Source organism: Balaenoptera borealis (genome assembly GCF_965194805.1).
Source record: "Balaenoptera borealis genome assembly, contig: HAP1_SCAFFOLD_1426, whole genome shotgun sequence".
In the NCBI taxonomy this organism is placed as follows: domain Eukaryota; kingdom Metazoa; phylum Chordata; class Mammalia; order Artiodactyla; family Balaenopteridae; genus Balaenoptera; species Balaenoptera borealis.
In genome coordinates, this window is record NW_028122797.1 from 1 (window position 1) to 141213 (window position 141213).

The 141213-nt window shown below is 43.3% G+C and overlaps 2 protein-coding genes, 2 long non-coding RNA genes and 1 pseudogene across 10 annotated transcripts; 2 read left to right on the plus strand and 3 right to left on the minus strand.

Moving 5' to 3' along the window:
* The first annotated feature begins 2723 nt into the window (after positions 1-2723).
* LOC309622041 lies at positions 2724-25769 on the plus strand. The gene is made up of 3 exons (XR_014240453.1): positions 2724-2847; positions 15384-15525; positions 25655-25769. It is a non-coding gene; the product is annotated as an uncharacterized lncRNA (long non-coding RNA).
* A 25289-nt stretch (positions 25770-51058) lies between these two features.
* LOC309622038 (uncharacterized protein) lies at positions 51059-102382 on the plus strand. 6 transcript variants are annotated; one of them, XM_082409242.1, is made up of 7 exons: positions 51059-51129; positions 53455-53552; positions 66092-66229; positions 78853-78990; positions 81783-81843; positions 88145-88191; positions 88901-102382. In XM_082409242.1, exons 1-7 carry the CDS (start codon positions 51074-51076, stop codon positions 88966-88968), a joined length of 606 nt encoding a protein of 201 aa, XP_082265368.1. In that variant the 5' UTR covers positions 51059-51073; the 3' UTR covers positions 88969-102382. The 6 variants fall into 6 exon arrangements, 1 of the variants encoding a protein (XP_082265368.1); XR_014240449.1 differs by lacking the exons at positions 51059-51129; positions 53455-53552; positions 66092-66229; positions 78853-78990 and adding exons at positions 80870-81602; positions 82973-83314; positions 87814-87987; XR_014240448.1 differs by lacking the exons at positions 51059-51129; positions 53455-53552; positions 66092-66229; positions 78853-78990 and adding exons at positions 80683-80771; positions 87814-87987.
* On the minus strand, positions 68325-78250 carry LOC309622037 (uncharacterized protein C2orf78-like; the record flags this gene model as incomplete). The annotated part of the gene is made up of 4 exons (XM_082409241.1): positions 68325-70277; positions 71557-72306; positions 75196-75331; positions 78236-78250. The coding sequence occupies 4 exons, from the start codon at positions 78248-78250 to the stop codon at positions 68359-68361; spliced, it is 2820 nt and encodes a 939-aa protein (XP_082265367.1). The 3' UTR covers positions 68325-68358.
* LOC309622039 (RING finger protein 11 pseudogene) lies at positions 83325-85847 on the minus strand (annotated as a pseudogene). Its single transcript has one exon. The product of its transcript is annotated as an RING finger protein 11 pseudogene (transcript).
* Positions 102383-126767: 24385 nt separating the features above from the next.
* On the minus strand, positions 126768-140595 carry LOC309622040. The gene is made up of 2 exons (XR_014240452.1): positions 139918-140595; positions 126768-127057 (listed from the first exon to the last, which is right to left on the minus strand). It is a non-coding gene; the product is annotated as an uncharacterized lncRNA (long non-coding RNA).
* Positions 140596-141213: the final 618 nt, after the last annotated feature.

Genomic DNA, 141213 nt, shown 5'->3' on the forward strand with positions numbered 1-141213 from the left:
CAACTTCCAGCAGCAGGAGTCTTCTTTTCAGTGCTTGATGCTTCACGAAATAGACTCTGCCCGTTGGCAGCAAATACCAGAGAGCTAGGAGACAGAGCTGGTTGCAGACCTTTCCTCTTCCAGCCTTTGGTTGCAATTGTTTGGCCCATAATTTGCTAGCTCTAGTTCCTTGGGCCACACAGGTATCCTGCCATCTCCAGCTCTTGTTATATGTGAGAGACATTCTGAACACTGTCCCTTTTTCTTTGCACAGAAGTATATACAGTGTGGCAGCTACTGTAATCTCCTCCGCCTTGCAAACAGCCACTCTAGAATCTTGGACCTCTAGGACTCTCTGTCTTGCATGCTTGGGGGCAAGGCCAAGCAAAATGAAGAGGAGAATAATTAGAGAAAGAGGAGGACGTTGGTGGAGAATTGGGAGCAGGTAAGGTGAAAGGGCACAGGAGAAAAGAGATGCATGTAGACTTTTTGGTTTCTGTGGGAAACAGGTTGACACACTTGGGCCTCATTTGGTATTAACAGAACAGAGAGTTAAAGATCTAAGTAGCTAGATAGTGTGCAGCAACTGCCATGAAGTCTGTACACTGAAGAGAACAGTCTCACATCTAGTTTTCATTTTGTTTTATGTCATAGTACCTTATTTATAGCATTCACTGGTGTGTTTGTAGAATACAGATGTTTTCAAATGCTCTGGTTTTGTCTACATGGTTATCTCCTTGTCCTGTTTGTAAGGAATCCAACATTGTAAGACATATTGCATGTTTTTCTCTTGACGATTGTTGACCTTGAAGCGTCATGAACTGACTTGAGCTGTTGGATTCTGTGGAGAAACGTTCAAAAGGGTCTGTGAAAAAGGCACTGTGGTGAGTCGCATTATGCACCCGAGCGTAAGGAGCAAGATATCTGCCACCAGCCCAGCTTGGCCTGGATTGCCTCTGTTTTAGTTCCCCTGGTTAGTGCTTTTCTCCCTAACCACTCTTGTGACTGTGATAATGTGAGTAAGGGCGGAGTTGCTAACGATCTATGTGTGAGGTAAGCTGGTTTGAGGGAGGAAATCTATGGACCTAGTCATTTTCCTTGGTGGTAAGCTTTCAGGGGTGCAGAGATTGATCTTCCTGGGGCCTTTTCTGGTCCCAGGAAGATATCGCATAGATGGGACCTCCCAAGACACACATTGAATCTTTAGGCCTGTTTTTCCTATTATGAGGTACGAGTTTCTTCACTGATGGGGATGATGCTTATCTGAGAAGAAATTGTGAAAGGTGGTGTAGTGTAGAGGTGTGGCTTAAGCTTTTAAGTTTTCCTCCAGGTTTTTCCCCTAAGCTTCCTACTTCGGACGGCCTACTTACATGATACTAGTAGGTGATGTCCGGCTAACAACTTCCTAAATATACCTGCAAGCCAGATCAGTGTCTCTTTTCTCTGTATTCCCATGGAAATCAAGAGTCCCGCCGAATTTTCCATCGAAACAGTTGATTTGTGTTGTCTCTAGGAATTCTAAAGGGCGTACCGTTGCTTCCTAACCGGTGTCATTTGGGAGATCCGCCTCTGTACGTTCAAATGATTAATTTTGAGACTTTGCTCATGTGTGCAGTAAACCCTTGAATTCCCTAAGACCTTCCTTTCCTCCATCTCCTACCCCATTAAGCCCGCTTCAGTTCATCTCCTGAATTTCTTTGGAATCTGTCAGCCAGCTCTTCCTCAACTTCCTAATACTGAACTTGCCTGTCTGTTGCGATTAGGTCCTAACTAGTGTCCATATATCTTGTTTCCTTCCAATCCACTCTTCACACAAGAAACCTTCAAAGCAAGTTGGAACGTTGCTCATAAACATCGCTCACAAGCATTGTTTTGAGAATAGAAAACACACTGTTGGCCTTTAAGACTCTGCGTGGTCTAGAATCCTCTCTGCTTCTCTAGCCCCATCTTGTGCCACTTTTGCCCTCACTTTCTATGCTTCAGATACACTGAATTAACCTTAGTTCTCACTCATCTGACAGAAGTCAGTTCAGATACTATTTTTCACTGTGATTCCTAGCATTAAGGAATTTGATTATCAGGTTTTGTATGAGGACTATTTCATCAGGGGTACAGAAGTTCTGGCCATCTCTGGTTTTGGATATCCCTTATTTGTTGAGACCTTTGCGTTGTTTGGTTGCCTTTTGTCTGTTTTCCAGATGGGAAAACAGGAACAAGGGAAGTATAGGTTATTACTAGGTGGGGTTGAACAAGTGGAGCAGCAAACTGCAAAGCAGAAAGAAGAGGGACGTACTATAGAGGGATATGACTTCCATTCTCAAGGCGCCTGCATCCTGTGCAGGGAGACAGCCTAACATAAAATGTGCCTAACAACAAATATATTGACTTCTTACTAAAAATCTCCAGTTCATAGAACCGAGGGGTTTGTACCTTCTCCTTTAAAAGTGATAGTCCTGGGACTTCCCCGGTGGTCCCGTGGTGAAGACTCTGCGCTTCCAATGCAGCAGGCGTGGGTTCAATCCCTGGTTGGGGAGCTAAGATCCCACATGCTGCGCAGCCAAAGAAATTTTTTTCGAACGTTATACTCCTGTATTGTTGGCTTTAGTGGTTTAGATTTTGTTTTACTGTTAAGAAGATTTCAGTTTATTTACCGGGAACAAACAACACATAATGTAAGAATAGTTTCCCAGAAACGATTTCCATCATTCTCTTCCTCCCTTTCTCCCGCAGACTGGTGTTTCACCTTGACAAGTTCTCTGTCATTCCATAGGAAAGCTGTCTGGCTTGGAGGTTGCAATCCCAGGGAATTTTTCATCAGCGGGGAAGTCTCCATCACTACAGAGGAATCAAGGGAGAAGTCAGTCCCTGGTAAGTGAGATGCTCCCCCTAAACACCAACACAGCAGTCGTGTACCTTTCAAGGGGTTCAGGGGCAAGATGGGCAAGGCATTTCTACTAACTCTTCTTAAGGATCACGGACAGTGCCCTATGCTACGAGGTAAGCGGTGACTGCTGTAGTTCTTACTGGTGATCCTTTCCTGTCACTGATTCTCGGCTTTCTTTGTATTTCATAGGACTGTTGTCAGTCCAATACAAAATGAGTCTTATTTTTAAAAACCTGAAATGTTTTACAGAGCCTAGCATTCTCATATAGGGTCCTTTCCATTCTCCCCACTTTCCCGAGAGGCCAAGAACACGTCACACCATGAACTAGGAGAGGGGGTAGAGCCCTTTCTGATGAAATACATCAACAAAGACAGAGTCTTAGCCTGCTTGCTCTCTGGACAGGATCTCGGACCACAAGGTCTTCAATCCTGGTATAAATGAAGGAAGTGAGGACAGTTCAACTGGCACTCTCATAACAAGAGTTCTGAAACACCTTCCAAAGAGACTATAGCAGTAGATGAGGGAAGGGAGTGCTACAGTGTGGCAGTACAGGGGGAACGATCGGCTACAGCAGTGAAAAGTGTGGTACCGATCGGTGTGCTCTCGGGGTTCTTGTACATGTAGCATAGATGACCTCTACAGTGGCCCTCCCACCTTCCCACCTGCATTAGGTGTTCTTTTTTTTTGTAATTTATGTTTATGTATTTATTTACTGTTTGAACTTATTTATTCTACGTATTTATTTTTTTGGCCGCACTGGGTCTCTCATTGCTGTGCACGGGCTTTCTCGAGTTGGCGGCTAGCGGGGGCTACTCTCGGTTGCGGTGTGCGGGCATCTCATCGCGGTGGCTTCTCTTGTTGCGGAGCATGGGCTGTAGGCACGTGGGCTTCGGTAGTTGAGGCTCACGGGCTCTAGAATGCAGGCTCCGTCGTCGTGGCACATGCGCTTAGTTGCTGCACGGCATGTGGGATCTTCGCAGACCAGGGCTCGAACCCGTGTCCCCTGCATTGGCAGGCGCCACCAGGGAAGCCCTAGGTGTTCTCATATAGAGTCTAAAAACAGAGAGCACTGAGAGAAGGTAGTGGTTATTAAAGGCTCAGGATCTAAATTCTACCTGTCTCTACACCCCTTCCCAGCTGTCGATTTGACCCCATTTTTGAATGCTGACCTCATTGTTCAACTTTTCTCTGCCGTCTATATACTCACCTTGAAAACTTGTTTCTGTGATGCGTTGAGCAGACACAGGGTGGCAGATTGCAGAGGTGGAAGCTGGTGGTCGGATATTTGTGGGCTGAATCTCCTTCAGTCCCATTCCCATTTCTGGTTGCACAGAGGCCCTACTTCCTGTGTATGACGCCGAGCCGTAGGATTGCGGGCAGGAGCCAAGTTCTCCATACAGTAAAGACCCCAGTGTGCCTTGGTTACAGTAATATACCTGGCTTCCTTCCTGGCAGGGAAGTGACAGGCGGCTATGCCCCTGATTTGTTCGTGGGCCTCCTGATCCAGCAGTTCCCTTGGCTCTGCCCCTGTCGTCAGCTGCCCCTAGGATAACTCTGAGCCCTAGCCACTTCTCTGGTAGATTTCCCTATTCCCCCACTACAGTCACACCTGAATAAGGCAACTCAGACCTTTCAGAGATGTGTCCTGAACCTCTTGTTTTCTGAAATACCTATCTGGTGGTTGTGAGACTTAAGGCCAGCGTCCCCGAGAGACTTTTTCTATTTCTCCTAGTAAACCTAGACTCATCTTCTGTCACCTTCAACTCTACTCCAATTGTGTTCTTTCAACCCAGACCTCTGACCCTGCTTTTTACTTCTGCCGTTTCATCCTCGCTCCTGCTTCCTTTCCTAAATCCATACGTCTCTTTTGGCCTTCCTAGCCCTGGGCCAAGTTCCTTCCTCTTTGCTCAGTTTTTACCCCTTTCCTTCATTCTCCCATCCAACTTTCAGTCCTTCCTTTCTCACGCCCCAGTTAGCAGCATCTGAAAATTCGAAAGGTTTGTTACTCGTCTATTAATTGTATTCCATTTACTTATTCAGTTCTATACCTGTCTTACCTGTGTATGGAAGAACAGCTGGTAGCCAAGGTGGCACCAAGAATCCTAGCAGCTCTCACTTGACGTATCCGTAGTAGTCGGCAATTTCCATTTCGTTTTCCCTCTCGGTGAAAAATTGCAGCTTGCCCGAAGAGGTGTATCTGGCAGCATTCTCCCGTTGTTGTTGAGCCCGCCTCTTCATGGCCTCTCGCTCTGGCCTCTGCTCTTGTTCGATGGGCTTTGACATGACTGGCTCAGGCACGTTGGGTTCCCTCCATGGAACTCGTTGCTTGCTGAAGTCTTGGAGTAGAAATTGGGTTTGGAGCTTGGGTGGGGACTGGCGCTTATTCACAGCAGGGGGAACAGGCTCCCGCTGGAGAGGAGCGCCAGATGAAGTTTTGGAGGGTGCAGGCCTAGGAGCAGCAGACTGAGGGACACGAGGCTGGGTATGGTTGGTCCAAGCCGGTTGGGTTGGGTTGGTCACAGTTGGCTGAGCTGGTTTGGCGGGGCCTGGCAAAGAGGCAGGAGCTGGCTGGGATGAATTGACTGCAGCAGGTTGAGCTGAGTCAGTAGAACCAGGCTGGGCACGGTAAGCCCCAGCAGGCCGATGTGAGGCCAGAGACTGTGGCCTCCGAGGAGCGGGTCGAGCTTGAGGCTTGTCCCAGGCAGAAAAAGGCAGAGGTATCAACTTGACCTTCCCAGGAGGAGGCCGCTCATACTGGGCTGGAGATGGACACTCTGTTTCAGCACTGCTGTCTGGTTTCTGGGCTTGGACTTGCGTTTTCTCAGGACCCTTCCCCTCACGTGGGGTATGCCGCCATGGCTGGATAGCTGGGGGTGGCTGGGGGTCTTTGGGGTTGCTTGACTTTCCCAAGAGCCGACAGGAAGAGAGCCCAGTTTTCGTCTCATTCTTCTTCCCCAGCGCATGAAGAACCTTCACAGACTCCAGCATGCGCACGCCAAGGGAGGTTCGAGGCTTTTGAAAGCTCTGTTGGAGAAGCTCAGTTTGGTGTTCCTTTCGCTTCGTGTGGGGGATTGCTGGCTTCTCTTCTGCCTTGACTTTGTTCCCTGACTGCTTGTTCTCTTCAGCCTTGTTTCTCCCTCTGGTCCTTTTGGTCTTTTCCTGCCCGTGGCTCTTAGTTTTGCTGATCTTTCTGGATGCAGCTTTCTGAGGTTTGCCTTGAGAGTGCTTGGCCGTGTTCACAGGAGCCCTGTCACTGACTGCAGCGTGGCATATAACCACTTCTCCCCCTAACAGGCACTCTGGATTCTTTGGCTGGATTTTGGCCTTGGGAGCGCCACTGATAGGCTCAGAGGCTTTCTGTTTGTTCTTCCTGGGTTGATCAGAGGGAACCTTTATGACACTTGGCTTTTCCTGCACCTGATTCACCTTAATGGCTCTGGTGTCTTTAGCTTTGATCACGTTGGGACCTTGGGATTGATCAAGATCTTTCAAAGGATTAAAGAGCTGGGGAAGGTGAATATCCTCCGCCAGTGTAGTAATGTCTGCAAGACCACTGCTAGGTTCAATCCCATTTTCAAGTGTCCCTAGGTCCTGACGACTCCGGCTGTTCTCTCCCAGATCAGCATTTTCAGAACCAGGCTGCTCCTCTTGGCTGAGGGGATCGGTGCAGGCCAGCGGCTGGTGAATATCAGGGATTCCTAAAGGGAGTAGTGGAGGATCTTGGTTCTCTGTTGGGATCTGGTAGGCATCCAGAGGCTTTGAAAGCTTGGTTTTGATATCATCCACGTGCTTACTCTCTATTTGTCCCTGGCTTGGAGCTGGAGGCAGGGCCAGGAGACGCCTGGCACTCTGGACTGGAGCTGTCACTGAAATGTCCCCAAGTTCAGATGGTGGGTTACTCTCAAGTATGTGGCTGTTTCTGCTACTGCAGGACTTGGGGAGTTCTTGACTTTGTGTCACACAAAACGTCTGGCTTGGAGGTTGCAATCCCAGGGAATTTTTCATCACCAGGGGGGAGGTCTCCATCCCTACAAAGGGATCAAGGGAGAAGTCAGTCCCTGGTAAGTGAGATGCTCCCCCTAAACACCAACACAGCAGTCGTGTACCTTTCAAGGGGTTCAGGGGCAAGATGGGCAAGGCATTTCTACTAACTCTTCTTAAGGATCACGGACAGTGCCCTATGCTACGAGGTAAGCGGTGACTGTTGTAATTCTTACTGGTGAGCCTTTCCTGTCGCTGATTCTCGGCTCGCTTTGTATTTCATAGGACTGTTATAAGTCCAATACAAAATGAGTCTTATTTTTAAAAACCTGAAATGTTTTACAAAGCCTAGCATTCTCATATAGGGTCCTTTCCATTCTCCCCACTTTCCCGAGAGGCCAAGAACACGTCACACCATGAACTAGGAGAGGGGGTAGAGCCCTTGCTGATGAAATACATCAACAAAGACAGAGTCTTAGCCTGCTTGCTCTCTGGACAGGATCTCGGACCACAAGGTCTTCAATCCTGGTATAAATGAAGGAAGTGAGGACAGTTCAACTGGCACTCTCATAACAAGAGTTCTGAAACACCTTCCGAAGAGACTATAGCAGTAGATGAGGGAAGGGAGTGCTACAGTGTGGCAGTACAGGGGGAACGATCGGCTACAGCAGTGAAAAGTGTGGTACCGATTGGTGTGCTCTCGGGGTTCTTGTACATGTAGCATAGATGACCTCTACAGTGGCCCTCCCACCGTCCCACCTGCATTAGGTGTTCTTTTTTTTTGTAATTTATGTTTATGTATTTATTTACTGTTTGAACTTATTTATTCTACGTATTTATTTTTTTGGCTGCACTGGGTCTCTCATTGCTGTGCACGGGCTTTCTCTAGTTGGCGGCTAGCGGGGGCTACTCTTGGTTGCGGTGTGCGGGCTTCTCATCGCGGTGGCTTCTCTTGTTGCGGAGCATGGGCTGTAGGCACGTGGGCTTCGGTAGTTGAGGCTCACGGGCTCTAGAATGCAGGCTCCGTCGTTGTGGCACATGCGCTTAGTTGCTGCACGGCATGTGGGATCTTCGCAGACCAGGGCTCGAACCCGTGTCCCCCGCATTGCATTGGCAGGCGGATTCTTAACCACGGCGCCACCAGGGAAGCCCTAGGTGTTCTCATAGAGAGTCTAAAAACAGAGGGCACTGAGCGAAGGTAGTGGTTATTAAAGGCTCAGGATCTAAATTCTACCTGCCTCTACACCCCTTCCCAGCTGTCGATTTGACCCCATTTTTGAATGCCGACCTCATTCTTCAACTTTCTCTGGCGTTTGTTATACTCACCTTGAAAACTTGTTTCTGTGATGCGTTGAGCAGACACAGGGTGGCAGACTGCAGAGGTGGAAGCTGGTGGTCGGATATTTGTGGGCTGAATCTCCTTCAGTCCCATTCCCATTTCTGGTTGCCCAGAGGCCCGACTTCCTGTGTATGACGCCGAGCCGTAGGATTGCGGGCAGGAGCCAAGTTCTCCATACAGTAAAGACCCCAGTGTGCCTTGGTTATAGTAATATACCTGGCTCCCTTCCTGGCAGGGAAGTGGCAGGCGGCTCTGCCCCTGATTTGGAATCTGAGATGGTGTTCCCTGAGCAAGGCTGGCAGAAAGCGATGGATGTAGAGGGACCATGTTCTTGGCGTCTGAAGTTTTATCATCCTGGGCTGCCAGAAACATGGAGGAGGCAGCTGTGTGGCGGTCAGTGAGTGCCAGAGTAAAGTCTCCGAGTGAAGAAGAATTCTTTTCAGTGCTTGCTGTGATGTCCCACTCAAGAACACCTGGATAGGAAGCAGCTGAAGTGGAGATCTGGCTGTGGTCAGTAACTCCAGATAACATAGTCGTGCTAGAATGTTGGTAAAGGTAGGCACTACCCATGAGTGTCTGGAAAGGGGTACCAGTAGCCGATGCCGCACTGACGGCAGGGGCAGAGACTCTGGAGAAGTTGCAGACACTTCGTGTTAGGGAAGTTGCATTGCTCACCACAGGAGGAGAATGCTGCAGAGAATTTAGAGTTCCAAGTAGAGATGGATGTTGGAAATTTTCTGTAAGAACAAGAGGGTCATGAAAAACTCAGGGAGGTTGAGAAATTCTCACTACGTTTGAGGAACGGCATCATCTGAAGGTTCTTGCTATCAGGACACCTCTACTATCACTACTTCCTGAGAAACCCAAAATCAGACAGTTGATGATGGCTGTAAGGACTGAGCAGTTTTCCACTCTTCTCTATTAACTGCCTGTGCTCCCATCTTGGGCACAGACGGGCAGAAGAGCCAAGTGGTGTGGTTCAGAGATTGTTCTCTAGGCTGGAAGCAACCTTCTCCCTGCCCTGTCTTTCCCTTCAGCCTGCACTCGTATTGACTTCTATGCTATTTCCTAGACTGGAAGCATTTTAGAACTAGGAGGCCCTTAGAGAACTTCGATGTTCTCAGTCTCATTTCGTGAGTAAGGAAACTGAGGCTCAGAGAGGTCGGGTTGACTTGTTCAAGTTCTCTCATTATGTTAGTATCATTACCAGGTTTCAGAACCTAAGTATCCTGACTTCCTTGCCAGGACTCCACTCTGAGCATGATACTGCCAGAAAGCAGGAGAAATAGAACTTATAATATAGGCATTTTTTTTGTCCATTAGAAAACAGTACGGCTATTACCATTGTCGTCTTCAGTGTCTCCCTTTGCTTGTGCAGTTCCCACGCTATTACCTAGAGGTGACGTACAGCTCAGTCCAACTGGTGAATTGAAAGAGTCATTTTTGCCCTCTTCAAGCCTGGTTTCTCATCCTACCTCAAAATGATTACCCGAAAGTGGATTTCTTAAGTGCTTTTGGAAAGGGAAAAGTTATCTGATTACTTCAGATTACTCACCTATAAAGTGGTTATAACACCACCACCAATAATAATAGCAGTAATAATTAATAGATGAATAAGCTGATCTGTTGCGTATGATTTATATGGAGGAAGATACAATAAGTTCTAGAAAGACAAAGAAAAATCATGACAAGCATATTACGTTAACGAAAAAGAAATCCATAGATATTAATGAAAACTGGGGTATGTGGCAAGTATCGAAGCCTAATGAATTTACTAACAAATGGCATTCTGTACCATCCATGCAATATTATGAAAGTGAATTTTGCCCACTCTAGTTTAGTGAATACTATTAACCAGAAAACACGATGGAGGTGATAGAGGTGAATGAATTCCTAGCCAATGCATACAGACAGAGAAGGTATGTCAGTAAAAAATGCATAACAAGCAACAGAATGCAATAAATGTGCATGTATAGGTAGCCACAACACATATAGACAAGTATTTCAATGAAAACCGGTACGAAGCAGACAGCAAAATAATAAGTGTAAAAGAGTTTCATTATTGTGCTCCTTCATATTTTTACCCAGCAAGTAAGAGGTATTAAGCCTAGGAGAAATATATATTTCAATGAATATAGCTTATATAATAAGCAGAAAGGAAGCTTAAAATGTATCAGGAAGGTTTTTGGATTTATCCTAGAACTTAGATTAGAATCATCTTCAGCATCCAAGAAGATGGCATCCCAAAACCTCAAAAAACCATCATGCCTAGAATCCAATTAAAAAAGATTTTCAAATGTAAGAAAATCCACAGGACTCCACAATATGGTTTTCGATAAACGTGGATGTTTGTTTGTTTTGTTTCTTTGGCCGCGCCGCGTGGCCCTGGCCGTGAAAGCACCGAGTCCTAAGCACTGGACCGCCAGGGAATTCCCTAAGTGGGGGGAATTAGAGATGTGGGGCTTGACTTTTTCTTCTTCTTCTTCGGTAGCTAAGATCTGCAAGCGAACGATGGCTGTTGATCAATGTGCTCTCTGTGTTAGGAAGGAAATAACTGTAAAAATGAAAAGCAGCCTTGCCTTAGAACCTACATATCACACCAAGGAAAATAGTCCTTCTGATTCAATTTAGAAGATATCACTTAAAATGTTGAATTGGTGAAATGTCTACCTAGTTTAAAAATTAGAAAGAATAAAACACTGAAAAGCAGCCCCCTAGATAACCACTGTGGTTGCTTGTTTATAGGAGGCATCATTTCTAAAACGTATTTCTAAAATGTTTATATTCAAAACTGTCAAGTGGCCAACTGTATTCAGAGAGGCAATAAAAGAAAGAAAACGGAGTATGACTTTTCTGATAAGCTGCCTTTCCCGGTGATCCCCTGTTCTGGCCTTACTTTCCTTCTTAGTCTGTTAATGTAAGGGTTTGCTACCATCAACTTGGTTTTGCCCTGCTCTGAGCAGGTTTCCCTCTGTGCTGTTTCTGCTTTAATTGAAAATCTTTGGTTCCCATCAGCATTCCATTGCAAACTCCGTTTTTCTTGAGAGCTCCTCTATGCTTTCCCTCTTCATTCTTACATTTTCTCCCATCTCTTGGTGCCTGTTGGCCTGTGCTAATGAAAACCATCCTAAACTTCCTTACGCTCGACTCTGTGCCTCCCTGTAGAGCCCAGTACTCTCCATCCTCTCTCCCTATTCTCTCTTTTCAACTAGTCGAAATCCTAGTGGAGGGAGACCATTAGAGATGAAACATCTTGGTATATATTGCTAGTTTTCTATGTCCCCTGGCTTTTCTATGTTTCTGTTGAAACACTCTTGAGAAGTGTCTGATTTCGTTTTCTACATGGGTACCCTTTAAGGCTCAATACTGGAAAAGAAGGGGATCAGAGTGATCAACCCAACGTGGTATCCTAACGTAACAGTTAAGGAAAGCAACAGGCTTTGTGAGACAGCCAGTGATTTGTCCAAAGTCACACAGATAGTAAACGTCAAAGTCAAAAGTGAAATTAGGTCTCCAGACGTGTAGTTCAATACTTTCCCTCATTATTCCATGCTATTTTGAATCTCCTACTCAATTTAGGGGCAAAAGAAATCGAACGCAAAACTTTCCAAAGTTTCTTTTCTTACCTGACATGGTCAGAGAAGAGGAAGCATCCACTGCAGGTACAAGGGATGAGGAGACAACACTAGAGGATGTCTGAGTGGCTGCAGCTGAACGGCGCACGTGTCCAGTACAGAGGTCACTGGTTACTGGTCCAAACAGCTCCACGGAAACCCCAAGGCTCTACCAAGTGGTAGTAGGTTTGGTAGGAGAGTGATGTCACAAAGCAGGCAGTTGAAAGGTATGAGAGAGCCAATAGGGAGGTCCGATCCCCAACAGGAAGGCGGGCTTGGGTGAAGAGAGTGTAGGAGAGCTAAAACAACACCTGAGTTTCTGAGCTCTGGGGAGGAAATCCTAGAAGACAGATTTACCTCCCCCAGGCTCTTCCATTAGGGAAATCATTGCCACATTTCTTACAGACGTTCATTAATACACTGAACTAAGAGTTACTTATATTCTACAGAGTATTCTATTTTATGTATCATATACTTAGAGCTATATAGATCTTATTTAATTAATAATCCTTAGGAAGGAAAGAGCCATCTAGTTTGAACTATTACAGTTGTTCTGAAATCAGATGTGTCTAATGAGTGAACTGATAGCAGCTTTTAAGGAGCCAAAGTAGGGATTAAGAAGCTCTCTTTGTAACTTGGTTCAAGAGTAGGGTGAAGTTTGTTGAGTGTACCTTGTGGAGAATGTTGTGGTCCAAGGCTCTTCTCTTTTAGTTTCTTCTCCTTGACTCCTACCTTCCTTGGGCTGGGCTAGGCTGGGGGCCAGGTTGGACGTGCGACTTAACATTTCTCTTCCGCTTTCTCTTTTTTTTTTTTTCTTCCATTATGGGCATTGCTTCGAGGACAAGCCTTGATCTTGCATTGGACGTTACTTCCTGTCAACTTCCAGCAGCAGGAGTCTTCTTTTCAGTGCTTGATGCTTCACGAAATAGACTCTGCCCGTTGGCAGCAAATACCAGAGAGCTAGGAGACAGAGCTGGTTGCAGACCTTTCCTCTTCCAGCCTTTGGTTGCAATTGTTTGGCCCATAATTTGCTAGCTCTAGTTCCTTGGGCCACACAGGTATCCTGCCATCTCCAGCTCTTGTTATATGTGAGAGACATTCTGAACACTGTCCCTTTTTCTTTGCACAGAAGTATATACAGTGTGGCAGCTACTGTAATCTCCTCCGCCTTGCAAACAGCCACTCTAGAATCTTGGACCTCTAGGACTCTCTGTCTTGCATGCTTGGGGGCAAGGCCAAGCAAAATGAAGAGGAGAATAATTAGAGAAAGAGGAGGACGTTGGTGGAGAATTGGGAGCAGGTAAGGTGAAAGGGCACAGGAGAAAAGAGATGCATGTAGACTTTTTGGTTTCTGTGGGAAACAGGTTGACACACTTGGGCCTCATTTGGTATTAACAGAACAGAGAGTTAAAGATCTAAGTAGCTAGATAGTGTGCAGCAACTGCCATGAAGTCTGTACACTGAAGAGAACAGTCTCACATCTAGTTTTCATTTTGTTTTATGTCATAGTACCTTATTTGTAGCATTCACTGGTGTGTTTGTAGAATACAGATGTTTTCAAATGCTCTGGTTTTGTCTACATGGTTATCTCCTTGTCCTGTTTGTAAGGAATCCAACATTGTAAGACATATTGCATGTTTTTCTCTTGACGATTGTTGACCTTGAAGCGTCATGAACTGACTTGAGCTGTTGGATTCTGTGGAGAAACGTTCAAAAGGGTCTGTGAAAAAGGCACTGTGGTGAGTCGCATTATGCACCCGAGCGTAAGGAGCAAGATATCTGCCACCAGCCCAGCTTGGCCTGGATTGCCTCTGTTTTAGTTCCCCTGGTTAGTGCTTTTCTCCCTAACCACTCTTGTGACTGTGATAATGTGAGTAAGGGCGGAGTTGCTAATGATCTATGTGTGAGGTAAGCTGGTTTGAGGGAGGAAATCTATGGACCTAGTCATTTTCCTTGGTGGTAAGCTTTCAGGGGTGCAGAGATTGATCTTCCTGGGGCCTTTTCTGGTCCCAGGAAGATATCGCATAGATGGGACCTCCCAAGACACACATTGAATCTTTAGGCCTGTTTTTCCTATTATGAGGTACGAGTTTCTTCACTGATGGGGATGATGCTTATCTGAGAAGAAATTGTGAAAGGTGGTGTAGTGTAGAGGTGTGGCTTAAGCTTTTAAGTTTTCCTCCAGGTTTTTCCCCTAAGCTTCCTACTTCGGACGGCCTACTTACATGATACTAGTAGGTGATGTCCGGCTAACAACTTCCTAAATATACCTGCAAGCCAGATCAGTGTCTCTTTTCTCTGTATTCCCATGGAAATCAAGAGTCCCGCCGAATTTTCCATCGAAACAGTTGATTTGTGTTGTCTCTAGGAATTCTAAAGGGCGTACCGTTGCTTCCTAACCGGTGTCATTTGGGAGATCCGCCTCTGTACGTTCAAATGATTAATTTTGAGACTTTGCTCATGTGTGCAGTAAACCCTTGAATTCCCTAAGACCTTCCTTTCCTCCATCTCCTACCCCATTAAGCCCGCTTCAGTTCATCTCCTGAATTTCTTTGGAATCTGTCAGCCAGCTCTTCCTCAACTTCCTAATACTGAACTTGCCTGTCTGTTGCGATTAGGTCCTAACTAGTGTCCATATATCTTGTTTCCTTCCAATCCACTCTTCACACAAGAAACCTTCAAAGCAAGTTGGAACGTTGCTCATAAACATCGCTCACAAGCATTGTTTTGAGAATAGAAAACACACTGTTGGCCTTTAAGACTCTGCGTGGTCTAGAATCCTCTCTGCTTCTCTAGTCCCATCTTGTGCCACTTTTGCCCTCACTTTCTATGCTTCAGATACACTGAATTAACCTTAGTTCTCACTCATCTGACAGAAGTCAGTTCAGATACTATTTTTCACTGTGATTCCTAGCATTAAGGAATTTGATTATCAGGTTTTGTATGAGGACTATTTCATCAGGGGTACAGAAGTTCTGGCCATCTCTGGTTTTGGATATCCCTTATTTGTTGAGACCTTTGCGTTGTTTGGTTGCCTTTTGTCTGTTTTCCAGATGGGAAAACAGGAACAAGGGAAGTATAGGTTATTACTAGGTGGGGTTGAGCAAGTGGAGCAGCAAACTGCAAAGCAGAAAGAAGAGGGACGTACTATAGAGGGATATGACTTCCATTCTCAAGGCGCCTGCATCCTGTGCAGGGAGACAGCCTAACATAAAATGTGCCTAACAACAAATATATTGACTTCTTACTAAAAATCTCCAGTTCATAGAACCGAGGGGTTTGTACCTTCTCCTTTAAAAGTGATAGTCCTGGGACTTCCCCGGTGGTCCCGTGGTGAAGACTCTGCGCTTCCAATGCAGCAGGCGTGGGTTCAATCCCTGGTTGGGGAGCTAAGATCCCACATGCTGCGCAGCCAAAGAAATTTTTTTCGAACGTTATACTCCTGTATTGTTGGCTTTAGTGGTTTAGATTTTGTTGTACTGTTAAGAAGATTTCAGTTTATTTACCGGGAACAAACAACACATAATGTAAAAATAGTTTCCCAGAAACGATTTCCATCATTCTCTTCCTCCCTTTCTCCCGCAGACTGGTGTTTCACCTTGACAAGTTCTCTGTCATTCCATAGGAAAGCTGTCTGGCTTGGAGGTTGCAATCCCAGGGAATTTTTCATCAGCGGGGAAGTCTCCATCACTACAGAGGAATCAAGGGAGAAGTCAGTCCCTGGTAAGTGAGATGCTCCCCCTAAACACCAACACAGCAGTCGTGTACCTTTCAAGGGGTTCAGGGGCAAGATGGGCAAGGCATTTCTACTAACTCTTCTTAAGGATCACGGACAGTGCCCTATGCTACGAGGTAAGCGGTGACTGCTGTAGTTCTTACTGGTGATCCTTTCCTGTCACTGATTCTCGGCTTTCTTTGTATTTCATAGGACTGTTGTCAGTCCAATACAAAATGAGTCTTATTTTTAAAAACCTGAAATGTTTTACAGAGCCTAGCATTCTCATATAGGGTCCTTTCCATTCTCCCCACTTTCCCGAGAGGCCAAGAACACTTCACACCATGAACTAGGAGAGGGGGTAGAGCCCTTTCTGATGAAATACATCAACAAAGACAGAGCCTTAGCCTGCTTGCTCTCTGGACAGGATCTCGGACCACAAGGTCTTCAATCCTGGTATAAATGAAGGAAGTGAGGACAGTTCAACTGGCACTCTCATAACAAGAGTTCTGAAACACCTTCCAAAGAGACTATAGCAGTAGACGAGGGAAGGGAGTGCTACAGTGTGGCAGTACAGGGGGAATGATCGGCTACAGCAGTGAAAAGTGTGGTACCGATCGGTGTGCTCTCGGGGTTCTTGTACATGTAGCATAGATGACCTCTACGGTGGCCCTCCCACCTTCCCACCTGCATTAGGTGTTCTTTTTTTTTGTAATTTATGTTTATGTATTTATTTACTGTTTGAACTTATTTATTCTACGTATTTATTTTTTTGGCCGCACTGGGTCTCTCATTGCTGTGCACGGGCTTTCTCTAGTTGGCGGCTAGCGGGGGCTACTCTCGGTTGCGGTGTGCGGGCATCTCATCACGGTGGCTTCTCTTGTTGCGGAGCATGGGCTGTAGGCACGTGGGCTTCGGTAGTTGAGGCTCACGGGCTCTAGAATGCAGGCTCCGTCGTTGTGGCACATGCGCTTAGTTGCTGCACGGCATGTGGGATCTTCGCAGACCAGGGCTCGAACCCGTGTCCCCTGCATTGGCAGGCGCCACCAGGGAAGCCCTAGGTGTTCTCATATAGAGTCTAAAAACAGAGAGCACTGAGAGAAGGTAGTGGTTATTAAAGGCTCAGGATCTAAATTCTACCTGTCTCTACACCCCTTCCCAGCTGTCGATTTGACCCCATTTTTGAATGCTGACCTCATTGTTCAACTTTTCTCTGCCGTCTGTATACTCACCTTGAAAACTTGTTTCTGTGATGCGTTGAGCAGACACAGGGTGGCAGACTGCAGAGGTGGAAGCTGGTGGTCGGATATTTGTGGGCTGAATCTCCTTCAGTCCCATTCCCATTTCTGGTTGCCCAGAGGCCCTACTTCCTGTGTGTGACGCCGAGCCGTAGGATTGCGGGCAGGAGCCAAGTTCTCCATACAGTAAAGACCCCAGTGTGCCTTGGTTACAGTAATATACCTGGCTTCCTTCCTGGCAGGGAAGTGACAGGCGGCTATGCCCCTGCTTTGTTCGTGGGCCTCCTGATCCAGCAGTTCCCTTGGCTCTGCCCCTGTCGTCAGCTGCCCCTAGGATAACTCTGAGCCCTAGCCACTTCTCTGGTAGATTTCCCTATTCCCCCACTACAGTCACACCTGAATAAGGCAACTCAGACCTTTCAGAGATGTGTCCTGAACCTCTTGTTTTCTGAAATACCTATCTGGTGGTTGTGAGACTTAAGGCCAGCGTCCCCGAGAGACTTTTTCTATTTCTCCTAGTAAACCTAGACTCATCTTCTGTCACCTTCAACTCTACTCCAATTGTGTTCTTTCAACCCAGACCTCTGACCCTGCTTTTTACTTCTGCCATTTCATCCTCGCTCCTGCTTCCTTTCCTAAATTCATACGTCTCTTTTGGCCTTCCTAGCCCTGGGCCAAGTTCCTTCCTCTTTGCTCAGTTTTTACCCCTTTCCTTCATTCTCCCATCCAACTTTCAGTCCTTCCTTTCTCACGCCCCAGTTAGCAGCATCTGAAAATTCGAAAGGTTTGTTACTCGTCTATTAATTGTATTCCATTTACTTATTCAGTTCTATACCTGTCTTACCTGTGTATGGAAGAACAGCTGGTAGCCAAGGTGGCACCAAGAATCCTAGCAGCTCTCACTTGACGTATCCGTAGTAGTCGGCAATTTCCATTTCGTTTTCCCTCTCGGTGAAAAATTGCAGCTTGCCCGAAGAGGTGTATCTGGCAGCATTCTCCCGTTGTTGTTGAGCCCGCCTCTTCATGGCCTCTCGCTCTGGCCTCTGCTCTTGTTCGATGGGCTTTGACATGACTGGCTCAGGCACGTTGGGTTCCCTCCATGGAACTCGTTGCTTGCTGAAGTCTTGGAGTAGAAATTGGGTTTGGAGCTTGGGTGGGGACTGGCGCTTATTCACAGCAGGGGGAACAGGCTCCCGCTGGAGAGGAGCGCCAGATGAAGTTTTGGAGGGTGCAGGCCTAGGAGCAGCAGACTGAGGGACACGAGGCTGGGTATGGTTGGTCCAAGCCGGTTGGGTTGGGTTGGTCACAGTTGGCTGAGCTGGTTTGGCGGGGCCTGGCAAAGAGGCAGGAGCTGGCTGGTGGGATGAATTGGCTGCAGCAGGTTGAGCTGAGTCAGTAGAACCAGGCTGGGCACGGTAAGCCCCAGCAGGCCGATGTGAGGCCAGAGACTGTGGCCTCCGAGGAGCGGGTCGAGCTTGAGGCTTGTCCCAGGCAGAAAAAGGCAGAGGTATCAACTTGACCTTCCCAGGAGGAGGCCGCTCATACTGGGCTGGAGACGGACACTCTGTTTCAGCACTGCTGTCTGGTTTCTGGGCTTGGACTTGCGTTTTCTCAGGACCCTTCCCCTCACGTGGGGTATGCCGCCATGGCTGGATAGCTGGGGGTGGCTGGGGGTCTTTGGGGTTGCTTGACTTTCCCAAGAGCCGACAGGAAGAGAGCCCAGTTTTCGTCTCATTCTTCTTCCCCAGCGCATGAAGAACCTTCACAGACTCCAGCATGCGCACGCCAAGGGAGGTTCGAGGCTTTTGAAAGCTCTGTTGGAGAAGCTCAGTTTGGTGTTCCTTTCGCTTCGTGTGGGGGATTGCTGGCTTCTCTTCTGCCTTGACTTTGTTCCCTGACTGCTTGTTCTCTTCAGCCTTGTTTCTCCCTCTGGTCCTTTTGGTTTTTTCCTGCCCGTGGCTCTTAGTTTTGCTGATCTTTCTGGATGCAGCTTTCTGAGGTTTGCCTTGAGAGTGCTTGGCCGTGTTCACAGGAGCCCTGTCACTGACTGCAGCGTGGCATATAACCACTTCTCCCCCTAACAGGCACTCTGGATTCTTTGGCTGGATTTTGGCCTTGGGAGCGCCACTGATAGGCTCAGAGGCTTTCTGTTTGTTCTTCCTGGGTTGATCAGAGGGAACCTTTATGACACTTGGCTTTTCCTGCACCTGATTCACCTTAATGGCTCTGGTGTCTTTAGCTTTGATCACGTTGGGACCTTGGGATTGATCAAGATCTTTCAAAGGATTAAAGAGCTGGGGAAGGTGAATATCCTCCGCCAGTGTAGTAATGTCTGCAAGACCACTGCTAGGTTCAATCCCATTTTCAAGTGTCCCTAGGTCCTGACGACTCCGGCTGTTCTCTCCCAGATCAGCATTTTCAGAACCAGGCTGCTCCTCTTGGCTGAGGGGATCGGTGCAGGCCAGCGGCTGGTGAATATCAGGGATTCCTAAAGGGAGTAGTGGAGGATCTTGGTTCTCTGTTGGGATCTGGTAGGCATCCAGAGGCTTTGAAAGCTTGGTTTTGATATCATCCACGTGCTTACTCTCTATTTGTCCCTGGCTTGGAGCTGGAGGCAGGGCCAGGAGACGCCTGGCACTCTGGACTGGAGCTGTCACTGAAATGTCCCCAAGTTCAGATGGTGGGTTACTCTCAAGTATGTGGCTGTTTCTGCTACTGCAGGACTTGGGGAGTTCTTGACTTTGTGTCACACAAAACGTCTGGCTTGGAGGTTGCAATCCCAGGGAATTTTTCATCACCAGGGGGGAGGTCTCCATCCCTACAAAGGGATCAAGGGAGAAGTCAGTCCCTGGTAAGTGAGATGCTCCCCCTAAACACCAACACAGCAGTCGTGTACCTTTCAAGGGGTTCAGGGGCAAGATGGGCAAGGCATTTCTACTAACTCTTCTTAAGGATCACGGACAGTGCCCTATGCTACGAGGTAAGCGGTGACTGTTGTAATTCTTACTGGTGAGCCTTTCCTGTCGCTGATTCTCGGCTCGCTTTGTATTTCATAGGACTGTTATAAGTCCAATACAAAATGAGTCTTATTTTTAAAAACCTGAAATGTTTTACAAAGCCTAGCATTCTCATATAGGGTCCTTTCCATTCTCCCCACTTTCCCGAGAGGCCAAGAACACGTCACACCATGAACTAGGAGAGGGGGTAGAGCCCTTGCTGATGAAATACATCAACAAAGACAGAGTCTTAGCCTGCTTGCTCTCTGGACAGGATCTCGGACCACAAGGTCTTCAATCCTGGTATAAATGAAGGAAGTGAGGACAGTTCAACTGGCACTCTCATAACAAGAGTTCTGAAACACCTTCCGAAGAGACTATAGCAGTAGATGAGGGAAGGGAGTGCTACAGTGTGGCAGTACAGGGGGAACGATCGGCTACAGCAGTGAAAAGTGTGGTACCGATTGGTGTGCTCTCGGGGTTCTTGTACATGTAGCATAGATGACCTCTACAGTGGCCCTCCCACCGTCCCACCTGCATTAGGTGTTCTTTTTTTTTGTAATTTATGTTTATGTATTTATTTACTGTTTGAACTTATTTATTCTACGTATTTATTTTTTTGGCTGCACTGGGTCTCTCATTGCTGTGCACGGGCTTTCTCTAGTTGGCGGCTAGCGGGGGCTACTCTCGGTTGCGGTGTGCGGGCTTCTCATCGCGGTGGCTTCTCTTGTTGCGGAGCATGGGCTGTAGGCACGTGGGCTTCGGTAGTTGAGGCTCACGGGCTCTAGAATGCAGGCTCCGTCGTTGTGGCACATGCGCTTAGTTGCTGCACGGCATGTGGGATCTTCGCAGACCAGGGCTCGAACCCGTGTCCCCCGCATTGCATTGGCAGGCGGATTCTTAACCACGGCGCCACCAGGGAAGCCCTAGGTGTTCTCATAGAGAGTCTAAAAACAGAGGGCACTGAGCGAAGGTAGTGGTTATTAAAGGCTCAGGATCTAAATTCTACCTGCCTCTACACCCCTTCCCAGCTGTCGATTTGACCCCATTTTTGAATGCCGACCTCATTCTTCAACTTTCTCTGGCGTTTGTTATACTCACCTTGAAAACTTGTTTCTGTGATGCGTTGAGCAGACACAGGGTGGCAGACTGCAGAGGTGGAAGCTGGTGGTCGGATATTTGTGGGCTGAATCTCCTTCAGTCCCATTCCCATTTCTGGTTGCCCAGAGGCCCGACTTCCTGTGTATGACGCCGAGCCGTAGGATTGCGGGCAGGAGCCAAGTTCTCCATACAGTAAAGACCCCAGTGTGCCTTGGTTATAGTAATATACCTGGCTCCCTTCCTGGCAGGGAAGTGGCAGGCGGCTCTGCCCCTGATTTGGAATCTGAGATGGTGTTCCCTGAGCAAGGCTGGCAGAAAGCGATGGATGTAGAGGGACCATGTTCTTGGCGTCTGAAGTTTTATCATCCTGGGCTGCCAGAAACATGGAGGAGGCAGCTGTGTGGCGGTCAGTGAGTGCCAGAGTAAAGTCTCCGAGTGAAGAAGAATTCTTTTCAGTGCTTGCTGTGATGTCCCACTCAAGAACACCTGGATAGGAAGCAGCTGAAGTGGAGATCTGGCTGTGGTCAGTAACTCCAGATAACATAGTCGTGCTAGAATGTTGGTAAAGGTAGGCACTACCCATGAGTGTCTGGAAAGGGGTACCAGTAGCCGATGCCGCACTGACGGCAGGGGCAGAGACTCTGGAGAAGTTGCAGACACTTCGTGTTAGGGAAGTTGCATTGCTCACCACAGGAGGAGAATGCTGCAGAGAATTTAGAGTTCCAAGTAGAGATGGATGTTGGAAATTTTCTGTAAGAACAAGAGGGTCATGAAAAACTCAGGGAGGTTGAGAAATTCTCACTACGTTTGAGGAACGGCATCATCTGAAGGTTCTTGCTATCAGGACACCTCTACTATCACTACTTCCTGAGAAACCCAAAATCAGACAGTTGATGATGGCTGTAAGGACTGAGCAGTTTTCCACTCTTCTCTATTAACTGCCTGTGCTCCCATCTTGGGCACAGACGGGCAGAAGAGCCAAGTGGTGTGGTTCAGAGATTGTTCTCTAGGCTGGAAGCAACCTTCTCCCTGCCCTGTCTTTCCCTTCGGCCTGCACTCGTATTGACTTCTATGCTATTTCCTAGACTGGAAGCATTTTAGAACTAGGAGGCCCTTAGAGAACTTCGATGTTCTCAGTCTCATTTCGTGAGTAAGGAAACTGAGGCTCAGAGAGGTCGGGTTGACTTGTTCAAGTTCTCTCATTATGTTAGTATCATTACCAGGTTTCAGAACCTAAGTATCCTGACTTCCTTGCCAGGACTCCACTCTGAGCATGATACTGCCAGAAAGCAGGAGAAATAGAACTTATAATATAGGCATTTTTTTTGTCCATTAGAAAACAGTACGGCTATTACCATTGTCGTCTTCAGTGTCTCCCTTTGCTTGTGCAGTTCCCACGCTATTACCTAGAGGTGACGTACAGCTCAGTCCAACTGGTGAATTGAAAGAGTCATTTTTGCCCTCTTCAAGCCTGGTTTCTCATCCTACCTCAAAATGATTACCCGAAAGTGGATTTCTTAAGTGCTTTTGGAAAGGGAAAAGTTATCTGATTACTTCAGATTACTCACCTATAAAGTGGTTATAACACCACCACCAATAATAATAGCAGTAATAATTAATAGATGAATAAGCTGATCTGTTGCGTATGATTTATATGGAGGAAGATACAATAAGTTCTAGAAAGACAAAGAAAAATCATGACAAGCATATTACGTTAACGAAAAAGAAATCCATAGATATTAATGAAAACTGGGGTATGTGGCAAGTATCAAAGCCTAATGAATTTACTGACAAATGGCATTCTGTACCATCCATGCAATATTATGAAAGTGAATTTTGCCCACTCTATTTTAGTGAATACTATTAACCAGAAAACACGATGGAGGTGATAGAGGTGAATGAATTCCTAGCCAATGCATACAGACAGAGAAGGTATGTCAGTAAAAAATGCATAACAAGCAACAGAATGCAATAAATGTGCATGTATAGGTAGCCACAACACATATAGACAAGTATTTCAATGAAAACCGGTACGAAGCAGACAGCAAAATAATAAGTGTAAAAGAGTTTCATTATTGTGCTCCTTCATATTTTTACCCAGCAAGTAAGAGGTATTAAGCCTAGGAGAAATATATATTTCAATGAATATAGCTTATATAATAAGCAGAAAGGAAGCTTAAAATGTATCAGGAAGGTTTTTGGATTTATCCTAGAACTTAGATTAGAATCATCTTCAGCATCCAGGAAGATGGCATCCCAAAACCTCAAAAAACCATCATGCCTAGAATCCAATTAAAAAAGATTTTCAAATGTAAGAAAATCCACAGGACTCCACAATATGGTTTTCGATAAACGTGGATGTTTGTTTGTTTTGTTTCTTTGGCCGCGCCGCGTGGCCCTGGCCGTGAAAGCACCGAGTCCTAAGCACTGGACCGCCAGGGAATTCCCTAAGTGGGGGGAATTAGAGATGTGGGGCTTGACTTTTTCTTCTTCTTCTTCGGTAGCTAAGATCTACAAGCGAACGATGGCTGTTGATCAATGTGCTCTCTGTGTTAGGAAGGAAATAACTGTAAAAATGAAAAGCAGCCTTGCCTTAGAACCTACATATCACACCAAGGAAAATAGTCCTTCTGATTCAATTTAGAAGATATCACTTAAAATGTTGAATTGGTGAAATGTCTACCTAGTTTAAAAATTAGAAAGAATAAAACACTGAAAAGCAGCCCCCTAGATAACCACTGTGGTTGCTTGTTTATAGGAGGCATCATTTCTAAAACGTATTTCTAAAATGTTTATATTCAAAACTGTCAAGTGGCCAACTGTATTCAGAGAGGCAATAAAAGAAAGAAAACGGAGTATGACTTTTCTGATAAGCTGCCTTTCCCGGTGATCCCCTGTTCTGGCCTTACTTTCCTTCTTAGTCTGTTAATGTAAGGGTTTGCTACCATCAACTTGGTTTTGCCCTGCTCTGAGCAGGTTTCCCTCTGTGCTGTTTCTGCTTTAATTGAAAATCTTTGGTTCCCATCAGCATTCCATTGCAAACTCCGTTTTTCTTGAGAGCTCCTCTATGCTTTCCCTCTTCATTCTTACATTTTCTCCCATCTCTTGGTGCCTGTTGGCCTGTGCTAATGAAAACCATCCTAAACTTCCTTACGCTCGACTCTGTGCCTCCCTGTAGAGCCCAGTACTCTCCATCCTCTCTCCCTATTCTCTCTTTTCAACTAGTCGAAATCCTAGTGGAGGGAGACCATTAGAGATGAAACATCTTGGTATATATTGCTAGTTTTCTATGTCCCCTGGCTTTTCTATGTTTCTGTTGAAACACTCTTGAGAAGTGTCTGATTTCGTTTTCTACATGGGTACCCTTTAAGGCTCAATACTGGAAAAGAAGGGGATCAGAGTGATCAACCCAATGTGGTATCCTAACGTAACAGTTAAGGAAAGCAACAGGCTTTGTGAGACAGCCAGTGATTTGTCCAAAGTCACACAGATAGTAAACGTCAAAGTCAAAAGTGAAATTAGGTCTCCAGACGTGTAGTTCAATACTTTCCCTCATTATTCCATGCTATTTTGAATCTCCTACTCAATTTAGGGGCAAAAGAAATCGAACGCAAAACTTTCCAAAGTTTCTTTTCTTACCTGACATGGTCAGAGAAGAGGAAGCATCCACTGCAGGTACAAGGGATGAGGAGACAACACTAGAGGATGTCTGAGTGGCTGCAGCTGAACGGCGCACGTGTCCAGTACAGAGGTCACTGGTTACTGGTCCAAACAGCTCCACGGAAACCCCAAGGCTCTACCAAGTGGTAGTAGGTTTGGTAGGAGAGTGATGTCACAAAGCAGGCAGTTGAAAGGTATGAGAGAGCCAATAGGGAGGTCCGATCCCCAACAGGAAGGCGGGCTTGGGTGAAGAGAGTGTAGGAGAGCTAAAACAACACCTGAGTTTCTGAGCTCTGGGGAGGAAATCCTAGAAGACAGATTTACCTCCCCCAGGCTCTTCCATTAGGGAAATCATTGCCACATTTCTTACAGACGTTCATTAATACACTGAACTAAGAGTTACTTATATTCTACAGAGTATTCTATTTTATGTATCATATACTTAGAGCTATATAGATCTTATTTAATTAATAATCCTTAGGAAGGAAAGAGCCATCTAGTTTGAACTATTACAGTTGTTCTGAAATCAGATGTGTCTAATGAGTGAACTGATAGCAGCTTTTAAGGAGCCAAAGTAGGGATTAAGAAGCTCTCTTTGTAACTTGGTTCAAGAGTAGGGTGAAGTTTGTTGAGTGTACCTTGTGGAGAATGTTGTGGTCCAAGGCTCTTCTCTTTTAGTTTCTTCTCCTTGACTCCTACCTTCCTTGGGCTGGGCTAGGCTGGGGGCCAGGTTGGACGTGCGACTTAACATTTCTCTTCCGCTTTCTCTTTTTTTTTTTTTCTTCCATTATGGGCATTGCTTCGAGGACAAGCCTTGATCTTGCATTGGACGTTACTTCCTGTCAACTTCCAGCAGCAGGAGTCTTCTTTTCAGTGCTTGATGCTTCACGAAATAGACTCTGCCCGTTGGCAGCAAATACCAGAGAGCTAGGAGACAGAGCTGGTTGCAGACCTTTCCTCTTCCAGCCTTTGGTTGCAATTGTTTGGCCCATAATTTGCTAGCTCTAGTTCCTTGGGCCACACAGGTATCCTGCCATCTCCAGCTCTTGTTATATGTGAGAGACATTCTGAACACTGTCCCTTTTTCTTTGCACAGAAGTATATACAGTGTGGCAGCTACTGTAATCTCCTCCGCCTTGCAAACAGCCACTCTAGAATCTTGGACCTCTAGGACTCTCTGTCTTGCATGCTTGGGGGCAAGGCCAAGCAAAATGAAGAGGAGAATAATTAGAGAAAGAGGAGGACGTTGGTGGAGAATTGGGAGCAGGTAAGGTGAAAGGGCACAGGAGAAAAGAGATGCATGTAGACTTTTTGGTTTCTGTGGGAAACAGGTTGACACACTTGGGCCTCATTTGGTATTAACAGAACAGAGAGTTAAAGATCTAAGTAGCTAGATAGTGTGCAGCAACTGCCATGAAGTCTGTACACTGAAGAGAACAGTCTCACATCTAGTTTTCATTTTGTTTTATGTCATAGTACCTTATTTGTAGCATTCACTGGTGTGTTTGTAGAATACAGATGTTTTCAAATGCTCTGGTTTTGTCTACATGGTTATCTCCTTGTCCTGTTTGTAAGGAATCCAACATTGTAAGACATATTGCATGTTTTTCTCTTGACGATTGTTGACCTTGAAGCGTCATGAACTGACTTGAGCTGTTGGATTCTGTGGAGAAACGTTCAAAAGGGTCTGTGAAAAAGGCACTGTGGTGAGTCGCATTATGCACCCGAGCGTAAGGAGCAAGATATCTGCCACCAGCCCAGCTTGGCCTGGATTGCCTCTGTTTTAGTTCCCCTGGTTAGTGCTTTTCTCCCTAACCACTCTTGTGACTGTGATAATGTGAGTAAGGGCGGAGTTGCTAATGATCTATGTGTGAGGTAAGCTGGTTTGAGGGAGGAAATCTATGGACCTAGTCATTTTCCTTGGTGGTAAGCTTTCAGGGGTGCAGAGATTGATCTTCCTGGGGCCTTTTCTGGTCCCAGGAAGATATCGCATAGATGGGACCTCCCAAGACACACATTGAATCTTTAGGCCTGTTTTTCCTATTATGAGGTACGAGTTTCTTCACTGATGGGGATGATGCTTATCTGAGAAGAAATTGTGAAAGGTGGTGTAGTGTAGAGGTGTGGCTTAAGCTTTTAAGTTTTCCTCCAGGTTTTTCCCCTAAGCTTCCTACTTCGGACGGCCTACTTACATGATACTAGTAGGTGATGTCCGGCTAACAACTTCCTAAATATACCTGCAAGCCAGATCAGTGTCTCTTTTCTCTGTATTCCCATGGAAATCAAGAGTCCCGCCGAATTTTCCATCGAAACAGTTGATTTGTGTTGTCTCTAGGAATTCTAAAGGGCGTACCGTTGCTTCCTAACCGGTGTCATTTGGGAGATCCGCCTCTGTACGTTCAAATGATTAATTTTGAGACTTTGCTCATGTGTGCAGTAAACCCTTGAATTCCCTAAGACCTTCCTTTCCTCCATCTCCTACCCCATTAAGCCCGCTTCAGTTCATCTCCTGAATTTCTTTGGAATCTGTCAGCCAGCTCTTCCTCAACTTCCTAATACTGAACTTGCCTGTCTGTTGCGATTAGGTCCTAACTAGTGTCCATATATCTTGTTTCCTTCCAATCCACTCTTCACACAAGAAACCTTCAAAGCAAGTTGGAACGTTGCTCATAAACATCGCTCACAAGCATTGTTTTGAGAATAGAAAACACACTGTTGGCCTTTAAGACTCTGCGTGGTCTAGAATCCTCTCTGCTTCTCTAGTCCCATCTTGTGCCACTTTTGCCCTCACTTTCTATGCTTCAGATACACTGAATTAACCTTAGTTCTCACTCATCTGACAGAAGTCAGTTCAGATACTATTTTTCACTGTGATTCCTAGCATTAAGGAATTTGATTATCAGGTTTTGTATGAGGACTATTTCATCAGGGGTACAGAAGTTCTGGCCATCTCTGGTTTTGGATATCCCTTATTTGTTGAGACCTTTGCGTTGTTTGGTTGCCTTTTGTCTGTTTTCCAGATGGGAAAACAGGAACAAGGGAAGTATAGGTTATTACTAGGTGGGGTTGAGCAAGTGGAGCAGCAAACTGCAAAGCAGAAAGAAGAGGGACGTACTATAGAGGGATATGACTTCCATTCTCAAGGCGCCTGCATCCTGTGCAGGGAGACAGCCTAACATAAAATGTGCCTAACAACAAATATATTGACTTCTTACTAAAAATCTCCAGTTCATAGAACCGAGGGGTTTGTACCTTCTCCTTTAAAAGTGATAGTCCTGGGACTTCCCCGGTGGTCCCGTGGTGAAGACTCTGCGCTTCCAATGCAGCAGGCGTGGGTTCAATCCCTGGTTGGGGAGCTAAGATCCCACATGCTGCGCAGCCAAAGAAATTTTTTTCGAACGTTATACTCCTGTATTGTTGGCTTTAGTGGTTTAGATTTTGTTGTACTGTTAAGAAGATTTCAGTTTATTTACCGGGAACAAACAACACATAATGTAAGAATAGTTTCCCAGAAACGATTTCCATCATTCTCTTCCTCCCTTTCTCCCGCAGACTGGTGTTTCACCTTGACAAGTTCTCTGTCATTCCATAGGAAAGCTGTCTGGCTTGGAGGTTGCAATCCCAGGGAATTTTTCATCAGCGGGGAAGTCTCCATCACTACAGAGGAATCAAGGGAGAAGTCAGTCCCTGGTAAGTGAGATGCTCCCCCTAAACACCAACACAGCAGTCGTGTACCTTTCAAGGGGTTCAGGGGCAAGATGGGCAAGGCATTTCTACTAACTCTTCTTAAGGATCACGGACAGTGCCCTATGCTACGAGGTAAGCGGTGACTGCTGTAGTTCTTACTGGTGATCCTTTCCTGTCACTGATTCTCGGCTTTCTTTGTATTTCATAGGACTGTTGTCAGTCCAATACAAAATGAGTCTTATTTTTAAAAACCTGAAATGTTTTACAGAGCCTAGCATTCTCATATAGGGTCCTTTCCATTCTCCCCACTTTCCCGAGAGGCCAAGAACACTTCACACCATGAACTAGGAGAGGGGGTAGAGCCCTTTCTGATGAAATACATCAACAAAGACAGAGCCTTAGCCTGCTTGCTCTCTGGACAGGATCTCGGACCACAAGGTCTTCAATCCTGGTATAAATGAAGGAAGTGAGGACAGTTCAACTGGCACTCTCATAACAAGAGTTCTGAAACACCTTCCAAAGAGACTATAGCAGTAGACGAGGGAAGGGAGTGCTACAGTGTGGCAGTACAGGGGGAATGATCGGCTACAGCAGTGAAAAGTGTGGTACCGATCGGTGTGCTCTCGGGGTTCTTGTACATGTAGCATAGATGACCTCTACGGTGGCCCTCCCACCTTCCCACCTGCATTAGGTGTTCTTTTTTTTTGTAATTTATGTTTATGTATTTATTTACTGTTTGAACTTATTTATTCTACGTATTTATTTTTTTGGCCGCACTGGGTCTCTCATTGCTGTGCACGGGCTTTCTCTAGTTGGCGGCTAGCGGGGGCTACTCTCGGTTGCGGTGTGCGGGCATCTCATCGCGGTGGCTTCTCTTGTTGCGGAGCATGGGCTGTAGGCACGTGGGCTTCGGTAGTTGAGGCTCACGGGCTCTAGAATGCAGGCTCCGTCGTTGTGGCACATGCGCTTAGTTGCTGCACGGCATGTGGGATCTTCGCAGACCAGGGCTCGAACCCGTGTCCCCTGCATTGGCAGGCGCCACCAGGGAAGCCCTAGGTGTTCTCATATAGAGTCTAAAAACAGAGAGCACTGAGAGAAGGTAGTGGTTATTAAAGGCTCAGGATCTAAATTCTACCTGTCTCTACACCCCTTCCCAGCTGTCGATTTGACCCCATTTTTGAATGCTGACCTCATTGTTCAACTTTTCTCTGCCGTCTGTATACTCACCTTGAAAACTTGTTTCTGTGATGCGTTGAGCAGACACAGGGTGGCAGACTGCAGAGGTGGAAGCTGGTGGTCGGATATTTGTGGGCTGAATCTCCTTCAGTCCCATTCCCATTTCTGGTTGCCCAGAGGCCCTACTTCCTGTGTGTGACGCCGAGCCGTAGGATTGCGGGCAGGAGCCAAGTTCTCCATACAGTAAAGACCCCAGTGTGCCTTGGTTACAGTAATATACCTGGCTTCCTTCCTGGCAGGGAAGTGACAGGCGGCTATGCCCCTGCTTTGTTCGTGGGCCTCCTGATCCAGCAGTTCCCTTGGCTCTGCCCCTGTCGTCAGCTGCCCCTAGGATAACTCTGAGCCCTAGCCACTTCTCTGGTAGATTTCCCTATTCCCCCACTACAGTCACACCTGAATAAGGCAACTCAGACCTTTCAGAGATGTGTCCTGAACCTCTTGTTTTCTGAAATACCTATCTGGTGGTTGTGAGACTTAAGGCCAGCGTCCCCGAGAGACTTTTTCTATTTCTCCTAGTAAACCTAGACTCATCTTCTGTCACCTTCAACTCTACTCCAATTGTGTTCTTTCAACCCAGACCTCTGACCCTGCTTTTTACTTCTGCCATTTCATCCTCGCTCCTGCTTCCTTTCCTAAATCCATACGTCTCTTTTGGCCTTCCTAGCCCTGGGCCAAGTTCCTTCCTCTTTGCTCAGTTTTTACCCCTTTCCTTCATTCTCCCATCCAACTTTCAGTCCTTCCTTTCTCACGCCCCAGTTAGCAGCATCTGAAAATTCGAAAGGTTTGTTACTCGTCTATTAATTGTATTCCATTTACTTATTCAGTTCTATACCTGTCTTACCTGTGTATGGAAGAACAGCTGGTAGCCAAGGTGGCACCAAGAATCCTAGCAGCTCTCACTTGACGTATCCGTAGTAGTCGGCAATTTCCATTTCGTTTTCCCTCTCGGTGAAAAATTGCAGCTTGCCCGAAGAGGTGTATCTGGCAGCATTCTCCCGTTGTTGTTGAGCCCGCCTCTTCATGGCCTCTCGCTCTGGCCTCTGCTCTTGTTCGATGGGCTTTGACATGACTGGCTCAGGCACGTTGGGTTCCCTCCATGGAACTCGTTGCTTGCTGAAGTCTTGGAGTAGAAATTGGGTTTGGAGCTTGGGTGGGGACTGGCGCTTATTCACAGCAGGGGGAACAGGCTCCCGCTGGAGAGGAGCGCCAGATGAAGTTTTGGAGGGTGCAGGCCTAGGAGCAGCAGACTGAGGGACACGAGGCTGGGTATGGTTGGTCCAAGCCGGTTGGGTTGGGTTGGTCACAGTTGGCTGAGCTGGTTTGGCGGGGCCTGGCAAAGAGGCAGGAGCTGGCTGGTGGGATGAATTGGCTGCAGCAGGTTGAGCTGAGTCAGTAGAACCAGGCTGGGCACGGTAAGCCCCAGCAGGCCGATGTGAGGCCAGAGACTGTGGCCTCCGAGGAGCGGGTCGAGCTTGAGGCTTGTCCCAGGCAGAAAAAGGCAGAGGTATCAACTTGACCTTCCCAGGAGGAGGCCGCTCATACTGGGCTGGAGACGGACACTCTGTTTCAGCACTGCTGTCTGGTTTCTGGGCTTGGACTTGCGTTTTCTCAGGACCCTTCCCCTCACGTGGGGTATGCCGCCATGGCTGGATAGCTGGGGGTGGCTGGGGGTCTTTGGGGTTGCTTGACTTTCCCAAGAGCCGACAGGAAGAGAGCCCAGTTTTCGTCTCATTCTTCTTCCCCAGCGCATGAAGAACCTTCACAGACTCCAGCATGCGCACGCCAAGGGAGGTTCGAGGCTTTTGAAAGCTCTGTTGGAGAAGCTCAGTTTGGTGTTCCTTTCGCTTCGTGTGGGGGATTGCTGGCTTCTCTTCTGCCTTGACTTTGTTCCCTGACTGCTTGTTCTCCTCAGCCTTGTTTCTCCCTCTGGTCCTTTTGGTCTTTTCCTGCCCGTGGCTCTTAGTTTTGCTGATCTTTCTGGATGCAGCTTTCTGAGGTTTGCCTTGAGAGTGCTTGGCCGTGTTCACAGGAGCCCTGTCACTGACTGCAGCGTGGCATATAACCACTTCTCCCCCTAACGGGCACTCTGGATTCTTTGGCTGGATTTTGGCCTTGGGAGCGCCACTGATAGGCTCAGAGGCTTTCTGTTTGTTCTTCCTGGGTTGATCAGAGGGAACCTTTATGACACTTGGCTTTTCCTGCACCTGATTCACCTTAATGGCTCTGGTGTCTTTAGCTTTGATCACGTTGGGACCTTGGGATTGATCAAGATCTTTCAAAGGATTAAAGAGCTGGGGAAGGTGAATATCCTCCGCCAGTGTAGTAATGTCTGCAAGACCACTGCTAGGTTCAATCCCATTTTCAAGTGTCCCTAGGTCCTGACGACTCCGGCTGTTCTCTCCCAGATCAGCATTTTCAGAACCAGGCTGCTCCTCTTGGCTGAGGGGATCGGTGCAGGCCAGCGGCTGGTGAATATCAGGGATTCCTAAAGGGAGTAGTGGAGGATCTTGGTTCTCTGTTGGGATCTGGTAGGCATCCAGAGGCTTTGAAAGCTTGGTTTTGATATCATCCACGTGCTTACTCTCTATTTGTCCCTGGCTTGGAGCTGGAGGCAGGGCCAGGAGACGCCTGGCACTCTGGACTGGAGCTGTCACTGAAATGTCCCCAAGTTCAGATGGTGGGTTACTCTCAAGTATGTGGCTGTTTCTGCTACTGCAGGACTTGGGGAGTTCTTGACTTTGTGTCACACAAAACGTCTGGCTTGGAGGTTGCAATCCCAGGGAATTTTTCATCACCAGGGGGGAGGTCTCCATCCCTACAAAGGGATCAAGGGAGAAGTCAGTCCCTGGTAAGTGAGATGCTCCCCCTAAACACCAACACAGCAGTCGTGTACCTTTCAAGGGGTTCAGGGGCAAGATGGGCAAGGCATTTCTACTAACTCTTCTTAAGGATCACGGACGGTGCCCTATGCTACGAGGTAAGCGGTGACTGTTGTAATTCTTACTGGTGAGCCTTTCCTGTCGCTGATTCTCGGCTCGCTTTGTATTTCATAGGACTGTTATAAGTCCAATACAAAATGAGTCTTATTTTTAAAAACCTGAAATGTTTTACAAAGCCTAGCATTCTCATATAGGGTCCTTTCCATTCTCCCCACTTTCCCGAGAGGCCAAGAACACGTCACACCATGAACTAGGAGAGGGGGTAGAGCCCTTGCTGATGAAATACATCAACAAAGACAGAGTCTTAGCCTGCTTGCTCTCTGGACAGGATCTCGGACCACAAGGTCTTCAATCCTGGTATAAATGAAGGAAGTGAGGACAGTTCAACTGGCACTCTCATAACAAGAGTTCTGAAACACCTTCCGAAGAGACTATAGCAGTAGATGAGGGAAGGGAGTGCTACAGTGTGGCAGTACAGGGGGAACGATCGGCTACAGCAGTGAAAAGTGTGGTACCGATTGGTGTGCTCTCGGGGTTCTTGTACATGTAGCATAGATGACCTCTACAGTGGCCCTCCCACCGTCCCACCTGCATTAGGTGTTCTTTTTTTTTGTAATTTATGTTTATGTATTTATTTACTGTTTGAACTTATTTATTCTACGTATTTATTTTTTTGGCTGCACTGGGTCTCTCATTGCTGTGCACGGGCTTTCTCTAGTTGGCGGCTAGCGGGGGCTACTCTCGGTTGCGGTGTGCGGGCTTCTCATCGCGGTGGCTTCTCTTGTTGCGGAGCATGGGCTGTAGGCACGTGGGCTTCGGTAGTTGAGGCTCACGGGCTCTAGAATGCAGGCTCCGTCGTTGTGGCACATGCGCTTAGTTGCTGCACGGCATGTGGGATCTTCGCAGACCAGGGCTCGAACCCGTGTCCCCCGCATTGCATTGGCAGGCGGATTCTTAACCACGGCGCCACCAGGGAAGCCCTAGGTGTTCTCATAGAGAGTCTAAAAACAGAGGGCACTGAGCGAAGGTAGTGGTTATTAAAGGCTCAGGATCTAAATTCTACCTGCCTCTACACCCCTTCCCAGCTGTCGATTTGACCCCATTTTTGAATGCCGACCTCATTCTTCAACTTTCTCTGGCGTTTGTTATACTCACCTTGAAAACTTGTTTCTGTGATGCGTTGAGCAGACACAGGGTGGCAGACTGCAGAGGTGGAAGCTGGTGGTCGGATATTTGTGGGCTGAATCTCCTTCAGTCCCATTCCCATTTCTGGTTGCCCAGAGGCCCGACTTCCTGTGTATGACGCCGAGCCGTAGGATTGCGGGCAGGAGCCAAGTTCTCCATACAGTAAAGACCCCAGTGTGCCTTGGTTATAGTAATATACCTGGCTCCCTTCCTGGCAGGGAAGTGGCAGGCGGCTCTGCCCCTGATTTGGAATCTGAGATGGTGTTCCCTGAGCAAGGCTGGCAGAAAGCGATGGATGTAGAGGGACCATGTTCTTGGCGTCTGAAGTTTTATCATCCTGGGCTGCCAGAAACATGGAGGAGGCAGCTGTGTGGCGGTCAGTGAGTGCCAGAGTAAAGTCTCCGAGTGAAGAAGAATTCTTTTCAGTGCTTGCTGTGATGTCCCACTCAAGAACACCTGGATAGGAAGCAGCTGAAGTGGAGATCTGGCTGTGGTCAGTAACTCCAGATAACATAGTCGTGCTAGAATGTTGGTAAAGGTAGGCACTACCCATGAGTGTCTGGAAAGGGGTACCAGTAGCCGATGCCGCACTGACGGCAGGGGCAGAGACTCTGGAGAAGTTGCAGACACTTCGTGTTAGGGAAGTTGCATTGCTCACCACAGGAGGAGAATGCTGCAGAGAATTTAGAGTTCCAAGTAGAGATGGATGTTGGAAATTTTCTGTAAGAACAAGAGGGTCATGAAAAACTCAGGGAGGTTGAGAAATTCTCACTACGTTTGAGGAACGGCATCATCTGAAGGTTCTTGCTATCAGGACACCTCTACTATCACTACTTCCTGAGAAACCCAAAATCAGACAGTTGATGATGGCTGTAAGGACTGAGCAGTTTTCCACTCTTCTCTATTAACTGCCTGTGCTCCCATCTTGGGCACAGACGGGCAGAAGAGCCAAGTGGTGTGGTTCAGAGATTGTTCTCTAGGCTGGAAGCAACCTTCTCCCTGCCCTGTCTTTCCCTTCGGCCTGCACTCGTATTGACTTCTATGCTATTTCCTAGACTGGAAGCATTTTAGAACTAGGAGGCCCTTAGAGAACTTCGATGTTCTCAGTCTCATTTCGTGAGTAAGGAAACTGAGGCTCAGAGAGGTCGGGTTGACTTGTTCAAGTTCTCTCATTATGTTAGTATCATTACCAGGTTTCAGAACCTAAGTATCCTGACTTCCTTGCCAGGACTCCACTCTGAGCATGATACTGCCAGAAAGCAGGAGAAATAGAACTTATAATATAGGCATTTTTTTTGTCCATTAGAAAACAGTACGGCTATTACCATTGTCGTCTTCAGTGTCTCCCTTTGCTTGTGCAGTTCCCACGCTATTACCTAGAGGTGACGTACAGCTCAGTCCAACTGGTGAATTGAAAGAGTCATTTTTGCCCTCTTCAAGCCTGGTTTCTCATCCTACCTCAAAATGATTACCCGAAAGTGGATTTCTTAAGTGCTTTTGGAAAGGGAAAAGTTATCTGATTACTTCAGATTACTCACCTATAAAGTGGTTATAACACCACCACCAATAATAATAGCAGTAATAATTAATAGATGAATAAGCTGATCTGTTGCGTATGATTTATATGGAGGAAGATACAATAAGTTCTAGAAAGACAAAGAAAAATCATGACAAGCATATTACGTTAACGAAAAAGAAATCCATAGATATTAATGAAAACTGGGGTATGTGGCAAGTATCAAAGCCTAATGAATTTACTGACAAATGGCATTCTGTACCATCCATGCAATATTATGAAAGTGAATTTTGCCCACTCTATTTTAGTGAATACTATTAACCAGAAAACACGATGGAGGTGATAGAGGTGAATGAATTCCTAGCCAATGCATACAGACAGAGAAGGTATGTCAGTAAAAAATGCATAACAAGCAACAGAATGCAATAAATGTGCATGTATAGGTAGCCACAACACATATAGACAAGTATTTCAATGAAAACCGGTACGAAGCAGACAGCAAAATAATAAGTGTAAAAGAGTTTCATTATTGTGCTCCTTCATATTTTTACCCAGCAAGTAAGAGGTATTAAGCCTAGGAGAAATATATATTTCAATGAATATAGCTTATATAATAAGCAGAAAGGAAGCTTAAAATGTATCAGGAAGGTTTTTGGATTTATCCTAGAACTTAGATTAGAATCATCTTCAGCATCCAGGAAGATGGCATCCCAAAACCTCAAAAAACCATCATGCCTAGAATCCAATTAAAAAAGATTTTCAAATGTAAGAAAATCCACAGGACTCCACAATATGGTTTTCGATAAACGTGGATGTTTGTTTGTTTTGTTTCTTTGGCCGCGCCGCGTGGCCCTGGCCGTGAAAGCACCGAGTCCTAAGCACTGGACCGCCAGGGAATTCCCTAAGTGGGGGGAATTAGAGATGTGGGGCTTGACTTTTTCTTCTTCTTCTTCGGTAGCTAAGATCTACAAGCGAACGATGGCTGTTGATCAATGTGCTCTCTGTGTTAGGAAGGAAATAACTGTAAAAATGAAAAGCAGCCTTGCCTTAGAACCTACATATCACACCAAGGAAAATAGTCCTTCTGATTCAATTTAGAAGATATCACTTAAAATGTTGAATTGGTGAAATGTCTACCTAGTTTAAAAATTAGAAAGAATAAAACACTGAAAAGCAGCCCCCTAGATAACCACTGTGGTTGCTTGTTTATAGGAGGCATCATTTCTAAAACGTATTTCTAAAATGTTTATATTCAAAACTGTCAAGTGGCCAACTGTATTCAGAGAGGCAATAAAAGAAAGAAAACGGAGTATGACTTTTCTGATAAGCTGCCTTTCCCGGTGATCCCCTGTTCTGGCCTTACTTTCCTTCTTAGTCTGTTAATGTAAGGGTTTGCTACCATCAACTTGGTTTTGCCCTGCTCTGAGCAGGTTTCCCTCTGTGCTGTTTCTGCTTTAATTGAAAATCTTTGGTTCCCATCAGCATTCCATTGCAAACTCCGTTTTTCTTGAGAGCTCCTCTATGCTTTCCCTCTTCATTCTTACATTTTCTCCCATCTCTTGGTGCCTGTTGGCCTGTGCTAATGAAAACCATCCTAAACTTCCTTACGCTCGACTCTGTGCCTCCCTGTAGAGCCCAGTACTCTCCATCCTCTCTCCCTATTCTCTCTTTTCAACTAGTCGAAATCCTAGTGGAGGGAGACCATTAGAGATGAAACATCTTGGTATATATTGCTAGTTTTCTATGTCCCCTGGCTTTTCTATGTTTCTGTTGAAACACTCTTGAGAAGTGTCTGATTTCGTTTTCTACATGGGTACCCTTTAAGGCTCAATACTGGAAAAGAAGGGGATCAGAGTGATCAACCCAATGTGGTATCCTAACGTAACAGTTAAGGAAAGCAACAGGCTTTGTGAGACAGCCAGTGATTTGTCCAAAGTCACACAGATAGTAAACGTCAAAGTCAAAAGTGAAATTAGGTCTCCAGACTTGTAGTTCAATACTTTCCCTCATTATTCCATGCTATTTTGAATCTCCTACTCAATTTAGGGGCAAAAGAAATCGAACGCAAAACTTTCCAAAGTTTCTTTTCTTACCTGACATGGTCAGAGAAGAGGAAGCATCCACTGCAGGTACAAGGGATGAGGAGACAACACTAGAGGATGTCTGAGTGGCTGCAGCTGAACGGCGCACGTGTCCAGTACAGAGGTCACTGGTTACTGGTCCAAACAGCTCCACGGAAACCCCAAGGCTCTACCAAGTGGTAGTAGGTTTGGTAGGAGAGTGATGTCACAAAGCAGGCAGTTGAAAGGTATGAGAGAGCCAATAGGGAGGTCCGATCCCCAACAGGAAGGCGGGCTTGGGTGAAGAGAGTGTAGGAGAGCTAAAACAACACCTGAGTTTCTGAGCTCTGGGGAGGAAATCCTAGAAGACAGATTTACCTCCCCCAGGCTCTTCCATTAGGGAAATCATTGCCACATTTCTTACAGACGTTCATTAATACACTGAACTAAGAGTTACTTATATTCTACAGAGTATTCTATTTTATGTATCATATACTTAGAGCTATATAGATCTTATTTAATTAATAATCCTTAGGAAGGAAAGAGCCATCTAGTTTGAACTATTACAGTTGTTCTGAAATCAGATGTGTCTAATGAGTGAACTGATAGCAGCTTTTAAGGAGCCAAAGTAGGGATTAAGAAGCTCTCTTTGTAACTTGGTTCAAGAGTAGGGTGAAGTTTGTTGAGTGTACCTTGTGGAGAATGTTGTGGTCCAAGGCTCTTCTCTTTTAGTTTCTTCTCCTTGACTCCTACCTTCCTTGGGCTGGGCTAGGCTGGGGGCCAGGTTGGACGTGCGACTTAACATTTCTCTTCCGCTTTCTCTTTTTTTTTTTTTCTTCCATTATGGGCATTGCTTCGAGGACAAGCCTTGATCTTGCATTGGACGTTACTTCCTGTCAACTTCCAGCAGCAGGAGTCTTCTTTTCAGTGCTTGATGCTTCACGAAATAGACTCTGCCCGTTGGCAGCAAATACCAGAGAGCTAGGAGACAGAGCTGGTTGCAGACCTTTCCTCTTCCAGCCTTTGGTTGCAATTGTTTGGCCCATAATTTGCTAGCTCTAGTTCCTTGGGCCACACAGGTATCCTGCCATCTCCAGCTCTTGTTATATGTGAGAGACATTCTGAACACTGTCCCTTTTTCTTTGCACAGAAGTATATACAGTGTGGCAGCTACTGTAATCTCCTCCGCCTTGCAAACAGCCACTCTAGAATCTTGGACCTCTAGGACTCTCTGTCTTGCATGCTTGGGGGCAAGGCCAAGCAAAATGAAGAGGAGAATAATTAGAGAAAGAGGAGGACGTTGGTGGAGAATTGGGAGCAGGTAAGGTGAAAGGGCACAGGAGAAAAGAGATGCATGTAGACTTTTTGGTTTCTGTGGGAAACAGGTTGACACACTTGGGCCTCATTTGGTATTAACAGAACAGAGAGTTAAAGATCTAAGTAGCTAGATAGTGTGCAGCAACTGCCATGAAGTCTGTACACTGAAGAGAACAGTCTCACATCTAGTTTTCATTTTGTTTTATGTCATAGTACCTTATTTGTAGCATTCACTGGTGTGTTTGTAGAATACAGATGTTTTCAAATGCTCTGGTTTTGTCTACATGGTTATCTCCTTGTCCTGTTTGTAAGGAATCCAACATTGTAAGACATATTGCATGTTTTTCTCTTGACGATTGTTGACCTTGAAGCGTCATGAACTGACTTGAGCTGTTGGATTCTGTGGAGAAACGTTCAAAAGGGTCTGTGAAAAAGGCACTGTGGTGAGTCGCATTATGCACCCGAGCGTAAGGAGCAAGATATCTGCCACCAGCCCAGCTTGGCCTGGATTGCCTCTGTTTTAGTTCCCCTGGTTAGTGCTTTTCTCCCTAACCACTCTTGTGACTGTGATAATGTGAGTAAGGGCGGAGTTGCTAATGATCTATGTGTGAGGTAAGCTGGTTTGAGGGAGGAAATCTATGGACCTAGTCATTTTCCTTGGTGGTAAGCTTTCAGGGGTGCAGAGATTGATCTTCCTGGGGCCTTTTCTGGTCCCAGGAAGATATCGCATAGATGGGACCTCCCAAGACACACATTGAATCTTTAGGCCTGTTTTTCCTATTATGAGGTACGAGTTTCTTCACTGATGGGGATGATGCTTATCTGAGAAGAAATTGTGAAAGGTGGTGTAGTGTAGAGGTGTGGCTTAAGCTTTTAAGTTTTCCTCCAGGTTTTTCCCCTAAGCTTCCTACTTCGGACGGCCTACTTACATGATACTAGTAGGTGATGTCCGGCTAACAACTTCCTAAATATACCTGCAAGCCAGATCAGTGTCTCTTTTCTCTGTATTCCCATGGAAATCAAGAGTCCCGCCGAATTTTCCATCGAAACAGTTGATTTGTGTTGTCTCTAGGAATTCTAAAGGGCGTACCGTTGCTTCCTAACCGGTGTCATTTGGGAGATCCGCCTCTGTACGTTCAAATGATTAATTTTGAGACTTTGCTCATGTGTGCAGTAAACCCTTGAATTCCCTAAGACCTTCCTTTCCTCCATCTCCTACCCCATTAAGCCCGCTTCAGTTCATCTCCTGAATTTCTTTGGAATCTGTCAGCCAGCTCTTCCTCAACTTCCTAATACTGAACTTGCCTGTCTGTTGCGATTAGGTCCTAACTAGTGTCCATATATCTTGTTTCCTTCCAATCCACTCTTCACACAAGAAACCTTCAAAGCAAGTTGGAACGTTGCTCATAAACATCGCTCACAAGCATTGTTTTGAGAATAGAAAACACACTGTTGGCCTTTAAGACTCTGCGTGGTCTAGAATCCTCTCTGCTTCTCTAGTCCCATCTTGTGCCACTTTTGCCCTCACTTTCTATGCTTCAGATACACTGAATTAACCTTAGTTCTCACTCATCTGACAGAAGTCAGTTCAGATACTATTTTTCACTGTGATTCCTAGCATTAAGGAATTTGATTATCAGGTTTTGTATGAGGACTATTTCATCAGGGGTACAGAAGTTCTGGCCATCTCTGGTTTTGGATATCCCTTATTTGTTGAGACCTTTGCGTTGTTTGGTTGCCTTTTGTCTGTTTTCCAGATGGGAAAACAGGAACAAGGGAAGTATAGGTTATTACTAGGTGGGGTTGAGCAAGTGGAGCAGCAAACTGCAAAGCAGAAAGAAGAGGGACGTACTATAGAGGGATATGACTTCCATTCTCAAGGCGCCTGCATCCTGTGCAGGGAGACAGCCTAACATAAAATGTGCCTAACAACAAATATATTGACTTCTTACTAAAAATCTCCAGTTCATAGAACCGAGGGGTTTGTACCTTCTCCTTTAAAAGTGATAGTCCTGGGACTTCCCCGGTGGTCCCGTGGTGAAGACTCTGCGCTTCCAATGCAGCAGGCGTGGGTTCAATCCCTGGTTGGGGAGCTAAGATCCCACATGCTGCGCAGCCAAAGAAATTTTTTTCGAACGTTATACTCCTGTATTGTTGGCTTTAGTGGTTTAGATTTTGTTGTACTGTTAAGAAGATTTCAGTTTATTTACCGGGAACAAACAACACATAATGTAAGAATAGTTTCCCAGAAACGATTTCCATCATTCTCTTCCTCCCTTTCTCCCGCAGACTGGTGTTTCACCTTGACAAGTTCTCTGTCATTCCATAGGAAAGCTGTCTGGCTTGGAGGTTGCAATCCCAGGGAATTTTTCATCAGCGGGGAAGTCTCCATCACTACAGAGGAATCAAGGGAGAAGTCAGTCCCTGGTAAGTGAGATGCTCCCCCTAAACACCAACACAGCAGTCGTGTACCTTTCAAGGGGTTCAGGGGCAAGATGGGCAAGGCATTTCTACTAACTCTTCTTAAGGATCACGGACAGTGCCCTATGCTACGAGGTAAGCGGTGACTGCTGTAGTTCTTACTGGTGATCCTTTCCTGTCACTGATTCTCGGCTTTCTTTGTATTTCATAGGACTGTTGTCAGTCCAATACAAAATGAGTCTTATTTTTAAAAACCTGAAATGTTTTACAGAGCCTAGCATTCTCATATAGGGTCCTTTCCATTCTCCCCACTTTCCCGAGAGGCCAAGAACACTTCACACCATGAACTAGGAGAGGGGGTAGAGCCCTTTCTGATGAAATACATCAACAAAGACAGAGCCTTAGCCTGCTTGCTCTCTGGACAGGATCTCGGACCACAAGGTCTTCAATCCTGGTATAAATGAAGGAAGTGAGGACAGTTCAACTGGCACTCTCATAACAAGAGTTCTGAAACACCTTCCAAAGAGACTATAGCAGTAGATGAGGGAAGGGAGTGCTACAGTGTGGCAGTACAGGGGGAATGATCGGCTACAGCAGTGAAAAGTGTGGTACCGATCGGTGTGCTCTCGGGGTTCTTGTACATGTAGCATAGATGACCTCTACGGTGGCCCTCCCACCTTCCCACCTGCATTAGGTGTTCTTTTTTTTTGTAATTTATGTTTATGTATTTATTTACTGTTTGAACTTATTTATTCTACGTATTTATTTTTTTGGCCGCACTGGGTCTCTCATTGCTGTGCACGGGCTTTCTCTAGTTGGCGGCTAGCGGGGGCTACTCTCGGTTGCGGTGTGCGGGCATCTCATCGCGGTGGCTTCTCTTGTTGCGGAGCATGGGCTGTAGGCACGTGGGCTTCGGTAGTTGAGGCTCACGGGCTCTAGAATGCAGGCTCCGTCGTTGTGGCACATGCGCTTAGTTGCTGCACGGCATGTGGGATCTTCGCAGACCAGGGCTCGAACCCGTGTCCCCTGCATTGGCAGGCGCCACCAGGGAAGCCCTAGGTGTTCTCATATAGAGTCTAAAAACAGAGAGCACTGAGAGAAGGTAGTGGTTATTAAAGGCTCAGGATCTAAATTCTACCTGTCTCTACACCCCTTCCCAGCTGTCGATTTGACCCCATTTTTGAATGCTGACCTCATTGTTCAACTTTTCTCTGCCGTCTGTATACTCACCTTGAAAACTTGTTTCTGTGATGCGTTGAGCAGACACAGGGTGGCAGACTGCAGAGGTGGAAGCTGGTGGTCGGATATTTGTGGGCTGAATCTCCTTCAGTCCCATTCCCATTTCTGGTTGCCCAGAGGCCCTACTTCCTGTGTGTGACGCCGAGCCGTAGGATTGCGGGCAGGAGCCAAGTTCTCCATACAGTAAAGACCCCAGTGTGCCTTGGTTACAGTAATATACCTGGCTTCCTTCCTGGCAGGGAAGTGACAGGCGGCTATGCCCCTGCTTTGTTCGTGGGCCTCCTGATCCAGCAGTTCCCTTGGCTCTGCCCCTGTCGTCAGCTGCCCCTAGGATAACTCTGAGCCCTAGCCACTTCTCTGGTAGATTTCCCTATTCCCCCACTACAGTCACACCTGAATAAGGCAACTCAGACCTTTCAGAGATGTGTCCTGAACCTCTTGTTTTCTGAAATACCTATCTGGTGGTTGTGAGACTTAAGGCCAGCGTCCCCGAGAGACTTTTTCTATTTCTCCTAGTAAACCTAGACTCATCTTCTGTCACCTTCAACTCTACTCCAATTGTGTTCTTTCAACCCAGACCTCTGACCCTGCTTTTTACTTCTGCCATTTCATCCTCGCTCCTGCTTCCTTTCCTAAATCCATACGTCTCTTTTGGCCTTCCTAGCCCTGGGCCAAGTTCCTTCCTCTTTGCTCAGTTTTTACCCCTTTCCTTCATTCTCCCATCCAACTTTCAGTCCTTCCTTTCTCACGCCCCAGTTAGCAGCATCTGAAAATTCGAAAGGTTTGTTACTCGTCTATTAATTGTATTCCATTTACTTATTCAGTTCTATACCTGTCTTACCTGTGTATGGAAGAACAGCTGGTAGCCAAGGTGGCACCAAGAATCCTAGCAGCTCTCACTTGACGTATCCGTAGTAGTCGGCAATTTCCATTTCGTTTTCCCTCTCGGTGAAAAATTGCAGCTTGCCCGAAGAGGTGTATCTGGCAGCATTCTCCCGTTGTTGTTGAGCCCGCCTCTTCATGGCCTCTCGCTCTGGCCTCTGCTCTTGTTCGATGGGCTTTGACATGACTGGCTCAGGCACGTTGGGTTCCCTCCATGGAACTCGTTGCTTGCTGAAGTCTTGGAGTAGAAATTGGGTTTGGAGCTTGGGTGGGGACTGGCGCTTATTCACAGCAGGGGGAACAGGCTCCCGCTGGAGAGGAGCGCCAGATGAAGTTTTGGAGGGTGCAGGCCTAGGAGCAGCAGACTGAGGGACACGAGGCTGGGTATGGTTGGTCCAAGCCGGTTGGGTTGGGTTGGTCACAGTTGGCTGAGCTGGTTTGGCGGGGCCTGGCAAAGAGGCAGGAGCTGGCTGGTGGGATGAATTGGCTGCAGCAGGTTGAGCTGAGTCAGTAGAACCAGGCTGGGCACGGTAAGCCCCAGCAGGCCGATGTGAGGCCAGAGACTGTGGCCTCCGAGGAGCGGGTCGAGCTTGAGGCTTGTCCCAGGCAGAAAAAGGCAGAGGTATCAACTTGACCTTCCCAGGAGGAGGCCGCTCATACTGGGCTGGAGACGGACACTCTGTTTCAGCACTGCTGTCTGGTTTCTGGGCTTGGACTTGCGTTTTCTCAGGACCCTTCCCCTCACGTGGGGTATGCCGCCATGGCTGGATAGCTGGGGGTGGCTGGGGGTCTTTGGGGTTGCTTGACTTTCCCAAGAGCCGACAGGAAGAGAGCCCAGTTTTCGTCTCATTCTTCTTCCCCAGCGCATGAAGAACCTTCACAGACTCCAGCATGCGCACGCCAAGGGAGGTTCGAGGCTTTTGAAAGCTCTGTTGGAGAAGCTCAGTTTGGTGTTCCTTTCGCTTCGTGTGGGGGATTGCTGGCTTCTCTTCTGCCTTGACTTTGTTCCCTGACTGCTTGTTCTCCTCAGCCTTGTTTCTCCCTCTGGTCCTTTTGGTCTTTTCCTGCCCGTGGCTCTTAGTTTTGCTGATCTTTCTGGATGCAGCTTTCTGAGGTTTGCCTTGAGAGTGCTTGGCCGTGTTCACAGGAGCCCTGTCACTGACTGCAGCGTGGCATATAACCACTTCTCCCCCTAACGGGCACTCTGGATTCTTTGGCTGGATTTTGGCCTTGGGAGCGCCACTGATAGGCTCAGAGGCTTTCTGTTTGTTCTTCCTGGGTTGATCAGAGGGAACCTTTATGACACTTGGCTTTTCCTGCACCGGATTCACCTTAATGGCTCTGGTGTCTTTAGCTTTGATCACGTTGGGACCTTGGGATTGATCAAGATCTTTCAAAGGATTAAAGAGCTGGGGAAGGTGAATATCCTCCGCCAGTGTAGTAATGTCTGCAAGACCACTGCTAGGTTCAATCCCATTTTCAAGTGTCCCTAGGTCCTGACGACTCCGGCTGTTCTCTCCCAGATCAGCATTTTCAGAACCAGGCTGCTCCTCTTGGCTGAGGGGATCGGTGCAGGCCAGCGGCTGGTGAATATCAGGGATTCCTAAAGGGAGTAGTGGAGGATCTTGGTTCTCTGTTGGGATCTGGTAGGCATCCAGAGGCTTTGAAAGCTTGGTTTTGATATCATCCACGTGCTTACTCTCTATTTGTCCCTGGCTTGGAGCTGGAGGCAGGGCCAGGAGACGCCTGGCACTCTGGACTGGAGCTGTCACTGAAATGTCCCCAAGTTCAGATGGTGGGTTACTCTCAAGTATGTGGCTGTTTCTGCTACTGCAGGACTTGGGGAGTTCTTGACTTTGTGTCACACAAAACGTCTGGCTTGGAGGTTGCAATCCCAGGGAATTTTTCATCACCAGGGGGGAGGTCTCCATCCCTACAAAGGGATCAAGGGAGAAGTCAGTCCCTGGTAAGTGAGATGCTCCCCCTAAACACCAACACAGCAGTCGTGTACCTTTCAAGGGGTTCAGGGGCAAGATGGGCAAGGCATTTCTACTAACTCTTCTTAAGGATCACGGACGGTGCCCTATGCTACGAGGTAAGCGGTGACTGTTGTAATTCTTACTGGTGAGCCTTTCCTGTCGCTGATTCTCGGCTCGCTTTGTATTTCATAGGACTGTTATAAGTCCAATACAAAATGAGTCTTATTTTTAAAAACCTGAAATGTTTTACAAAGCCTAGCATTCTCATATAGGGTCCTTTCCATTCTCCCCACTTTCCCGAGAGGCCAAGAACACGTCACACCATGAACTAGGAGAGGGGGTAGAGCCCTTGCTGATGAAATACATCAACAAAGACAGAGTCTTAGCCTGCTTGCTCTCTGGACAGGATCTCGGACCACAAGGTCTTCAATCCTGGTATAAATGAAGGAAGTGAGGACAGTTCAACTGGCACTCTCATAACAAGAGTTCTGAAACACCTTCCGAAGAGACTATAGCAGTAGATGAGGGAAGGGAGTGCTACAGTGTGGCAGTACAGGGGGAACGATCGGCTACAGCAGTGAAAAGTGTGGTACCGATTGGTGTGCTCTCGGGGTTCTTGTACATGTAGCATAGATGACCTCTACAGTGGCCCTCCCACCGTCCCACCTGCATTAGGTGTTCTTTTTTTTTGTAATTTATGTTTATGTATTTATTTACTGTTTGAACTTATTTATTCTACGTATTTATTTTTTTGGCTGCACTGGGTCTCTCATTGCTGTGCACGGGCTTTCTCTAGTTGGCGGCTAGCGGGGGCTACTCTCGGTTGCGGTGTGCGGGCTTCTCATCGCGGTGGCTTCTCTTGTTGCGGAGCATGGGCTGTAGGCACGTGGGCTTCGGTAGTTGAGGCTCACGGGCTCTAGAATGCAGGCTCCGTCGTTGTGGCACATGCGCTTAGTTGCTGCACGGCATGTGGGATCTTCGCAGACCAGGGCTCGAACCCGTGTCCCCCGCATTGCATTGGCAGGCGGATTCTTAACCACGGCGCCACCAGGGAAGCCCTAGGTGTTCTCATAGAGAGTCTAAAAACAGAGGGCACTGAGCGAAGGTAGTGGTTATTAAAGGCTCAGGATCTAAATTCTACCTGCCTCTACACCCCTTCCCAGCTGTCGATTTGACCCCATTTTTGAATGCCGACCTCATTCTTCAACTTTCTCTGGCGTTTGTTATACTCACCTTGAAAACTTGTTTCTGTGATGCGTTGAGCAGACACAGGGTGGCAGACTGCAGAGGTGGAAGCTGGTGGTCGGATATTTGTGGGCTGAATCTCCTTCAGTCCCATTCCCATTTCTGGTTGCCCAGAGGCCCGACTTCCTGTGTATGACGCCGAGCCGTAGGATTGCGGGCAGGAGCCAAGTTCTCCATACAGTAAAGACCCCAGTGTGCCTTGGTTATAGTAATATACCTGGCTCCCTTCCTGGCAGGGAAGTGGCAGGCGGCTCTGCCCCTGATTTGGAATCTGAGATGGTGTTCCCTGAGCAAGGCTGGCAGAAAGCGATGGATGTAGAGGGACCATGTTCTTGGCGTCTGAAGTTTTATCATCCTGGGCTGCCAGAAACATGGAGGAGGCAGCTGTGTGGCGGTCAGTGAGTGCCAGAGTAAAGTCTCCGAGTGAAGAAGAATTCTTTTCAGTGCTTGCTGTGATGTCCCACTCAAGAACACCTGGATAGGAAGCAGCTGAAGTGGAGATCTGGCTGTGGTCAGTAACTCCAGATAACATAGTCGTGCTAGAATGTTGGTAAAGGTAGGCACTACCCATGAGTGTCTGGAAAGGGGTACCAGTAGCCGATGCCGCACTGACGGCAGGGGCAGAGACTCTGGAGAAGTTGCAGACACTTCGTGTTAGGGAAGTTGCATTGCTCACCACAGGAGGAGAATGCTGCAGAGAATTTAGAGTTCCAAGTAGAGATGGATGTTGGAAATTTTCTGTAAGAACAAGAGGGTCATGAAAAACTCAGGGAGGTTGAGAAATTCTCACTACGTTTGAGGAACGGCATCATCTGAAGGTTCTTGCTATCAGGACACCTCTACTATCACTACTTCCTGAGAAACCCAAAATCAGACAGTTGATGATGGCTGTAAGGACTGAGCAGTTTTCCACTCTTCTCTATTAACTGCCTGTGCTCCCATCTTGGGCACAGACGGGCAGAAGAGCCAAGTGGTGTGGTTCAGAGATTGTTCTCTAGGCTGGAAGCAACCTTCTCCCTGCCCTGTCTTTCCCTTCGGCCTGCACTCGTATTGACTTCTATGCTATTTCCTAGACTGGAAGCATTTTAGAACTAGGAGGCCCTTAGAGAACTTCGATGTTCTCAGTCTCATTTCGTGAGTAAGGAAACTGAGGCTCAGAGAGGTCGGGTTGACTTGTTCAAGTTCTCTCATTATGTTAGTATCATTACCAGGTTTCAGAACCTAAGTATCCTGACTTCCTTGCCAGGACTCCACTCTGAGCATGATACTGCCAGAAAGCAGGAGAAATAGAACTTATAATATAGGCATTTTTTTTGTCCATTAGAAAACAGTACGGCTATTACCATTGTCGTCTTCAGTGTCTCCCTTTGCTTGTGCAGTTCCCACGCTATTACCTAGAGGTGACGTACAGCTCAGTCCAACTGGTGAATTGAAAGAGTCATTTTTGCCCTCTTCAAGCCTGGTTTCTCATCCTACCTCAAAATGATTACCCGAAAGTGGATTTCTTAAGTGCTTTTGGAAAGGGAAAAGTTATCTGATTACTTCAGATTACTCACCTATAAAGTGGTTATAACACCACCACCAATAATAATAGCAGTAATAATTAATAGATGAATAAGCTGATCTGTTGCGTATGATTTATATGGAGGAAGATACAATAAGTTCTAGAAAGACAAAGAAAAATCATGACAAGCATATTACGTTAACGAAAAAGAAATCCATAGATATTAATGAAAACTGGGGTATGTGGCAAGTATCAAAGCCTAATGAATTTACTGACAAATGGCATTCTGTACCATCCATGCAATATTATGAAAGTGAATTTTGCCCACTCTATTTTAGTGAATACTATTAACCAGAAAACACGATGGAGGTGATAGAGGTGAATGAATTCCTAGCCAATGCATACAGACAGAGAAGGTATGTCAGTAAAAAATGCATAACAAGCAACAGAATGCAATAAATGTGCATGTATAGGTAGCCACAACACATATAGACAAGTATTTCAATGAAAACCGGTACGAAGCAGACAGCAAAATAATAAGTGTAAAAGAGTTTCATTATTGTGCTCCTTCATATTTTTACCCAGCAAGTAAGAGGTATTAAGCCTAGGAGAAATATATATTTCAATGAATATAGCTTATATAATAAGCAGAAAGGAAGCTTAAAATGTATCAGGAAGGTTTTTGGATTTATCCTAGAACTTAGATTAGAATCATCTTCAGCATCCAGGAAGATGGCATCCCAAAACCTCAAAAAACCATCATGCCTAGAATCCAATTAAAAAAGATTTTCAAATGTAAGAAAATCCACAGGACTCCACAATATGGTTTTCGATAAACGTGGATGTTTGTTTGTTTTGTTTCTTTGGCCGCGCCGCGTGGCCCTGGCCGTGAAAGCACCGAGTCCTAAGCACTGGACCGCCAGGGAATTCCCTAAGTGGGGGGAATTAGAGATGTGGGGCTTGACTTTTTCTTCTTCTTCTTCGGTAGCTAAGATCTACAAGCGAACGATGGCTGTTGATCAATGTGCTCTCTGTGTTAGGAAGGAAATAACTGTAAAAATGAAAAGCAGCCTTGCCTTAGAACCTACATATCACACCAAGGAAAATAGTCCTTCTGATTCAATTTAGAAGATATCACTTAAAATGTTGAATTGGTGAAATGTCTACCTAGTTTAAAAATTAGAAAGAATAAAACACTGAAAAGCAGCCCCCTAGATAACCACTGTGGTTGCTTGTTTATAGGAGGCATCATTTCTAAAACGTATTTCTAAAATGTTTATATTCAAAACTGTCAAGTGGCCAACTGTATTCAGAGAGGCAATAAAAGAAAGAAAACGGAGTATGACTTTTCTGATAAGCTGCCTTTCCCGGTGATCCCCTGTTCTGGCCTTACTTTCCTTCTTAGTCTGTTAATGTAAGGGTTTGCTACCATCAACTTGGTTTTGCCCTGCTCTGAGCAGGTTTCCCTCTGTGCTGTTTCTGCTTTAATTGAAAATCTTTGGTTCCCATCAGCATTCCATTGCAAACTCCGTTTTTCTTGAGAGCTCCTCTATGCTTTCCCTCTTCATTCTTACATTTTCTCCCATCTCTTGGTGCCTGTTGGCCTGTGCTAATGAAAACCATCCTAAACTTCCTTACGCTCGACTCTGTGCCTCCCTGTAGAGCCCAGTACTCTCCATCCTCTCTCCCTATTCTCTCTTTTCAACTAGTCGAAATCCTAGTGGAGGGAGACCATTAGAGATGAAACATCTTGGTATATATTGCTAGTTTTCTATGTCCCCTGGCTTTTCTATGTTTCTGTTGAAACACTCTTGAGAAGTGTCTGATTTCGTTTTCTACATGGGTACCCTTTAAGGCTCAATACTGGAAAAGAAGGGGATCAGAGTGATCAACCCAATGTGGTATCCTAACGTAACAGTTAAGGAAAGCAACAGGCTTTGTGAGACAGCCAGTGATTTGTCCAAAGTCACACAGATAGTAAACGTCAAAGTCAAAAGTGAAATTAGGTCTCCAGACTTGTAGTTCAATACTTTCCCTCATTATTCCATGCTATTTTGAATCTCCTACTCAATTTAGGGGCAAAAGAAATCGAACGCAAAACTTTCCAAAGTTTCTTTTCTTACCTGACATGGTCAGAGAAGAGGAAGCATCCACTGCAGGTACAAGGGATGAGGAGACAACACTAGAGGATGTCTGAGTGGCTGCAGCTGAACGGCGCACGTGTCCAGTACAGAGGTCACTGGTTACTGGTCCAAACAGCTCCACGGAAACCCCAAGGCTCTACCAAGTGGTAGTAGGTTTGGTAGGAGAGTGATGTCACAAAGCAGGCAGTTGAAAGGTATGAGAGAGCCAATAGGGAGGTCCGATCCCCAACAGGAAGGCGGGCTTGGGTGAAGAGAGTGTAGGAGAGCTAAAACAACACCTGAGTTTCTGAGCTCTGGGGAGGAAATCCTAGAAGACAGATTTACCTCCCCCAGGCTCTTCCATTAGGGAAATCATTGCCACATTTCTTACAGACGTTCATTAATACACTGAACTAAGAGTTACTTATATTCTACAGAGTATTCTATTTTATGTATCATATACTTAGAGCTATATAGATCTTATTTAATTAATAATCCTTAGGAAGGAAAGAGCCATCTAGTTTGAACTATTACAGTTGTTCTGAAATCAGATGTGTCTAATGAGTGAACTGATAGCAGCTTTTAAGGAGCCAAAGTAGGGATTAAGAAGCTCTCTTTGTAACTTGGTTCAAGAGTAGGGTGAAGTTTGTTGAGTGTACCTTGTGGAGAATGTTGTGGTCCAAGGCTCTTCTCTTTTAGTTTCTTCTCCTTGACTCCTACCTTCCTTGGGCTGGGCTAGGCTGGGGGCCAGGTTGGACGTGCGACTTAACATTTCTCTTCCGCTTTCTCTTTTTTTTTTTTTCTTCCATTATGGGCATTGCTTCGAGGACAAGCCTTGATCTTGCATTGGACGTTACTTCCTGTCAACTTCCAGCAGCAGGAGTCTTCTTTTCAGTGCTTGATGCTTCACGAAATAGACTCTGCCCGTTGGCAGCAAATACCAGAGAGCTAGGAGACAGAGCTGGTTGCAGACCTTTCCTCTTCCAGCCTTTGGTTGCAATTGTTTGGCCCATAATTTGCTAGCTCTAGTTCCTTGGGCCACACAGGTATCCTGCCATCTCCAGCTCTTGTTATATGTGAGAGACATTCTGAACACTGTCCCTTTTTCTTTGCACAGAAGTATATACAGTGTGGCAGCTACTGTAATCTCCTCCGCCTTGCAAACAGCCACTCTAGAATCTTGGACCTCTAGGACTCTCTGTCTTGCATGCTTGGGGGCAAGGCCAAGCAAAATGAAGAGGAGAATAATTAGAGAAAGAGGAGGACGTTGGTGGAGAATTGGGAGCAGGTAAGGTGAAAGGGCACAGGAGAAAAGAGATGCATGTAGACTTTTTGGTTTCTGTGGGAAACAGGTTGACACACTTGGGCCTCATTTGGTATTAACAGAACAGAGAGTTAAAGATCTAAGTAGCTAGATAGTGTGCAGCAACTGCCATGAAGTCTGTACACTGAAGAGAACAGTCTCACATCTAGTTTTCATTTTGTTTTATGTCATAGTACCTTATTTGTAGCATTCACTGGTGTGTTTGTAGAATACAGATGTTTTCAAATGCTCTGGTTTTGTCTACATGGTTATCTCCTTGTCCTGTTTGTAAGGAATCCAACATTGTAAGACATATTGCATGTTTTTCTCTTGACGATTGTTGACCTTGAAGCGTCATGAACTGACTTGAGCTGTTGGATTCTGTGGAGAAACGTTCAAAAGGGTCTGTGAAAAAGGCACTGTGGTGAGTCGCATTATGCACCCGAGCGTAAGGAGCAAGATATCTGCCACCAGCCCAGCTTGGCCTGGATTGCCTCTGTTTTAGTTCCCCTGGTTAGTGCTTTTCTCCCTAACCACTCTTGTGACTGTGATAATGTGAGTAAGGGCGGAGTTGCTAATGATCTATGTGTGAGGTAAGCTGGTTTGAGGGAGGAAATCTATGGACCTAGTCATTTTCCTTGGTGGTAAGCTTTCAGGGGTGCAGAGATTGATCTTCCTGGGGCCTTTTCTGGTCCCAGGAAGATATCGCATAGATGGGACCTCCCAAGACACACATTGAATCTTTAGGCCTGTTTTTCCTATTATGAGGTACGAGTTTCTTCACTGATGGGGATGATGCTTATCTGAGAAGAAATTGTGAAAGGTGGTGTAGTGTAGAGGTGTGGCTTAAGCTTTTAAGTTTTCCTCCAGGTTTTTCCCCTAAGCTTCCTACTTCGGACGGCCTACTTACATGATACTAGTAGGTGATGTCCGGCTAACAACTTCCTAAATATACCTGCAAGCCAGATCAGTGTCTCTTTTCTCTGTATTCCCATGGAAATCAAGAGTCCCGCCGAATTTTCCATCGAAACAGTTGATTTGTGTTGTCTCTAGGAATTCTAAAGGGCGTACCGTTGCTTCCTAACCGGTGTCATTTGGGAGATCCGCCTCTGTACGTTCAAATGATTAATTTTGAGACTTTGCTCATGTGTGCAGTAAACCCTTGAATTCCCTAAGACCTTCCTTTCCTCCATCTCCTACCCCATTAAGCCCGCTTCAGTTCATCTCCTGAATTTCTTTGGAATCTGTCAGCCAGCTCTTCCTCAACTTCCTAATACTGAACTTGCCTGTCTGTTGCGATTAGGTCCTAACTAGTGTCCATATATCTTGTTTCCTTCCAATCCACTCTTCACACAAGAAACCTTCAAAGCAAGTTGGAACGTTGCTCATAAACATCGCTCACAAGCATTGTTTTGAGAATAGAAAACACACTGTTGGCCTTTAAGACTCTGCGTGGTCTAGAATCCTCTCTGCTTCTCTAGTCCCATCTTGTGCCACTTTTGCCCTCACTTTCTATGCTTCAGATACACTGAATTAACCTTAGTTCTCACTCATCTGACAGAAGTCAGTTCAGATACTATTTTTCACTGTGATTCCTAGCATTAAGGAATTTGATTATCAGGTTTTGTATGAGGACTATTTCATCAGGGGTACAGAAGTTCTGGCCATCTCTGGTTTTGGATATCCCTTATTTGTTGAGACCTTTGCGTTGTTTGGTTGCCTTTTGTCTGTTTTCCAGATGGGAAAACAGGAACAAGGGAAGTATAGGTTATTACTAGGTGGGGTTGAGCAAGTGGAGCAGCAAACTGCAAAGCAGAAAGAAGAGGGACGTACTATAGAGGGATATGACTTCCATTCTCAAGGCGCCTGCATCCTGTGCAGGGAGACAGCCTAACATAAAATGTGCCTAACAACAAATATATTGACTTCTTACTAAAAATCTCCAGTTCATAGAACCGAGGGGTTTGTACCTTCTCCTTTAAAAGTGATAGTCCTGGGACTTCCCCGGTGGTCCCGTGGTGAAGACTCTGCGCTTCCAATGCAGCAGGCGTGGGTTCAATCCCTGGTTGGGGAGCTAAGATCCCACATGCTGCGCAGCCAAAGAAATTTTTTTCGAACGTTATACTCCTGTATTGTTGGCTTTAGTGGTTTAGATTTTGTTGTACTGTTAAGAAGATTTCAGTTTATTTACCGGGAACAAACAACACATAATGTAAAAATAGTTTCCCAGAAACGATTTCCATCATTCTCTTCCTCCCTTTCTCCCGCAGACTGGTGTTTCACCTTGACAAGTTCTCTGTCATTCCATAGGAAAGCTGTCTGGCTTGGAGGTTGCAATCCCAGGGAATTTTTCATCAGCGGGGAAGTCTCCATCACTACAGAGGAATCAAGGGAGAAGTCAGTCCCTGGTAAGTGAGATGCTCCCCCTAAACACCAACACAGCAGTCGTGTACCTTTCAAGGGGTTCAGGGGCAAGATGGGCAAGGCATTTCTACTAACTCTTCTTAAGGATCACGGACAGTGCCCTATGCTACGAGGTAAGCGGTGACTGCTGTAGTTCTTACTGGTGATCCTTTCCTGTCACTGATTCTCGGCTTTCTTTGTATTTCATAGGACTGTTGTCAGTCCAATACAAAATGAGTCTTATTTTTAAAAACCTGAAATGTTTTACAGAGCCTAGCATTCTCATATAGGGTCCTTTCCATTCTCCCCACTTTCCCGAGAGGCCAAGAACACTTCACACCATGAACTAGGAGAGGGGGTAGAGCCCTTTCTGATGAAATACATCAACAAAGACAGAGCCTTAGCCTGCTTGCTCTCTGGACAGGATCTCGGACCACAAGGTCTTCAATCCTGGTATAAATGAAGGAAGTGAGGACAGTTCAACTGGCACTCTCATAACAAGAGTTCTGAAACACCTTCCAAAGAGACTATAGCAGTAGATGAGGGAAGGGAGTGCTACAGTGTGGCAGTACAGGGGGAATGATCGGCTACAGCAGTGAAAAGTGTGGTACCGATCGGTGTGCTCTCGGGGTTCTTGTACATGTAGCATAGATGACCTCTACGGTGGCCCTCCCACCTTCCCACCTGCATTAGGTGTTCTTTTTTTTTGTAATTTATGTTTATGTATTTATTTACTGTTTGAACTTATTTATTCTACGTATTTATTTTTTTGGCCGCACTGGGTCTCTCATTGCTGTGCACGGGCTTTCTCTAGTTGGCGGCTAGCGGGGGCTACTCTCGGTTGCGGTGTGCGGGCATCTCATCGCGGTGGCTTCTCTTGTTGCGGAGCATGGGCTGTAGGCACGTGGGCTTCGGTAGTTGAGGCTCACGGGCTCTAGAATGCAGGCTCCGTCGTTGTGGCACATGCGCTTAGTTGCTGCACGGCATGTGGGATCTTCGCAGACCAGGGCTCGAACCCGTGTCCCCTGCATTGGCAGGCGCCACCAGGGAAGCCCTAGGTGTTCTCATATAGAGTCTAAAAACAGAGAGCACTGAGAGAAGGTAGTGGTTATTAAAGGCTCAGGATCTAAATTCTACCTGTCTCTACACCCCTTCCCAGCTGTCGATTTGACCCCATTTTTGAATGCTGACCTCATTGTTCAACTTTTCTCTGCCGTCTGTATACTCACCTTGAAAACTTGTTTCTGTGATGCGTTGAGCAGACACAGGGTGGCAGACTGCAGAGGTGGAAGCTGGTGGTCGGATATTTGTGGGCTGAATCTCCTTCAGTCCCATTCCCATTTCTGGTTGCCCAGAGGCCCTACTTCCTGTGTGTGACGCCGAGCCGTAGGATTGCGGGCAGGAGCCAAGTTCTCCATACAGTAAAGACCCCAGTGTGCCTTGGTTACAGTAATATACCTGGCTTCCTTCCTGGCAGGGAAGTGACAGGCGGCTATGCCCCTGCTTTGTTCGTGGGCCTCCTGATCCAGCAGTTCCCTTGGCTCTGCCCCTGTCGTCAGCTGCCCCTAGGATAACTCTGAGCCCTAGCCACTTCTCTGGTAGATTTCCCTATTCCCCCACTACAGTCACACCTGAATAAGGCAACTCAGACCTTTCAGAGATGTGTCCTGAACCTCTTGTTTTCTGAAATACCTATCTGGTGGTTGTGAGACTTAAGGCCAGCGTCCCCGAGAGACTTTTTCTATTTCTCCTAGTAAACCTAGACTCATCTTCTGTCACCTTCAACTCTACTCCAATTGTGTTCTTTCAACCCAGACCTCTGACCCTGCTTTTTACTTCTGCCATTTCATCCTCGCTCCTGCTTCCTTTCCTAAATCCATACGTCTCTTTTGGCCTTCCTAGCCCTGGGCCAAGTTCCTTCCTCTTTGCTCAGTTTTTACCCCTTTCCTTCATTCTCCCATCCAACTTTCAGTCCTTCCTTTCTCACGCCCCAGTTAGCAGCATCTGAAAATTCGAAAGGTTTGTTACTCGTCTATTAATTGTATTCCATTTACTTATTCAGTTCTATACCTGTCTTACCTGTGTATGGAAGAACAGCTGGTAGCCAAGGTGGCACCAAGAATCCTAGCAGCTCTCACTTGACGTATCCGTAGTAGTCGGCAATTTCCATTTCGTTTTCCCTCTCGGTGAAAAATTGCAGCTTGCCCGAAGAGGTGTATCTGGCAGCATTCTCCCGTTGTTGTTGAGCCCGCCTCTTCATGGCCTCTCGCTCTGGCCTCTGCTCTTGTTCGATGGGCTTTGACATGACTGGCTCAGGCACGTTGGGTTCCCTCCATGGAACTCGTTGCTTGCTGAAGTCTTGGAGTAGAAATTGGGTTTGGAGCTTGGGTGGGGACTGGCGCTTATTCACAGCAGGGGGAACAGGCTCCCGCTGGAGAGGAGCGCCAGATGAAGTTTTGGAGGGTGCAGGCCTAGGAGCAGCAGACTGAGGGACACGAGGCTGGGTATGGTTGGTCCAAGCCGGTTGGGTTGGGTTGGTCACAGTTGGCTGAGCTGGTTTGGCGGGGCCTGGCAAAGAGGCAGGAGCTGGCTGGTGGGATGAATTGGCTGCAGCAGGTTGAGCTGAGTCAGTAGAACCAGGCTGGGCACGGTAAGCCCCAGCAGGCCGATGTGAGGCCAGAGACTGTGGCCTCCGAGGAGCGGGTCGAGCTTGAGGCTTGTCCCAGGCAGAAAAAGGCAGAGGTATCAACTTGACCTTCCCAGGAGGAGGCCGCTCATACTGGGCTGGAGACGGACACTCTGTTTCAGCACTGCTGTCTGGTTTCTGGGCTTGGACTTGCGTTTTCTCAGGACCCTTCCCCTCACGTGGGGTATGCCGCCATGGCTGGATAGCTGGGGGTGGCTGGGGGTCTTTGGGGTTGCTTGACTTTCCCAAGAGCCGACAGGAAGAGAGCCCAGTTTTCGTCTCATTCTTCTTCCCCAGCGCATGAAGAACCTTCACAGACTCCAGCATGCGCACGCCAAGGGAGGTTCGAGGCTTTTGAAAGCTCTGTTGGAGAAGCTCAGTTTGGTGTTCCTTTCGCTTCGTGTGGGGGATTGCTGGCTTCTCTTCTGCCTTGACTTTGTTCCCTGACTGCTTGTTCTCCTCAGCCTTGTTTCTCCCTCTGGTCCTTTTGGTCTTTTCCTGCCCGTGGCTCTTAGTTTTGCTGATCTTTCTGGATGCAGCTTTCTGAGGTTTGCCTTGAGAGTGCTTGGCCGTGTTCACAGGAGCCCTGTCACTGACTGCAGCGTGGCATATAACCACTTCTCCCCCTAACGGGCACTCTGGATTCTTTGGCTGGATTTTGGCCTTGGGAGCGCCACTGATAGGCTCAGAGGCTTTCTGTTTGTTCTTCCTGGGTTGATCAGAGGGAACCTTTATGACACTTGGCTTTTCCTGCACCTGATTCACCTTAATGGCTCTGGTGTCTTTAGCTTTGATCACGTTGGGACCTTGGGATTGATCAAGATCTTTCAAAGGATTAAAGAGCTGGGGAAGGTGAATATCCTCCGCCAGTGTAGTAATGTCTGCAAGACCACTGCTAGGTTCAATCCCATTTTCAAGTGTCCCTAGGTCCTGACGACTCCGGCTGTTCTCTCCCAGATCAGCATTTTCAGAACCAGGCTGCTCCTCTTGGCTGAGGGGATCGGTGCAGGCCAGCGGCTGGTGAATATCAGGGATTCCTAAAGGGAGTAGTGGAGGATCTTGGTTCTCTGTTGGGATCTGGTAGGCATCCAGAGGCTTTGAAAGCTTGGTTTTGATATCATCCACGTGCTTACTCTCTATTTGTCCCTGGCTTGGAGCTGGAGGCAGGGCCAGGAGACGCCTGGCACTCTGGACTGGAGCTGTCACTGAAATGTCCCCAAGTTCAGATGGTGGGTTACTCTCAAGTATGTGGCTGTTTCTGCTACTGCAGGACTTGGGGAGTTCTTGACTTTGTGTCACACAAAACGTCTGGCTTGGAGGTTGCAATCCCAGGGAATTTTTCATCACCAGGGGGGAGGTCTCCATCCCTACAAAGGGATCAAGGGAGAAGTCAGTCCCTGGTAAGTGAGATGCTCCCCCTAAACACCAACACAGCAGTCGTGTACCTTTCAAGGGGTTCAGGGGCAAGATGGGCAAGGCATTTCTACTAACTCTTCTTAAGGATCACGGACGGTGCCCTATGCTACGAGGTAAGCGGTGACTGTTGTAATTCTTACTGGTGAGCCTTTCCTGTCGCTGATTCTCGGCTCGCTTTGTATTTCATAGGACTGTTATAAGTCCAATACAAAATGAGTCTTATTTTTAAAAACCTGAAATGTTTTACAAAGCCTAGCATTCTCATATAGGGTCCTTTCCATTCTCCCCACTTTCCCGAGAGGCCAAGAACACGTCACACCATGAACTAGGAGAGGGGGTAGAGCCCTTGCTGATGAAATACATCAACAAAGACAGAGTCTTAGCCTGCTTGCTCTCTGGACAGGATCTCGGACCACAAGGTCTTCAATCCTGGTATAAATGAAGGAAGTGAGGACAGTTCAACTGGCACTCTCATAACAAGAGTTCTGAAACACCTTCCGAAGAGACTATAGCAGTAGATGAGGGAAGGGAGTGCTACAGTGTGGCAGTACAGGGGGAACGATCGGCTACAGCAGTGAAAAGTGTGGTACCGATTGGTGTGCTCTCGGGGTTCTTGTACATGTAGCATAGATGACCTCTACAGTGGCCCTCCCACCGTCCCACCTGCATTAGGTGTTCTTTTTTTTTGTAATTTATGTTTATGTATTTATTTACTGTTTGAACTTATTTATTCTACGTATTTATTTTTTTGGCTGCACTGGGTCTCTCATTGCTGTGCACGGGCTTTCTCTAGTTGGCGGCTAGCGGGGGCTACTCTCGGTTGCGGTGTGCGGGCTTCTCATCGCGGTGGCTTCTCTTGTTGCGGAGCATGGGCTGTAGGCACGTGGGCTTCGGTAGTTGAGGCTCACGGGCTCTAGAATGCAGGCTCCGTCGTTGTGGCACATGCGCTTAGTTGCTGCACGGCATGTGGGATCTTCGCAGACCAGGGCTCGAACCCGTGTCCCCCGCATTGCATTGGCAGGCGGATTCTTAACCACGGCGCCACCAGGGAAGCCCTAGGTGTTCTCATAGAGAGTCTAAAAACAGAGGGCACTGAGCGAAGGTAGTGGTTATTAAAGGCTCAGGATCTAAATTCTACCTGCCTCTACACCCCTTCCCAGCTGTCGATTTGACCCCATTTTTGAATGCCGACCTCATTCTTCAACTTTCTCTGGCGTTTGTTATACTCACCTTGAAAACTTGTTTCTGTGATGCGTTGAGCAGACACAGGGTGGCAGACTGCAGAGGTGGAAGCTGGTGGTCGGATATTTGTGGGCTGAATCTCCTTCAGTCCCATTCCCATTTCTGGTTGCCCAGAGGCCCGACTTCCTGTGTATGACGCCGAGCCGTAGGATTGCGGGCAGGAGCCAAGTTCTCCATACAGTAAAGACCCCAGTGTGCCTTGGTTATAGTAATATACCTGGCTCCCTTCCTGGCAGGGAAGTGGCAGGCGGCTCTGCCCCTGATTTGGAATCTGAGATGGTGTTCCCTGAGCAAGGCTGGCAGAAAGCGATGGATGTAGAGGGACCATGTTCTTGGCGTCTGAAGTTTTATCATCCTGGGCTGCCAGAAACATGGAGGAGGCAGCTGTGTGGCGGTCAGTGAGTGCCAGAGTAAAGTCTCCGAGTGAAGAAGAATTCTTTTCAGTGCTTGCTGTGATGTCCCACTCAAGAACACCTGGATAGGAAGCAGCTGAAGTGGAGATCTGGCTGTGGTCAGTAACTCCAGATAACATAGTCGTGCTAGAATGTTGGTAAAGGTAGGCACTACCCATGAGTGTCTGGAAAGGGGTACCAGTAGCCGATGCCGCACTGACGGCAGGGGCAGAGACTCTGGAGAAGTTGCAGACACTTCGTGTTAGGGAAGTTGCATTGCTCACCACAGGAGGAGAATGCTGCAGAGAATTTAGAGTTCCAAGTAGAGATGGATGTTGGAAATTTTCTGTAAGAACAAGAGGGTCATGAAAAACTCAGGGAGGTTGAGAAATTCTCACTACGTTTGAGGAACGGCATCATCTGAAGGTTCTTGCTATCAGGACACCTCTACTATCACTACTTCCTGAGAAACCCAAAATCAGACAGTTGATGATGGCTGTAAGGACTGAGCAGTTTTCCACTCTTCTCTATTAACTGCCTGTGCTCCCATCTTGGGCACAGACGGGCAGAAGAGCCAAGTGGTGTGGTTCAGAGATTGTTCTCTAGGCTGGAAGCAACCTTCTCCCTGCCCTGTCTTTCCCTTCGGCCTGCACTCGTATTGACTTCTATGCTATTTCCTAGACTGGAAGCATTTTAGAACTAGGAGGCCCTTAGAGAACTTCGATGTTCTCAGTCTCATTTCGTGAGTAAGGAAACTGAGGCTCAGAGAGGTCGGGTTGACTTGTTCAAGTTCTCTCATTATGTTAGTATCATTACCAGGTTTCAGAACCTAAGTATCCTGACTTCCTTGCCAGGACTCCACTCTGAGCATGATACTGCCAGAAAGCAGGAGAAATAGAACTTATAATATAGGCATTTTTTTTGTCCATTAGAAAACAGTACGGCTATTACCATTGTCGTCTTCAGTGTCTCCCTTTGCTTGTGCAGTTCCCACGCTATTACCTAGAGGTGACGTACAGCTCAGTCCAACTGGTGAATTGAAAGAGTCATTTTTGCCCTCTTCAAGCCTGGTTTCTCATCCTACCTCAAAATGATTACCCGAAAGTGGATTTCTTAAGTGCTTTTGGAAAGGGAAAAGTTATCTGATTACTTCAGATTACTCACCTATAAAGTGGTTATAACACCACCACCAATAATAATAGCAGTAATAATTAATAGATGAATAAGCTGATCTGTTGCGTATGATTTATATGGAGGAAGATACAATAAGTTCTAGAAAGACAAAGAAAAATCATGACAAGCATATTACGTTAACGAAAAAGAAATCCATAGATATTAATGAAAACTGGGGTATGTGGCAAGTATCAAAGCCTAATGAATTTACTGACAAATGGCATTCTGTACCATCCATGCAATATTATGAAAGTGAATTTTGCCCACTCTATTTTAGTGAATACTATTAACCAGAAAACACGATGGAGGTGATAGAGGTGAATGAATTCCTAGCCAATGCATACAGACAGAGAAGGTATGTCAGTAAAAAATGCATAACAAGCAACAGAATGCAATAAATGTGCATGTATAGGTAGCCACAACACATATAGACAAGTATTTCAATGAAAACCGGTACGAAGCAGACAGCAAAATAATAAGTGTAAAAGAGTTTCATTATTGTGCTCCTTCATATTTTTACCCAGCAAGTAAGAGGTATTAAGCCTAGGAGAAATATATATTTCAATGAATATAGCTTATATAATAAGCAGAAAGGAAGCTTAAAATGTATCAGGAAGGTTTTTGGATTTATCCTAGAACTTAGATTAGAATCATCTTCAGCATCCAGGAAGATGGCATCCCAAAACCTCAAAAAACCATCATGCCTAGAATCCAATTAAAAAAGATTTTCAAATGTAAGAAAATCCACAGGACTCCACAATATGGTTTTCGATAAACGTGGATGTTTGTTTGTTTTGTTTCTTTGGCCGCGCCGCGTGGCCCTGGCCGTGAAAGCACCGAGTCCTAAGCACTGGACCGCCAGGGAATTCCCTAAGTGGGGGGAATTAGAGATGTGGGGCTTGACTTTTTCTTCTTCTTCTTCGGTAGCTAAGATCTACAAGCGAACGATGGCTGTTGATCAATGTGCTCTCTGTGTTAGGAAGGAAATAACTGTAAAAATGAAAAGCAGCCTTGCCTTAGAACCTACATATCACACCAAGGAAAATAGTCCTTCTGATTCAATTTAGAAGATATCACTTAAAATGTTGAATTGGTGAAATGTCTACCTAGTTTAAAAATTAGAAAGAATAAAACACTGAAAAGCAGCCCCCTAGATAACCACTGTGGTTGCTTGTTTATAGGAGGCATCATTTCTAAAACGTATTTCTAAAATGTTTATATTCAAAACTGTCAAGTGGCCAACTGTATTCAGAGAGGCAATAAAAGAAAGAAAACGGAGTATGACTTTTCTGATAAGCTGCCTTTCCCGGTGATCCCCTGTTCTGGCCTTACTTTCCTTCTTAGTCTGTTAATGTAAGGGTTTGCTACCATCAACTTGGTTTTGCCCTGCTCTGAGCAGGTTTCCCTCTGTGCTGTTTCTGCTTTAATTGAAAATCTTTGGTTCCCATCAGCATTCCATTGCAAACTCCGTTTTTCTTGAGAGCTCCTCTATGCTTTCCCTCTTCATTCTTACATTTTCTCCCATCTCTTGGTGCCTGTTGGCCTGTGCTAATGAAAACCATCCTAAACTTCCTTACGCTCGACTCTGTGCCTCCCTGTAGAGCCCAGTACTCTCCATCCTCTCTCCCTATTCTCTCTTTTCAACTAGTCGAAATCCTAGTGGAGGGAGACCATTAGAGATGAAACATCTTGGTATATATTGCTAGTTTTCTATGTCCCCTGGCTTTTCTATGTTTCTGTTGAAACACTCTTGAGAAGTGTCTGATTTCGTTTTCTACATGGGTACCCTTTAAGGCTCAATACTGGAAAAGAAGGGGATCAGAGTGATCAACCCAATGTGGTATCCTAACGTAACAGTTAAGGAAAGCAACAGGCTTTGTGAGACAGCCAGTGATTTGTCCAAAGTCACACAGATAGTAAACGTCAAAGTCAAAAGTGAAATTAGGTCTCCAGACTTGTAGTTCAATACTTTCCCTCATTATTCCATGCTATTTTGAATCTCCTACTCAATTTAGGGGCAAAAGAAATCGAACGCAAAACTTTCCAAAGTTTCTTTTCTTACCTGACATGGTCAGAGAAGAGGAAGCATCCACTGCAGGTACAAGGGATGAGGAGACAACACTAGAGGATGTCTGAGTGGCTGCAGCTGAACGGCGCACGTGTCCAGTACAGAGGTCACTGGTTACTGGTCCAAACAGCTCCACGGAAACCCCAAGGCTCTACCAAGTGGTAGTAGGTTTGGTAGGAGAGTGATGTCACAAAGCAGGCAGTTGAAAGGTATGAGAGAGCCAATAGGGAGGTCCGATCCCCAACAGGAAGGCGGGCTTGGGTGAAGAGAGTGTAGGAGAGCTAAAACAACACCTGAGTTTCTGAGCTCTGGGGAGGAAATCCTAGAAGACAGATTTACCTCCCCCAGGCTCTTCCATTAGGGAAATCATTGCCACATTTCTTACAGACGTTCATTAATACACTGAACTAAGAGTTACTTATATTCTACAGAGTATTCTATTTTATGTATCATATACTTAGAGCTATATAGATCTTATTTAATTAATAATCCTTAGGAAGGAAAGAGCCATCTAGTTTGAACTATTACAGTTGTTCTGAAATCAGATGTGTCTAATGAGTGAACTGATAGCAGCTTTTAAGGAGCCAAAGTAGGGATTAAGAAGCTCTCTTTGTAACTTGGTTCAAGAGTAGGGTGAAGTTTGTTGAGTGTACCTTGTGGAGAATGTTGTGGTCCAAGGCTCTTCTCTTTTAGTTTCTTCTCCTTGACTCCTACCTTCCTTGGGCTGGGCTAGGCTGGGGGCCAGGTTGGACGTGCGACTTAACATTTCTCTTCCGCTTTCTCTTTTTTTTTTTTTCTTCCATTATGGGCATTGCTTCGAGGACAAGCCTTGATCTTGCATTGGACGTTACTTCCTGTCAACTTCCAGCAGCAGGAGTCTTCTTTTCAGTGCTTGATGCTTCACGAAATAGACTCTGCCCGTTGGCAGCAAATACCAGAGAGCTAGGAGACAGAGCTGGTTGCAGACCTTTCCTCTTCCAGCCTTTGGTTGCAATTGTTTGGCCCATAATTTGCTAGCTCTAGTTCCTTGGGCCACACAGGTATCCTGCCATCTCCAGCTCTTGTTATATGTGAGAGACATTCTGAACACTGTCCCTTTTTCTTTGCACAGAAGTATATACAGTGTGGCAGCTACTGTAATCTCCTCCGCCTTGCAAACAGCCACTCTAGAATCTTGGACCTCTAGGACTCTCTGTCTTGCATGCTTGGGGGCAAGGCCAAGCAAAATGAAGAGGAGAATAATTAGAGAAAGAGGAGGACGTTGGTGGAGAATTGGGAGCAGGTAAGGTGAAAGGGCACAGGAGAAAAGAGATGCATGTAGACTTTTTGGTTTCTGTGGGAAACAGGTTGACACACTTGGGCCTCATTTGGTATTAACAGAACAGAGAGTTAAAGATCTAAGTAGCTAGATAGTGTGCAGCAACTGCCATGAAGTCTGTACACTGAAGAGAACAGTCTCACATCTAGTTTTCATTTTGTTTTATGTCATAGTACCTTATTTGTAGCATTCACTGGTGTGTTTGTAGAATACAGATGTTTTCAAATGCTCTGGTTTTGTCTACATGGTTATCTCCTTGTCCTGTTTGTAAGGAATCCAACATTGTAAGACATATTGCATGTTTTTCTCTTGACGATTGTTGACCTTGAAGCGTCATGAACTGACTTGAGCTGTTGGATTCTGTGGAGAAACGTTCAAAAGGGTCTGTGAAAAAGGCACTGTGGTGAGTCGCATTATGCACCCGAGCGTAAGGAGCAAGATATCTGCCACCAGCCCAGCTTGGCCTGGATTGCCTCTGTTTTAGTTCCCCTGGTTAGTGCTTTTCTCCCTAACCACTCTTGTGACTGTGATAATGTGAGTAAGGGCGGAGTTGCTAATGATCTATGTGTGAGGTAAGCTGGTTTGAGGGAGGAAATCTATGGACCTAGTCATTTTCCTTGGTGGTAAGCTTTCAGGGGTGCAGAGATTGATCTTCCTGGGGCCTTTTCTGGTCCCAGGAAGATATCGCATAGATGGGACCTCCCAAGACACACATTGAATCTTTAGGCCTGTTTTTCCTATTATGAGGTACGAGTTTCTTCACTGATGGGGATGATGCTTATCTGAGAAGAAATTGTGAAAGGTGGTGTAGTGTAGAGGTGTGGCTTAAGCTTTTAAGTTTTCCTCCAGGTTTTTCCCCTAAGCTTCCTACTTCGGACGGCCTACTTACATGATACTAGTAGGTGATGTCCGGCTAACAACTTCCTAAATATACCTGCAAGCCAGATCAGTGTCTCTTTTCTCTGTATTCCCATGGAAATCAAGAGTCCCGCCGAATTTTCCATCGAAACAGTTGATTTGTGTTGTCTCTAGGAATTCTAAAGGGCGTACCGTTGCTTCCTAACCGGTGTCATTTGGGAGATCCGCCTCTGTACGTTCAAATGATTAATTTTGAGACTTTGCTCATGTGTGCAGTAAACCCTTGAATTCCCTAAGACCTTCCTTTCCTCCATCTCCTACCCCATTAAGCCCGCTTCAGTTCATCTCCTGAATTTCTTTGGAATCTGTCAGCCAGCTCTTCCTCAACTTCCTAATACTGAACTTGCCTGTCTGTTGCGATTAGGTCCTAACTAGTGTCCATATATCTTGTTTCCTTCCAATCCACTCTTCACACAAGAAACCTTCAAAGCAAGTTGGAACGTTGCTCATAAACATCGCTCACAAGCATTGTTTTGAGAATAGAAAACACACTGTTGGCCTTTAAGACTCTGCGTGGTCTAGAATCCTCTCTGCTTCTCTAGTCCCATCTTGTGCCACTTTTGCCCTCACTTTCTATGCTTCAGATACACTGAATTAACCTTAGTTCTCACTCATCTGACAGAAGTCAGTTCAGATACTATTTTTCACTGTGATTCCTAGCATTAAGGAATTTGATTATCAGGTTTTGTATGAGGACTATTTCATCAGGGGTACAGAAGTTCTGGCCATCTCTGGTTTTGGATATCCCTTATTTGTTGAGACCTTTGCGTTGTTTGGTTGCCTTTTGTCTGTTTTCCAGATGGGAAAACAGGAACAAGGGAAGTATAGGTTATTACTAGGTGGGGTTGAGCAAGTGGAGCAGCAAACTGCAAAGCAGAAAGAAGAGGGACGTACTATAGAGGGATATGACTTCCATTCTCAAGGCGCCTGCATCCTGTGCAGGGAGACAGCCTAACATAAAATGTGCCTAACAACAAATATATTGACTTCTTACTAAAAATCTCCAGTTCATAGAACCGAGGGGTTTGTACCTTCTCCTTTAAAAGTGATAGTCCTGGGACTTCCCCGGTGGTCCCGTGGTGAAGACTCTGCGCTTCCAATGCAGCAGGCGTGGGTTCAATCCCTGGTTGGGGAGCTAAGATCCCACATGCTGCGCAGCCAAAGAAATTTTTTTCGAACGTTATACTCCTGTATTGTTGGCTTTAGTGGTTTAGATTTTGTTGTACTGTTAAGAAGATTTCAGTTTATTTACCGGGAACAAACAACACATAATGTAAAAATAGTTTCCCAGAAACGATTTCCATCATTCTCTTCCTCCCTTTCTCCCGCAGACTGGTGTTTCACCTTGACAAGTTCTCTGTCATTCCATAGGAAAGCTGTCTGGCTTGGAGGTTGCAATCCCAGGGAATTTTTCATCAGCGGGGAAGTCTCCATCACTACAGAGGAATCAAGGGAGAAGTCAGTCCCTGGTAAGTGAGATGCTCCCCCTAAACACCAACACAGCAGTCGTGTACCTTTCAAGGGGTTCAGGGGCAAGATGGGCAAGGCATTTCTACTAACTCTTCTTAAGGATCACGGACAGTGCCCTATGCTACGAGGTAAGCGGTGACTGCTGTAGTTCTTACTGGTGATCCTTTCCTGTCACTGATTCTCGGCTTTCTTTGTATTTCATAGGACTGTTGTCAGTCCAATACAAAATGAGTCTTATTTTTAAAAACCTGAAATGTTTTACAGAGCCTAGCATTCTCATATAGGGTCCTTTCCATTCTCCCCACTTTCCCGAGAGGCCAAGAACACTTCACACCATGAACTAGGAGAGGGGGTAGAGCCCTTTCTGATGAAATACATCAACAAAGACAGAGCCTTAGCCTGCTTGCTCTCTGGACAGGATCTCGGACCACAAGGTCTTCAATCCTGGTATAAATGAAGGAAGTGAGGACAGTTCAACTGGCACTCTCATAACAAGAGTTCTGAAACACCTTCCAAAGAGACTATAGCAGTAGATGAGGGAAGGGAGTGCTACAGTGTGGCAGTACAGGGGGAATGATCGGCTACAGCAGTGAAAAGTGTGGTACCGATTGGTGTGCTCTCGGGGTTCTTGTACATGTAGCATAGATGACCTCTACGGTGGCCCTCCCACCTTCCCACCTGCATTAGGTGTTCTTTTTTTTTGTAATTTATGTTTATGTATTTATTTACTGTTTGAACTTATTTATTCTACGTATTTATTTTTTTGGCCGCACTGGGTCTCTCATTGCTGTGCACGGGCTTTCTCTAGTTGGCGGCTAGCGGGGGCTACTCTCGGTTGCGGTGTGCGGGCATCTCATCACGGTGGCTTCTCTTGTTGCGGAGCATGGGCTGTAGGCACGTGGGCTTCGGTAGTTGAGGCTCACGGGCTCTAGAATGCAGGCTCCGTCGTTGTGGCACATGCGCTTAGTTGCTGCACGGCATGTGGGATCTTCGCAGACCAGGGCTCGAACCCGTGTCCCCTGCATTGGCAGGCGCCACCAGGGAAGCCCTAGGTGTTCTCATATAGAGTCTAAAAACAGAGAGCACTGAGAGAAGGTAGTGGTTATTAAAGGCTCAGGATCTAAATTCTACCTGTCTCTACACCCCTTCCCAGCTGTCGATTTGACCCCATTTTTGAATGCTGACCTCATTGTTCAACTTTTCTCTGCCGTCTGTATACTCACCTTGAAAACTTGTTTCTGTGATGCGTTGAGCAGACACAGGGTGGCAGACTGCAGAGGTGGAAGCTGGTGGTCGGATATTTGTGGGCTGAATCTCCTTCAGTCCCATTCCCATTTCTGGTTGCCCAGAGGCCCTACTTCCTGTGTGTGACGCCGAGCCGTAGGATTGCGGGCAGGAGCCAAGTTCTCCATACAGTAAAGACCCCAGTGTGCCTTGGTTACAGTAATATACCTGGCTTCCTTCCTGGCAGGGAAGTGACAGGCGGCTATGCCCCTGCTTTGTTCGTGGGCCTCCTGATCCAGCAGTTCCCTTGGCTCTGCCCCTGTCGTCAGCTGCCCCTAGGATAACTCTGAGCCCTAGCCACTTCTCTGGTAGATTTCCCTATTCCCCCACTACAGTCACACCTGAATAAGGCAACTCAGACCTTTCAGAGATGTGTCCTGAACCTCTTGTTTTCTGAAATACCTATCTGGTGGTTGTGAGACTTAAGGCCAGCGTCCCCGAGAGACTTTTTCTATTTCTCCTAGTAAACCTAGACTCATCTTCTGTCACCTTCAACTCTACTCCAATTGTGTTCTTTCAACCCAGACCTCTGACCCTGCTTTTTACTTCTGCCATTTCATCCTCGCTCCTGCTTCCTTTCCTAAATCCATACGTCTCTTTTGGCCTTCCTAGCCCTGGGCCAAGTTCCTTCCTCTTTGCTCAGTTTTTACCCCTTTCCTTCATTCTCCCATCCAACTTTCAGTCCTTCCTTTCTCACGCCCCAGTTAGCAGCATCTGAAAATTCGAAAGGTTTGTTACTCGTCTATTAATTGTATTCCATTTACTTATTCAGTTCTATACCTGTCTTACCTGTGTATGGAAGAACAGCTGGTAGCCAAGGTGGCACCAAGAATCCTAGCAGCTCTCACTTGACGTATCCGTAGTAGTCGGCAATTTCCATTTCGTTTTCCCTCTCGGTGAAAAATTGCAGCTTGCCCGAAGAGGTGTATCTGGCAGCATTCTCCCGTTGTTGTTGAGCCCGCCTCTTCATGGCCTCTCGCTCTGGCCTCTGCTCTTGTTCGATGGGCTTTGACATGACTGGCTCAGGCACGTTGGGTTCCCTCCATGGAACTCGTTGCTTGCTGAAGTCTTGGAGTAGAAATTGGGTTTGGAGCTTGGGTGGGGACTGGCGCTTATTCACAGCAGGGGGAACAGGCTCCCGCTGGAGAGGAGCGCCAGATGAAGTTTTGGAGGGTGCAGGCCTAGGAGCAGCAGACTGAGGGACACGAGGCTGGGTATGGTTGGTCCAAGCCGGTTGGGTTGGGTTGGTCACAGTTGGCTGAGCTGGTTTGGCGGGGCCTGGCAAAGAGGCAGGAGCTGGCTGGTGGGATGAATTGGCTGCAGCAGGTTGAGCTGAGTCAGTAGAACCAGGCTGGGCACGGTAAGCCCCAGCAGGCCGATGTGAGGCCAGAGACTGTGGCCTCCGAGGAGCGGGTCGAGCTTGAGGCTTGTCCCAGGCAGAAAAAGGCAGAGGTATCAACTTGACCTTCCCAGGAGGAGGCCGCTCATACTGGGCTGGAGACGGACACTCTGTTTCAGCACTGCTGTCTGGTTTCTGGGCTTGGACTTGCGTTTTCTCAGGACCCTTCCCCTCACGTGGGGTATGCCGCCATGGCTGGATAGCTGGGGGTGGCTGGGGGTCTTTGGGGTTGCTTGACTTTCCCAAGAGCCGACAGGAAGAGAGCCCAGTTTTCGTCTCATTCTTCTTCCCCAGCGCATGAAGAACCTTCACAGACTCCAGCATGCGCACGCCAAGGGAGGTTCGAGGCTTTTGAAAGCTCTGTTGGAGAAGCTCAGTTTGGTGTTCCTTTCGCTTCGTGTGGGGGATTGCTGGCTTCTCTTCTGCCTTGACTTTGTTCCCTGACTGCTTGTTCTCCTCAGCCTTGTTTCTCCCTCTGGTCCTTTTGGTCTTTTCCTGCCCGTGGCTCTTAGTTTTGCTGATCTTTCTGGATGCAGCTTTCTGAGGTTTGCCTTGAGAGTGCTTGGCCGTGTTCACAGGAGCCCTGTCACTGACTGCAGCGTGGCATATAACCACTTCTCCCCCTAACGGGCACTCTGGATTCTTTGGCTGGATTTTGGCCTTGGGAGCGCCACTGATAGGCTCAGAGGCTTTCTGTTTGTTCTTCCTGGGTTGATCAGAGGGAACCTTTATGACACTTGGCTTTTCCTGCACCTGATTCACCTTAATGGCTCTGGTGTCTTTAGCTTTGATCACGTTGGGACCTTGGGATTGATCAAGATCTTTCAAAGGATTAAAGAGCTGGGGAAGGTGAATATCCTCCGCCAGTGTAGTAATGTCTGCAAGACCACTGCTAGGTTCAATCCCATTTTCAAGTGTCCCTAGGTCCTGACGACTCCGGCTGTTCTCTCCCAGATCAGCATTTTCAGAACCAGGCTGCTCCTCTTGGCTGAGGGGATCGGTGCAGGCCAGCGGCTGGTGAATATCAGGGATTCCTAAAGGGAGTAGTGGAGGATCTTGGTTCTCTGTTGGGATCTGGTAGGCATCCAGAGGCTTTGAAAGCTTGGTTTTGATATCATCCACGTGCTTACTCTCTATTTGTCCCTGGCTTGGAGCTGGAGGCAGGGCCAGGAGACGCCTGGCACTCTGGACTGGAGCTGTCACTGAAATGTCCCCAAGTTCAGATGGTGGGTTACTCTCAAGTATGTGGCTGTTTCTGCTACTGCAGGACTTGGGGAGTTCTTGACTTTGTGTCACACAAAACGTCTGGCTTGGAGGTTGCAATCCCAGGGAATTTTTCATCACCAGGGGGGAGGTCTCCATCCCTACAAAGGGATCAAGGGAGAAGTCAGTCCCTGGTAAGTGAGATGCTCCCCCTAAACACCAACACAGCAGTCGTGTACCTTTCAAGGGGTTCAGGGGCAAGATGGGCAAGGCATTTCTACTAACTCTTCTTAAGGATCACGGACGGTGCCCTATGCTACGAGGTAAGCGGTGACTGTTGTAATTCTTACTGGTGAGCCTTTCCTGTCGCTGATTCTCGGCTCGCTTTGTATTTCATAGGACTGTTATAAGTCCAATACAAAATGAGTCTTATTTTTAAAAACCTGAAATGTTTTACAAAGCCTAGCATTCTCATATAGGGTCCTTTCCATTCTCCCCACTTTCCCGAGAGGCCAAGAACACGTCACACCATGAACTAGGAGAGGGGGTAGAGCCCTTGCTGATGAAATACATCAACAAAGACAGAGTCTTAGCCTGCTTGCTCTCTGGACAGGATCTCGGACCACAAGGTCTTCAATCCTGGTATAAATGAAGGAAGTGAGGACAGTTCAACTGGCACTCTCATAACAAGAGTTCTGAAACACCTTCCGAAGAGACTATAGCAGTAGATGAGGGAAGGGAGTGCTACAGTGTGGCAGTACAGGGGGAACGATCGGCTACAGCAGTGAAAAGTGTGGTACCGATTGGTGTGCTCTCGGGGTTCTTGTACATGTAGCATAGATGACCTCTACAGTGGCCCTCCCACCGTCCCACCTGCATTAGGTGTTCTTTTTTTTTGTAATTTATGTTTATGTATTTATTTACTGTTTGAACTTATTTATTCTACGTATTTATTTTTTTGGCTGCACTGGGTCTCTCATTGCTGTGCACGGGCTTTCTCTAGTTGGCGGCTAGCGGGGGCTACTCTTGGTTGCGGCGTGCGGGCTTCTCATCGCGGTGGCTTCTCTTGTTGCGGAGCATGGGCTGTAGGCACGTGGGCTTCGGTAGTTGAGGCTCACGGGCTCTAGAATGCAGGCTCCGTCGTTGTGGCACATGCGCTTAGTTGCTGCACGGCATGTGGGATCTTCGCAGACCAGGGCTCGAACCCGTGTCCCCCGCATTGCATTGGCAGGCGGATTCTTAACCACGGCGCCACCAGGGAAGCCCTAGGTGTTCTCATAGAGAGTCTAAAAACAGAGGGCACTGAGCGAAGGTAGTGGTTATTAAAGGCTCAGGATCTAAATTCTACCTGCCTCTACACCCCTTCCCAGCTGTCGATTTGACCCCATTTTTGAATGCCGACCTCATTCTTCAACTTTCTCTGGCGTTTGTTATACTCACCTTGAAAACTTGTTTCTGTGATGCGTTGAGCAGACACAGGGTGGCAGACTGCAGAGGTGGAAGCTGGTGGTCGGATATTTGTGGGCTGAATCTCCTTCAGTCCCATTCCCATTTCTGGTTGCCCAGAGGCCCGACTTCCTGTGTATGACGCCGAGCCGTAGGATTGCGGGCAGGAGCCAAGTTCTCCATACAGTAAAGACCCCAGTGTGCCTTGGTTATAGTAATATACCTGGCTCCCTTCCTGGCAGGGAAGTGGCAGGCGGCTCTGCCCCTGATTTGGAATCTGAGATGGTGTTCCCTGAGCAAGGCTGGCAGAAAGCGATGGATGTAGAGGGACCATGTTCTTGGCGTCTGAAGTTTTATCATCCTGGGCTGCCAGAAACATGGAGGAGGCAGCTGTGTGGCGGTCAGTGAGTGCCAGAGTAAAGTCTCCGAGTGAAGAAGAATTCTTTTCAGTGCTTGCTGTGATGTCCCACTCAAGAACACCTGGATAGGAAGCAGCTGAAGTGGAGATCTGGCTGTGGTCAGTAACTCCAGATAACATAGTCGTGCTAGAATGTTGGTAAAGGTAGGCACTACCCATGAGTGTCTGGAAAGGGGTACCAGTAGCCGATGCCGCACTGACGGCAGGGGCAGAGACTCTGGAGAAGTTGCAGACACTTCGTGTTAGGGAAGTTGCATTGCTCACCACAGGAGGAGAATGCTGCAGAGAATTTAGAGTTCCAAGTAGAGATGGATGTTGGAAATTTTCTGTAAGAACAAGAGGGTCATGAAAAACTCAGGGAGGTTGAGAAATTCTCACTACGTTTGAGGAACGGCATCATCTGAAGGTTCTTGCTATCAGGACACCTCTACTATCACTACTTCCTGAGAAACCCAAAATCAGACAGTTGATGATGGCTGTAAGGACTGAGCAGTTTTCCACTCTTCTCTATTCACTGCCTGTGCTCCCATCTTGGGCACAGACGGGCAGAAGAGCCAAGTGGTGTGGTTCAGAGATTGTTCTCTAGGCTGGAAGCAACCTTCTCCCTGCCCTGTCTTTCCCTTCAGCCTGCACTCGTATTGACTTCTATGCTATTTCCTAGACTGGAAGCATTTTAGAACTAGGAGGCCCTTAGAGAACTTCGATGTTCTCAGTCTCATTTCGTGAGTAAGGAAACTGAGGCTCAGAGAGGTCGGGTTGACTTGTTCAAGTTCTCTCATTATGTTAGTATCATTACCAGGTTTCAGAACCTAAGTATCCTGACTTCCTTGCCAGGACTCCACTCTGAGCATGATACTGCCAGAAAGCAGGAGAAATAGAACTTATAATATAGGCATTTTTTTTGTCCATTAGAAAACAGTACGGCTATTACCATTGTCGTCTTCAGTGTCTCCCTTTGCTTGTGCAGTTCCCACGCTATTACCTAGAGGTGACGTACAGCTCAGTCCAACTGGTGAATTGAAAGAGTCATTTTTGCCCTCTTCAAGCCTGGTTTCTCATCCTACCTCAAAATGATTACCCGAAAGTGGATTTCTTAAGTGCTTTTGGAAAGGGAAAAGTTATCTGATTACTTCAGATTACTCACCTATAAAGTGGTTATAACACCACCACCAATAATAATAGCAGTAATAATTAATAGATGAATAAGCTGATCTATTGCGTATGATTTATATGGAGGAAGATACAATAAGTTCTAGAAAGACAAAGAAAAATCATGACAAGCATATTACGTTAACGAAAAAGAAATCCATAGATATTAATGAAAACTGGGGTATGTGGCAAGTATCGAAGCCTAATGAATTTACTGACAAATGGCATTCTGTACCATCCATGCAATATTATGAAAGTGAATTTTGCCCACTCTAGTTTAGTGAATACTATTAACCAGAAAACACGATGGAGGTGATAGAGGTGAATGAATTCCTAGCCAATGCATACAGACAGAGAAGGTATGTCAGTAAAAAATGCATAACAAGCAACAGAATGCAATAAATGTGCATGTATAGGTAGCCACAACACATATAGACAAGTATTTCAATGAAAACCGGTACGAAGCAGACAGCAAAATAATAAGTGTAAAAGAGTTTCATTATTGTGCTCCTTCATATTTTTACCCAGCAAGTAAGAGGTATTAAGCCTAGGAGAAATATATATTTCAATGAATATAGCTTATATAATAAGCAGAAAGGAAGCTTAAAATGTATCAGGAAGGTTTTTGGATTTATCCTAGAACTTAGATTAGAATCATCTTCAGCATCCAAGAAGATGGCATCCCAAAACCTCAAAAAACCATCATGCCTAGAATCCAATTAAAAAAGATTTTCAAATGTAAGAAAATCCACAGGACTCCACAATATGGTTTTCGATAAACGTGGATGTTTGTTTGTTTTGTTTCTTTGGCCGCGCCGCGTGGCCCTGGCCGTGAAAGCACCGAGTCCTAAGCACTGGACCGCCAGGGAATTCCCTAAGTGGGGGGAATTAGAGATGTGGGGCTTGACTTTTTCTTCTTCTTCTTCGGTAGCTAAGCTCTACAAGCGAACGATGGCTGTTGATCAATGTGCTCTCTGTGTTAGGAAGGAAATAACTGTAAAAATGAAAAGCAGCCTTGCCTTAGAACCTACATATCACACCAAGGAAAATAGTCCTTCTGATTCAATTTAGAAGATATCACTTAAAATGTTGAATTGGTGAAATGTCTACCTAGTTTAAAAATTAGAAAGAATAAAACACTGAAAAGCAGCCCCCTAGATAACCACTGTGGTTGCTTGTTTATAGGAGGCATCATTTCTAAAACGTATTTCTAAAATGTTTATATTCAAAACTGTCAAGTGGCCAACTGTATTCAGAGAGGCAATAAAAGAAAGAAAACGGAGTATGACTTTTCTGATAAGCTGCCTTTCCTGGTGATCCCCTGTTCTGGCCTTACTTTCCTTCTTAGTCTGTTAATGTAAGGGTTTGCTACCATCAACTTGGTTTTGCCCTGCTCTGAGCAGGTTTCCCTCTGTGCTGTTTCTGCTTTAATTGAAAATCTTTGGTTCCCATCAGCATTCCATTGCAAACTCCGTTTTTCTTGAGAGCTCCTCTATGCTTTCCCTCTTCATTCTTACATTTTCTCCCATCTCTTGGTGCCTGTTGGCCTGTGCTAATGAAAACCGTCCTAAACTTCCTTACGCTCGACTCTGTGCCTCCCTGTAGAGCCCAGTACTCTCCATCCTCTCTCCCTATTCTCTCTTTTCAACTAGTCGAAATCCTAGTGGAGGGAGACCATTAGAGATGAAACATCTTGGTATATATTGCTAGTTTTCTATGTCCCCTGGCTTTTCTATGTTTCTGTTGAAACACTCTTGAGAAGTGTCTGATTTCGTTTTCTACATGGGTACCCTTTAAGGCTCAATACTGGAAAAGAAGGGGATCAGAGTGATCAACCCAACGTGGTATCCTAACGTAACAGTTAAGGAAAGCAACAGGCTTTGTGAGACAGCCAGTGATTTGTCCAAAGTCACACAGATAGTAAACGTCAAAGTCAAAAGTGAAATTAGGTCTCCAGACGTGTAGTTCAATACTTTCCCTCATTATTCCATGCTATTTTGAATCTCCTACTCAATTTAGGGGCAAAAGAAATCGAACGCAAAACTTTCCAAAGTTTCTTTTCTTACCTGACATGGTCAGAGAAGAGGAAGCATCCACTGCAGGTACAAGGGATGAGGAGACAACACTAGAGGATGTCTGAGTGGCTGCAGCTGAACGGCGCACGTGTCCAGTACAGAGGTCACTGGTTACTGGTCCAAACAGCTCCACGGAAACCCCAAGACTCTACCAAGTGGTAGTAGGTTTGGTAGGAGAGTGATGTCACAAAGCAGGCAGTTGAAAGGTATGAGAGAGCCAATAGGGAGGTCCGATCCCCAACAGGAAGGCGGGCTTGGGTGAAGAGAGTGTAGGAGAGCTAAAACAACACCTGAGTTTCTGAGCTCTGGGGAGGAAATCCTAGAAGACAGATTTACCTCCCCCAGGCTCTTCCATTAGGGAAATCATTGCCACATTTCTTACAGACGTTCATTAATACACTGAACTAAGAGTTACTTATATTCTACAGAGTATTCTATTTTATGTATCATATACTTAGAGCTATATAGATCTTCTTTAATTAATAATCCTTAGGAAGGAAAGAGCCATCTAGTTTGAACTATTACAGTTGTTCTGAAATCATATGTGTCTAATGAGTGAACTGATAGCAGCTTTTAAGGAGCCAAAGTAGGGATTAAGAAGCTCTTTTTGTAACTTGGTTCAAGAGTAGGGTGAAGTTTGTTGAGTGTACCTTGTGGAGAATGTTGTGGTCCAAGGCTCTTCTCTTTTAGTTTCTTCTCCTTGACTCCTACCTTCCTTGGGCTGGGCTAGGCTGGGGGCCAGGTTGGACTTGCGACTTAACGTTTCTCTTCCGCTTTCTCTTTTTTTTTTTTCTTCCATTATGGGCATTGCTTTGAGGACAAGCCTTGATCTTGCATTGGACGTTACTTCCTGTCAACTTCAGCAGCAGGAGTCTTCTTTTCAGTGCTTGATGCTTCACAAAATAGACTCTGCCCGTTGGCAGCAAATACCAGAGAGCTAGGAGACAGAGCTGGTTGCAGACCTTTCCTCTTCCAGCCTTTGGTTGCAATTGTTTGGCCCATAATTTGCTAGCTCTAGTTCCTTGGGCCACACAGGTATCCTGCCATCTCCAGCTCTTGTTATATGTGAGAGACATTCTGAACACTGTCCCTTTTTCTTTGCACAGAAGTATATACAGTGTGGCAGTTACTGTAATCTCCTCCGCCTTGCAAACAGCCACTCTAGAATCTTGGACCTCTAGGACTCTCTGTCTTGCATGCTTGGGTGCAAGGCCAAGCAAAATGAAGAGGAGAATAATTAGAGAAAGAGGAGGACGTTGGTGGAGAATTGGGAGCAGGTAAGGTGAAAGGGCACAGGAGAAAAGAGATGCATGTAGACTTTTTGGTTTCTGTGGGAAACAGGTTGACACACTTGGGCCTCATTTGGTATTAACAGAACAGAGAGTTAAAGATCTAAGTAGCTAGATAGTGTGCAGCAACTGCCATGAAGTCTGTACACTGAAGAGAACAGTCTCACATCTAGTTTTCATTTTGTTTTATGTCATAGTACCTTATTTATAGCATTCACTGGTGTGTTTGTAGAATACAGATGTTTTCAAATGCTCTGGTTTTGTCTACATGGTTATCTCCTTGTCCTGTTTGTAAGGAATCCAACATTGTAAGACATATTGCATGTTTTTCTCTTGACGATTGTTGACCTTGAAGCGTCATGAACTGACTTGAGCTGTTGGATTCTGTGGAGAAACGTTCAAAAGGGTCTGTGAAAAAGGCACTGTGGTGAGTCGCATTATGCACCCGAGCGTAAGGAGCAAGATATCTGCCACCAGCCCAGCTTGGCCTGGATTGCCTCTGTTTTAGTTCCCCTGGTTAGTGCTTTTCTCCCTAACCACTCTTGTGACTGTGATAATGTGAGTAAGGGCTGAGTTGCTAATGATCTATGTGTGAGGTAAGCTGGTTTGAGGGAGGAAATCTATGGACCTAGTCATTTTCCTTGGTGGTAAGCTTTCAGGGGTGCAGAGATTGATCTTCCTGGGGCCTTTTCTGGTCCCAGGAAGATATCGCATAGATGGGACCTCCCAAGACACACATTGAATCTTTAGGCCTGTTTTTCCTATTATGAGGTACGAGTTTCTTCACTGATGGGGATGATGCTTATCTGAGAAGAAATTGTGAAAGGTGGTGTAGTGTAGAGGTGTGGCTTAAGCTTTTAAGTTTTCCTCCAGGTTTTTCCCCTAAGCTTCCTACTTCGGACGGCCTACTTACATGATACTAGTAGGTGATGTCCGGCTAACAACTTCCTAAATACCTGCAAGCCAGATCAGTGTCTCTTTTCTCTGTATTCCCATGGAAATCAAGGGTCCCGCCGAATTTTCCATCGAAACAGTTGATTTGTGTTGTCTCTAGGAATTCTAAAGGGCGTACCGTTGCTTCCTAACCGGTGTCATTTGGGAGATCCACCTCTGTACGTTCAAATGATTAATTTTGAGACTTTGCTCATGTGTGCAGTAAACCCTTGAATTCCCTAAGACCTTCCTTTCCTCCATCTCCTACCCCATTAAGCCCGCTTCAGTTCATCTCCTGAATTTCTTTGGAATCTGTCAGCTCTTCCTCAACATCCTAATACTGAACTTGCCTGTCTGTTGCGATTAGGTCCTAACTAGCGTCCATATATCTTGTTTCCTTTCAATCCATTCTTCACACAAGAGACCTTCAAAGCAAGTTGGAACGTTGCTCATAAACATCGCTCACAAACATTGTTTTGAGAATAGAAAACACACTGTTGGCCTTTAAGACTCTGCGTGGTCTAGAATCCTCTCTGCTTCTCTAGTCCCATCTTTTGCCACTTTTGCCCTCACTTTCTATGCTTCAGATACACTGAATTAACCTTAGTTCTCACTCATCTGACAGAAGTCAGTTCAGATACTATTTTTCACTGTGATTCCTAGCATTAAGGAATTTGATTATCAGGTTTTGTATGAGGACTAAAACTAAACTGGGAAGTGGAAGAATTGAGTTTCAACTGTTTCAGTCAACACGCATGAATTAATGATACCTAAGTATTGAACACCGGGCTAGGTTTCATCAGGGATACAGAAGTTCTGGCCATCTCTGGTTTTGGATATCCCTTATTTGTTGAGACCTTTGCGTTGTTTGGTTGCCTTTTGTCTGTTTTCCAGATGGGAAAACAGGAACAAGGGAAGTATAGGTTATTACTAGGTGGGGTTGAGCAAGTGGAGCAGCAAACTGCAAAGCAGAAAGAAGAGGGACGTACTATAGAGGGATATGATTTCCATCCTCAAGGCGCCTGCATCCTGTGCAGGGAGACAGCCTAACATAAAATGAGCCTAACAACAAATATATTGACTTCTTACTAAAAATCTCCAGTTCATAGAACCGAGGGGTTTGTACCTTCTCCTTTAAAAGTGATAGTCCTGGGACTTCCCCGGTGGTCCCGTGGTGAAGACTCTGCGCTTCCAATGCAGCAGGCGTGGGTTCAATCCCTGGTTGGGGAGCTAAGATCCCACATGCTGCGCAGCCAAAGAAATTTTTTTCAAAAGTTATACTCCTGTATTATTGGCTTTAGTGGTTTAGATTTTGTTGTACTGTTAAGAAGATTTCAGTTTATTTACCGGGAACAAACAACACATAATGTAAAAATAGTTTCCCAGAAACGATTTCCATCATTCTCTTCTTCCCTTTCTCCCGCAGACTGGTGTTTCACCTTGACAAGTTCTCTGTCATTCCATAGGAAAGCTGTCTGGCTTGGAGGTTGCAATCCCAGGGAATTTTTCATCAGCGGGGAAGTCTCCATCACTACAGAGGAATCAAGGGAGAAGTCAGTCCCTGGTAAGTGAGATGCTCCCCCTAAACACCAACACAGCAGTCGTGTACCTTTCAAGGGGTTCAGGGGCAAGATGGGCTAGGCATTTCTACTAACTCTTCTTAAGGATCATGGACAGTGCCCTATGCTACGAGGTAAGCGGTGACTGCTGTAATTCTTACTGGTGATCCTTTCCTGTCACAGATTCTCGGCTTTCTTTGTATTTCATAGGACTGTTGTAAGTCCAATACAAAATGAGTCTTATTTTTAAAAACCTGAAATGTTTTACAGAGCCTAGCATTCTCATATAGGGTCCTTTCCATTCTCCCCACTTTCCCGAGAGGCTAAGAACACTTCACACCATGAAGTAGGAGAGGGGGTAGAGCCCTTTTTGATGAAATACATCAACAAAGACAGAGTCTTAGCCTGCTTGCTCTCTGGACAGGATCTCGGACCACAAGGTCTTCAATCCTGGTATAAATGAAGGAGGTGAGGACAGTTCAACTGGCACTCTCATAACAAGAGTTCTGAAACACCTTCCAAAGAGACTATAGCAGTAGATGAGGGAAGGGAGTGCTACAGTGTGGTAGTACAGGGGGAATGATCGGCTACAGCAGTGAAAAGTGTGGTACCGATTGGTGTGCTCTCGGGGTTCTTGTACATGTAGCATAGATGACCTCTACAGTGGCCCTCCCACCTTCCCACCTGCATTAGGTGTTCTTTTTTTTGTAATTTATGTTTATGTATTTATTTATTGTTTGAACTTACTTATTCTACGTATTTATTTTTTTGGCTGCACTGCGTCTCTCATTGCTGTGCACGGGCTTTCTCTAGTTGGCGGCTAGCGGGGTCTGCTCTTGGTTGTGGTGTGCGGGCTTCTCCTCGCGGTGGCGTCTCTTGTTGCGGAGCATGCGCTCTAGGCGCGTGGGCTTCGGTAGTTGCGGCTCACGGGCTCTAGGATGCAGGGTCAGTCGTTGTGGCACATGGGCTTAGTTGCTCCACGGCATGTGGGATCTTCCCAGACCAGGGCTCGAACCCGTGTCCCCCGCATTGCATTGGCAGGCGGATTCTTAACCACGGCGCCACCAGGGAAGCCCTAGGTGTTCTTACATAGAGTCTAAAAACAGAGAGCACTGAGAGAAGGTAGTGGTTATTAAAGGCTCAGGATCTAAATTCTACCTGTCTCTACACCCCTTCCCAGCTGTCGATTTGACCCCATTTTTGAATGCCGACCTCATTCTTCAACTTTCTCTGCCGTTTGTGTACTCACCTTGAAAACTTGTTTCTGTGATGCGTTGAGCAGACACAGGGTGGCAGATTGCAGAGGTGGAAGCTGGTGGTCGGATATTTGTGGGCTGAATCTCCTTCAGTCCCATTCCCATTTCTGGTTGCACAGAGGCCCTACTTCCTGTGTATGACACAGAGCCATAGGATTGCGGGCAGGAGCCAAGTTCTCCATACAGTAAAGACCCCAGTGTGCCTTGGTTATAGTAATATACCTGGCTTCCTTCCTGGTAGGTAAGTGACAGGCGGCTCTGCCCCTGATTTGGAATCTGAGATGGTGTTCCCTGAGCAAGGCTGGCAGAAAGCGATGGATGTAGAGGGACCATGTTCTTGGCGTCTGAAGTTTTATCATACTGGGCTGCCAGAAACATGGAGGAAGCAGCTGTATGCCGGTCAGTGAGTGCCAGAGTAAAGTCTCCGAGTGAAGAAGAATTCTTTTCAGTGCTTGCTGTGATGTCCCACTCAAGAACACCTGGATAGGAAGCAGCTGAAGTGGAGATCTGGCTGTGGTCCGTAACTCCAGGTAACATAGTCGTGCTAGAATGTTGGTAAAGGTAGGCACTACCCATGAGTGTCTGGAAAGGGGTACCAGTAGCCGATGCCGAACTGACGGCAGGGGCAGAGACTCTGGAGAAGTTGCAGACGCTTCGTGTTAGGGAAGTTGCATTGCTACAACAGATTTTTAAGCAACAGAGCAATCCAGCCAAGTTTATATTTTAGAGAGAGAACATCTTCCATGTGGAGGATCAGTTGAAATAGAAGAGATTGTTAGAATTGTAGGGCGGTAGTATTCCAGGCAGGAGATGACGAATGCCAGACACCACCTAGTCACAGACATAGCTTTTGCAGAGATCAGCTACATGTTGTTGTTTTTTATTTACTCTCTCATATAATTTTTTTTAAGTCCTGGACCACAAAATACTGTGGCATCGTTGGAAAAATCTGAGACTCGATTCTAGTCTTTTTTCTGTTTGCCTGCTCTGCAGCTTGGGCTTACGTTCTCAAGCCTTACTTTTTCATTGTGAAATAAGAACGGTGCTACTTAACCCGAGAACTCCCCAGGCACATAGACCCGTGGCGTGTGAGGAGCAGTGAAGGAGAGAAGGAATGGAAGTGCTTTGGGGACCCCAAGAGCCCTTCAGAAACCGTTTGTTCTTTTTAATATTGAGCATTAAAAGTGAAGGCATTCCATTTGTTTCACTCAAAAACAAATTCTGTTCTTCTGATAGCCTGTTTTTTTTTTCCACTCCCTTTTTCTATAGTCAGATCAGTTCCTGATGGGCATTCTCCAGTCCACACTATTGCATCTGATTGGAGGCTATGCAAAATTTCCCAGAGACAATGAATTTTGACTGTATAGTAGTTAATTCTTTATAGTACGTTCCTGCAAAAACACTCTTTTCTTCAGAGTTTTTCCTTTTCAGGATAGTGGTAGTGTTGTGGTAACTAATAAAGGCTACTCTTCAGAAAATTGTATAACTCGTTTTTAGTGTATCTACTTCGCTTACTTAATTCCATATTCCCTGTTTTCTAGACAGACTTCTTGGTGTCCACTGTACCCATGGTTTCAACAGGACTGGCTACCTCATGTGCAGGTGAGTTGCCAACCCCAAGAGGCAGAGCATGTTTAAATTGTTCTGTTTACAATAGTAATGTAAGCTAATGTAAGCTGAATGCAAAAAATGCAGTCAGAGAAGTGTATGAAGTGGAAGGCAATTTTGCCCCCTACTCAGATGTTACCACCAGTAATAATTTAGCACATATTTTTTCAGACGTAAAAAATGCAGATATAAGCATATACAGTGGTCCCTTGGTATCTGCAGGGGGATTGGTTTTAGGACTCCCCATGGATCCGAAAATCCTCGGATGCTCAAGTCCCGTATGTAAAATGGTGTAGTACAGTCGGGCTTCCATATCTGCAGGTTATGGAACCGTTGGATATACAGAACTGACTGTACCTGTGATTTAATGGTATAGTGTTTTAGACATTCTGGTTTATAATTTAATATATGGAGGACATCTTCGTCTGACAATATTTGGAGACCTCATTCTTATTTATTTATTATTCTTTTTTTTCCTCCAAATTTGCTTTATGTAGTTGGATATAAATAAATGAGCACAAACTTAAGCAAGATACATGTAACAATTTAATAGAACCTGATACTCTTAATTCTTTCAGTGTTTCTCCAACTCATCATGGGGCTCGTAAGAAAAGTAACCAACATGGATACTACTACAGTTGAATGTCAAATCTTTAAGTGCTTAGGACATACTAAATCCTTGTATAATGCACTTATGAGGAACCCTTCAAGAGACTTGTGTTTTGTATGTAGCAAAAAGTGTTAAGAGTCAAATATTCAACTCAGTATAAAATAATAAGAAACACTTCTGATTTGTTAGGTTGAGATTGCTTCTCCTTTTACTAATGAATGATTGTTTTAGCTGTAATATCACTGAGCTGAACAAATATGTCACCTTGGAGTACATAAGGAAAAATAAACACATGCTAAATGGGTAAAACATTACAACTACATCTTTACTAGACCATCTCTACTAACGCTTCAGAAACTTAGAGATTTAGAGTGTTCTTACGTTAATTGCAAGAAAAATAGAAAGAGAGAAATTCCTTCTTTTTTGAGATCACAGCTGTGAAGTCGTGATTATACAAATTCTTCATTTGTGTGCAAAACATGAAACACATTTCTCTTAATTCTCCCTGCTTAGAATTGTCAGTCAACTAGCAGGACTTTCCTTCCAAGAAACAAGAGACTGAGATGTGTTTTATATAACTTCAATAACCTCAGCACTACAGTAAGAAGACATGCAGTATCCTTTTGCTGTGCTTCAAGACAACAGGGAAGGAGGTCACAGGAAAGAAGAAATCAAAATGGTTACAACTGAGAAACTTTTCTCAGTGTAACCATGGTGCCACTTTCATTTTTACATAAGCATGGTGGCATAATTCAAGCTCAATACATCAGAATTCTTAATATTTAAAATTTACCTTGACTTTTAATTATCACCATGTTAACAACCAAAATAATTTGACGAAACTCATAAGAAAGGGTAATGTTAATAAACCCCACTTTACTAGAGTTAGTTTCTGGACACATTAGCTCATTTTTTTTATAGAAGAGGGACAGTGAATCTCAGTTGGCTTACAAGCTAGGAGATCACTTTGAATTCTGCATTTCTTAACTGCAAACAGATATAGCACTTGTAACAGGTTATAACTGGTTTTCAGCTGGTTTTCAAGCACAGAGCCAGCCCCAACAGTAATAGTACACTATTGAAAAAGACCTAAGGCAATGAATTCCATTTCCAGTGGAAAGAAAGAATCGTATGGTCTTGGACAAACAATTCTGATGGTTTACTTAACAGTCACTTAGTAGTTCTTCCTTGCTCATAGAGCTTTATGACTTTTTTGAGGAGTGAAGCATTCAGCTTGAGTGGATAAATCCTTGTTAGGCTAAGACAATCATTATCATATCCCTCTTTGCCATGAATTGTCTTACGAATGGTCATATCAGTCTGTTTTGGCAAATGAGTAATTAAGGGAAGGCTGTTATTGTGCTTATGAGAATGATATTTTTCTCTGAGAAAAGATAAATAGGCATTAGGAAAATGACCATTTGGGCTCTTTTTCTGCTTCCTCCTTGTTTTGTGAGAATATGATATTTGGTTTTACAGCAGCCATCTTGTGACCCTGAGATGATCATATGCCAATAATGACAAATGGTAGATTAGAAAGAACCAGCAAAGACAGAAAACAGCAACATCAATAGTAACAACAATCACAGCAAAAGAACAATGGGACCTTAACTTGTGGAGTTCCTATAAAGTAAAAAATATAAGTGCTCTATGTTTATTCTAAAACAAAAAAAGAACTATGCAAACCAGCTTAAAACTCCTTTTTTTGTGCCAGTGTTCTAAAATGTGGCTTTTCATAAAACCTTGACCCAAATGCCAGCAACTTCAGAAAAGAATTTGGGTAGGGGGAAGAAGAAAGTTATCTCACTTAGGAAAAACAACCACTATCTTTATCCTAATCTTTGGCACACAGTTGAAACATATATAGCTGCTGTAACACTTTACACAATTCCTATGTACTGGAGGAATAACAAGATCTAAATAACAATTATATTTTTCAACACTGGGTGAAGGCTTTACATAAAAATACCATCCTCCTTTTTCCCCCTAAATTTCTAAAATATCACGTGCTTTTCCCCAACATCTGCAGCCGTTCAGGAATTTTTAGGAAACTTTCATGCATGATCTTAATTCCTAATCCCTGGCTCTTTGGGCTCAACCACAAAAGATCAAAACCACCAAAAATGATGGTTCACTTGAAGTCAGGTGAGAGACACTGGCTCAGTTAGTCTCGTAGGACAAAAGCAGTGCTGCATCAACTGTCTCCATGCAGGAGGGGCACGTGAAGGATCTCATCAGCCAGTCATCTGTACAGCCCAGGTGATCTGCATACACAGCAGAAATCAAATTGGGTTCTCATAAACAAAGTGCATCATACAGATCACACACTCCCCGATCTTTTTTTTAAATATTTGTTTTATTTTATTTATTCATTTATTTGGTTGCGCCGGGTCTTAATTGCAGTCGGTGGGCTCCTTAGTTGTGGCATGCAAACTCTTAGTTGCGGCATGCATGTGGGATCTAGTTCCCTGACCGGGGAACGAACCCGGGCCCCCTGCGTTGGGAGTGTGGAGTCTTTAGCCGCTGCACCACCAGGGAAGTCCCCCGGATCCTTTTTTCTGATCCATTTCTTCCAGGGTCATAAACTCCTTCAGGCTGATGCTGTATGAGGCCTATTCTTTGAGCTATCCTAATTTGCTCCTCTCAGCTGAGGTGCTAGGCGAGTCTGACTAGGTGTTGGATGAGAGACCAAAACTGGAACTTGATCCAGATATGGCAGCAGCAGCTCCTGATCCAGCTCCGTCCCCTTGCCAAAGCTAGCCCAGTCGGATTGAGACTTGTGAGGCAGGGAGATGTCATCCGAAGTGGGGGACTTAAGGCAGTTCCCCATCTTCCGGGGCTTGAGTGTGTGATCTGTGTGCTGTTTTGACAGTCTCCCAACCTCATTCTTTTTTTTTTTTTTTTTTTTTTTTTAATTAGTTTATTTATTTATTTATTTTTGAATTTAAAAAATTTATTTATTTTTTATACAGCAGGTTCTTATTAGTTATCTATTTTATACATATTAGTGTATATATGTCAATCCCAATCTCCCAATTCATCTCACCACCACCGACCCCCGCCCTGCCCCGCTTTCCCCCCTTGATGTCCATACGTTTGTTCTCTACATCTGTGTCTCTATTTCTGCCTTGCAAACCGGTTCTTCTGTACCACTTTTCTAGATTCCACATATATGCATTAATATATAATATTTGTTTTTCTCTTTCTGACTGACTTCACTCTGTATGACAGTCTCGAGGTCCATCCACGTCTCTACAAATGACCCAAGTTCGTTCTTTTTTATCGCTGAGTAATATTCCATTGTATATGCGTACCACATCTTCTTTGTCCGTGCACCTGTCGATGGGCGTTTAGGTTGCTTCCGTGACCTAGCTATTGTGACTAGTGCTGCAGTGAACATTGGGGTGCATATGTCTTTTTGAATTATGGTTTTCTCTGGGTATATGCCCAGTAGTGGGATTACTGGGTCATATGGTAATTCTATTTTTAGTTTTTAAGGAACCTGCATACTGTTCTCCATAGTGGCTGTATCAGTTTACATTCCCACCAGCAGTGCAAGAGGGTTCCCTTTCCTCACATCCTCTCCAGCATTTGCTGTTTGTAGATTTTCTGATGATGCCCATTCTAAGCGGTGTGAGGTGATACCTCATTGTAGTTTTGATTTGCATTTCTTTAATAATTAGTGATGTTGAGCAGCTTTTCGTGTGCTTCTTGGCCATCTGTATGTCTTCTTTGGAGAAATGTCTATTTAGGTCTTCTGCCCATTTTTTGATTGGGTTGTTTGTGTTTTTAATAGTGAGCTGCATGACCTATTGATATATTTTGGAGATTAATCCTTTGTTGATCGGTTTATTTTTTTTTTTAAGGCTGCATTGTTCCTTTGCTTACTGATGAACATGTACAAGTCAGAAGTTTTTGATATTATAAAACATCAAAGTAATGAACATTCCTGTGTGAACATCTTTGAATATATATGCTTTGTCTCAGTTAACTTCACTCAGAATGGGACTTCTGCATCAAGGAGTTTATGCCCTTATGCTTTTTGTGGGTGTTGCTACACTGTACCAATGTATGGTTGTTCATGCAGGAAATACGTATTGAGCATCTGTTATGTTTAAGCACTGTGCTGGGTGCTAGCAAAAAGACTTGAGAAATTTTGTGAGTGAGGAGACTTGACCTGCCTGCCCTTTGTGAATTCTAGCAGTCCAGAGAGGGAATAGCTATTCAAGAATCACACTCTGCATGTAGAATTACAACTCTGACAGGTGCCAAGGAGAGGGACATGGTACCATGAGAGCATATTTTAGGGAGGATTTGATCTCATCATGGAGATTAGAGAAGGTTTAGGGATGTTTCAGCTGATATCTGAAGGATGAGTAGGTATTAACCAGATAGGGACGTTGGGGAGAGATTTCTGAGCATAAGGAATAGCAAAAGACCCTCTAAGAGGAAAGCATATGCTGTGTTGGAGGAACTGGCCAGGAAGGTGGGGCCGTTGGGGGAGCATGTCATTATAATGGAGCTGCAAGTGTGGGTAGGAGCTCGATCGTGCAGGCTTATGTTTAAGGTTTCAGACTTGAAGAGTAATAGAAAACCATTGAACTATTTTTGTTGAAGGTGAGTGTGTGGAACATACCCAATTGCATTTTCAACCTATCGTTTTGCTACCGAGTGGAGAATACACTGCAGGGAGAAAGAGTGGAAGCGAGGAAGCAAGTTAGGAGACTTGTGTAGAAATTGGGCATAATGGTGGCTTGGACCAGGGTATGGTGGTCATTTTGGTGGAAAGATGTGGACAGATTCTAGAGGTATGTAGGCAGTATCATTGTCAGCACTGGTGGTGGGTTGAGGATGAGGGTGAGGGAGAAATAGCTGTCAGTGATGGTGATTCCTAAGTTTCTGGCTCCTGTGGTTGGTTAGATAGGGTTTTTTAGATATGATGTTAATATTTGTCCTAATTTGTCTTTTGTTATTTGTTGGTTCTTGATGAATACTCTTGTCATATTAAGTCTCCTGTTTTTAGTGTACAAAGCATTTTGACCGAAACTGACCGTTGTATGTTATCAGATAACTTTTTAACATCTGCCAGTTTGGTCCTGTATTTTATTCTCTTTCATTTATTGATTAAATTGTTGTATTAATGTAAATAACTATATTAATAGATTTTCTAAAGTTGCGTTATCCTTGCATCCTTGGTCCTTGGAATAAAGCCTGTTTTGTTTTTTTTTTTTTTTTTTTTTTGGCTGTGTTGGGTCTTTGTTTCTATGCGAGCGCTTTCCCTAGTTGCGGCAAGCGGGGGCCACTGTTCATCGCGGTGGGCGGGCCTCTCACTATCGCGGCCTCTCTTGTTGCAGAGCACGGGCTCCAGACGCGCAGGCTCAGTAGTTGTGGCTCACGGACCCAGTCGCTCCGGGGCATGTGCGATCTTCCCAGACCAGAGCTCGAATCCGTGTCCCGTGCATTGGCAGGCAGATTCTCAACACTGCGCCACCAGGGAAACTCCGGAATAAAGCCTTTTTGTAGTCATGGTATGTATCATGCTTTAATAATTATTGATTAGATATGCTGATATTTTCTTAGGATTTTTCTATCTGTATTTGTAAAGCACAATTGGACCTTTTTTTGCAAAAACTTGATTTTCTTTCCTTTTTATTTACAAATGACTCGAATTTTGTTGTTTTGTAGATATTTGATTGATGTAGAAGGCATGTGGCCAGATGATGCAATTGAATGTAAGTATAAGGGTTGTCACTACTTTTCCCTTGTTATAAAATTTGAAGGGAGAAATGTAAGGGAATTTCTCAAATTTTGGAAAAATAGAAAAGTCTGTAATTCATTTGTTCTGACATACGATAACCTTTTACCAAAAGTTTATAAAGGGATGTATCTGGAAATAGCAAGATATAATAGCCTGAATAATTAGTCAGTGGATTTCAGCATTTTTTTTTCTTTTTTAAATTTATTTAATTAATTAATTTACTTTTGATATTATATCCACTGCCCCACCAAGGAAGTCCCTTTTTCTTCCTTCCTTCTTTCCTTCCTCCCTTCCTTCCTTCCTTCCTTTAAAGCTCCAAGTCATTTAAAATACATGACTTCTTACTAAAAATCTCCAGTTCATAGAACCAAGGGGTTTATAACTTCTCCTTTAAAAGTGATATTCCTGGGACTTCCCTGGTGGTCCAGTGGTGAAGACTCTGCGCTTCCAATGCAGCAGGCGTGGGTTCAACCCCTGGTTGGGGAGCTAAGATCCCACATGCTGCGCAGCCAAAGAACTTTTTTTCAAAAGTTATATTCCTGTATTATTGACTTTAGTGGTTTAGATTTTTTTTTTAATGTTTAGAGGATTTCAGTTTCTTTACCAGGAACAAACAAAACGTAATGTAAAACTAGTTTTGCAGAAACGATTTCCATCATTCTCTTCTTCCCTTTCTCCTGCAGACTGGTGTTTTATCTTTACAAGTTCTCCGTCATTCCATAAGAAAGCTGCTCGTCTTCTGGTTTCATAAGAGATGGTGAACAGTGGTAAAATATCCAGTTGACCGAAATTTCTAGAGTACACTTCAGGGAGCGAATGATGGGGTGGAATGTTGGGGCAGAGTGAGAGATACAGATTCTGGTGAGACTGAGAGTCATGCACAAAAATTACTGGGCTGTGGTGAAGGGAGAACAAAACTAAATCAGGTTCCTGCTGGTGGACAGGAAGCCAAGATGAAGAAGAATGGTGCGTAGCTGGGCAGTGTAATTAGGCCCCTAAGTGCTGTGTCTCCTGATAGTAATTATGAACAGAAACCAAATAATAGTTACTAATAACATGGAGGTGACCAATCCTTGAGAGCTGAGGCAGAGAGAAGGAAAGATGGCATTATGCCTTGTCTCTGGTGCCTTGAGTTTCCCAGGCTGGTTTGTGACCAATCTTGGGTGAAATCATAACTAAGTCATTTCTGCTAAGGTGATCAGCTTTCGTGGGGTCCTTTCTCTGCACTCTGTCCAATGGTAAAGCCCACTGGTTTATGCCTCCTGGAAAACAGTTATTCCAAAGCAGTATAAGTGAAGCATTGATGAAACAGCCATGAAGAACATGTTTCCACATGGCCTCGCACCACCTTTTCAAAGTGCTGTAAAACTTTTTTCATCCAAAAATCAGTAACAGAAAAGGATTGGGATCAAATCCCGTACAGAGGTAGTGTAAGAAAAAAGAGAATAAGGAGCAGAATAGCATGTCTTCAGACAATAAAATCAAGTTGGAAAAGACAGGTCCACAAAACAGATCAAAACTGTAACCTATTATTTCAAAGTGGGCTAAAAGATGTTAGGAAAAACAATGCGAAAGATGAAAGAACATGGATCGAGGAGGGAATGGGAAGTTATTGTTTAGTGGCTATAGAGTCTCTGTTTGGGATGGTGGAAAAGTTCTGGAAATGGTAAATGCTGATAAATGCCACCTATGGGTGTTTGGTTTTAGTTGATCTTCTTCCATGAAAGGGTTTGGAGAGATTCAGAAGCTATGCTGCTGCCTCCATCTTTCTGATGTCCTGCTCAATCTTTTGACATAATTATTTTGAATTTGCACAGTGGTGATGGTTGCACAGCATTGTGAATGTATTTAATGTCACTGAATTGTATACTTGAAAATGGTTGAAATAATAAATTTTGTTTTATGTATATTTTACCATAATAAAAAAAAGATGAAAGAACAGCATAAACCAGAATTAGGTAAGATGATAGAACTCAAGACAGAATTCAAAATAAAAGAAAAAAGTTTCAGAAATGAGGACTAAATTTAAAATAATACAAGAGTGGGGACTTCCCTGGTTGTCCAGTGGTTAAGAATCCACCTTGCAGTGCAGGGGATGCAGGTTCGGTCCCTGGTTGGGGAACTGAGATCCCACATGCTGCAGGGCAACTAAGCCCGCACGCCGCAACTACTGAGCCCACGTACTCTGGAGCCCACGCGCCACAACTGGAGAGCCCACGAGCCGCAAGGAAGAGCCCACGCACTGCAACAAAGAGCCCACGTGCTGCAACTAATACCCGACACCTCCAAAAATAAATAAGTTAATTAATTAAATAAATTAAATAAAATAATACGAGTGAATGAACATAATGGATAATGCCTTAAGAGAAACAAACAAGAAGAGGAAAAAATTTTTTTAAATCAAAAAGAAGATAAAAAGAATTTTAGAGAAATGGCAAACATAACAGATAGGCAAGAAAGAGTCAGGACAGCTCTGAAAAGAGAAATATAAATACGTATAAGGGGCTTTCCTGGTGGTGCAGTGGTTAAAAATCCTCCTGCCAATGCAGGGGATATGGGTTCGATCCCTGGCCCAGGAAGATCCCACATGCCATGGAGAAGCTAAGCCCGTGAGACACAACTACTGAGCCTGTGTGCCACAACTACTGAAGCCCACGCGCCTAGAGCCCGTGCTCGGCAACACGAGGAGCCACCGCAATGAGAAGCCCGCTTGCCGCAACTAGAGAAAGCCTGCGCACAGCAACAAAGACCCAAAGCAGCCAAAAATAAATAAATAAATACATTAAAATATATATATATATATATATATATATATATACGTATAAGAATCTGTTATACCATAAAAGTGACATTTCAAATCAGTGGGACAGATTAGTCAATAAGTTGTGATACATAAATGTTGGGGTATAAATATTTCTCTGGAAGGATCCACAGCACGGCCAAAGCAGATGTCTCTGAGGAGGGAAATGTGTGGCTGGGGAACGTGGGGAAAAGGGTCACTTTTCATTGAATACCCTTGTGTACCTTTTCTAGTGTTCTGTCATGTGAATCTATTACCTCTGAAGTTTGCCTGAGTTCAAACCCCAGTTCCCCCAATTGCTAGCTCTTAATCTAGGGCAAACTCTTCACACTCTCCAAGCCTCTTAATCTGTGAAGTAAGGTCAGTAACTCAGCCTGGTGCTGCCTGGCACAGAATAAACTCTCAAAAAATGGACATTATTAGTGAAAAAAACCCAAATGCCCATCAGTGGATGAATGGATTTTTTAAATGTGGTGGATATGTGAAATATTATACAGCCATAAAAAGGAATGAAGTACTAACACATGCTACAACATGGACGAACTTGAAAACATTATGCTAAGTGAAAGAAGCCAGAGACAGCGGTCACATTTGTATTATTTCATGAAATGTCCAGAAAAGGCAAAACCATAGCAACAGAAAGCAAATTAATGGTTGCCAGGGCTGAAGGAAGAGGGGATGAAGAGTGCCTGCTGATGCTTAAGGGGGCTTCTTTTTGGGGTGATGAAAACGTAATGGGTTAGATGCCGGTGATGGTTGCATAGGCTTGTGGATGTACTAAATGACACTGAATTTGCAGTTTCAGAAGGTGAATTTTATGGCATGTGAATGACATCTCAAAAAAATAATTTTGAAAATGAAAATTGCCCATTTTCCCATAGTCACTATCCACTGTCTCCATCTCTCCCTTCTCCCCACTGCATTCCTTTTCACGCCCAGCCCTGCCGCTCTCTCCCATCGTCACTCCCTCGAGCTGCCCCACGAGGCCTCCCAGGGAGCCTCTGAACCCCTGGGCGCCTGCGTCCTGTGGCTGTTGGAGCTGCTGCCCAGTGCGCATGCCCCCACCACTCTCACCCGTGAGAGTGGACGCTTCCGTCGGATTTTTTCTCATGCGTTTCAGTAGATGGTGATGTTTACAAAAGGCGGCACGTGCCCTGCCCAATGGAGGAAGCCCCTCAAGTTAATATTTAGGCGCGTGCAGAAGTTTGATCTCGTCCACCAGTAACCTCAGGATGCTGTGCTCTGAAAGCCAGGTTGGCCGCCTACGGGCATCTGCAAATACAGAGGACTTCAGAGGCATTTGGGCCTCAAATTGAGTCCTTGTACCTCCACATGGGATGTGACCTCAGCCCTTTGCTGCACCTCTGTAAGTGAAGTGGCACAGGAATACCGGCCTTGCCTGTCTTTGCCAAGGTTAACTGAAGAGCGCATTCGCTCCCCGCGTGCTTAGGTGTTGAGTACATCGTGATTTACATACCAGGCCCTATTCGTGGGCCTCCTGATGCAGCAGTTCCCTTGGCTCTGCCCCTGTCGTCAGCTGCCCCTAGGATAACTCTGAGCCCTAGCCACTTCTCTGGTAGATTTCCCTATTCCCCCACTATAGTCACACCTGAATAAGGCAACTCAGACCTTTCAGAGATGTGTCCTGAACCTCTTGTTTTCTGAAATACCTATCTGGTGGTTGTGAGACTTAAGGCCAGCGTCCCCGAGAGACTTTTTCTATTTCTCCTAGTAAACCTAGACTCATCTTCTGTCACCTTCAACTCTACTCCAATTGTGTTCTTTCAACCCAGACCTCTGACCCTGCTTTTTACTTCTGCCATTTCATCCTCGCTCCTGCTTCCTTTCCTAATTCCATACGTCTCTTTTGGCCTTCCTAGCCCTGGGCCAAGTTCCTTCCTCTTTGCTCAGTTTTTACCCCTTTCCTTCATTCTCCCATCCAACTTTCAGTCCTTCCTTTCTCACGCCCCAGTTAGCAGCATCTCAAAATTCTTAAGGTTTATTACTCATCTATTAATTGTATTCCATTTACTTATTCAGTTCTATACCTATCTTACCTATGTATGGAAGAACAGCTGGTAGCCAAGGTGGCACCAAGAATCCTAGCAGCTCTCACTTGACGTATCCGTAGTAGACAGCAATTTCCATTTCTTTTTCCCTCTCAGTGAAAAATTGCAGCTTCCCCGAAGAGGTGTATCTGGCAGCATTCTCCCGTTGTTGTTGAGCCCGCCTCTTCATGGCCTCTCGCTCTGGCCTCTGCTCTTGTTCGATGGGCTTTGACATGACTGGCTCAGGCACGTTGGGTTCCCTCCATGGAACTCGTTGCTTGCTGAAGTCTTGGCATAGAAGTTGGGTTTGGAGCTTGGATGGGGACTGGCGCTTAGTCACAGCAGGGGGAACAGGCTTCCCGCTGGAGAGAAGCGCCAGATGAAGTTTTGTAGGGTGCAGGCCTAAGAGCAGCAGACTGAGGGGACACGAGGCTGGGTATGGTTGGTCCAAGCCGGTTGGGTTGGGTTGGTCACAGTTGGCTGAGCTGGTTTGGCGGGACCTGGCAGAGAGGCAGGAACTGGCTGGGATGAATTGACTGCAGCAGGTTGAGCTGAGTCAGTAGAACCAGGCTGGGCACGGTAAGCCCCAGCAGGCCGATGTGAGGCCAGAGACTGTGGCCTCCGAGGAGCGGGTCGAGCTTGAGGCTTGTCCCAGGCAGAAAAAGGCAGAGGTATCAACTTGACCTTCCCAGGAGGAGGCCGCTCATACTGGGATGAGGATAGACACTCTGTTTCAGCACTGCTGACTGGTTTCTGGGCTTCGACTTGAGTTTTCTCAGCACTCTTACCCTCATGTGGGGTATGCCGCCATGGCTGGATGGCTGGGGGTCTTTGGGGTTGCTTGAATTTCCCAAGAGCCGACAGGAAGAGAGCCCAGTTTTCTTATCATCCTTCTTCCCCAGCGCATGAAGAACCTTCACAGACTCCAGCATGCGCATGCCTAGGGAGGTTCGAGGCTTTTTAAAGCTCAGTTTGGTGTTTTTTTCGCTTCGTCTCGGGAATTGTTGGCTTCTCTTCTGCCTTGACTTTGTTCCCTGACTGCTTGTTCTCTTCAGCCTTGTTTCTTCCTCTGGTCCTTTTGGTCTTTTCCTGCCCGTGGCTCTTAGTTTTGCTGATCTTTCTGGATGCAGCTTTCTGAGGTTTGCCTTGAGAGTGCTTGGCCGTGTTCACAGGAGCCCTGTCACTGACTGCAGCGTGGCATGTAACCACTTCTCCCCCTAACAGGCACTCTGGATTCTTTGGCTGGATTTTGGCCTTGGGAGCGCCACTGATAGGCTCAGAGGCTTTCTGTTTGTTCTTCCTGGGTTGATCAGAGGGAACCTTTATGACACTTGGCTTTTCCTGCACCTGATTCACCTTAAAGGCTCTGGCATCTTTGGCTTTGATCCCGTTGGGACCTTGGGATTGATCAAGATCTTTCAAAGAACTAAAGAGCTGGGGAAGGTGAATATCCTCCGCCAGTGTAGTAATGTCTGCAAGACCACTGCTGGATTCGATCCCATTTTCGAGTGTCCCTAGGTCCTCACGACTCAGGCTGTTCTTTCCCAGATCAGCATTTTCAGAACCAGGCTGCTCCTCTTGGCTGAGGGGATCGGTGCAGGCCAGCGGCTGGTGAATATCAGGGATTCCTAAAGGGAGTAGTGGAGGATCTTGGTTTTCTTTTGGGATGTGTTAGGCATCCAGAATCTTTGAAAGCTTGGTTTTAATATCATCCACGTTCTTACTCTCTATTTGTCCCTGGCTTGGAGCTGGAGGCAGGGCCAGGAGACGCCTGGCACTCTGGACTGGAGCTGTCACTGAAATGTCCCCAAGTTCAGATGCTGGGTTACTCTCAAATATGTGACTGTTTCTGCTACTGCAGGACTTGGGGAGTTCTTGAGTTTGTGTCACACAAAATGTCTGGCTTGGAGGTTGCAATCCCAGGGAATTTTTCATCACCAGGGATGTCTCCGTCACTACAAAGGAATCAAGGTAAAAGTCCAGTCCCTGGTAAGTGAGATGCTCCCGCTAAACTCCAACACAGCAATCATGTACCGTTCAAGGTACATGATTGCTGTGTTGGTGTTTAGGGGCAGGATGGGCGAGGCATTTCTAGTAACTCTTCTTAAGGATCATGGACAATGCCCTGTGCTACGAGATAAGCGGTGACTGTTGTAGTTCTTACTGGTGATCATTTCATGTCACTGATTCTTGGCTTTCTTTGTATTTCATAGGATTGTTATAAGTCCAATACAAAATGAGTCTTATTTTTAAAAAACTAAAGTGTTTTACAAAGCCTAGCATTCTCATGTAGAGTCTTTCCAATTCTCCCCACTTTCCTGAGAGGCTAAGAACACTTCACACCATGAACTAGGAGAGGGGGTAGAGCCCTTTCTGATGAAATACATCAACAAAGACAGAGTCTTAGCCTGCTTGCTCTCTGGACAGGATCTCGGACCACAAGGTCTTCAATCCTGGTATAAATGAAGGAAGTGAGGACAGTTCAACTGGCACTCTCATAACAAGAGTTCTGAAACACCTTCCAAAGAGACTGTAGCAGTAGATCAGGGAAGGGAATGCTACAGTGTGGTAGTACAGGGGGAATGATCGGCTACAGCAGTGAAAAATGTGGTACCTATTGGTGTGCTCTCGGGGTTCTTGTACATGTAGCATAGATGACCTTTACAGTGTCCCTCCCACCTTCCCACCTGCATTAGGTGTTCTGTTTTTTTTTTTTAATTTGTTTATTTATTTTTTGAACTTATTTATTTTATGTATTAATTTTTTTGGCTGCACTGGGTCTTCATTGCTGTGCACGGGCTTTCTCTAGTTGCGGCTAGCGGGGGCTACTCTTGGTTGCGGTGTGCGGGTTTCTCATTGCAGTGGCTTCTCTTGTTGCGGAGTATGGGCTCTAGGCGCATGGGCTTCAGTAGTTGTGGCTCCCGGGCTCTAGAATGCAGGCTCAGTAGCTGTGGCACATGCGCTTAGTCGCTCCACTGCATCTGGGATCTTCCCTGACCAGGCCTCGAACCCGTGTCCCCTGCCTTGGCAGGCGGATTCTTAACCACGGCGCCACCAGGGAAGCCCTAGGTGTTCTCATATAGAGTCTAAAAACAGAGAGCACTGAGCGAAGGTAGTGCTTATTAAAGGCTCAGGATCTAAATTCTACCTGTCTGTACACCACTTCCCAGCTGTAGATTTGACCCCATTTTTGAATGCTGACCTCATTCTTCAACTTTCTTGCTGTTTGTGGGGCTTGCACTTTGGCATTTTCTTAAAAGCTAAACATAAACTTACCATATGACCCAGCAATTCCAGTCCTGCGTATATATGCAAAAGAAATGAAAACCTATGTCCACAGAAAAACTTTTACAAAAATGTTCATAGCAGCATGATTCACGTTATCCGGAAAAAAAAAAAAAAAATGAAACAATCCAAATGTCCAACAACTGGCAACTGGATAAACAAAATGTGGTAGAGACATACAATGGAATACTAACCAGCAATAAAAAGGAGTACTGGTACACACTATAACAAGGATGAATCTTGAAAACATCATGCTAAGAAGCTAGATGCAAAGACTAGATATTATATAATTCTATTTACATGAAATGTGCAGAAAAGGAAAAAGGCAGATTGGAGGTTGTCTGGGGCTGGGAATGTGGATTGATTGCAAACAGGTATAAGGGACTTTTCTGGGTAACAGAAGTGTTCTAAAACTGGATTGTGGTGATGATTGCACAGCTCTGTAAATTTACTAAAAATAATTGAATTGTATACTTAAAATGGATGTATTTTATGGTATGTAAATTAAACTTCTATAAAGTGTTTTAAAAATCTCTGTAAAGATATGCCAGAACAAGTCACACTGAGTAGCTCTGGAAAGGAAAGATGGGTGCCTGGGAAACGGGAGAGGGAAGACACTGTATCAAATACTCCTTTCTATATTTTTAATTTTGTACCATGTATTGTCAGTTTAAGAAATGAGAATAAACAAAACAAAAACTTACAAAGAAGAGTGTGGCAATAAAGGTTTAATGGCTTTGGTGAGTTCAATAGGAGTAAAACATATGTTAGGCCATAGAAATGTTCTAGCTTACAGAAAGGAAGATGATAAATCCTCTGTCACCATCTGAAGCACAACATGCTTAGTTCAAAGGGACATGCTTAAAAACAGGATGTCAACAAATAGACCCAGAAGCTGTCAACTTAGGAAAGGGGAGTAGAAAGGATGACCTGTGAGAAACGGTTCAAAGAGTGAAGACCTGAGGGAAAATACTTCAGGGAAGGAAGTGGGGACCTGAGAGGTAGAAGATTAGGTCTCTTTTGTGCCTTCAGAGAGCAGAACTGGAAGCAGAGCCAGGAAATCTAGTACAGGCAGATTTTGGATCTTTTTAAGTTTTAAAACCTTTGCCAGCTGGAGCCTTAGACAAATGGAACAAGTTGCCAATGAGCGGCAAGTGAGTGGTGGAGCTGTTGAAGCAGAGGCTGGAGCACCCTGTGGAGCAGAGGCAGCGGAAGTGTTGACGGTCCCTTCCGAGAACGAGTCTGAGAACCTCTGGCACTTCCAGAGGACATGGTATGCACCGCTGGGTGTAAAGCACACACGTTTACATCTGATTAAATGAGGGAGGAGCCTTGGTGTGTGTGTTTCTGCTTCTAGTTTCAATCTTTCTGATTAAGTTCATTCCTGCCTATAAAACGGTAAACATTTAAAAATAGAAAATAGTCTAAAAATAAATTCTTTCTCAACAAAATGTATCTAGTTAGCCCTCTAGGATGGTGAAAATCAAAAGGACAGACGCCAACAAGTGTTTTCAAGGATGTGGAGAAATGGGAACCTTCATACATTGCTGCTAGGAATGCAAAATGGTAACAATACTTTGCATAACAGTCTGGTAGTTCCCCAAATGGTTAAATATAGAGTTAACTGTATTATCCAGAGTATATCCATTCATCGGCATATGCCCAAAAGAAATGTAAAATACGTCCACACAAAAACTTGTACATGGATGTTCACAGCAGCTTTGTTAATAGTAGCCAAGCAGTGGAAGAAATGCAAATGTCCAGTAACTGATGAATAGATAAGTGAAATATGTGCATTCATACAGTGGAATATGATTTGGCCATAAAAAGGAATGAATACATGCTACAGTGTAGATGAACTCTGAAAATATTAAGTGAAAGAAGCCAGTCACAAAAGATCACATGTTGTATGATTCCATTTACATGAAATGTCCAGAATAATGAAATCTATAGAGACAGAAAGCAGATTAGTAACCACAGCCGGGGCAGGGGCTGGGGCAGGGGTGGGAGATTGGGAGAAATGAGTGACTGCTAATGTACATAGGGTGTTTATGGTAGGTGTTGAAAATGTCTTAAAATTAAACTGGGGTGATGGTTGCACAGCTCGGTGAATACACTGAAACACACTTAACTGTACGCTTTAAATAGGTGACTTTTATGGTATGTTAAGGATCTCAAGAAAGCTATAACAATGTGTTTATTCATGTACGCAAACTAAAATACATGTCGATTATGAAGCCTTATTTGGAGAAAAAAGCTTCTCGGGCTCTCTGTTCTTACATCTTCTGTTACTGAATCAGGGGTACAAGAACAATGGAAGGTGACCAACAGCGTCATTTCCATTTAACAGTGGACAGTCCCAACAAAAATGTGGGCGCTGGGTATTGTACGTTTGGTGCAGTGCTACACACACTACGGCTAGCACTAAGTGCAAACCGTCAGAACCGTGCCGTCACGCTAATTTGACTTCCACAGATTCAATCAATAACCACAATTCACAGGTCTGCACTGTGTGTGACAATTTGTGCTGAGGACCCACCATGGGATAGAACATAGAACTGTTGCTGAATTCATTTACAGATGCCGTCGGTAAACCACAACAATCCACTTTCCTTAGTCCGTGGGAGAGTCTCAGGCATTTCCTCTAATGATCTCATCATCCCTTAGCGCCTGGATGTGAATCAACCCACTCTGTTCTCTGCAACTGGGCTTACGCATAAAGATTGAAGTGACTACAAGTCAACTCACATTATCAGCTACCATGATTTAAGCTTTCTGTTGCAGAGAGTCTTGAAAGGAGATACACACTGGCTGGCTTCTTCTGTTATAATTTCTATTATTGTGAGAGTAAACTCACCTGTTAATGCCTTATTACAACTGGGGAAAAAGTAACTGCCACCATCTCAGAGATGTTTCAGGCTTTTTGTAGTACTTTTTAGTTTAATTAAAATCTAGGTGAAATTCATTCCCGTGTTCATTGATCAGACAAACCATCATAGAGACCCAGGGGGGGAAAAAGAAAAGCTTTTCAATTAAATAATGACTTTTTAGGTGGAAACTGAACTTAGGAAAACATCTCTAATATAGGAAAAAGGCTGTATTTTCTTACATCACCTTATACAGCTATTCTTCATGTATGAAGATTGTTATTGCTGACCTTCTGCCGGCAAGGTGCCTGCTGAAAGATGCTTTTCTTTCAGAAAAATGGGTTTATGCTCATTTATTTATAACCACTAAAGTTTAGGACCAGAGATACACATTGATAAGACAGAGTCAAAATTAGAAATACAGTCGATGGCACCAAAAGACAGTCTTTTCTTGTGAAAAGTTTTTAGATATGCACCGTTCAAACTGGCAACTGGCGTTTCAGTACGAAAACGTACTAGCTCGTCTGCCCCCAAAATAACATTTTGACGTAGATTTAATTCTGAAAGGCAAGATTAGAACTTCTAAAAGCAGGAACTAAGGTGATAACTGTCTAGTAGTCACCATCAGAAAATCAGAACTGGTCAATTACTTCTGCAAGTATGGTAGATGATAACTCTAATATATCCTCCCCCTCAAATCAAAAATGCATTGCGCCTGCAGAATGGTCCTCAGAAAATTTCTTTTCATACATGAATGAGTAAAGATTGCAGAGACATAACGAATCTGAATAATGCCAAAATTCCAAGTATGGCCATGAGACTGTAGAGTTAAAATGTCATGGAAGTACTTGTCATTAGAACCGAGGTCAAGAAACTAACAGGATGGTAAGGTTCCCAGATAGTGGCTGGGTTTGGGGTAGAAAAGAAAGAAAATCAAGAGCTAAAGTCCTCAATTAATATACAGGAAAAACTGGAAGGTTAGCAAATGATCATTAAAATCTTGTAGAGGGTGGTAGAGCTAGATGACTTAAGTCCCAAAGGATTTTCTATCAGGTTTGAAAAATTATGGTCTGGAAGTGACCCTCTCACTCTCTTTGCTTCTCTGCATTCTCTGAAATCTTTCCTCTTAGCTTTAGTATTTGTGAGGATTATGATCACCTTTTTTACATGGATGGCTCTAAAATCTTTATTCCACTCATGACATACTCATGAGGTCATACGTAGCTATGTTTTTAGATAGTTTCACTTGGATGTTTTGATCTAACTTCAACTTTAATCAATAAAACTCCTTCATATTTCAGTCAGAATTAGTTTCCTCTTCCAATCTCTCCATTTTGATAAGGTGTTTGCATAGTATTTTAGTTGCTTTGGGTAGAAATTTCAAAAGAACCACGGCTATTAATTACCAAGTCCAAGTGATGAGAGTCCAGCTTAGTTTCTTCTCATAAATTAATTGATGAATATCACTTTCTTATTTAAAAATCTCTGCTGACAATTAGCTAAACATTTGGCAATAAAATTATATCTAGACACACAAAATAAATTCCATGTGGATTAAGTGTTTAAATGCATTGCCCTCCACCCTAAATAAGTATTAAAAAAAAAAAAAAAAAAAGGAGAATACTTTTTTATAATCTTGTGGTTGGGGACATCTTTCTTAGCATGGAAAAAAGAAATAAAGAAGTTGAGTACACAACAATGCTATTACACTATTAATACAATATCAATAATGCTCAAGAATTAATAAGAAAAATTCTTCAGAGAAAAATGGGCAAAGGATATAAGCAGCTAATTCTCAAAACAAGAAATGTAAAGAGCAATCTCTGAAACCTAATATTTAAAAAATGCAATTTAAAGCAATGAGTTTTTTCACACATTAGATTAGCAAATATTAAAAAGACTGATACTACCCATAGTTGGCAAAGGAATGAAGAAACACGTCCTCTCATACTTTTGGTGGGCACATATATTTGTACAAAATTCCCGGAGGGCACATAGTTAGAGGTGGGGAGGTCTACAGATTACTGACAGTCTTTTAAATTTCTATTATTAATGATCTACTTAGGATTTAAAACTTCTTGGTCAACTCTGTTAATTTATATTTTCTTAGAAAATCACCCATCTAATTTCGGTTTTAAAATATATCAGCCTAGGGCTTCCCTGGTGGCGCAGTGGTTGAGAATCTGCCTGCCAATGCAGGGGACACGGGTTCGAGCCCTGGTCTGGGAGGATCCCACATGCCGCGGAGCAACTAGGCCCGTGAGCCACAACTACTGAGCCTGCGCGTCTGGAGCCTGTGCCCCGCAACAAGAGAGGCCGCGACAGTGAAAACCCCGCGCACCGCGATGAAGAGTGGCCCCCGCTTGCCACAACTAGAGAAAGCCCTCGCGTAGAAACGAAGACCCAACACAGCCAAAAAAATAAAATAAATAAATAAATAAAATCCAGCCATTCATATTAAAAAAAAAAAAAAAGGAAAAAAAAATATATATATCAGCTTAAAGTTGCATACAGTAATCTTTTTAAAAAAAACACTTCTTTGACTGTGGTTATACCCTTCCATACTATTAGTGTTGATCCTTTTCTCATGGTCAGAATAACCAGAGATTTGGTCTATTTTTTTTTTGAAAGAACCAGATCTTGGTTATATCGATCAATTCTGGGGACTGATTTATAGAATGCTTATTTCAATTGTTTCCTAGTTGAGTTTGTTGAACTAAAATATCATTGAAGGCTATACATTTTCCTCTCAATATAGATTTAGTCACATCCCGTAAGTTTTGGATATGTGCTTTTACTGTCATTAATGAAAAAAATTCTATAATCTCAATTTTTAGTTCTCCTGTAGCCCAAAAGCTTAGACTGTTTTAAAATGTTTATTTAAGGAAAAAGTTATAGTTGTTAAATTCCAACCTTATTGTACTGTGGTTAGAGAATATAAGCTTAGTTAGAAATGTTCTACTTTGCGGATTTATCAACATTTTGCCTAAATGTACAGTTAATTTTTGTAAATATTCCGTGGGCATTTGGAACAACTGTGGCTGCTGTGTTTTGGGAATAAAGTTTTCTATAGATACTTTAAATCAAACTTCTTAATATTGCTATTAAAATCTTCCATATCTTTTATCTGTTATATGTCAAAATCTGATAAAAACAATGAAAATATCCCATTCTTGTACTTTTGTCACGTTGTATATTGTAATTATGTCTGGATGAACATATGAATGCACTCTGGTTGAAAGCACAGCAGTAATTTTGGAAGTCTCTGAAAGACTCTTTCTTCCCTTGGAAATTACAGAGTGGAGATAGGGTAGATTCTCAAGACAAGTAACATTTAATTAGAAATGACCCCAAAACGCTACCTTTCCATGGTATAGAAACTTGTATTTCTAATCCGGAAAAACTATAAATTATTGGCAGAAAGGTGGAAGTATAGGAATTTTCATGCATTGCAGGTAGGAATATAGACTGGAAATTAATTTGGTACTAATGTAGAAAATTAAGTATACATATAGCTTATGATCCAAGATTTCCACTTCTGGGTCTGTGCAACAAAGGTAGTCTCACAAGGTCCATAAGGCAATATGGACAAGGATGTGCACTGCTGGTGTTTTGCCTTGTTGGGAATTGACGGCGACCTGGGTGTCCATTACAGGGCAAGTGCATAGGTAGATTGGTAGATGCACTCCATGGAGTACTATGCAGTGATCAGAAACCTGAATTAGACGTATGTATAGCAATGTGATGAATCTTAAAAATACAAGCTTAGTGAAAATAACAAAAGTAATGACATACCTTTTATATACATTGAAAATACATGACAACACAGAATACATATTTTGTAAGAACTCTTGTAAGCCAAAAGATATTTACATAACAAGGCCAGTTCCGACGGGAGGACAGGAATGAGGATGGGATATGGGAATGAAATTTTAAAAAGAGAGGCCATGAACCTAGGAGTATACTTAACTCAACTCTTGGCAGCTGAAGTTAAAAAAATTTTTTTAACTTTATCTTGGCATAGAAACTGCGTACTAATTCTATGCTTTCGCTCTGCTTCTAGAAGGATTTGTTATGACTAGATTGGAGGTTCAAACAGGTACTTTAGGCAGAAACTAGAACACAATGAAAAGCTTGAGAATTCTCTCTTCCAGCTCATAACTAACGTTTTATGTTTGATCAGTCTGGCTGAGGTCACTTTTTAATTAATGTCACAAAGAAATTTTTATGGTTTCATAGTAGAAAAGATGTGCTTCTTGTTTAAAAAAAAACATGAAAAATTTTTTTTAAAAAAAGTATAATCCCATAATCTTAAAATAATCTGCTAATATTTAATTTTGATCCAGTCATATAAATACATGTAAATATTATATCTTGCTTTTTACCTCTTAGCATATAATGAAATGTATCCTTGGGTTCCAAGATACTGCTTTGGACTGTTGTTTCTCTCCATATATGTGTGATTGTGAAGAGTGATACGAAATTAGCCTGTTTTATAAAAATGTAAGAAACACTGGTAAACATTTAATTAAATATTACTAAAGCTCTCATTTTATTCTCTCATGGAGGTCTCTTTGTTTGGTAGTTAGTTTGTGTTGTTCATTTGCCCCACTGCTGAAAACGTGGGCAACTGGAAATAATGAGAGGTCAAAAATACAGAGAAATTATTCATCTTCAGCTTTTTCTCTGTAAACAAAAACTGTTAAATATGGCTTCTTTTGTACTGACAGTAGTAAACTATCCCTTTTCTTTGATCCCAGTATACACCCAGACATTGAGAGAAAAAGATGGGAAAGGGAGGGGGAAAGAAAGAAAAAACAAGAAGGAGAGAGAGAAAGAGCACAGAGACAAACACAGCAAGAACATGAGAGAAGGAGAGGAGAAAAGGAGTAAGCAGAAGAACAAGAGAGCTACACAGCAGAGACAGTGAGACAAGAGACAGCATGGGGTGGGGTGGAGGAGAGCACAAGTGCACAGAATGCGGGTGCACAGAGGCAGAGAGAAAGAACACAGAAGCAGACAGGGTGCAAAGACACTGTAATAAGAGAAAAGCATGAACTATAGAGCCTGGGGACAGCCTGCATAGACACAGCAGAGAGAGGCACAGAAAGAATGAGTCAAAGAAAGAGTAGGTGTAATCAAAGGAAGAAGGGAAGAACAAGCAGGCAGTTGCACTTATTCCCTTATATTCACTCTTAACCCCTCAAATGTACATGTCCTGGGTACACATGTTCAGGGGGAAAAAAGCATTAGCATATCTAAGGAAACCTGGGTTAAAGATAAGATAGGCAGTTCCAAAAAGAAGAAATACGGTCGATCAACACACAAAAGAAACTAAAAACTCCATGTGATTAAAGAAACGTGGATCAGGATAGATACCATATTTCTGGCCAATGTGGCAAGTATTAACAAGGATGCTGTTGGCAGGTATTGACCAAAATATTATTGCACATTACTGGTGAACAAATAATTGAATCAACATTTCAGAAGGACAATTTAGTAGTGTGGCTTAAACATTTTTAATGTGCCTACTTGGTAACCCAGAAATTCCATGTTTAGAAATGTTTCTCAAGGAAATTGAAAAATTCAGAAAGATGTAACAAGACTACCCATCGAAGTGCAGATTATGATAAAGAAAAATTCCAAAAAAACTTAAATATCTGTCATTAGGAACTAACTAAATATTATATTTATACAATGGAACCCATAAAGCTATTAACAATGACTACATAAATCTTTATTTACTGCATAGAAAGATGTCTATGATATACTAAGTGCAGAGCTTCAAAACAATACATATATTGTATTCATACATATACATAGTATGTATTCATACATACGTATTCATACATATACATAGTATGATTTCATTTTTTTGGACTGTTGTTTCTCTCCATATATGAACATGATTTTGAAGACTGGTATGAAATCGGCCTGTTTTATAAAAGTGTAAGAAACACTGGTAAACATTTAATTAAACATTAATAAAGCTCTCATTTTATGCTCTCATGGAGTTCTTCATTTGATATTTAGCTTCATTAGATTGCAGACCTAATAAAATAGATCCAAGATAGGCAGTAGGTATGTGAATCATAAAATATAAACCTGGAAGCTTATCTGTAATGTTAATCACGACTATTTCAGGATGGTGAGAATTATGGGTGATTTCCAAGGTCTTTATATTTTATATATTATCTAAACTCTTTATATTTAGTTACCTTTTTACTTTTATACTCAAAAGTAATAAAATATCTTTTTTGACCAAAGTATTTAGTAATAAAGAGAAGAGAGAGATGTAAAGTGGTAGAAGCATCAACCACAGGCAAGCCCTCCACTCCCCAGTCTATGATAAGGAGAGACATAAGCATGGTTCTAGCTGAGAGGAAGGAGCCTACAGAAAAGGAAGAAATGGAATATAAAAGAGAGAGCGAAAACAAAACTGAGAAAACAGATAATGGATTTTAGAAAATATGACAGCACAGAGACCTTAATGAACCTTTTCTTTCATAACTGAAAGACACAAACAAAAAACATCAAAAAGTAAAAAAATAGGGCTTCTCTGGTGGCACAGCGGTTGAGAATCCGCCTGCCAAGGCAGGGGACATGGGTTCGAGCCCTGGTCAGGGAAGATCCCACATGCCGTGGAGCAACTAAGCCCGTGTGCCACAGCTACTGAGCCCATGTGCCACAACTACTGAAGCCCACATGCCTAGAGTCCGTGCTCCACAACAAGAGAAGCCACCACAATGAGAAGCCTGCGCACCACAACGAAGAGTAACCCCCACTCGCCACAACCAGAGAAAGCCCGTGCACAAAGCCCCAAACGCAGCCAAAATAACTAACTACATAAATAAACAAATTTATTAAAAAAGTAAAAAAATATTCAGAATCTAGGGAACAGACTCAACTCACACCACAAAATCCCAGAAATAATGTCTAAAGAAACAACTGGGAATAAATATAAGGAGCCACCACAAAGCTCTTCCTACACAAAGGACCATACAGCAGAAGGGTAAAAGGTGAGTCAACAATTCAAAATATCCCACTGGTATCTCAGAAAAGGGACTGAGGTAATAAGTGGCCCAGGAGAAAGATAAATGTCCCAATTGGAGACACGTTCCCTGTGAAAAAATAGCTCCTTATGTCCTTGCCAGAATGGTTTACTGTATGCCTACTCTGGCCAGGAAGAAGTCAGAAAAAGGGATGGGAAATAACCTTTTAAGTCTAAATGTCTTAGTTTTATTACTAAGATTTGCTAGAAAAAAATAAGGCCTCAGCCATATCACTGCCCACACGACAATGCTATGAAAGCAGCTGCCAGGTGACTTTACAGTAGTGTAATAGCAAAACCCCAAGGGCATGTCCTATAGAACAAGATACTTTCCTCACCTCCACACTTGATAAGGTGGCCATCAATTTATGAGTTTCAAAACAATGGCAGAGAAAAATGTCACCTACTGTAGCTGTCCAGAGTCCTAGAATCAATTACTATCTTTCTGCCTTTCCCAAACTCTGAGGGGCAAAAGAAATACAAGCCATACACAATGAGCCTTCAAGTTCATGTCCTAGGAAGGGGACTCAAGCAGTATCTTGTAAATAGGTAATAAGGTCATCAAATGTGATCAAATAAATGGTTGTGATCAAATAAATGGCTTCCACAGAACTGTTTTGAGACAAAGGTCATCTGAAAACAAAAGAGAAGGATTTATGAAAATATTCTATAGCATTAAAGTGGAAGAAAGGGGGCTTCTCTGGTGGCGCAGTGGTTAAGAATCCGCCTACCAATGCAGGGGACACGGGTTCGAGCCCTGGTCTGGGAAGGTCCCATATGCCGCGGAGCAAGAAAGCCAGGGTGCCAGAATTACTGAGCCTGTGCTCTAGAGCCTGCGAGCCACAACTACTGAGCTCACGCGCCACAACTACTGAAGCCTGTGTGCCTAGAGCCCGTGCGCCACAACAAGAGGAGCCACGGCAATGAGAAGCTCCCGCACCACAATGAAGAGTAGCCCTCGCTCACCACAACTAGAGAAAGCCTGGGCGCAGCAATGAAGGCCCAATGCAGCCAAAAATAAATAAATAAAATAAATAAATGTATAAAGAAACAAGTGGAAGAAAGGAAGGAAAAAAAGAAGGGAAAGAGAAAGAATTTATTTTGCCAGAAGGTTTACCCATTTTAGTCAATAAAGAATTTGTACTCTCACTCTAGAGAAAATTTAAAAAGAACATGGACTTAATGAAATGGATCCAAGATAAGCTAGGACAATACAGGGAGACTAAAAGGTAGTTGACAAATTAACACACTTCATCCAAAAATTAATGAATGTCTGCCATGTGTTGGAAAACCAAGGACAGGTACCAAAGGAAAAAAACTGACAGAAATGAAGGGAGACATAGACAATTCAATAGTAATAGCTGGAGACTGCAATAGTACACTTTCAAAATGGATAGAAAAACTCGACAGACCAATAAGGAAATAGAAGGCTTGAACAACACTATAATCCAACTAGACCTAAAGACATATACATAATACTCCAACCAACAGAAGCAGAATACACATTCTTCTGAGGGAACATAATAATGTTCTCCAGGAGAGACCATGTGCTAGGCCATAAAACAAGTCACAATATATTTACAAACTATACAAAGTATGTTTTCTGACCACAATGGAATGAAACTAGAAATCAATAAGGAAATTTGGGAAATTCAAAAATATAGAGAAATTAAATGACACACTCTTAACTACCAATGTTCAAAGAAGAAATCACAAGGGCAATTAGAAAATACTTTGAGATGAATGAAAACGAAAGCAAAACATCCCAAAACCTTTGGGATGCAGTGAAGGCAGAGCTTACAGATATTTGTATCTGTAAATGTCCATATTAAAAGAAGAAAGATTTCGAAACTATAACCTCACCTTCAACCTTAAGAAACCAGAAAAAGAAGACCAAATAAAACCCAAAGCAGGCAAAATGAAGGAAATTATATAGATTAGAATGAAAATAAATGAATCAGAGAATCAAAAAAAGAGAAAAATCAAAGAAATCAAAAGTTGGTTCTTGGAAAAGGTCAACAAAAATGGACAAATCTTTAGCTAGAATTCACCAAAAGCAAAAAGGGGAAAACTCAAATCATTTACATTAAGAATGAACCAGGGGATGTTACTACCAATCACACAGAAATTAAAAAGGATCATAAGGGAATATTATGAACAATCACATGTCAACAAATTAGGTAACCCAGATGAAATAGACAAATTCCTAGAAAAACAACCTAGCAAAACTGACTCAAGCAAAAATAGAAAATCTGAACAAACCTATAATAAGGACAGAGGCTGAGTCAGTAATCAGAAAACACCCCCCAAAGAAAAGCCCAGGTCCAAACTGGTGAATTCTAAAAAACATTTAAAGTAGAATTAACAACAACCATTCACAAACTCAAAAAACAACATCATCATCAAAACAAAATGAGAAGAAGGATTACTTCCCAATTCTTTCTATAAGGAGATTATTACCCTGATAAAAAAGGCAAAGATACAGTAAAACTACAGACCAATACCCCTTATGAATATAGAAGGAAAATCCTCAACAAAATACTAGCAAACTGAATCCAGCAACACAGAAGAGGGATTATACATTAAAACCAAGAGGAATTTATCCCAGGAAGGCAAAGTTGGTTCAATATATGATTATCAATCAACGTAACACACCATCTTCATAAAGAAAACATAGGATCATTTCATTATACGTAGAAAAAGCATATGGCAAAACCCAAAACCCTTCCATAATAAAAACACTCAACAAAACAGGAATAGAAGTTCCTCAACCTGATAAACGGCATTTATAAAAAAAACTCACAGCTAACATCATGCTTAATGACCAGAAAGATTTCTCCTTAAAATCAGGAACAAGGGCTTCCCTGGTGGCGCAGTGGTTGAGAATCTGCCTGCTAATGCAGGGGACACGGGTTCGAGCCCTGGTCTGGGAGGATCCCACATGCTGCGGAGCAACTACGCCCGTGAGCCACAACTGCTGAGCCTGCGCGTCCGGAGCCTGTGCTCCGCAACAAGAGAGGCCGCGATAATGAGAGGCCCGCGCACCGTGATGAACAGTGGCCCCCACTTGCCGCAACTGGAGAAAGCCCTCGTACAGAAACGAAGACCCAACACAGCCATAAATAAATAAATAAATAAATAAAATTAAAAAAAAAAAAAAAAAAATCAGGAACAAGACAAGGATACTCATTCTTAACACTTCTATTCAACACAGTACTGGAGGTTCTAGCAAGGGCAACTAGGCAAGAAAAAGAGATAAATGACATGATATCGGAAAGAAGAAGGAAAACTATCTCTCTTTGCAAATGACACAATATTTTATATAGAAAACACTAAGGAACACACAAACACAAATTACTCAAACTTATAAGCAAGTTCAGCAAAGTTGCAGGAACCAAAATACATACAAAAACCAGTAATATTCCTGTACCACAAGGAAAATTCCCAAAATGAACTTAAGAAACCAATACTAGTTACACTGGTATCAAAAAGAATGAAATACTCAGGGATACTTTTTTTTTTTTAAACATCTTTATTGAAGTATAATTGCCTTACAATGGTGTGTTAGCTTCTGCTTTATAACAAAGTGAATCAGTTATACATATACAATATGTTCCCATTTCTCTTCCCTCTTGCATCTCCCTCCCTCCCACCCTCCCCATCCCACCCCTCTAGGTGGTCACAAAGCACCGAGCTGATCTCCCTGTGCTATGCGGCTGCTTCCCACTAGTTATCTATTTTACATTTGGTAGTGTATATATGTCCATGACACTCTCTTACCCTGTCACATCTCACCCCACCCCCTCCCCATATCCTCAAGTCCATTCTCTAGTAGGTCTGTGTCTTTATTCCCGTCTTGCCACTAGGTTCTTCGTGGCCTTTTTTTTTTTTTTTCCTTAGATTCCGTATATATGTGTTAGCATACTGTATTTGTTTTTCTCTTTCTGACTTACTTCACTCTGTATGACAGACTCTAACTCCATCCACCTCATTACAAATATCTCCATTTCATTTCTTTTTATGGCTGAGTAATATTCCATTGTATATATGTGCCACATCTTCTTTATCCATTCATCTGTCGATGGACATTTAGGTTGCTTCCATGTCCTGGCTATTGTAAATAGAGCTGCAATGAACATTTTGGTACATGACTCTTTTTGACCTATGGTTTTCTCAGGGTATATGCCCAGGAGTGGGATTGCTGGGTCGTATGGTAGTTCTATTTGTAGTTTTTTAAGGAACCTCCATACTGTTCTCCGTAGTGGCTGTATCAATTTACATTCCCACCAACAGTGCAAGAGTGTTCCCTTTCCTCCACACCCTCTCCAGCATTTATTGTTTCTAGATTTTTTGATGATGGCCATTCTGACCGGTGTGAGATGATATCTCATTGTAGTTTTGATTTGCATTTCTCTAATGATTAATGATGTTGAGCATGCTTTCATGTGTCTGTAGGCCATCTGTATATCTTCTTTGGAGAAATGTCTATTTAGATCTTCTGCCCATTTTTGGATTGGGTTGTTTGTTTTTTTGTTATTGAGCTGCATGAGCTGCTTGTAAATCTTGGAGATTAATCCTTTGTCAGTTGCTTCATTTGCAAATATTTTCTCCCATTCTGAGGGTTGTCTTTTGGTCTTGTTTATGGTTTCCTTTGCTGTGCAAAAGCTTTTAAGTTTCATTAGGTCCCATTTGTTTATTTGTGTTCTTATTTCCATTTCTCTGGGAGCTGGGTCAAAAAGAATCTTGCTGTGATGTATGTCATAGAGTGTTCTGCCTATGTTTTCCTCTAAGAGTTTGATAGTGTCTGCCCTTACACTTAGGTCTTTAATCCATTTTGAGTTTATTTTTGTGCATGGTGTCAGGGAGTGTTCTAATTTCATACTTTTACATGTACCTGTCCAATTTTCCCAGCACCACTTATTGAAGAGGCTGTCTTTTCTCCACTGTATATGCTTGCCTCCTTTATCAAAGATAAGGTGACCATATGTGTGTGGGTTTATCTCTGGGCTTTCTATCCTGTTCCATTGATCTATATTTCTGTTTTTGTGCCAGTACCAAACTGTCTTGATTCCTGTAGCTTTGTAATATAGTCTGAAGTCAGGGAGCCCGATTCCTCCAGCTCCATTTTTCGTTCTCAAGATTGCTTTGGCTATTCGGGGTCTTTTGTGTCTCCATAGAAATTGTGAAATTTTTGGTTCTAGTTCTGTGAAAAATGCCAGTGGTAGTTTGATAGGGATTGCATTGAATCTGTAGATTTCTTTGGGTAGTAGAGTCATTTTCACAATGTTGATTCTTCCAATCCAGGAACATGGTATATCTCTCCATCTATTTGTATCATCTTTAATTTCTTTCATCAGTGTCTTATAATTTTCTGCATACAGGTCTTTTGTCTCCTTAGGTAGGTTTATTCCTAGATATTTTATTCTTTTTGCTGCAATGGTAAACGGGAGTGTTTTCTTAATTTCACTTTCAGATTTTTCGTCATTAGTGTATAGAAATGCAAGAGATTTCTGTGCATTAATTTTGTATCCTGCTACTTTACCAAATTCATTGATTAGCTCTAGGAGTTTTCTGGTAGCATCTTTAGGATTCTCTATGTATAGTATCATGTCATCTGCAAATAGTGACAGCTTTACTTCTTCTTTTCTGATTTGGATTCCTTTTATTTCTTTGTCTTCTCTGATTGCTGTGGCTAACACTTCCAAAACTATGTTGAATAATAGTGGTGAGAGTGGGCAACCTTGTCTTGTTCCTGATCTTAGTGGAAATGGTTTCAGTTTTTCACCATTGAGGACAATGTTGGCTGTGGGTTTGTCATATATGGCCTTTATTATGTTGAGGAAGGTTCCCTCTATGCCTACTTTCTGCAGGGCTTTTATCATAAATGGGTGTTGAATTTTGTCGAAAGCTTTCTCTGCATCTATTGAGATGATCATATGGTTTTTCTCCTTCAGTTTGTTAATATGGTGTATCACATTGATTGATTTGCGTATGTTGAAGAATCCTTGCATTCCTGGGATAAACCCCACTTGATCATGGTGTATGATCCTTTTAATGTGCTGTTGGATTCTGTTTGCTAGTATTTTGTTGAGGATTTTTGCATCTATGTTCATCAGTGATATTGGCCTGTAGTTTTCTTTCTTTGTGACATCTTTGTCTGGTTTTGGTATCAGGGTGATGGTGGCCTCGTAGAATGAGTTGGGGAGTGTTCCTCCCTCTGCAATATTTTGGAAGAGTTTGAGAAGGATAGGTGTTAGCTCTTCTCTAAATGTTTGATAGAATTCGCCTGTGAAGCCATCTGGTCCTGGGCTTTTGTTTGTTGGAAGGTTTTTAATCACAGTTTCAATTTCAGTGCTTGTGATTGGTCTGTTCATATTTTCTATTTCTTCCTGGTTCAGTCTCGGCAGTTTGTGCATTTCTAAGAATCTGTCCATTTCTTCCAGGTTGTCCATTTTATTGGCATAGAGTTGCTTGTAGTAATCTCTCATGATCGTTTGTATCTCTGCAGTGTCAGTGGTTACTTCTCCTTTTTCATTTCTAATTCTATTGATTTGAGTCTTCTCCCTTTTTCTCTTGATGAGTCTGGCTAATGGTTTATCAATTTTGTTTATCTTCTCGAAGAACCAGCTTTTAGTTTCATTGATTTTTGCTATTGTTTCCTTCATTTCTTTTTCATTTATTTCTGACCTAATCTTTATGATTTCTTTCCTTCTGCTGGCTTTGGGGTTTTTTTGTTCTTCTTTCTCTAATTGCTTTAGGTGCAAGGTTAGGTTGTTTATTCGAGATGTTTCCTGTTTCTTGAGGTAGGCTTGTATTGCTATAAACTTCCCTCTTAGCACTGCTTTTGCTGCGTCCCATAGGTTTTGGGTCGTCGTATCTCCATTGTCATTTGTTTCTAGGTATTTTTTGATTTCCCCTTTGATTTCTTCAGTGATCACTTCGTTATTAAGTAGTGTATTGTGTAGCCTCCATGTGTTTGTATTATTTACAGATCTTTTCCTGTAATTGATATCTAGTCTCATAGCGTTGTGGTCGGAAAAGATACTTGATACGATTTCAATTTTCTTAAATTTACCAAGGCTTGATTTGTGACCCAAGATATGATCTATCCTGGAGAATGTTCCATGAGCACTTGAGAAAAATGTGTATTCTGTTGTTTTTGGGTGGAATGTCCTATAAATATCAATTAAGTCCATCTTGTTTAATGTATCATTTAAAGCTTGTGTTTCCTTATTTATTTTCATTTTGGATGATCTGTCCATTGGTGAAAGTGGGGTGTTAAAGTCCCCTACTATGATTGTGTTGCTGTCGATTTCCCCTTTTATGGCTGTTAGTATTTGCCTTCTGTATTGAGGTGCTCCTATGTTGGGTGCATAAATATTTACAATTGTTATACCTTCCTCTTGGATCGATCCCTTGATCATTATATAGTGTCCTTCTTTGTCTCTTGTAATAGTCTTTATTTTAAAGTCTATTTTGTCTGATATGAGAATTGCTACTCCAGCTTTCTTTTGATTTCCATTTGCATGGAATATCTTTTTCCATCCCCTCACTTTCAGTCTGTATGTGTCTCTAGGTCTGAAGTGGGTCTCTTGTAGACAGCATATATATGGGTCTTGTTTTTGTATCCATTCAGCCAGCCTGTGTCTTTTGGTGGGAGCATTTAATCCATTTACATTCAAGGTAATTATCGATATGTATGTTCCTAGTCCCATTTTCGTAACTGTTTTGGGTTTGTTATTGTAGGTGTTATCCTTCTCTTGTGTTTCTTGCCTAGAGAAGTTCCTTTAGCATTTGTTGTAAAGCTGGTTTGGTGGTGCTGAACTCTCTCAGCTTTTGCTTGTCTGTAAAGGTTTTCATTTCTCCATCACATCTGAATGAGATCCCTGCTGGGTAGAGTAATCTTGGTTGTAGGTTTTTCTCCTTCATCACTTTAAGTATATCCTGCCACTCCCTTCTGGCTTGCAGAGTTTCTGCTGAAAGATCAGATGTTAACCTTATGGGGATTCCCTTGTGTGTTATTTGTTGTTTTTCCCTTGCTGCTTTTAATATGTTTTCCTTATATTTAATTTTTGACAGTTTGATTAATATGTGTCTTGGCGTGTTTCTCCTTGGGTTTATCCTGTATGGGACTCTCTGTGCTTCCAGGACTTGATTAACTATTTCCTTTCCCATATTAGGGAAGTTTTCAACTATAATCTCTTCAAATATTTTCTCAGTCCCTTTCTTTTTCTCTTCTTCTTCTGGGACCCCTATAATTCGAATGTTGGTGCGTTTAATGTTGTCCCAGAGGTCTCTGAGACTTTCCTCAGTTCTTTTCATTCTTTTTTCTTTATCCTGCTCTGCAGTAGTTATTTCCACCATTTTATCTTCCAGGTCACTTATCCGTTCTTCTGCCTCAGTTATTCTGCTATTGATCCCATCTAGAGTATTTTTAATTTCATTTATTGTGTTTTTCATCGTTGCTTGGTTCCTCTTTAGTTCTTCTACGTCCTTGTTAAATGTTTCTTGCATTTTGTCTATACTATTTCCCAGATTTTGGATCATCCTTACTATCATTATTCTGAATTCTTTTTCAGGTAGACTACCTATTTCCTCTTCATTTGTTAAGTCTGGTGTGTTTTGACCCTGCTCCTTCATCTGCTGTGTGTTTTTCTGTCATCTCATTTTGCTTATCTTACTGTGTTTGGGGTCTCCTTTTCACAGGCTGCAGGTTCGTAGTTCCCGTTGTTTTTGGTATCTGTCCCCAGTGGCTAAGGTTGGTTCAGTGGGTTGTGTAGGCTTCCTGGTGGGGGGGACTAGTGCCTGAGTTCTGGTGGATGAGGCTGGATCTTGTCTTTCTGGTGGGCACGTCCACGTCTGGTGGTGTATTTTGGGGTGTCTGAGGCCTTATTATGATTTTAGGCAGCCTCTCTGCTAATGGATGGGGCTGTGTTCCTGTCTTGCTAGTTGTTTGGCATAGGGTGTTCAGCACTGTAGCTTGCTGGTCATTGAGTGATGCTGGGTCTTGATGTTGAGATGGAGATCTCTGAGAGATTTTTGCCGTTTGGTATTACGTGGAGCTGGGAGGTCTCTTGTGGACCAGTGTCCTGAAGTTGGCTCTCCCACCTCAGAGGTACAGCCCTGATGCCTGGCTGGAGCACCAAGAGCCTTTCGTCCACACGGCTCAGAGTAAAAGGGAGAAAAAATAGAAAGAAAGAAAGAAAGAAAGAGGCTATAATATAGTGAAGTAAAAGAAAGCTATTATAAAGCAAAGCTATACAGACAAAATCTCACCCAGAAGCATATACATATACACTCACAAAAAAAGGAAAAGGGGAAAAATTAATATATCCTGCTCCCAAAGTCCACCTCCTGAATTTGGGATGATTCGTTATCTATTCAGGTATTCAACAGATGCAGGCACATCAAGTTGTTTGTGGAGTTTTAATCCGCTGCTTCTGAGGCTGCTGGGAGAGATTTCCCCTTCTCTTCTCTGTTCGCACAGCTCCTGGGGATCAGCTTTGGATTTGGACCCGCCTCTGCGTGTAGGTCGCCTGAGGGCGTCTGTTCCCCGCCCAGACAGGACGGGGTTAAAGGAGCAGCTGCTTCGGGGGCTCTGGCTCACCCAGGCCGCGGGGAGGGAGGGGTACAGAGGAGGCGGGGCGAGCCTGCGGCGGCAGAGGCCGGCGTGACGTGGCACCAGCCTGAGGCGCGCCGTGCGTTCCCCCCGGCGAAGTTGTCCCTGGATCACGGGACCCTGGCAGTGGTGGGCTGCACAGGCTCCTGGGAGGGGCGGTGTGGAGAGTGACCTGTGCTCGCACACAGGATTTTTGGAGGCGGCAGCAGCAGCCCCAGCGTCTCACGCCCGTCTCTGGGGTCCGCGCTGATAGCCGCGGCTCGCGCCAATCTCTGGAGTTCGTTTAGGCGGCGCTCTGAATTCCCTCTCCTTGCGCGCCGCGAAACAAAGAGGCAAGAAAAAGTCTCTTGCCTCTTCGGCAGCTGCAGACTTTTTCCCGGTCTCCCTCCCAGCCAGCTGTGGTGCGCTAACCCCTTCAGGCTGTGTTCACGCCGCCAACCCCAGTCCTCTCCCTGCGATCCGACCGAAGCCCGAGCCTCAACTCCCAGCCCCGCCCGCCCCGGCGGGTGAGCCGACAAGCCTCTCGGGCTGCTGAGTGCTGGTCGGCACTGATCCTCCGTGCGGGAATCTCTCCGCTTTGCCCTCTGCACCCCTGTGGCTGCGCTCTCCTCCGTGGCTCCGAAGCTTCCCCCCTCTGCCACCCGCAGTCTCTGCCCGCGAAGGGGCTTCCTAGTGCGTGGAAATCTTTCCTCCTTCACAGCTCCCTCCCACTGGTGCAGGTGCCGTCCCTATTCTTTTGTCTCTGTTATTTCTTTTTTCTTTTGCCCTACCCAAGTACGGGGGGAGTTTCTTGCCTTTTGGGAGGTCTGACGTTTTCTGCCAGCATTCAGTGGGTGTTCTGTAGGAGCAGTTCCACGTGTAGATGTATTTCTACTGTATCTGTGGGAAGGAAGGTGATCTCCGCGTCTTACTCTTCCGCCATCTTCTCTTCTCCCCCCTCAGGGATACTTTTAACAACAGAAGTGCCAAACTACAAAGAAGTGGAACCCACAAACATCGTTGAAGAAATTAAAGATGACCTAAATAAATGGAAAAACACCCCAGTTCATGGATTAGAAGATTTAATATCGTTATGACAGCAGTACTCCCTAAATTTTTCTACAGTTTCAATGCAATCCCTACCCAAGATTCAAGTTGTCTTTTTTTTTTTCTTTTTGGCAGAAATTATTGACAAGCTGATCTGAATATTCCTATGACCTAAGAATAGATAAAACAATCTTGAAAAAGAAAAAACAAAGTTGGAGGAGTCACACTAATTAGACAGTGTGGTAGTGGCATAAAGAGTGACATATAGATCAATAAAATAGGGTTTATAGTCTAGAATAAACCCTTACATTTATAATCAATTTTTTAAGTTTATTTTTATTTTTCTGATTTTTTTTTTTTCTTATGATCAATTGATTTTTGCCAAGGGTGCCCAGACAATTCAATGGAAGAAAGAATAGTCTTTGCAACAAATGGTACTACGACACTGGCTATCCACAGGCAAAAGAATAAAACTGTACTACCTCAATGCCACATACAAAAGTTAACTAAAAAATGATCATAGAACTAAAAGTAAGAACTACAATTATAAAACTTTTAGAAGAAAATAAAGAGTAAATATTTTGTAACCTTGGGTTAGACAATAGTTTTAGATATGACATGAAAAGCACAAGTGACAAAAGAAGAAACAGACAAATTGTACTTTGTCAAAATTAAAACTTTTGTACCACAAGTAAAGTCATCAAGAAAGTGAAAAGGATGGCACAGAATGAAAGAACATGTTTGCAAAACATATCCTAATAAGGGACTTGTATTCAGAATAGACAAAGAAACAGAACTCAGTAATAAAATGACAAATAAGCCAATTTTAAAATGGGCAAAGGATTGGATTAGACATTTCTCTAAAGGTAAACATATGGCCAATAAGCATATGAAAAGATGCTCAACATCTTAGTCATTAGCGAAATGCAAATTAAAATCATTAAAAAGTGAGATACCTCTTCACACCCATTAAGATAGTTATTATCAAAAGACAGACAACAAGTGTTGATGAGGATGTAGACAAACTGAAATATGATCCAGGTGGGAATATAAAATGGTGCAGCCACTTTGGAAAACACTTTGGCAGTTACTCAGAAGCTTAAACAGAGTTACCATATGATCCAGCAATTCTACGCCTAGGTATATACGTAAGAAAATTGAAGGAACATGTCCACACAAAAACCTGTGCATTAATGTTTACAGCAGCATTTTTCATAATGGCCAAAAAAGCAGAAACAATCCACATGTCCAACAACTCATGAATAAACATGTTGTATATGTATTTGAAATACTGTTTGTTACTGTTCATAACAAACAACAAGTACTGATTCCTGCTACAAAATGGATGAACCTTGAAAATATTAAGTAAAAGAAGCCAGACACAAAAGGCCACATATTGCATGATTTGCTTATAGAAAATGTGCCCAATGGGCAAATCCATAGATACAGAAAGTAGATTAATGGTTGAAGGCTAGGAAATGACTGTGAAGGGGCACAGGGTTTCTTTTTGGTATGACAAAAAGTTCTGGAATTAGTGGTGACAGTTGTATAACCTCCTCTGAATATATTAAAAACCACTGAATTGTATACTTTACAAGAATGAATTGTAAGGTATGTAAATTTTATTTTTAAAAAATCAATAGAGATTGACCAACGCTGAGACATACCCTGGGAAAGTAAGAAAACTTAAATTTTAAAAACCCAACAACAATCCAGGATCCAATAGGGAAAAAATATTAGGGTTGCCTCTGGCACAGAAATATTAATTGTATGTGCCCAGAAAGGGGGAGCAAATCTGACTGAGTTTTGAATTAAAGATTATTATTCAAAAGTTTTATACCCAAACAAGTTGTTATTCCTATACAAAGGTTACAGAATGATAATCTCAAATTTATAAGAACTGAAGAGATGCTCACTCCTGAACAACTGTTGAAAAATCTAGCTAAATAATAAAATTATTTAAATTAATAAACTCACAAACAGTTACACTGAAAAGACTGATGATATTGACCCCCTTTAAAAAACACATAAAATGGTGATTTTGCTTATAACATGGAAGAAAAATGCTATACTTCTTAAAAATAAAGCTAATCAATACAGTAGTAATACTACCATAATGAATTGAGACAACATTCACAAAATTAACGAATATTGTTATGTTGGGGGAAGTGTGTGTAGGTGGAGAGTGGGGAGAAGTAGGGCAAGTGCAACCAGTTTCTTAATTTTTTATATAATGGAGTCAATAGATACTATTTCATATCTGAGTGGTACATTGAGACAGTGGCTTAAGCATATTTGTTAATTACATGGCTGCTAAGTTAGCAAAAAAAAACAACTCAAAGAAAATCATATAGCAATAAAAAAAATGGAAAACAATAAGAAATCATTAAAAATGATAAGAAACCCTGAAGAACCAAAACAACTTTGAAAGAGAACAACAAAGTTGGAGGATTCACACTTCCTGATTTCAAAACAGTAATACAATAACACTGTGGTACTGGCATAAAGATAAATAGATCAATGGACTAGAATAGAGAGCCCAGAAATAAACCTTTGTGCCACATGGTCAAATGATCTCTGACCCTTGACAAGGGGCCAAGACCATTCAACAGGAAAAGAGCAGTCTCCTTAACAAATGGTGCTGGGAAAACTGGATATGCACATGCTCTTAAAAAGAATGAAATGGGGAAAAAAAAAAAAGAATGAAGTTGGAGCCTTATCTTACATCGTATACAAAAATTACCTCAAAATGGATTAAAGACCTAAAACCATAACATTCTTGGAAGAACACACAGGGGAAAAGCTTCATGGCATTGGACTTGGTAATGACTTCTTAGATATGACACCAAAAGCACAGGCAGCAAAAGTAAAACTCGACAATTGGGACTACATCAATATTAAAAATTTCTGGGCATCAAAGGACACAATCAACAAAGGTGAGAAGGTAACCCACTGATTGGGAGAAAAATTTATAAATCATATATCTGATAAGAGGTTAATACTCAGAATATGTAAAGAACTACTACAACTCAATGACCAAAAAATAACGCGATTCAAGAATGGGCAAAGTACTTGAATAGACATTTCTCCAAAGATGATATACAAGTGGCCAAGAAGTATATAAAAAGATGCTCAATATAATCATGAAAGAAATGCAAGTCAAAAACATATCACTTCATACACACTAGGATGCCACTATAAAAAAAAAACAGAAAATAACAAGTGTTGACAAAGATGTGGAAAAAGTGGAACCATTGTGTGCTGTTGGTGGGACTGTAAAATGGGCAGCTGCTGTGGAAAACAGTAGGGTGGTTCCTCAAATAATTAAAAATAGAACTACCATATAATCCAGCCATTCCACTTCTGGATATGTAACCCCCAAAATTGAAAGTAGGATCTTGAATGGATATTTGTACACTCATGTTCATAGCAGCATTATTCACAATGGTCTACAGGTGGAAGCAACACAAGTATCTATTAACGGATGGATGAATGAATGAACAAACAAAATGTGGTATATACATACAACGCAGTATCATTCAGTCTTAAAAAAAAGACAATCCTGTCAGATAGTACAACACTGATGATCCTTGAGGACATTATGCTAAGTGAAGTAAACTTGTTACTTAAGGACAAATACTGTATTCCAATTACGTGAGGTACCTAGAGTAGTCAAATTCTTAGAATGGTGGTTGCCAGGGGCTTGAGCATAAGGTGGAATGGGGAGTTGCTATTTGAGTCAATGTAGAAATTCAGTTTTGCAAGATGAAAAGAGTTCTAGAGATGGGTGACGGTGATGTCTGCCCAACAATATGAATGTATTTAATACCATTAAACTACACCATGCACAAAAACAAATTCAAAATGGATTAAAGACTTAAATGTAAGAACTGAAACCACAACCAAAAAAAGAGACAAAACTTCTTGAAGAAAACACAGGCACTAAGCTCTTTGACACTGATCTTAATAATTTTTTTTTGCATATGTCTCCTCAGGCAAGGGAAACAAAACCAAAAATAAACAAATGGGACTACATCAAACTAAAGAGCTTTTCCACAGTGAAGGGAACTATCATCTACTGAATGGGAGAAGATATCTGCAAGCAATCTATCTGATAAGGGGTTAATACCCAGAATGTACAAAGAACTCATACAACTCAACATCAAAAACCCAAACAACCTGATTTTTAAAAATGGGCAAAGGATCTGAATAGACATTTTTGCAAAGAAGACATACAGATGGCCAAGAGGCACATGAAAAGATGCTCAACATCATTAATCATCAGGGAAATGAAAATCAAAACCACAATGAAATATCACCTCCCACTTGTCAGAATGGCTATTAGCAAAATACAACAAGTACTGGCAAGGATGAAGAGAAAAGGGAACACTCGTGCACTGTTGGTGGGAATGTAAATTGGTGCAGCCACTATGGAAAACAGTTTGGAGGCTCCTCACAAAATTAAAAACAGAACTATCACATGATCCAACAATTAACATATGGGTATTTTTCTGAAGAAAACAAAAACACTCATTCGAAAAGGTATATACACCCCTATGGTCACTGCAGCATTATTTACAATAGCCAAGATATGGAAGCAACCTAAATGCCCATGGATAAAGAAAATGTGGTGTATATATTTATGAAATGGAATATTGCTCAGCCATAAAAAGAATGAAATCTTGCCATTTGCAACAACATGGATGGACCTAGAGGGTATTATGCTAAGTGAAATCTAAAAACCAAAACAAACAAACATAACAAAACAGAAACAGAGTTATAGATAGAAAACAAACAGGTGGTTGTCAGAGGGGAGGTGGTGAAGGGAGGAAAGAAATAAGTGAGGGAGATTAAGAAGTCCAAACTTCCATTTGTAAAACAAATGAGTCTCGGGTATTAAGTGTACAGTGTGGGGAATACAGTCAATAACTATGTAATATCTTTGCATAGTGGCATATCGTAACTAGATTTACCGTGGTGTTTGAAATGTATAGAAATATCAAATCACTATTTTGTGCACAGGAACTAACAGAATGTTGTAGATTAATTATACTTCAGAAACAAGATAACAAACTCATAGAAAGAGATCAGATTTGTGGTTAACAGAGGCAACGGGTGGGGGGAGGGAGTGGGAATTGGTTGAGGGCAGTCAAACTTCCAGTTATAAGGTAAACAACTCTTAAGGATGTAATGTACAACATGATAAATAAAACTAACACTGCTGTATATTATAGATGAAAGTGGTTAAGAGAGTAAATCCTAAGAGTTCTCATCACAAGGAAAATATTTTTTTCTATGTCTTTAATTTGGTATCTGTATGAGATGATAGATGTTCACTAAACTTACTGTGATAATCATTTCATGATGTATGTAAGTCAAATCATTATGCTGTACTCAAACAAACAGTGCTGTATGTCAATTAAATCGATAAAACTGGAAGAAAAATAAATAAACTAGAATTACAAAGAAAAAATGGTTAAGATGATAAATTTTGTTATGCATATATTACCACAATTAAAAATAATAAAGAAAAAGAAAGAAAACACGAGAATCAAATACTTAGGAATGAATTTAGACAAGAAGGTATAACACTTGTACATTGGCAACTACAAGACCTTACTGGAAGAAATTAAAGACCTAAATAAATTGAAAAACATCCTGTGTTCATCGGCTGGAAGACAATGTTGTTAAGATGGCAATAAACCCCAAAGCAAGCTACATATTAAATGCAATTAACATAAGATTCCCAACAACCTTTTCAGCAGAAATGAAAAAAAGCTGATCCTAAAATTCATATGGAGACACAAGGGCCCTGATTGGCCAAAACAGTCTTTAAAAAGAACAAAGTTGGAAGACTCATACTTCTCAATTTTAAAACTTACAACAAAGCTCCAGTAACCAGATCAGTGCAGTAATGGCATACAGATCGGCATATAGATCAATGGAACAGAACTGAGAGCCTAGAAATAAACCCTCACATCTATGGTCAACTGATTTTTGACAAGGGTGCCAAGACCATTCAATGGAGAAAGAACAGTCTCAACAGCTGATTTTGGGACAATTCCATGTGGAAAGAATGTTTGACCCCTACCTCATACCATATAAATAAATTAACTCAATATACATCCAAGATGCAAATGAAAGAACTAAAAGTATAAAATTCTTGAAAGAAAATATACGGACAAATCTTCATGACTTTGGATTTGGCAATGGTTTCTTAAATATGACACCAAAAGCACAGGCAACAAAAGAAAAAATAGGTACACTGGGGCTTCACTGAAAGTAAACTGCTGTGCTTCACAAAACAGTAGTAAGTGAGTGAAAACACAACCCAGAGAGTGGAAGCAAATATTTGCAAATTACACATCTGATAAGATTCCACAATCCAGAATATATAAAGAACTCTTACAACTCAAAAACAAAAAGGCCAAACAACTTAATTAAAAAGTGGGCAGGGACTTCCCTGGTGGCTCAGTGGTTAAGAATCCACCTGACAACGCAGGGTTCATGCCCTGGTCCAGGAAGATCCCACATGCCACGGAGCAACTAAGCCCAGGCGCCACACTACTGAGCCTGCACTCTAGAGCCCACGAGCCACAAGTACTGAGCCAGCAAGCCACAACTACTGAAGCCCACGCACCTAGGGCCCGTGCTTTGCAACGAGAGACGCCACCGCAATGAGAAGCCCACACGCCACAACGAAGAGTAGCCCCCGCTCGCCACAACTAGAGAAAGCCTATGCACAGCAACGAAGACCAAATGCAGCCAAAAATTAATTAATTAATTAATTAATTAAATTTTTTAAATGGCCAACAAGCACATAAAAAGATACTTAACATCATTAGTCATTATGCAAAGGGAAAGGCAAAACAAACCACAATCAAAATGACAATGAGTGTGAGATACCACTTTGTACCTACTGGGATGGCAAAAAAAAAAAAAAAAAAGTAAACAAAGAGTGTTGGTGAATGTGGAGAAATTGGAACCCTTAGAAATTGCTGCTGGGAATGTAAAATGGTGTGGCCACTGTGAAAAACAGTTTGATGGTTCCTAAATAAGCTTAAAATAAAACTACCAAATGACCCAGCATTTTCAACTCTTACATGTATACCCAAAAGAACTGTATGTAGCTGTTCAAATAAAAACTTGTACACAAATGTTCATATCAGGTCTATTCACAATAGCCAAAAGGTAGAAACAACCTAAATGTTCATGAATGGATGAACACATAGACAAAATGTGTCTAAACATATAATGAAATATTATTCAGCCATAAAAAGCAATGAAGTACTGACAGATGCTGGGACATGGATAAATCTCAGAAAGATTATTCTAGAGTCAAAGAAGACTGACACAAAGGCCACATATGATATGATTCCAATTAAATGAAATAACCAGAATAGGCAAGGTCACAGAGGCAAAAAGTAGATTAGTGATTGACAGGGGCTGGTAGGAAGGGGGAATAGAGAGTAACTGCTTAATGGGTATGAGGTTTCCACTAGGGTGATGAAAAAGCTCTGGAACTAGATAGTGGTGATAGTTGTAAGACACTGTGAATATACTCAGCGCCACTGAACTGCATACTTTAAAATGATAAAACTGTAAACTTTGTTACGTATATGTATTCTAGTACACACACCAAAAACCCCTCTATCTGCATCCTTTCCCCCTACCTCCTCTATGGAACAAAAAGCCTCAATCTGTGTCTGTCCCAATTTTTGGCTTACTTTAAAAAAGAGTCTTATTGTACTATTTATATGTGTAATTACTGTCATTTAATACCTACCAAAAAGTCAATTGAGAAATAATATTTATGGTTAAATGTCTGAATGTTTTGTGCCTTCTTTCAGCTAAACTAGTGGTCTCCAAATTGTTTTGATCATGGGGTCCCACTGATAAAATATTTTTGAGTACAAACTACTAAAGTAGATACTTATTTATAAATTATATATTATTGCTGTACTCATGCCCTGTAAAACATATACAAAAATATAAATTTTAAAAGGTTCATACTCCAATGAACCATTTTGCAAGTATCCCTATTTGGAGAGCACCTCTCCAAATCAATTTTATCTTGGGTTAAAGTAATGGTCTGCATTTACTGACCCCTTGAAATCTGCCTTTATGGAATTCCCTAAACTAAGGCCCTATTAGCCTTACATGATTGTTGTTACTGAGAATGTACTGTAAGGACGCCGTTGAGGATTTTGTTACACCACAACGCCTTCTTTATGAGGACAGACGAGAGAAATTTAAGAAGTCTCAGTACCAGAAATATCTGTAATGCTTTTGAAAATTTCGCTTGCTTTTATATTCGAGTTATGTAAGTGATCACAAAATTCTAGCAACACTAATTGCTAGACAACATAAAGCAAAATTTGTGGCTCATTTTTAGCAACCACATCCACAAGGTATCAACTTGCCTTCCCGTCACTCTTAATTCTTCATGTATTTATTTTTCAAATCATGTTGTAGCTCACCCCTCCCTGGCTTCAGTCTAATTTTCCATCATTCCAATTCTTCATTTACTTAAAAAACAATCATATCATATTACTTATATATGTATGTGTCTGTGTGTGTGTGTGTGTGCGCGCTTAAAAGCACCTCAAAATTTCTTAAAAGACAGGAAGGAATGAATAAACAAAAACCAACAGGCAAAAAAACCAGGCAATATTGTTCAGAATGGAGGTCATTCTAAACTTGAAGCTCCCCTGTACCAAAGGTATAGACTTTGCAGATTTTGAAGCATTTAGCAGCAAAGCCTTTCATCCAAAGGGTAATTCGTAAATGAGTGTTGATGAAAAGCATGACGACTCAAACAGCATTGTACTACACTTTCTCACTCTTTTCCAGCTGGTAAGAAATGTTATAGTGAGGAAAGGGCAATTGGCTATTTTTCACCTGTGTGCAAAGCTTAACTAAAAAGTCCATGAAAAATGCAGTCACATTGCCAGATGGAATTTGTAGCCATGTACCTGGATGTGTTTCCTTCTGGTGTGCTCTGAAGTAATTTGGGGGTAACCTGTATTCAATGGTTTCTTGTTTTTCTCGCTCCGCTTCTCAAGGTATCTCCTCTGATGGTCGGTGATGCTGCTGTCTAGTTTAATTCGCCTGGGTGACAAACAAACTCTTTCATGGCCAAAAGCATGGCTCAGTCAGTCGGGCAGTATCAATGGTGGAAATAGAGCTGCCCCTCTCATGCAGAGTCACTTCCTTATCTGTTTGGGTCAATATATCTGATTCCACAGAAGTGGTGGTGGAAAGGATGTTGGCGGCAGTATCTGTGAGCAGCTCACTCTCCTCTGAGTGTCTAGAATCTGAAGAAGTGTTATTTATATAATGAAAACCTGGCTGTTTTCTCAGAATATATTTATCAAATTTAATCTGTTCAATTGTAATCTGATTGGCCCTCCCAGCTTGATGAGTAGAAAGAACCTTGTTTTTTTTTTAAGATCGCCTGTGTTTTTACGGCATTTCTCCAGGCTTTTATACCGTTTGTTTTTCTGAAGCTTGCTGTTCTGCTGTTGCTGTCTACCACTCCATTCCTTAACATCTTGTTCCCCCTTGCTATCATCCTGTGTACTTTCTGAGGGCTGGAGAGAATGTGTGATGGGACGCTGAAGAAGTTTAGCCAAATGATCAAGTCGCTCCACCAAGGAAAGTTCCTTCTTGGCACTGAACTCAGGAGGTTTCTGTTGCCTCTGTCGCTCCTGATACCTGTTCCAGAGTTCATTTAAACTCACAGTGTGCTGAGTTGTTAACTCTGGGGTGGCCTTATGATCCCTTTTTAGGTCATTAACTTGTTTGTCATATTTTGGAAAATCTCTAGCCTGACTTTTAGTAGTATGCTGTACTTCTTTGTTTTCCAAGCTTACATTGATACTGAGGCTCTCTATTCTGGTATAATCTGACTTTGTCTTTGCCACATTTTGATAAGAGGAAGGAAGACAAGTGTGTTCTCTTTGTTTGTCTGGATGATGCTGAAAGGAATCTTTCCAAGAATGCCTCATGAAAACTCTTCTTCCTAAGGATTCATGGCAAAAATCTTGATCACTTGGTAGGTGCACTGGATGATGAAAGTAAAACTTAGCTGACCTGAAGACAGAATGGGTGGTATTTTCAAATTCTGAATGACATCTGGACTCTGAAAAGGTGAAAAAAAAAAAAAAAAAAGATTTTGAAGGACTTTCAAAATATTTGCATTCCCTTTAGAAATAGTATTCACATTTAATTCTTTAGATACAAAACAAAGACTGAAGGAAAGAATGGTCTATATAAAGATTCAGAAAATTCACTGCCTGGACAAAGGATTCATGCCTTGTGCCTAGTGGCTAGATTGGCATGGTAATAGTTTAAGAGACTCAGGATCAAAAGACCCAGATTCTGGGCTGGATTCTGCCACAGACTGGCTGTATGACCTTGAGGAGGGCATTTAGGTTCTTGGGATTGTAACAGCAGCTGCTATGTATTACTGCTTGCTATGTGTGGGCTATTATGATATATGCTCTATATCTGTTTTTTCCCCTCTTATCAAACTGAGAGAGAGGTATTATTAATCTCATTTTCAGCTAAGAAACCTGAGACTTTATTTTTATCATCAGTAATTAAATGGATGGAATTTTTAAAACTCCAACTCTTTGTATGTTTTAGAGCCTTGAAAAATTCTTTTTTCTGAACCATCTTCACACCCCCTCCATTTTTTTTATTGTGGTAAAATACACCTACTATAATTTACCATCTTCCATCTTCACATTTTGACAGTCATTCTATATCAAAATAGGCATTTTAAGATGTAGAACATCTTAACAACTATAAACCATAATTGCAAACGTTAATTCAGTTTCCATACACATTTTTAGAGTTCTAAGTCATGGAAGAAACAGACATACATATGAAACACAGTATCACTTGTAACTATGGGATCCATTTTACCTTCTCTATAGATTATTGGTAATCAGAATTTTCACAAAATACTCTGGGAATCCCTAAGACAATTTCCCGAAAATATAGTGGGATACATGGAGTCTGCTTTTATATCTAAAGGATAAAAAGACTCTCAAACCTCCCAATGAACAAAAGTCCAGGACCAGGTGGCTTCACTGCTGAATTCTACCGAATACTTAAGGAAGGATTAATATGAAAGATTCTCAAACTCTTCCAATAAGCAGAACAGGAGAGAACACTTCCAAACTTATTTTATAAGGCCCACATTACCCTGTTATCCAGACGTTACCTAGATACCCAGTGTAGATACACTACAAAAAAATTACAAGCCAATATCCCTGATGAACATAGATGCAAAAAGAAACCAAACAAAACATTAGCACACCAAATTCAATAATATATTAAAAGGATTATACACTATGATCAAGTGGGATTTATTCCAGGAATGCAAGGATGATTCAACATCTTACAAATCAATCAATGTGGTACATGACACTAACCAAATAAAGGACAAAAATCATATAGTCAATAGATGTAGAAAAAGCATTTGAGAAAACTCAAAATCCATTCATGATAAAAACTCTCACCAAAGTAGGTATACAGGAAACATAGCTCACGACCATTTCTGACAAGACCATAGCTAACATACTCAATGTTGAAAAATGGAAAGCATTTCCTCTAAGATCAGGAACAAGACAAGGATATCCACCGGCATCACGTTTATTGAACACAGTATTGGAAGTTCTAGCCAGAGCAATTAGGCAAGAAAAAGAAACAAAAGGCACCCAAATCAGAAGAGAAGCAAAATTGTCACTATGTGAAAATGACATGGTTTTAGATATAGAAAACCCTAAAGACGCCACCAAAAAAACTGTTACAACTAAAACATTCAGTAAAGTTGCAGTATACAAAATTATTTAACAGACAAAGATCTGTTGCATTTCTATACATTAATAATAAACTGCCAGAAAAACAAATTAAAACAATCCTGTTCATAATTGCATCAAAAGAATAAAATACCTAGGAATAAATTTAACCAAGGAGGTGAAAGACCTGTATACTGAAAACATTGATGAAAAAAGCTGAAAAAGACATGAACAAATGGGAAAATATTCTGTGTTCACAGATTGGAAGAATTAATATTGTTAAAATGTCCATACTACTCAAAACAATCTACAGATTCAATGCAATCCCTATCAAAATTCCAATGGCATTTTTCACAAAAATTGAACAATCCTAAAATTTGTATGTAACCACAAAAGACTCCAAATAGCCAAAGCAATCTTTAAAAAGTAGAAGAAAACTGTAGGCATCACACTTCCTGATTTCAAACTATATTACAAAGCTACAGTAATCAAAATGGTATAGTACTGACATAAAAACAGACATGTAGATCAATGGAAAAGAATAGAGAGACCAGAAATAAACTCACACATATAAGGTCAATTACCTTATGACAAAGCAGCCAAGAATATACAATGGGGAAAGGATAGTCTCTTCAATAAATGGTACTGGGAAAACTCGATAGCCACATGCAAAAGAATGAAACTGAAGCGTTATCTTACACCATACACAAAAATCAATTCTAAATGGATTGAAGATTTAAATGTAAGGTCTGAAACCATAAAATTCCTAGAAGAAAACATAGGCAGTAAGAGCTTTGACACTGGTGTTAGCAATAATTTTTTGAATTTGACGCCCAAAGCAAAGACAACAAAAGCGAAAGTAAATAGTAGGAGTACATCCAACTGAAAGGCTTCTGCACAGCAAAAGAAACCATCAGACTACTGAATGGAAGAAGATATTTGCAAATGACATATCTGACAAGGGGTTAACATCCAAAATAGACAAAGAATTCAACTCAAATAAAAACAAACAAACAAACAACCCAATTAAAAAATGAGGGCACAGGATCTTAATAGACATTTTTGTGAAGAAGACATACGAATGGCTAACAAATACAGGAAAAGATGCTCAGCACCAATAATCATCAGGGAAATGTAAACCAAAACCACAATGAGATATCACCTCACACCTGTTAGAATGGCTATCATCAAAAAGACAAGAAATAACAAGCATTAGTGAGGTTATGGAGCTAAAGGTTCCTTTTTCTGTGCACTGTTAGTGAGAATGTAATTGGTGTTGCCACTATGGAAATCAGTATGGAGGTTACCCAAAGAGTTAAAATGCAACTACCATACGATCCAGCAATTCTGCTTCTGGGTCTACACACAAAACAATTGAAAGCTTGGTCTTGGAGAGATATTCGTAGATCTGTGCTCACTGCAGCATTATTTAAAATAGCCAAGACATGGAAACCACCTAAGTGTCCACTGATGGATGAATAGATAAGGAAAGTGTGGTATGGGGGGGGGGGTGGGAGGAATTGGGAGATTGGGACTGACATATATACACTATTGATACTATGTATAAAATAGATAACTGATGAGAACCTACTGTATATAGCACAGGGAATTCTACTCAATGCTCTGTGGTGACCTAAATGGGAAGGAAATCCAAAAAAGAGGGGATATATATATATATATATATATATATATATATATATATGTATAGCTGGTTCACTTTGCTGTACAGTAGAAACTAACACAACACTGTAAAGCAACTATACTCCAATAAAAATTAAAACAAAACAAAAAAAAAGAAAATGTGGTATAGAGGAAAGTGGGCAAGATGGCAGAGTAAAAAGACCTTGAGCTCACCTCCTCTCACAAGCACACCAAAATCACAACTATCCGCAGAGCAACCAATAAAAAAAAAACGCACACACACAAAACACTGGAACCCACCAGAAAAGATCTCCTACACCAAAAGACATAAAGAAGGAACGGCAACAAAACCGGTAATAGGGGGAGACTCACAATATAATCAAATTCCATAACCCCTATGTAGGCAACGAAAACTGGAGAGTAAATATATTCCAGAGGTTCTCCCAGGTTGGGGGTCTGGCATTGTTGAGATGAGCCCACAGAGCATTTGGCTTTGAAGGCCAGAAAGGCTTAATTGCAGGAGCCCCACAGGACTGGGGAAAATAGAGATATCACCCTTAAAGGGTGCACATGAAATCTCATATACCCTGGGACACAGGGCCAAAGAAGTAATTTGATAGGAGCCTGGGCCAGACCTACCTGCTCGTCTTGGAGAGTCTCCTGGAGCGGCAGGGGTTGGGGGAGGGTGGCTGCGGCTCACCCTGGGGACATAGACACTGGTGGCAGACATATTGGGGAACACTGTTGGTGGATGACATATTGGCTCATTAGCTCCAAAACCTGGCCCCACCCAACAGCCTGCAGGCAACAGTGCTGGGACGCCTCAGGCCAAAGAACTAACTGGGTCAGGACACAGCTCCACCCATTAGCAGACAGGCTGCCTAAAGACAAAAAAGCTCACAGCTGCCTTTGGACTAGCCCCTAGACATGGCCCAGCCCACCAGAGGGCCAAGACCCAGCACCACCCACCAGTAGACAGGCACAGGACTCTCCCACCAGGAAGCCAGGCCAAGCTTCTAGACCAGTCTCATTCACCAGGATGCAGGCACCAAAAGCAAGAAAACTATGATTCCTCAATGCAGGCCAGAGCCTACCCTGGGACCAGCTGGGCCTTGGACTGGCCCACTAGCAGGCCAAGGAAACCTTCAGGACACTCCAGACCCTGTACCCAACTGTGTCAGGAACCGACACCACCCCCTCAACAATCTGAAATGAGCTCTGGGATCCCAGGACCCTGCAGCTGGACTCCAGGGACCAGCTCTGCCTGCCAGTAGACCAGCACTAACCCCATGATCTGGCTTCAACTACCAGTGGGTAGGCAACAACCCTAGGGTCTTCAGGACCCTGACTCCACCCACCAGTGAGCCAGCATTAGCCCCGGGGCCCCTAGCATTCTGCAACCAGCCACGTTGTGACCAGGCCCTGCTAAACAGCAGCCAGCAGCATCCACACAAGGCAGGATCTGGCAACCAACCAGACTAGGGGCCTACCAGACTGCCCACATAGTTAGCCCACCACAACAGAAGGCCCAAGTAGCCCTCTTAGGGTGAACCCCTAGAGCACACAGCTTGGGTAACGAGAGGGGAGTGTGCTGCTGAAATGCACAGGACGCCTCCTACAGAGGGCCACTTCTCCAAGGTTGACAGATGTAACTTACCTACTACATACATAAAAATACAAATAGCAACTTATTGACAAAATGAGATGGCAGAGCAATATGTTTCAGATGAAGGAACAAGATAAAATCCCAGAAGAAGAACTAAGTGAAGTGGAAATAGGCAATCTACCCAAGAAATAGTTCAGAGTAATGATCATACAGATGATCAAAGAACTCAGGAGGAGAATGGATGCACAGAACGAGAAGTTATAAGTTTTAAGAAAAGAGTTAGAAAATGTAAAGAACAACCAGAGATGAAGAATACAATAACTGAAATGAAAAATACAGTGCAAGGAATCAAAGTAGACTAAAGGATTCAGAAGAATGGATCAGTGAGCTGGAAGACAGAGTAGTGGAAATCACTGCCACTGAACAGAAAAAAGATTTAAAAAAGAAAAGAAATGAGAACGGTTTAAAAGATCTCTGAGACAACATCAAGAGCACTAATATTCGCACTACAGGGGTCCCAGAAGAAGAGAGAAAGAGCCCGGGAACATATTTGAAAGAAAGAGCTCAGGAAAATATTTGAAGAGATAATAGCTGAAAACCTCCCTAACCTGGGAAAGGAAATAGTCATCCAAGTCCAAGAAGCGCAGAAAATCCCATACAGGATAACCCAAAGAGGAACACACCAAGACACGCTGTAATCAAAATGTCAAGAATTAAAGATACAGAGAATACTAAAAGCAGCAAGGGGAAAGCAGCAAATAACATACAAAGGAACTCCCATAAGACTATCAGTTGACTTTTCAGCAGGCACTCTGCAGGTCGGAAGGGACTGGCATGATATATTTAAAGTGATGAAAGGGAAGAACCTACATCCAAGAATACTCTACTCAGCAAGGCTCTTGTTCAGATTTGACAGAGAAATCAAAAGCTGTACAGACAAGCAAAGGCTAAAAGAATTCAGCACCACTAAACCAGCTTTACAACAAATGTTAAAGGAACTTCTCCAGGTGCAAAAGAAAAGGCCACAACTAGATATAAGAAAACTATGGAACAAAAAAGCTCACCAGTAAACATACAGTAAAGGTAGGAAATCATTCGCAAACAAAGCTAGCAGGAAGATTAAAAGACGAAAGTAGTAAAATCATCTGTATCCACGATAAGCAGTTAAGGGATACACAAAACAATTTGATGTAAAACATGACATAAAAAACAGTAATCATGAGGGGAGGAGAGTACACATGGAGGGTAATGGCAAATGCATTTGAAATTAAGACATCAGCAATTTAGAAGAATCACCATATGTATACAGAGACTGCTATACAATAACCTCAAGGTAACCACAAGCCAAAAATCTGTAACAGATACACACATACACAAAAAAGGAATCTAAACATAACACTGAAGATAGTCATCAAATCACAAGAGAAGAGAACAAAAGAAGGGGGAAAAAAAGACCTACAGAAACAAATCCAAAACAATTAACAAAATGACAGTACGAACATACATATCGATAATTACCTTAAACGTAAACAGACTGAATGCTCCAACCAAAAGACACAAACTGGCTGAATGGATACAAAAATAAGACCCGTGTATTTGCTGCCTACAAGAGACTCACTACAGATCTAGAGACACATACAGACTAAAAGTGAGGGGATGGAAAAGGTAGTCCACACAAATGAAAATCGAAAGAAAGCCAGAGTACCAATATTTATATTAGATGAAATCAACTTTAAAATAAAAACTGTCACAGGAGACAAAGAAGGACACTACAGAATGATCAAGGGATCAATCCAAGAAGAAGATATAACAACTGTAAATATATATGCACCCAACATAGGAGCACCTGAATACAGAAGGCAAAATATTAATAGACATAAAAGGAGAAATCAACAGCAGCACAATAATAGTAAGGACTTTAACACCTGACTTACATCAATGGACAGATCATCCAGAGAGAAAATCAACAGGGAAACACAGGCCTTAAATAACACATTAGACCAAAGGGACTTAACTGATATTTATAGAGCATTCCACCCAAAAGCAGCAGAATGCACATTCTTTTCAAGTGCACATGTAACATTCTCCAGGACAGATCACATGTTAGGCCACAAAACAAGCCTTGGTAAATTTAAGAAAACTGAAATCATATCAAGCTTCTTTTCCAACCACAACTCTATGGAACTAGAAATCACCTACAAGAAAAAAAACCTGCAAAAACCACAAACACGTGGAGGCTAAACAATATGCTACTAAACAACTGATGGATCACTGAAGAAATCAAAGAGGAAATCAAAAACTACCTAGAGACAAATGAAAACGAAAGCACGATGATCCAAGACTTATGGGACGCAGACAAAGCAGTTCTAAGAGGGAAGTTTATAGTAATACAGGCTTACCTCAGGAAACAAGAAAAATCTCAAATTAACAACCTAAACTTACATCTAAAGCAAGTAGAGAAAGAAGAATAAATAAAAACCAAAGTTAGTAGAAGGAAAGAAATCATAAATATCAGAGCAGAAATAAATGAAATAGAGACTAAAAAAAACAATAGGAAAGATCAATGAAACTAAAAGCTGGCTCTTTGAAAATATAAACAAAATTGATAAACCTTTAGGAAGACTCATCAAGAAAAAAAGGGAGAGGGCCCCAATCAATAAAATCAGAAATGAAAAAGGAGAAGTTACAACCGACACCACAGAAATACAAAGGATCATAAGAGACTACTATGAGCAACTACATGCCAATAAAACGGACAACCTAGAAGGAACTGATGAATTCTTAGAAAGGTACAACCTCCCAAGACTGAATCAGGAAGACACAGAAAATATGAACAGACCAATTACCAGAACTGAAATTGAATCAGCAATTTAAAAATTCCCAACAAAGAAAAGTCCAGGACCAAATGGCTTCACAGGTGAATTCTACCAAACATTGAGAAGAGTTAACACCCATCCTTCTGAAACCCTTCCAAAAGTTTGCAGAGGAAAGAAAACTTCTGAACTCATTCTAGGAGGCCACCATCACCCTGATACCAAAACCAGATAAAGATATTACACAAAAGAAAACTACAGACCAATACCACTGATGAACATAGATGCAAAAATCCTCTACAAAATACTAGCAAACCGAATCCACTAATAAATTAAAAGGCTCATACACCATGATCACGTGGGATTCATCCCAGGGATGCAAGGATTTTTCAATATCTGCAAATCAATCAGTGTGATACACCGCATTAACAAACTGAAGAATAAAAACCATATGATCGGGCTTCCCTGGTGGCACCGTGGTTAAGAATCCACCTGCCACTGCAGGGGACACGGATTCGAGCCCTGGTCCCGGAAGATCCCACATGCCGTGAAGCAACTAAGCCCGTGTGCCACAACTGCTGAGCCTGTGCTCTAGAGCCTGTGAGCCACAACTACTGAGCCCGCGTGCTACAACTACTGAAGCCTGTGCGCCTAGAGCCTGTGCTCCGCAACAAAGAGAAGCCACCGCAATGAGAAGCCCGCACACCGCAACAAAGAGTAGCCCCCGCTCGTTGCAACTAGAGAAAGCCCGCACACAGTAATGAAGACCCAACACAGCCAAAAATAAATAAATAAAATAAATTTATTAAAAAAAAAACATATGATCATCTCAATAGATGCAGAAAAAGCTTTTGACAAATTTCAACACACATTTATGATAAAAACTCTCTAGAAAGTGGGCACAGAGAGAACATACCTCAACACAATAAAGGCCATATATGACAAACCCACAGCTAACATTATACTCAATGGTGAAAAGCTGAAAGCATTTCCCCTAAGATCAGGAACAAGACAAGGATGTCCACTCTCGCCACTTTTTTTCAACATAGTTTTGAAGGTCCTAGTCACGGCAAGCAGAGAAGAAAAAGAAATAAAACGAATCCAAATTGGAAAAGAAGAAGTAAAACTGTCAGTTTTTACAGATGACATGATACTATAAAATCCTAAAGCTGCTACCAGAAAACTACTAGAGCTCATCAGTGAATTCGCTAAAGTTTCAGGATATGAAATTAATACACAGAAATCTGCTGCATTTCTACATACTAACAACGAAAGCTAAGAAAGACCAATTAAGCAAACAATCCCATTCACCATTTAGAACTAATAAACGAGTCAGCATCGTTGCAGGATAAAAGTTAAATATTAAAAAAATCAATTGTATTATGATATACTTGCAATTAACAAACTGAAAATGAAATTAAGAAAACCATTCTGGGGGAATTCTCTGGCAGTCCAGTGGTTAGGACTCTGCAATTCCACTGCAAGAGGGCATAAGTTAGATCCCTGGTTGGGGAACTAAGATCCCTCAAGTCAAGCAGCACAGCCAAAAACAAAAAGAAAAGCAAAAGGAAACCATTCTGTTCACAACAGCCTCAAAAAAATTAAAATATTAATGTAAATTTAACATAAGAAGAGAAAAACTTCTACTCTGAAAGCTACAAAAAATGACTGCAAGAAATTAAAGAATATCTAAATAAATATCTAAATCAATAAATATCTATCTAAATCAAACATCCCAAGTCCACGGACTTACTGTTAAGAAAGCAATTCTCACCAAAGTGATCACAGATTCAACACAATCCCTATCAGAATCCTAGCTGATTTCTTAGTAGAAATTTTGCAAGCATATGGAATTGTCAAGGACCCAGAAGAGCCAAGACAATCATGAAAAATAAGGTCATGTTGGAGGACTCATACTTCCCAATTTTAACTCACAGAATGGGAGAATATATCAAAATCAAAATTTTGATAAGAATGTGTATCTAGAATACATAGAACTCTTAAAACTCAATAAAAAAGAGAAATAGCCCAAATAAAAACCAGGCCAGGATCTGAATACACATTTCTCCAAGGATAACACACAACTGGCCAATAAGCACACAGAAAGATGTTCAACATCATAATCAGGAGGCAAATGCAAATCAAAAGCAAAATGAGATACAACTTCACATCCACTAGAATAGATCCAATGAAAAAGTCAGATAATAAGTGTTGGTGAGTTAGTAGAGAAATTGAAATCCTCATACATTGCTACTGGGAATGTAAAATGGTGCAGCCACTTTGGCAAACAGTCTGACAACTCCTCAGATGATGAAATATAAAGTTATCACATGATCTAGGAATTCCATTCCTGGGTACGTACCCAAGACAAATGAAAACATATTGTCCATATAAAAACCTGTACATGAATAGAAAAGCATTTATATTTTATAAATATAAAATCATTATTTTATAAAAGCATTATTCATAGTAGCCAAAAGGTGGAAACAACCAAATGTCCATCAACAAACAGATAAACAAACTGTGATACATACATACGATGAAATATTATTGAGCCATTAGAAGGAATAAAATAATGATACAAGCCCTAACTTGGATGAACCCAAAAACATCATGCTGAGTTACAAGAAGCCAGTCACAAAAGTCCACACATTAAATGATTCCATTTGTATTAAGGTCTAGAATAGGAAAATTTATAATAGAGACAAAGTAGATCAGTGGTTGACTTAGGGCTTGGGGGGAGGTGGGTGATGAGGAAATAGAGGGGTGATAGCTAAGGGGTATAGAGTTTCTTTCTGAGGTGATAAAAATGTTCTAAAGTCAACTGTGTTGATGGTTGCACATATCTGTGAATAGGGTAAAAATCATTAAATGGTACACTTTAAGTGGGAGAATTATATATGTGCATTACATATTAAAAAAGCTGTTTGAAAAAAAAATGTTCTATGAGCATTTGAAAGGTTGTGTTTTAAAAGCATACAAACATTTATACACATCAACCTCAATATTTCCAGATGTTTCTCTAACTCTGCTTTTTTTTTTTTTAATTTCATTTCTATGGTCTGTCATGGGCTAAGTATGTGTGTTCAAGCTCTCTAGTGTTCTGTATTATCCATTTCTCCTTGAGGGTCCTCTAGGGCAGCGGTCCCCAACCTTTTTGCCACCAGGGACCGGTGTCATGGAAGACAATTTTTCCACAGACGGGGTTGGGGGGTGGGGGGATGGTTCAGGCGGTAACGTGAGGAATGGGGAGCGATAGGGAGCTGCAGATGAAGTTTCTCTCGCTCGCCCGCCCGCCGCTCACCTCCTCTGTGCGGCCTGGGCTAGAGTATGCTTCTGCAGGTTATATTTCCATCTTTCTTTTCCAAGCTATGTCTCCTAGACTACCCACTGCAGAATTGCAATGTTGTTTTTTCATCTTACACATTCTTTTTTGTGTGTGATAAACACAGAAGATTAAATTTACCATCTTAACCAATTTTTAAGCATACAGTTCAGCAGTGTTAAGTATGTTCACACTGTTGCACAACAGATCTCTAGAACATCTTCATCTTGCAACACTGAAACTCTATACCCAATAAACATGAACTCCCCCTCCTTTCTCTCCCCAGCCGTTGGCAGCCACTTTTCTACTTTGTTTCTATGATTTTCACTATTTCAGATACTTCACGTAGGCGGAATATACAGTGTTTATCTTTTTGTGACTGGCTTATTTCACTCAGCACAAGGTCCTTGAGATTCACCTATGTTATAGCATGTGACAGGATTTTCTTCTTTTAAGGCTGCATAACATTCTATTGTATAGATATCACATTATATTTATCCATTCATCTGCTGATGGACGTATCTTGATTATCGTGAGTAATGCTGCAATGAACATGGGTGTGCAGATATCTGTGAGATCCTGCTTTGAATTCCTTTGGATATACACCCAGAAGTGGGATTGCTGTATCATATCGTCATTCTATTTTTAATTTTTTAGGAACCTCCACACTGTTTTCCATAATGGCTGTGCCGTTTTATATTTCCACCAGCAGTGCACAAGGGATCCAATTTCTCTGCATCCTTGACAACGATTGTTATTTTCTGTTCTTTTGATACTACCCATCCTAATAGGTGTGCAGTAGTATCTCATTGTGGTTTTGATTTGCATTTCTTTGATGATTAGTGATATTAAGCATCTTTTCATATACTTGTTGGCCATTCATATATACTCCCTGGAGAAGTGTCTATTCGAGTCCTTTACCCATTTTTAAATTGGGTTTCTTTGTTGTTGACTTTTAGAAGTTCCATATATAATCTGGATATTGGTCACTTATCATGATTTGCAAATATTTTCTCCTATTCCACAGGTTGTCTTTTAACTCTGTTGATTGTGTCCTTTGAAGCAGAGTTTTAAATTCTGATATAGTATAATTTATTTATTTTTGCTTTTGTTGCCTATACTGTTGGTGTCATAGCCACGAAATCATTGCCAAATCCAATGTCATGAAGCTTTCCCCCCATGTTTTCTTCTAAGAGTTTTATAATTTTAGCTCTTCTGTTTGGATCTTTGATCCATTTTGGGTTAATTTTGTATATGGTAAAAGGTAATGGTCCAAATTAATTCTTCTGCATGTGGATATCCAGTTTTCCTTTGACAGCTAGGTAGTAATGGCTTGTGTCCTATACACTTTTCTTTTATGTTATTAGAAAAAGGGGGCCATGGGTGAACATAAATAGATTTGATCTTGGGTCTTTTTTATTGTAATTTTTTAAAAGTTTGTATTGAGATTCTTTCTGTCTTTGTCACAGTCATCTGGAATGCCTTAAGCTTTCCCTCCCCTGTTTCAGTGTTGAGACATGATACTTCACTTCTAATACTATCAGCCTTGGGTATTTAATTGTAATTTTGTTTCTAAATTGCCAGTGTCTTTTCCCAGAAGTAACAATTATCTTACAAATAAATACATACATCCACACAGACAAAGAAGCACTGAAGTGATATGCATAAGAAAGCAAAAAATAAAAAGATGGAACTCTGTTTAAATTGTGAGACTATAGTCTCATCAGAATTAAGTGGAAACACGTAGACACAGGCGTTTGCGTGTGCATGCTCTCTCTCTCTCACACCCCCTACCCCACTCCCCATTACCTGCAATATCTATTTGCAAGGATTTCTTCTCTTCGGGCCAGGCTTCCTTAGGAACGGTCCTCTTACTGTGGATCTCCCCTTTCTGTTTAATGGCTTTAGTGTCTGCTAGATTATCAATCTTCGTGTCTTGTAGTTGAGCTGACTGCTCTGAAGCAGCAGCAGCCCTGGAACCTAAGAGAGGGAAATCACGATTCAGACAGGAAGCTGACAAAAATTATTTTAAAATACCTCTCAAGCATCTACTAGTGTGAGAAGAGAGTTACACTGGATAAACAGTGAGATGGATGCAGGACGGGAATAAAGACGCAGACGTAGAGAACAGACGTGAGGACACGGGGAGGGGGAAGGGGAAGCTGGGACGAAGTGAGAGAGTGGCACGGACTCATATACTACCAAATGTAAAATAGATAGTTAGTGGGAAGCAGCCGCATAGCACAGGGAGATCAGCTCAGTGTGGTGTGACCAGCTAGAGGGGTGGGATCGGGAGGGTGGGAGGGAGATGCAAGAGGGAGGAGATATGGGGATATATGTATATGTATAGCTGATTCACTTTGTTATAAAGCAGAAACTAACACACCATTGTCAAGCAATTATACTCCAATAAAGATGTTTAAAACAAAACCAAAAAAACTGAGATGGAAAGAGAAAAGCATTTTGGGCAAAGGTGAATACATATGAAAAAAAATGGAATCAGGAAAGCAATTGAACATCTAAGAAACAGTGCAAGTATATAATTTATTAGATTATAGAATTTGTAAGGAAAAGAGAAAAATTAGCATTTGAAAGGTTCTTTGGGAGCCCATTCTACTGTTCTGAAAGACTAGGCTTAAAAAGTTTAGTTTTCATTCTTTTTCTTTAATAAATGTATTTATTTGTTTATTTATTTGGTTGCATTGGGTGCTCATTGCTGCGCGCGGGCTTTCTGTAGTTGCGGCGAGCGGGGCTACTCTTCGTTGTGGTGCGCGGGCTTCTCATTGCGGTGGCTTCTCTTGTTGCGGAGCATGGGCTCTAGGCTCGCGGGCTTCAGTAGTCGTGGCATGCGGGCTCAGTAGTTGTGGTGCATGGACTTAGCTGCTCCACGGCATGTGGGGTCTTCCTGGACCAGGGCTTGAACCCGTGTCCCCTGCGACGGCAGGCAGATTCTTAACCACTGCGCCACCACGGAAGCCCCTCTTGTTTCCTGTTCTTGTTCTATGTTATTTTGCTTATTTTATATACTCAACAATAATTTGGAAGACAGATATCTAGTTTTAAAATTCTTTTCGAGTTTCATTTTTTGGTAGCTTTTTTCCATTG

Excerpts from the sequence above, each read along its gene's own strand:
- LOC309622038 (XM_082409242.1), top strand. The coding sequence starts at position 51,074 with ATGAAGAGGAGAATAATTAGAGAAAGAGGAGGACGTTGGTGGAGAATT. Across the intron at positions 66,230-78,852 it reads AAGGGAGAAGTCAGTCCCTG|ACTGGTGTTTCACCTTGACA; the intron begins GTAAGTGAGATG and ends TTTCTCCCGCAG. Across the intron at positions 88,192-88,900 it reads GCCAGATGATGCAATTGAAT|ACTGGTGTTTTATCTTTACA; the intron begins GTAAGTATAAGG and ends TTTCTCCTGCAG.